The sequence below is a fragment of the Sphaeramia orbicularis genome, chromosome 7 (genome assembly GCF_902148855.1).
Source record: "Sphaeramia orbicularis chromosome 7, fSphaOr1.1, whole genome shotgun sequence".
Lineage (NCBI taxonomy): Eukaryota > Metazoa > Chordata > Actinopteri > Kurtiformes > Apogonidae > Sphaeramia > Sphaeramia orbicularis.
The window spans coordinates 17,612,067-17,756,245 of record NC_043963.1 but is presented as its reverse complement, the minus strand read 5'-3'; the positions used below and the strand labels follow the sequence as shown (position 1 = coordinate 17,756,245).

General features: G+C 33.6%; 1 protein-coding gene and 1 long non-coding RNA gene across 2 annotated transcripts; both read left to right on the top strand.

The window, feature by feature from the left end:
- The first annotated feature begins 37,150 nt into the window (after window positions 1-37,150).
- rgs19 (regulator of G protein signaling 19) lies at window positions 37,151-139,577 on the top strand. Its single transcript, XM_030138556.1, is given in 7 exon segments — window positions 37,151-37,280; window positions 65,430-65,537; window positions 110,482-110,575; window positions 110,578-110,650; window positions 125,875-125,961; window positions 128,468-128,702; window positions 139,272-139,577. Coding segments are annotated over 6 exon segments (693 nt in total). The 5' UTR covers window positions 37,151-37,280; window positions 65,430-65,522; the 3' UTR covers window positions 139,461-139,577.
- A 1,107-nt stretch (window positions 139,578-140,684) lies between these two features.
- Window positions 140,685-142,131, top strand: LOC115422307 (uncharacterized). Its single transcript, XR_003935826.1, has 2 exons — window positions 140,685-140,878; window positions 141,940-142,131. It is a non-coding gene; the product is annotated as an uncharacterized LOC115422307 (long non-coding RNA).
- The last annotated feature ends 2,048 nt before the right edge of the window (window positions 142,132-144,179 follow it).

Sequence of the window (144,179 nt, the reverse complement as noted above, 5' to 3'; positions counted from 1 at the left end):
GCATAATTGAATGTTGTTTTTTGCACTAAAACAATTTGGAGTTGTCATTATTTATTGGCTATCATGCTATTATTTTACTTCAGATTAAATTGGGCTGAATGTGGCCCCCGGAAGAAAATAAGTTTGACACCCCTTCATTAAGGTATCTTATATTAGAATAGCGTTTTCCCAAAAGTACTCATAATGAAGTATTAATTTATTGTAGGCTTCAAAGATCATAATGTTAAATATTACAAATCCTAAAAATATTGTGATGCACATGTTAGAATAAGAAGTTTTGAGAAAAACACAATAAACCATTATTTTACATTAACGTCAGCTCTATTTTTTTTTTTTTTTATTTATTTTAAATTATACATTTAAGGCAAGGCAAGTTTATTTGTATAGCACATTTTAGCAATAAGGCAATTCAAGGTGCTTCACACAGGACATTAAAATACAACAGGGAAAACATTATAAAAGAAACACGTAAAAGGTGATTAAAAATAGCAAGTAAGAAAACAACACATAAAATCCAAAAATATAAAAACACACACATATTAAAGTAAGAGTTGCAGTGCAGAGTTTCGAAAGAGAATATAAAATTTAAAAAGTCAAAGGCAGCAGTGAACAGGTGAGTCTTTAACCGTGACTTAAAAGAACTCAGACTCTCAGCAGACCTGATATTTTCTGGTAGTTTGTTCCAGATATACGGAGCATAGAAACTGAACGCTGATTCTCCATGTTTACATAAACATGTACTTATACATAAGGAACCACACTGACACAAGATAAAAAAAAAAAAAAAAAAAAAATTATGCAACAAACCTACAAACCTATTAAACCCCAAAAAAGGGGAAAAAACAACAACAACAAAAAAAAACAATTTCAATAATATTATCACGTACTCTTTACATTGCTCACGTCAGCTCTATACGACAACGTATTAGGGCCACATAAGAAAATAAAAACACTTGTCACTATGAGAAAAAAAGTCTTTATATTTTGAGAATAAAGTCATAATGTAACGAGAATAAAGTCATAATATAATGAGAATAAAGTCATAATATAATGAGAATAAAGTCATAATATAATGAGAATAAAGTCATAATATTTCAAGAATAAAGTCATAATATAATGAGAATAAAGTCATTGCTTTAAAGAATTCATTATTTAACGAGAAAAAAAGTCATAATATTTCAAGAATAAAATCAGAATATAATGAGAATAAAGTCGTAGCATTAAAAAAACTCATTATTTAACGAGAATAAAGTCATGATATTTCAAGAATAAAGTCATAATATAAAGAGAATAAAGTCGTAGCTTAAAAAAACTCATGATTTAACGAGAATAAAGTCGTAATATTTCAAGAATAAAGTCATAATATAATGAGAATAAAGTCATTAAAAAAAACCCAACTCATTATTTATTTATTTATTATTCATTATTTATTAGGAGCTGACAGATTAATTCCGTATAAGTATTCATGTGGTCTCTCCTCCTCTCCTCCACACTGTTTCTTCTCTTCTCCATCTGAAGCTGAGTGTTTGGCCTTATCATCAGTCAGTCACACCTGTTTAGTATTCTGATCAGACCTACAGTGTGTGAACAAACACACACTCACAGCTAATGACTGATCTTTTCGTACAGGCTAGAAATGAGACAAACAGGTAGAGCCAGACCCACACACACACACACACACACACACACACACACACACACACACACACACACTGACAGTGTCACGTCCTTGGTTCACAGTTTAACGTGCAGGAGAACACGTTCTGGTCACGCTAGTCCAATGTTCCGCTCTCTTTATGGTTAGAGCAGCGTTCTGCAGGATTATAATGAGAACCAAGGACAAGCACAACTAGAGGTCTTCTACAGCTGCTTCTGAAATGAAATAAATATGAATATAACGTCTATACAGTTGTGCTCATAAGTTTACATACCCTAACAGAATTTATGATTCTTTGGCCATTTTTCAGAGAATATGAATGATAGTACAAAAAGTTTTCTTTTACTCATGGTTAGTGGTTGGATGAAGCCATTTATTATCAGACAAAAGTGTTTGCACTTTTTAAATCATACTGACAACAGAAACTATCCAATGCTGCGTTTCCACTACATGGAACCAGCTCCACTCAGCTCGGCTCGACTCGGTATTCCTGGAGAGCATTTCCATTACAAGATGTTACTGACTTTACTGTTAGCGTTACTTCCGTGTCGTCTGTTCAGAGAGTTGCTGATAAACTCGCTCGTTGTGTGTTGTCTCGTCTGAATTTTTACGTCGGCCACCAAAGACCGAATCTCCTCGACCCACCGTGGTGTAGTTTTGGGCTGTTATCATGTGGATTAATGTACCGCTATATTTCCTGTCCACTTCCGAATCTGTTTGTTGTAAAACGGCGGGTCACAGAGAAAACTGTCTGACCAATCAGTGGTCTACAGTGTGTACACGTCATGTTTTAGTATCTGGTCCCCAGTCCTGGAACCTCAGCGGAGGTGATACCAAAAAAGTAGTACCAGGTACCAGATTCCAGGTCCTTTTTCGTAATGGAAACGCAAAAAAGGCCGAGTCGAGTCTAGTCGAGCCGATACCATGCAGTGGAAACGGGGCACAAATGACCAGGGTGTGATTTGTCGGTGGGGGGGGGTCAACCCCTCCTCTGGTTTTTACATCCCTACTTCTGCTCAATGCATTTCATCCTTGGGGAGGACAACCAACCAATGTAAATAACAGCAGGTTGTGACAGTTTTCTTCCACCTATATCCTACATTAGTGGCACTAACCTTCACCTGAACTGAACTGGCAAAGTCTCAGAATTTGTGAACGTCCACATGCACTGGGGCGCCATAAAGGGGGGGTGGGGTGGGGGGGTAAACGTGACAAATTCATGGGCCCCGGCATTTGTGTGTCCAGTGTATACAGGTTAGAATTTGTGAAAATTTCATGTAAGATCCGCTGTAGAAAAGAGGAATAGAACCTGGGAGGTGGATGTTGAAAGTATGTAAAGTTTCACTTTTGTTTGTTGGTTATGTTAGTTATGGACCGCACCCCCACGTATATAACTACTGCCCCCCCTCCTCTCCAACCAAAAAAACTTCACTTTTTTCTGCTGTAGCCAGTACTAGGTCAGCTTGGCCTTGTGTTTTGGGTCATTGTCATGTGCATTCTGTCAGGGTATGTAAACTTATGAGCACAACTGTATGGAACATAGTCCAAACCAGGGGTGTCAAACATACCACACATGGTCCAGTTAAATACAACCATAATAACCTCTAAATAATGACAACTCCAAATTTGTCTCTTTGTTTTAGTGTAAAAAAGTAAAATTACATGAAAATGTCGACATTTGCAAACTATGTTTTCACAAAAAAATGCAGAGATTTAATGTCTTAAGGAAAAAAAAAAAAAGAGTAATTTTACTAATATTCTGCCTTTTAATAAATGTTTTGTTTCTTTGTACATCCACTGTAATATGTACGTTGTAATGTACATGTGTAAATGATAAGCTCCACTTCCCACATTGCACGTCGCAATGAATTTCCGAAAATGGCTGAGTGACCTAACGGCTCTGTTTGTAAACAGATGGTTTGTTTATGCTGGTGTACACTCTGAAATTGTTCACCGTGAGGGAAGAGATTCAGACGTTTAATCATGGAAAGACTTATGGATTTGTGATACTTGGGCTATGACTCGGATTTTACAGATTTGATGAAAAATTGGTGACGAAAGTCATATGCAGCTTTAGAAAAATTAAATCCTACTATATAATGCACATTTTGGCCCCGCCCCATGTCCGCTGTCCGCCCCATCGATGTCCAATTGATGTTGCAAACATGGGACACGGGAGGGCGTTTGGGTGCAATGCTGCTGTTGCACCACGGGAGGGTGCTATCATACAAGGAACCAAAGGTACCATGCCACTAGTATAGACAAAAAAACATTTTGGAACTGCCACAGAAGTAGCACTGGGTCTTTATGGGTTAATGACTTTGCCGAGCCCTTTTTAGCTTATTAGCTCACCGGCCGTAAGCTGTTGTCGTCATGCGGAGTCTGTCGTCGTCTGTCATCCGTTACAAAACATTAAATCGTCTTCTTCTCCGAAACTACAATTCCGATTGACTTCAAACTTGGTATACAGCTTCTTTATGATGATGTCAACAAAAGTTAGTGAAATTATTTGGATCCAGATCTGATTCTGGATTTGGTGCGACTTTAAAAAATTTCCCCATTATAAGAGATAGGAAGTGGATCGATGCAGTAACTCAGAAAATATAAATGATATCCAGTGTAAATTTCTACAGTCCAGCCCTGATGGGGAGATGACCAAAACATAATGTCCACATGCTGATCAGGATCTTCTTCTGGATCCGGGTTTTTACAGAAAATTTAACATGGGCTCTTATGGGGAAAAAATTTCAATCGTCTTTTTCTCCCAAACTCCAGTTCTGATTGACTTCAGACTTGGTATACAGCTTCTGTATGATGACGTCAACACAAGGTATTGACATTATTTTGATCCGGATCTGATTCTGGATTTGGTGCAACTTTGAAAAATTTTCCCATTATAACAGACAGGAAGTGGATTGATACAATAAATCAGTATCAATGATATCAAGTTGGAATTTGAATTTTTTTACAGATCTGATTGGAATATGACCAAAACATGGGCTACTTCTGTAATATAATAAATTCACATAACTGGGTGATAATAAATGGCATCTGGATACATTTCCCAAAGCTTTCCATTTGGCTGGTAAGCTACAGGGCCATTGGTCCTATTTTTTTAAGATGCATTTAATCATACAACCACTAGAGTCACCAGTTGTTTTAATCCCCTTAAAAACAAATCTACCACAACTGCTTTTATCTTGTTTAGGTTGTAGTTCAGCTCCACATTAGGATAACTCTCCTATTAGCTGTCTTTACCATTTTCACCACTGATAAAAATATAAACCTGTTTTTATCACTACATGCTGAAACATGTTGCATTTGAGACCAGACTGGGTCTAGACGTTGATTAAGTGCCACCACCGTCGAGACTGTCTGTCGATTCGACTCGGGTTCGGCTCACTAATTAACTTTGCGTCCGTGCTTCCTCTCGGCCTCTTTATTTAAACCCCTCTCTCTGTTTCTCTGCAGAGACTGAGCGGAGGAGATAATGGAGGACAGAGAATCTCGGGGGACTGACATCGATTTGGAGCTGCGACCTGATGATGAACACTCAGTGGTTTGGTCAGACTGAGTCACACTCATGGCACTCATGGCTTTGAATCTGCTTTACTGGATATAAGACTGTTATGAGTAATACAGGTTTAATGTGACGGACAGAAGCAGAAGAAGCTTTTATCCTGCTTTTAAATCCCATTTAAGCATGGAACACCTCCAATAAGTTATAAAGGAGTACATTAAAGTGTTCCTGAGCTTCTGTGAGCAACATTTTAGTACGAGTAAATGTATTAAACAGAAAAATACTGGAGCCGAAAAAGATTTAATACCTCATAACCTTTTTAGTTCAAGTGGACACATTATATTCATCAACCCATCAAACTGATAAGATTATTATTATTATTATTATTATTATTATTATTATTATTATTATGTGGTAGAGCAGGTCGTCCAATAACCGAAGGGTTGGCGGTAGGGATGGGAATCGAGAACCGGTTCTTTTTTGAGAACCGGTTCCCAATAGCTCGATTCCTTGGAATCGTTTGCCTGCCTGCTTAACGATTCTGCTTATCGATTCCACCTTCGTTGTGCATGCGCGATGACGTCACACATACGCTGCATTGTTTTGGTCAGAAAAAGGCCAACATGGCGTTGAGGCAGAAACGGTCTAAAAAGACGACACCAGGTCCACTTACTTGGAACACTGTCAAAGCTTCCATGTCTTCAGAAGGGTGGATTCCCTCAAATATCCTCAAACATTTGTCCACAGCATGTGAATCATTTACAGGAATGTCACGTATTTGATACACAGCAGCGCTTGTGAATGTAGCGGCAGAGTGAACGCCGGGCTGGTTCCGGTTCTGGTATGGGCAACAAACGTCGTCACTCCTCAAATACAAGTTTCCGAAGGTAAGAAGGGAAAGGAAATGAGGTGCACAACAACGAGAGACAAGCAGAGCTGAGTCGAACCGGTTCCACGTAGCAGAAATGTGGCAATAGAGGAATTAGTAAAGAGTCTTTAGTTTCACTTTCACTGTAGGTGCCCCCCCCCCCGAAAACTGGCCGGTGTCATCTGTTATTATTATTTGTACATACTGTATATGTTATATTTTCTGTGCAGAGACAGAAATATAAAATACAGTTAATGCAAACACACCGGTTTGTACTCTTTTATTCCCTCACCCAATGAGAATTGATAAGAGAATCGATAAGGAATCGGATCGATAAGCAATATCGATAATGGAATCGGAATCGTTAAATTCTTCATGATTCCCATCCCTAGTTGGCGGTTCGAATCCCGCTCTGTCCTAGTCAGTCCGTTATGTCCTTGGGCAAGACACTCCACCCTTCCTGCCTCCAGTGCCACCCACACTGGTGTATGAATGTTTGGTGGTGGTCGGAGGGGCCGTAGGTGCAAATTGGCAGCCACGCTTCTGTCAGCCTGTCCCAGGGCAGCTGTGGATACAAATGTAGTTTACCACCACCAGAGTGTGAATGTGAGAGCGAATGAATAATGGGTCAATAATGTAAAGCGCTTTGGGTGTCTAGAAAAGCGCTATATAAATCCAATCCATTATTATTATTGTTATTATTATTATTATTATTATTATTATTATTATTATTATTTTATTTTAGTGATTTACTCTAAACATGCATTGAAATTTAAGTTATGTGTGAACAAGTGAAACATACAGGGTGGGGAAGCAAAATTTACAATGAACATTTAGTTGTTTTTTCTCAGCAGGCACTACGTCAATTGTTTTGAAACCAAACATATATTGATGTCATAATCATACCTAACACTATTATCCATACCTTTTCACAAACTTTTGCCCATATGAGTAATCAGGAAAGCAAACGTCAAAGAGTGTGTGATTTGCTGAATGCACTCGTCACACCAAAGGAGATTTCAAAAATAGTTGGAGTGTCCATAAAGACTGTTTATAATGGAAAGAAGAGAATGACTATGAGCAAAACTATTACGAGAAAGTCTGGAAGATACTATTAAAGAAGAATGGGAGAAGTTGTCACCCGAATATTTGAGGAACACTTGCGCAAGTTTCAGGAAGCGTGTGAAGGCAGTTATTGAGAAAGAAGGAGGACACATAGAATAAAAACATTTTCTATGATGTAAATTTTCTTGTGGCAAATAAATTCTCATGACTTTCAATAAACTAATTGGTCATACACTGTCTTTCAATCCCTGCCTCAAAATATTGTAAATTTTGCTTCCCCACCCTGTATAAACAGTATTATGGTAAAAGATTTATTATATTATAAACCTCTTTGTTTGTTGTCTCTAAAAAAGACTACAGTTTTGTATGTTTTAAATGTGATATAATGAAAGTAAGAATAAAAGTTTTGTTCATCTATAGAAGCTAATATTGCCAAAATGTTATTATTAGTGACCTAACAGGATGGACAATCTACTAGAATATTATTCATCATGAATTCTGATCTTTACTAATATGATTTCTAAAGCCTGATCTGCATGGAACAGGAATGATGCACATGATCCATTCAGAGCAAAAACAATATTTTCCTTACATCCCTGTAAGAACTACTAATAATCGAGCAAAAACACCAAGGTTCAGATTTTATTTTCAGTGCAGTACAAAATTACTAATATCTGAGGCTTTCAGGGTCTTATATAAAAGATCAAAGACCTCCTACTCAGGCTCATTTTATTTTAAGGTTATTTAATTACCACAGGGACCACAGGATTTCGTCTCAGCTTGTTGCAGATGACGTTGTCCTGTTGGCCTCATCGAACCTGGACCTTCAGCGTGCCCTGGGGCGGTTTGCAGCCGAGTGTGAAGCGAGCAGGATGAGGATCAGCACCTCCAAATCCGAGGCCATGGTTCTCGACCGGAAAAAGGTGGTTTGCCCTCTCCGGGTCGGTGGGGAGTCTTTGCCCCAAGTGGAGGATTTTAAGTGTCTCGGGGTCTTGTTCACGTGTGAGGGAAGGATGGAGCGTGAGATTGACAGACGGATCGGTGCAGCGTCTGCAGTGATGCAGTCGTTGTACTGGTTGGTTGTGGTGAAGAAGGAGCTGAGCCGAGAGGCGAAGCTCACGATTTACTGGTCAGTCTACGTTCCTACCCTCACCTATGGTCATGAGCTTTAGGTCATGACCGAAAGGACAAGATCCCGGATACAAGCGGTCGAAATGAGTTTCCTCCGCAGGGTGGCTGGGCGCACCCTTAGGGATAGGGTGAGGAGCTCAGTCACCAGGGAGGAGCTCGGAGTAGAGCCGCTGCTCCTCCGCGTCGAGAGGGGCCAGCTGAGGTGGCTCGGGCATCTGTTTCAGATGCCTCCTGGACGCCTCCCTGGGGAGGTGTTCCGGGCATGTCCCACTGGAAGGAGACCTCAGGGAAGACCCAGGACACGTTGGAGAGACTATGTCTCTCGGCTGGCCTGGGAACGCCTCGGGGTCCCCCTGGAAGAGCTGGAGGAGGTGTCTAGGGAGAGAGAAGTCTGGGTGTCCCTGCTTAGACTGTTACCCCCGCAACCCGGCCCCGGATAAGCGGTGGATAATGGATGGATGGATGGATGGATGGATGGATGGATGGATGGATGGATGGTTATTTAATTAGGATTCTTTTTTTGTTTTGTTACCGTTCAGCTGACCAATAATAATCTAATCTGTCCATTGAACCTTCAGTGACGTCAGGGATCTGATGTGTCGTTTTGTGCCTGATGATAAGCTCCATTCAGACAGGATTACTGTCTGCAGGAGCTCAGGTCATTTCATTTCCACAGTTGGATGTTAATCCTGTCTCCGTTTTTCACCTTCAACCTCCAACTCGTCGATATATACCTGCTCCATCTACACAAAAACACACCTGGGTACTTCGATGAAACTGGGACCTTAAAGCAGGACATGGGGGATAAAGATACAAACCAGATGTAGACGAATGTTATGAGGCAAGTTGGGAAGCACTTTGGGTCTACTTTAAAAATAAATATTTATTGAGATAAAAAAAGCTATTTTTCAGATAAAACACATTTTTATATCATTTTAATACAAAAATCTACATGTAACGGTAAAAAGGACATGAAAATTACATGCTACTACTTTTTCGAATATCTCTTTATTCTCTCACAGGTACATTTCAGGAATTGAAGTAAATATGCAAGGCAGAGTGTTTCACAAAAAATGACCATTGTTGCAAAATCACCCGCGAATTATTTGTGTTTAAATGGGCAAGTTCCGCATGTAATGGGAGTAGACTCGATGGGTTACCCATGAAACCTGGAATGAGACTGAGATTCATGAAAAACCTGCACATCTGGATTAGAAAAACCACGACCATACAATTTGAACTATTAATCTTATCAATATGTTTAAATATTTGGTGTAAAATACAGTTTGTCATCTTTTCATGGTCATCAGATATGACCCATTTGGACGTTCAGAGGCTCCATAGTTACCGTGGAAACACCGTCATCTTCTACAACGTTGATTCACCAGTAAAACCCATGGAGTTGGATCAATGACAGTGGATGGACACACTTATTTTACGATGTATTTTTCTGAAAAAGTCAAGTTTTCTCCCATTTTCTCTGTTCTGATAGAATAGCCTTTGGATCTACTCTGAGCTTTTATGAACATCTGCATGATCAGTGAATTAAAGCAGTGATATTTTGCTTTTCTAGATGGAATTATGCATTTTCAAACATTTCCCTGTGGTCTACATAAACTGTAAATGCTCTGCTTGGGTCTGAATTCTTCATTAATTCAGCTCCATAGGTCCATCTTCAACCCTATTTCTGAGTAATGACACCAGAAAGGTCATTTTGAGCGCTGGCCCTTTAAATGCAAATGAGCCACTTTATGCCCCACCCCCTCCAGGTTGTTGACTGTGTTTTCTGTCCTATTCAGCCACTTACGCTCGTTAATACAACCAACAACTGAACATTTTAGGTAATCAGCTCAAAGTTTGGACATATTTTCAGTTTTTACTACAACTGCTGCTGCTGAAAAAAAAATTATGTCATACTCGGAGAAATGTCCGTCAGAATTCTCAGACTGATCTCATGAAATCGCATTGTATGTGATGCCAGTTTATTGCATTTGCCATGCTATATCTATGCATTTTCATCCTTTCGCTAGCCACTAATGGCACTAAACCTAACCCTAACCCTAACCACTAATTGCGCTAGCCGCTAATTGTGCTAATCATTAACCCTAACCCTTACCCTAAACCCTAAATCTAACCGCTAATGGCGCGCTATTTTACATGGCGTAAATATACATGCTGAAAGCTTATAATGCGAACAAATAACACACCAATTAAAAGTGGCATGTTATCTGTACGCAATTCATGATACCATGTTGGAATTTTTTTACCTTATATGTGCAAATGTCATGCCATAACTAGTTATAAGTTGTAACTAATTAAGCAGGAATTGAAACAAGTTGGAAAAATCCACTTGATTTTTGCCGGAATGAATATAAAGATAGTTTTGCAGCACCTGGAGGGTTCAAACTCAAACTTTTCGAACTATTAGGGTCCAAATACACAAATAAATGAACCAAAGACAAAAAAAAAGTGGGTTTAGCAAAATATGACCCCTTTAAATGTGGGAAAATTTGGATTATTACTGAAAAAATGCTCAATACAGAGGCTAATGTTATTATAAATGGTGATGAATCACATGGGAAAAGTTAGATGTGATGAGAAAAATGCATTTGGAAGTCGCTACAAAAATAATTTCTTTTAAAAGTATGGTCAGTTCGGAATGATTTACGTCCTCCTGAGACCCAGCAATGCTTTTTTGTCATCTGTAGGGGACAAGAGTTTCATAGCTTTATTGGGAAAAAAATCAAAACAAAACAAAAAATGCTGTCAACTGCAAAGGACATTCAATAAAAATGTTAAAAATGCATCTGAAAAATTGTTGCATCGTGCTGTTTCCAATAAAGGCAATTATTTTAATATTCAAAAAAAGCCAAAACTTGTACTTTCCTGGGTCTCAGGAGGATATGAAATTGTTCCACTTCCTTTCATATAAAAATGAGCTCCAAGGCTTTGGTGTTAGTGTGACGCAAACACCAGTGGCCCACATGTTTTTTACTCAGTTCCAGACCCCCTGAAGTCAACTCTTTTCTTTCAGGTGATGGGTGATGAATTATCGAGCCCTGCCAGTGTCGTATCGAAGGTCCTCGTGGACTACAGTGGACTGAGGTGGACTGTCAGGGCCTTTGTTGAGAACATCCAGAATCCAATGTGTTTTTTCGTCCAAACATTCAATAGCAGTGGAGCACTTATAATTGCTTTAACTTTTTGCTTTAGTGATGCACCAGTTAAGGTTCAGACGAGGTTAAACTCATTTAATTAACTCAAATACAGTGATTAGAGGAATTTTTCAGTCAGTGTTTCTTTTTAGCAGTGGATCACAGACCATAGGCGCAAATTTAGGAAGGCGAATTACTGAATAAAACCGTGAAAATGATCTAAATATAGTGTTGAATGAAACAGACTTCTTAATTAATTTTTTTTTTTTTTTACTTCTTAAGTGTCTAAAATACTCCTTAACCCTTTCATGCATACTGGTCACTCCAGTGGACAGCTATTCTACAGCTGTTCTCTTGTATATTCATAGGTTTTGTTATTTTAGTTCCATATTTTCTCTCTGTAGCACTTTGAGATTCTGCTGAATGAAAAGTGCTTTATAAATGCAATTATCATTATTATTATTATTATTATTATTATTATTATTATTATTATTATTATTATTATTATTATTATTATATCAGCCAACATAGTGGACGCTTATGCATCATCCCATCCACTGCAATTCATACCATTTCTGTAATCTTGCTGTTCTTGATAAACCTGATCTGAAGAAATACATTTTAAATCAATTGCTAATTGTTATTAGACTGTAATTAACACTTTTCTTAATCAAAAAAAAAATTTTTTTGCACATTATCCCCATGAAGGTAGTAATAACTTGTATTAGAGTATGCTAAAACGTGAGAAAACATCTGATAAGCTGCATGAAGAATGTTTTTGTTTCATACTTTTTCTTCTTCCCACTCCTTTTCCAGTGTCGATGAATGATTTTGGAATTTTGAATTTGCATTTATTCTGTAAATACTCAAAATAAACAACAAATGAATGAATGAATGAATGAATGAATGGTTTTCACACAGTATATCACTTTCTCATGATGGGTTTTAAATTCATGTTTCTTTGCTTCAAAAATTAAATGCATGGTGTCCAGCTGAGCAGACGTGTTTGCAACTCCATGAAAAACAGGTTCACAAACAATAATAATAAATAAAAAATAAAAATTCAATTGCATGTTTTTTAATGCCTAAAGACAAATAAAAACACTCAGGAAACAAATCTCAACTCAGGTTCTCATAATTCATGCATGAAAAGGTTAAAAACCCAAAAGCATGATCATACATGTAAATAATTGCAGTAAAATGCAGTTTGTCAGCTTTTCGGCAGCAACAGAAATCTGGAAACACCATCATCGTCTGCAACATTGGTTTATTAATAAAAGCCACGTGGTGTGAGTAGTAGTAGAAACTTGTTTTTATGTAGAATTAATGATATATTTGCCTCTGTTTTGATGTAATAACCTTTGACGGGCCTCCCAAATCCGAATGACAAATGGCATGGAATAATGAAACCCTAAACCTAACCCTAACCCTAGTGGTCATTCGTTATTCCATGCCATTTGTCATTCGAATTAGGAAAGCCCACCTTTAACTTTATTGAGCTTTATCAACACCTACATGGTCAGTAAGTTAAATATAGAAAAATACCCCATTGCAAAAGTTGATTTTATAGTAAATAGGGATAAATACCTATGTGTGCATCTCCTATACGGGGACACATTGACATAAATCTTTACTTTATTTAACTTAGACTGAAGTGGACGGCACATGTAAAGGCCTGGGAAACAAAATCTGAAGTGTGAAGATGTGAAACACATCTGAAAGGCCATAGTTTACTGTTCAGAATTGTAACTTAACTGTTCTGTATCATCACATGGAAAGCTTTCATTTAGCAAATGTAGTGGGAATGAACGTTAGCTAACATGCTAACAGCTAGCCCCAAAGTGACACCCCCCCCATTTGTTTAAGAATTGTAACTTAATTGTTCTTCATCATCACATGGAAAGCTTTTATTTTGCAGATGTCGTGGGAGTAAATGTTAGCTAACATGCTAACAGCTAGCCCCAAAGTGATTTTTTCCCCCTCATTTGTTTAAGAATTCAAACTTAACTGTTCTTTATCATCACATGGAAAGTTGTCATTTAGCAGATGTAGAGGGAGTAAATGTTAGTTAAAATGCTAACAGCTAACCCCAAAGTGATCCCCCCCATTTGTTTAAGAATTGTAACTTAACTGTTCTTTATCATCATATGGAAGGTTGTCATTTAGCAGATGTAGTGGGAGTAAATGTTAGTGAAAAGCTAGCCTCAAATAATTTTTTCTCAATTGTTTAAGAATTGTAACTAAACTGTTCTTTATCATCACATGGAACGTGCTCATTTAGCAGATGTAGTGGGAATAAATGTTGGCTAACATGCTAACAGCTAGCCCCAAAGCTAATTTTTTTTCTTAGTTGTTTAAGAATTGTAACTTAACTTTCCTTTATCATCACATAGAAAACTTTCATTTAGCAGATGTAGTGGAAGTAAATGTTAGCTAACATGCTAACAGCTAGTCCTAAAGTTCTTATTTCCCTTGTTTAAGACTTCAAACTTAATTGTTCTTTGTCATCACATGGAAAGTTGTCATTTAGCAGATGTAGTGGGAGTAAATGTTAGCTAAAAATGCTAACAGCTAGCCCTAAAGTGCTTATTTCCCTCGTTTGTTTCAGTATTCAAACTAACTATTCTTTATCATCACATGGAAAGTTGTCATTTAGCAGATGTAGTGGGGGAAAAAAATGTTAGCTAACATGCTAACAGCTAGCCCCAAAGCGATTTTTTTCCCCCCTCATTTGTTTAAGAATTGTAACTTAATTGTTCTTTATCATCACATGGAAAGTTGTCATTTAGCAGATGTAGTGGGAGTAAATGTTAGCTAACATGCTAACAGCTAGCCCCAAAGTGATTTTTTCCCCCCTCATTTGTTTAAGAATTGTAACTTAACTGTTCTTTATCATCACATGGAAAGTTGTCATTTAGCAGATGTAGTGGGAGTAAATCTTAGCTAACATGCCAACAGCTAGCCCCAAAGGGATTTTTTTCCCCCCTCATTTGTTTAAGAATTGTAACTTAACTGTTCTTTATCATCACATGGAAAGTTGTCATTTAGCAGATGTAGTGGGAGTAAATGTTAGCTAACATGCTAACAGCTAGCCCCGAAGTTGATTTTTTTTCTCAGTTTCTTAAGAATTGTAACTTAGCTTTCCTTTATCATCACATGGAAAGCTTTCATTTAGCAGATGTAGTGGGAGTAAATGTTAGCTAACATGCTAACAGCTAGCCCTAAAGTTCTTATTTCCCTTGTTTGTTTAAGAATTTAAAATTAATTGTTCTTTATCATCACATGGAAAGTTGTCATTTAGCAGATGTAGTGGGAGTAAATGTTAGCTAAAATGCTAACAGCTAGCCCCAAAGTGATTTTTTCCCCCCTCATTTGTTTAAGAATTGTAACTTAACTGTTCTTTATCATCACATGGAAAGTTGTCATTTAGCAGATGTAGTGGGAGTAAATGTTAGCTAACATGCTAACAGCTAGCCCCGAAGTTGATTTTTTTTCTCAGTTTCTTAAGAATTGTAACTTAGCTTTCCTTTATCATCACATGGAAAGCTTTCATTTAGCAGATGTAGAGGGAGTAAATGTTAGCTAACATGCTAACAGCTAGCCCTAAAGTTCTTATTTCCCTTGTTTGTTTAAGAATTTAAAATTAATTGTTCTTTATCATCACATGGAAAGTTGTCATTTAGCAGATGTAGTGGGAGTAAATCTTAGCTAAAATGCTAACAGCTAGCCCCAAAGTGATTTTTTTCCCCCCTCATTTGTTTAAGAATTGTAACTTAACTCTTCTTTATCATCACATGGAACGTTCTCATTTAGCAGATGTAGTGGGAATAAATGTTGGCTAACATGCTAACAGCTAGCCCCAAAGTTAATTTTTTTCTTTGTTGTTTAAGAATTGTAACTTAACTTTCCTTTATCATCACATGGAAAGCTTTCATTTAGCAGATGTAGTGGGAATAAATGTTAGCTAACATGCTAACCGCTAGCCCCAAAGTTGATTTTTTTTTTTTTTTTTTTCTCATTTGTTTGAAGTATTGTAACTCTTTATCATCTCATGGAAAGCTTTCATTTAGCAGATGTAGTGGGAGTAAATGTCAGTTAACATGCTAACAGCTAGGCCCAAAGTTGATTTTTTTTTTCTCAATTGTTTAAGAATTGTAACTTCATTTTCCTTTATCATCACATGGAAAGTTTTCATTTAGCATTATGTAGTGAGAACACCTGTTAGCTAATGTGCTAACAGCTAGCCCCTAAGTTGATTTTTTTTTTTTTTTTCTTACTGCTTTGAGAATTCTAACTCAACTGTTCTTTATCATCACATGCACATTAGTTGAATAACAGCTCGATGTGTTTAATGGACTTAAAAACACAGTAGTGCAGTATATTCAATACACAGTCACGGTAGAAACAGACCTGGAAACAATAAATAATGCATTAGCTTAGCATGCGGTGTTGAACTCCACAGGGCTTAGATTTCCAATCACCGACAGACAAACATGTTTCCACACTGAACTAAAATCATTAGTCTGCATTCTCAAGGGCATGTAAGATCCCATCATGTGTTGATCTGTTTGTGTGACATGTAAACTGGTGTAAGGTCAAGTCCAGTGTGTGTGTGTGTGTGTGTGTGTGTGTGTGTGTGTGTGTGGTGGGGGGGCTCTTGATGATTCTCAGGACCAGCAGCTAAAAGCACTTGACTATTGAGCTATGACACTCTTCAGCACCGATGATGATGAAGAGTGTCAGACGGTAGTGGCTTTGGAGAAGACGTATTAGCTCCAAAGTGTCAAACATTTCCATCTGCCCGTCGGTCTGTCCAGGCATCGAAGACTGGATCTGGTGCGTTGTTAGGTCCTGCAAAGATCGTATTTTACTGGTCTGACCCACCTGAGATTGAATGGGTCTGAATGTGGAACCTGAACTAAAAGGATTGTTAACATCTTGGTGTAATTTTTGCATTTCACAACTTCATCCCACGGGCCAGACTGGACCCTTTGGTGGGCCGGATTGGGCCCCCGGGTCGCATGTTTGACACCTGTGGTAAAAGGTTATATAGGAGATATGTATATTTGTATATATATGTCACAGTAGAGATTGAAATCCAGTAGGATTCCTAATCCTACTAGGACAGATTGAAATTTTAGTTTGTCCTAGGACAAACTGAAATCCTACAAGACATTAGGATCTGAAGATTGGAATTCCAATCTGTCCTAGGAGAATTTGCAATCCTACTAGGACAGATTGTAATTCTATTTGGAAGTGGGATCTGAAGATTGGAAAAATACGGCAAAAAATATAAGAATTCTGTCAGGACAATCTCGAATTCTATTAGGAGAATGTCAGATTATATCAAAATGTATGGAAAATAGACTGAATCATTTCACAGCCCAAATTCCAGTCAGTTTCAGCATAGGTAAGCATACAATTTCACCATCACTATTCCAGCTGAATTATTTTCATATCTTTCATATCTATATCAGTGTAAGGAAAAACCTTTGTAGTATTACTTGTTTGAAATTTTGAAGTTAGCTGTAGACGAACGTTAGTGTCACTATTGAGTAGTATGTAGCACATTTAAGTATTAGAAAAATAACTGACAAAACCTTTGTAGTATTACTTGTTTGAAATTTTGAAGTTAGCTATAGACTAAGTTCATTGTCACTATTGAGTAGTATGTAGCACCTTTAAGTATTAGAAAAAAACAACTGACAAAACCTCTATAGTATTACTTGTTTGAAATTTTGAAGTTAGTACTATAGACTAAGGTTATTGTCACTTAACTAGTGAGTAGTATGCAGCACATTTAAGTCTTAGAAAAAGTCTTTGAAGCTTGGCTATAGAATATTAGATTCAAAGTCTGTGTAAATTCTGAATAAAATCATGGTTTGTAAGAATATTGTTGTTTCTTTTACTTTTAACCCTACCATCTAGACCAGGGGGCAGCAAAATGCCAATGCCAACTTTAACATCGTACATTTTCTGAATGGCTTGGCAACAATTAGATAATAATAAAATTGTATGTTGCCATGGCAACGGGTTGTTTACAGGTACGTTTTTCAAATTCTACCGATTTCTGAATACAAATGTGTCTCATTTACATACCAATGACAGTTACAAACGGCCATTGAATAAGGTTGGACCAGATAGGACAGCAGGCATCCTGGTTACAATGTGTATTGACCTAAGGGCCATATACTGTATCTAAGATATGAAAATAATTCAGCTGGAATGGTGATGGCGAAATCGTAGGACAGACTGAAATTCCAAAATTCCAATCTTCAGATCCCACTTCCAAATAGAATTACAATCTGTCCTAGTAGGATTGCAAATTCTCCTAGGACAGATTGGAACTCCAATCTTCAGATCCTAATGTCTTACTAAAATTACTATCTGTCCTAGTAGGATTAGGAATCCTACTGGATTTCAATCTCTACTGTGACATATACATATTTTATTTAATCTTATTGTAATTTTGTCTTAACATTAACTACATTTATTATTATCCCGCTGCCTTTTATTGAAATTGCTAAACAGCATTTCATTGTTTTTAAACAATGATAATAAATCTGATTCTGAGTCTTATATTATATTATCACCAACACGCAACCAAAATGAGAAATATGTGGTAGAACCAGAAAAAATTCTAGATCACAGGTGTCAAACATGTGACCCGGGGGCCAAATCCAGCTCACCAAAGGGTCCCTTGGGATGAAGTTGTGAAATGCAAAAATTACACTAAGATATTAACGATCCTTTTAGTTCAGGTTCTACATTCAGACCAATTCAATCTCATGTGGGTCGGATTAGTAAAATACTATCATAATAATCTATAAATACTCACAACTCCAAATTTCTTTCTTTGTAAATATAAATATTTTCATGTATTTACACTAAAACAAAGCATAATTTCACAAAAAATGTAAATAACCTGATCAAATATGAACAATTTAAAATGTTTTAAGAGAAGTAAGTACAATTTTAACAACATTCTGCCTGATATTAAATATTTTGTGTATTTGTAGACCCGCTGTGATCTGTAAGTTATAATGAACACGTGAAAATGATCAACTGAAGCATAATATTTTTTAAATTACACTTATTTTTTGAGTTTGTTCATGTAATTCACATTGTTTGAAAGGATAGTTTGCAGATGTAAACATTTTCATTGTTTAATTTTACTTATTCTAATACACAGGTGTCAAACATGCGGTCCGTGGGCCAAAACCGGCCCTCCAAAGGTTCCAATCTGGCCCGCAGCATGATTTTATGGAGTGCAAAAATTACACTGAAGATATGAACATTCGAAGGTGTTGAGCTGGTTTTAGCCCAGTGTGATCTAGAGTAAAATAATAGTCTAATAACCCTTACAATAAAATATGAGCAACCTGAAAATTAATTACAATTTTAACAATATTCTGTTTGTTACTAAATGTTTTGTGGATTTGTAGATCCGATTTGTAAGTTGTGTTAATAAGTTGACACATAATATTGTAGACATTCTTATTTTAGTTACACATTCCAAACTTCAAAATTTCAACAATATTATGTTTGTGTAACATTGTGTGTAATGCACATGTACAAGTGATAAGTTGAGGCATAATATTTTTTCTTAAGAAATTGCATTTTTTTCTGTTTATTCACATCTTTTTGGTGAAAAGGTTGGTTGGTTGGTTGGTTGGTTGGTTGGTTGGTTGGTTGGTTGATGTATTTATTTCGAACATGAATGTCAAACAGAATAAAATAAATAAACAAAACACTTAAACATAAGACAGATAATACATATTCAAAAAGGAGTGAGAAGAAGTACAGCTTATAAACTCCCGCCCCTTCTCCTTATATAATTAATAACAATAATAACCTTCCTCGTCTAATCATATTTATACACTATGCCATAATATGACTGATACTTACTAGTAAATAATTCGGTTTCTGGCTTTATTTTATTATGAACAAATATAATATGATTTACATAAACACATAACACAATAACACATATACACTATATTGCCAAAAGTATTGGCTCACCCATCCAAATAATCAGAATCAGGTGTTCCAATCACTTCCATGTCCACAGGTGTAGAAAATCCAGCCCCTAGGCATGCAGACCGCTTTTACAAACATTTCTGACAGAATGGGTCGCTCTCAGGAGCTCAGTGAATTCCAGCGTGGAACTGTGATAGGATGCCACCTGTGCAACAAATCCAGTTGTGAAATTTCCTCGCTCCTAAATATTCCACAGTCAACTGTCAGCTGGATTATAAGAAAGTGGAAGTGTTTGGGAACGACAGCAACTCAGCCACGAAGTGGTAGGCCACGTAAACTGACGGAGCGGGGTCAGCGGATGCTGAGGCGCATAGTGCGAAGAGGTCGCCAACTTTCTGCAGAGTCAATCACTACAGACCTCCAAACTTCATGTGGCCTTCAGATTAGCTCCAGAACAGTGCACAGAGAGCTTCATGGAATGGGTTTCCATGGCCGAGCAGCTGCATCCGAGCCATACATCACCAAGTGCAATGCAAAGCGCCGGATGCAGTGGTGTAAAGCACGCCGCTACTGGACTCTAGAGCAGTGGAGGCGCCTTCTCTGGAATGACCAATCACGCTTCTCCATCTGGCAATCTGATGGACGAGTCTGGGTTTGGCGGTTGCCAGGAGAACGATACTTGTGGGACCACATTGTGCCAAGTGTAAAGTTTGGTGGAGGGGGGATTATGGTGTGGGGTTGTTTTTCAGGAGCTGGGCTTGGCCCCTTAGTTCCAGTGAAAGGAACTGGGAATGCTTCAGCATACCAAGACATTTTGGACAATTCCATGCTCCCAACTTTGTGGGAACAGTTTGGAGCTGGCCCCTTCCTCTTCCAACATGACTGTGCACCAGTGCACAAAGCAAGGTCCATAAAGACATGGATGACAGAGTCTGGTGTGGATGAACTGGACTGGCCTGCACACAGTCCTGACCTCAACCCCATAGAACACCTTTGGGATGAATTAGAGCAGAGACTGAGAGCCAGGCCTTCTGTCCAACATCAGTGTGTGACCTCACAAATGCACTTCTGGAAGAATGGTCCAAAATTCCCATGAACACACTCCTAAACCTTGTGGACAGCCTTCCCAGAAGAGTTGAAGCTGTTATAGCTGCAAAGGGTGGACCCACGTCATATTGAACCCCATAGACTAGGAATGGGATGGCACTGAAATTCATATGCGAGTCAATGCAGGTGAGCAAATACTTTTGGCAATATAGTGTATGTAAATACATATTCATACACAGATCTATACACACACATATACACCTACATATATATACACACACACATACACACCTATACATACATTTACACACACTTATCACATACTTGTACATCTTTATCACACCCAGTGATCCCCAACACCTCCCTCATCCCTGTACCTCTGAAAAATTCTGTCTTTGTACCTCTTTTTAAATTCTTTCATGCTTGGACATTTGCTTTAACTCTGTATTAAATCTGTTCCACAGTCTCACCCCACTGACAGAAACACAAAAACCCTTCCTAGTCGTGCGTATTAAGGGAATTTTAAAGTTTAAAGATAGTTTGTAAATGTAAATATCTTCATAATTTAACCCTTTCATGCATAGTGGTCACTACAGTCGACAGCTATTCTACACCTGTTCTCTTGTATATTCATGGGTCAATATACACGCGAAAAGTTTATAATGTCGTACAGATGACATGCCAATTTACCATCAAAAGTGACGTGCATTATTGACACAAAGTCATGATATCATGTTGCATGGATTTTGTTTTAGTTCCATATCAGCCGACACAGTGGACACTTATGCGCCATCCCATAATAATACACTGACATTCATGCCATTACTGTATCTTTGCTGTTCTTGATAAACCTGATCTGCACTAACATGTTTGAGTGTAAATCAATTTTCAGTTACTAGACTTTAATTAACAGGTTACTTAAACAAAAAGGTTTTATATATATATATATATATATATATATATATATATATATATATATATATATATATTATCTCCATGAAGTGAGTATTAACTAGTATTAGACTATGATAAAATGTGAGAAAACATCAGATCTGCTGCATTAACCCTCCGGTATCCCGTCCAGCAAGGCCCTTACTAAGCACCAAGTGTGCCTTTTTGGCACACTTGTGAAATAATGTCAAAAAATTTTCATACAGTTTGTTTTTAATTCTTTTACACTTTTTTTTCTATTTCATCAACTTGAGCCGTAAATAAAAATACCAAATACTCAACAACTGTCACATTTTTTAACCCTTTAAATGCCGTGTTTGTAATGTAAACAAACCATTTTTTTTGGATGCAAAAAACACAAAAAAATATTTTTTTTCAATATACTACATAAAAATTGGATCACATATTATTTGATTTTTTAATCCTGGCATATGTCAATGATTTACTCCAACATTGGTTAATTTGCATTATTATTTTTGGCGCTAGGTCAAATGTTAAAAAATACTAGCATCTGTCCCCAAGTGTGCCAAAATGCATTCCTATAAATCAAACTATTAAATATTATTCATTCATTCATTCATTTTCTGAACCCGCTTTATCCTCACTAGGGTCACAGGGGTCGCTTGGAGCCTATCCCAGCTACATAGGGGCGAAGGCAGGGTACACCCTGGACAAGTCGCCAGTTCATCGCAGGGCTGAACATATAGAGACAAACAATCACTCTCACATTCACACCTATGGACAATTTAGATTAACCAATTAACCTATTAAATAATAGAATAATAGTAAATAATAGTAAATAATTAAATATTATATATTGATTTATTTTTCTGCTCTGATTTGATTTTATTTTTCTAAATCAAGGTCAGTCCTAATCATACATATCAAATAATCATTCATTTTAGATTTTTTTTTTAACTCTTCAAACGATCTCTTTTCATCATGATGTCACAGCAGTTTTTTTTTTCAAAATGCTACATAAAAATTGGATCACATATTATTTGAGTTTTGCACCCTGGTATATGTCAATGATTAACTCCAACATCAACAACGTTAATAAATTAATTTAGACCCTCACCTCTCGAATGAAGCCCAGATATCAGTAAAAGCAGGATTTATGCCTTAATGGCTTATGGATCAAAAACAGTGGTTATAATGGAAGAAATAGTGCGTTTTAGGCACACTTGGGAGACAGATGCTAGTCTTGTAATTTTCTTTTGTTTACAATGTGCACATTTGAGTTGGTGGCCAGAATTTTAAAGATCATGCAAAAATGAACAACATTTGAATTCTAACCTTATTTAAATTGTGAAAAATAATATGAAGTTTTTTAACATGAAGTGCAAAGTGTGCATAAAAGGTGCACCCGGATACCGGAGGGTTAAAAATATTATTTCATAGTTTTCACACAGTATATCACTTTCTGATATTGCATTTTAATACACTTTTCTTTGCTTCAAAAATGACACATAACACATGGTGTGCAGCTAAGCGGACATTATTGTAACTCCATGAAAAATAGGTTCATTAAAAAAAAAGAAATTCTATTGCATTGTTTTTTTTTTGGTTTTTTTTCAAGCCTAAAGAGGAAAAAATCTTGACTCTGGTTCTCCTAATGCATGCATGAAAGGGTTAATGTTTTTTATTGCACTAAAATGAAGAAGAAAAACTGGGAGTTGTCATTATTTATAGGTTTTTATGTTTTTATTTTAATGGTTTGGCCCGCTAGAGATCGAATTGGACTGAATGTGGCCCCTGAACTAAAATGAGTTTGACACCCCTGTTCTAATACATAGAGAAAATGTGGGAGTTGACATTGTTTATATATTATTATGTTATTATTTTACTGATTCGGCTCACTTCAGATCAAATTTAGCTGAATGTGGCCCCTGAACTAAATGAGTTTGACACCCCTGGTTTGGAATATGAAGTCAAGGACAGGCCCGGACTGGCTAATCGGGAGGACTGGGACAATTCCCAGTGTAAAAATAATAATAATAATAATAATATTTAAGGCCGGAGTTCACTTTAAATATATATTAATTTTTTTTATTTCTTATTTATTTATGTTTGGGGGGAGGGGTCAGTCATACATTTTTTTCTTATCATCCTCGTCAAACCCGTAATATCACTATATCAAAAGTTTTCAATAGCAAAGATGGAACAAACCGCAAGTAAGTTGTGATGGAAATCTTTAGTTGCAGAGGATACAAAAATGATAGAGTTATTAGAAAGTGTAGCAAGCTTTATTATTATTATTATTTTTAAAAAATATTTTTATATATTCTTTTATTTCATTTCAAACATTTTAAAGGTTTGGAAAAATGTTAACACTTATAAGAACAAAAATATAGATTCTGTTATTGTTGTGTTGTGAGGAATAATAATGTTGGCGATGTCGATGTGCACTCACTGTTGAAATAAATCCACATTGTGAAGCAACCTTTACTTGCGCTGAATTGGAAATATCTTAGAAAATACACTGAATTACAAGGCTTTGCAGAACAGTGTGCAGACCTAAAGTGTAAGGTTATAATTCCATGATTTTAGTAGTAGTAGTAGTAGTTTATTCAGTCATGACAACACCAAATATTGTACACAGTATTGACATTTCACGCAAAAGAAAGAAAAAGAATCACAGAATTACAAAATCAAGAATCATTTGTTGAATAATATGTTGAATAATGACTGAAAAGGTATAGGCAGAAGCAGACTGCTTATCAAAGCCTATCCTATATTACAACTTTTTAGGCTACCAACCTCCAAAGAAACAACAACAACAGATAATTAATCGCATTTATAAGCTTCAAAAATAGCTTTACAAACCATTTTCTTAAAAACCAAAAAAGAATTACATGTTTTTAAATTTATGTTGGCATCATTCCAAAATTTAACTCCAATAATGGACACACATCTCCTTTTCATACCCTTTTTAGCTTTTTGTACAGTAAATCTGCAAACACCTCTGAGATTATATGGAATGTCCTGAATTGAAAAGAACCTCTGTATTGGGTCAGGGAGCATTTTTGATTTTGCTTTGAACATAATTTGCATTATTTTATAATAAAAGAGATCATAAAATTTCATCACATAAGAATTTAGAAAAAGTGGCTCCGTGTGAGCATAATAATCAGCCTTATTGATAATACGTATAGCTCGTTTTTGCAGTTTTATTATTGAATTTATAGTGGTTTTGAAGGTGGATCCCCACAATTCCACACAGTAAGTTATATAGCACAGGTGTCAAACATGCGGCCCGGGGGCCAAAACTGGCCCGCCAAAGGGTCCAATCCGGCCCGCGGGATGAATTAGTGAAATACAAAAATTACAATGAAGATATTAACAGTCAAGGATGTCGAAATAAATTTAGTTTAATTCCATCTAAAGTAGGTCAGACCAGTAAAATACTGTCATAATAAAGTATAAATAATGAAAACCACAAATTTTTCTCTTTGTTTTAGAGTAAAAAAAGTTAAATTGCACAAAAATGTTAACATTTACAGACTAGCCTTTTACAAGAAATATGAAAAACCTGAACAAATATGAACAACCTTAAATGTCTTAAGAGAATTAAGAGTAATTTTACCAACATTCTGTCTGTTATTAAATGTTTTGTGAATTTGTAGATCCACTGTGATCTGTACGTTGTAATGAACATGTGAAAAAGAGAAGCTGAGGTCAAATAATGGCATAAATTGTTAAAATTGCACTTTTTTTCTTAATAAATTTCATTTTGGTCATGGTTTGTTCATGTTTTTCCATATTTTTTTAAAAGATAGTTTGTAGATGTAGAAATTTGGATAATATAATCTTACTTTTTTCACTTGAAAACATAGAAATTAGACATACAAATTTTGGAATTGATATTATTTATGTATTATTATGTTATTATTTTAATGATCCGGCCCACTTCAGGTCATATTGGGCTGTATGTGGCCCCTGAACTAACATGAGTTTGACACCCCTGTTATATAGGGAACAATCAATGAGTAATAGATTAAATGCAAGGCCGTGGAATTCAATACATTTCTAGATTTATACAGGATTGCAAGTGATTTTGAGATTTTCCCTTTAATATATTCAGTGTGTTGTTTAATAATAATTGGTCGTGATTTGAAATGGGCCGGTCTGAGGTATGAAACTCCAGGGCTGAAAATGAGTCTCAGTCCGGCCTTGGTTAAGAAGGTTGTGATGTGTGCTTAGTTTGACCAAAACTGCAGTAGTTTTGCAAAATGTTCTCTTTATTCTGTTTATAATTAAATATGTTGTGTTTGAGGCAGTTTATTTTCCATTATCACATCTGCATGAGCTCAGAATACTAAATAAAAATCAACCAATAAATAAATGAATATTGGGTTCAGAATTCTGTACAGTGTGTGAACAGCCTCTTATGCCACTGTAGTGCCCCCCTGTGGTGGTCAGAGGTACTGCATGCAGGACATTCAACAGGTGACTGAGTGGGAAAAAATGTGTTTCATAGTAAAAACAAACACAGGTTAAAGTTTATATTGTGTTTAGTTTTACACTGGAGCTAAATCTACGCAAATGAAAATGTAAAAGTGCTTTATTAAAACAGATCATCCCATCCTGATGTGGGTTTTAAAAACCCAGAGTGTGTGTTTTTGAAGCTGAATGTTTACATGAGAGCCGCACACAAAGAGCAGATCTGTTTCAAGCGGTGGAAATGCGTTTGATAAGACTTCACACCTGCAGCGTATCAGTGCACTGATATGATTCTGAATCATATCAGCGATCAAAGGTTAACCTTCGATAAACACACACAAAACCACAACTGTGACGGGGCAACAACAGGGGGCGCTGCTGAGCTACAGCTATATATTTGACCCCAGTGTGTGAAACTATAGAGCACAGGTGTCAAACATGCGGCCCGGGGGCCAAATCCGGCTCACCAAAGGGTCCAATCTGGCCCATAGGATGAATTAGTGAAATGCAAAAATTACACTGAAGATATTAACGATCAATGGTGTAAAAATCATTTTATTTCAGGTTCCATGCAGACACATATAAATGAGTTAGATCTCAATTGGGTCAGACCAGAAAAACACTATCATAATAACCTACAGGGTGGGGAAGCAAAATTTACAATATTTTGAGGCAGGGATTGAAAGACAGTGTATGACCAATTAGTTTATTGAAAGTCATGAGAATTTATTTGCCACAAGAAAATTGACATCATAGAAAATGTTTTTATTCTATGTGTCCTCCTTCTTTCTCAATAACTGCCTTCACACGCTTCCTGAAACTTGTGCAAGTGTTCCTCAAATATTCGGGTGACAACTTCTCCCATTCTTCTTTAATAGTATCTTCCAGACTTTCTCGTAATAGTTTTGCTCATAGTCATTCTCTTCTTTCCATTATAAACAGTCTTTATGGACACTCCAACTATTTTTGAAATCTCCTTTGGTGTGACGAGTGCATTCAGCAAATCACACACTCTTTGACGTTTGCTTTCCTGATTACTCATATGGGCAAAAGTTTGTGAAAAGGTATGGATAATAGTGTTAGGTATGATTATGACATCAATATATGTTTGGTTTCAAAACAATTGACGTAGTGCCTGCTGAGAAAAAACAACTAAATTTTCATTGTAAATTTTGCTTCCCCACCCTGTACATACATAAATAAATAAAATAAAATAAAATAAAATAATTTAAAAATAAAATAAAATAAAAATACATTAAAAAAATAATAATGAAAAACAAACAAACAAAAAGAATTTTTATGAACCTATTTTTCATGAAGTTGCAAAAATATCCACTCAGCTGGACACCACAACGTTTAATTTTTGACGCACAGAAACATGTATTTACTGATAAACTGTGTGAAAAGTATGGTGATGGCTTGTGATTCTGGGGGTTTATGCTCAGGAGAGATTGACATAATGTTACCAATTCATGTCAGAAAAGATATGTAGTGTGTTAAAAATTTTAATAAAGATATGCGTAAAAAAACAAACAAACAAACAAACAAAAAAAAGAACAACAAAACTCATGAATATACAAGAGAACAGCTGTAGAATAGCTGTCCACTGGAGTGAACACTATGCATGAAAGGGTTAAAGAAACATTGTAGACGTAAAAATGATCATAATGTAATTTTACTTTTGTCACTGATATTATTCTACTGATCCGGCCCACTTGAGCTCATATTGGGATGAATGTGGCCCTGAACTAAAATGAGTTTGACACCACTGGTTTAACCCTTTCATCCACGAATTATGAGAACCTTATCAAAATTTTTTCCTGAGTGTTTTTATTCCTCTTTAGGCATGAAAAAAACAATGCAATTGAAAATGTTCTTCTGAAAAATACATTTAAAAATAAATAAATAAATAAAATAAAAATAATTTTAAAAATAAAAATAAAAAATTAATTAAAAAAAAATAATAATAATGAAAAAAAAAAAAAAAAAAAAAATCTTATGAACCTATTTTTCATGAAGTTGCAACAATGTCCACTCAGCTGGACACCACACGTTTAATTTTTGATGCACAGAAACATATATTTACTGATAAATTGTGTGAAAACTGGGGAGGAGTTGTGATTCTGGGGGTTTATGCTCAGGAGAGATCTACATAATGTTACCAATTCATGTCAGAAAAGATATGTAGTGTCTTAAAAGTTTAATAAAGCTGTGTTTATAAAGATAAGTGGAAAAAAAAAAAAATAAATAAAATAAAAAAAATCCACGAATATACAAGAGAACAGCTCTAGAATAACTGTCCACTGTAGTGACCAGTATGCATGAAAGGGTTAAAGAGTAAAAAAAAAAAAGTCAAAACACCAGTCTGATAAAACCTGTTTGCTGAAATTAGCCATGATATGAGAAAAAACTGGTTTGACTCAGATGCTGGTATTTAATAACATTATGGATGTTAACAGATTTCCTCATCCTTCACCGTGGTCATGAAGGCAACACGGTGACTTCAGGTTTCTGTATCACCGCTTTTTCCCAATCAGCCATGACAGTAATGTTCATTTTTGTCCTTTTTGTTCAGATCCTATTTGGACTGACAGATTACCTGAATGTCATATTCATGTAGAAATGTCTGCAGTCAAATATTCTGGTGTTTTGACCCCCCCCCCCCCCCCCCATACCCCCCCCTCCCCTCCTCATATGTCTGTATCTCGTTGGTGTATGGTGCCCCCTGCTGTTCCTGTTGCTCCGTTCATTCCACATTAAACTCATCAGCATCTGCTCATAAAACTGCAAGAGTTTCTACGTGATTTAACCTTCGAAATAAAGACATTTACAGCGAACCGTGTGTTTTTAGACTCAATATTTATCGTCACATTGATTTAGAGCTAAAAGTCTTTGTTGGTTAAACAGTAAGTTACAAAAAAAGGAACTTAATCTGTTTATTAATACTGATTATTACAAATCAAGGCATGTTATATGAATGAATCTGTAATTAATATGTATATGTGCATAAATAGCCGCAACATATTTTATTATGTCTTTATATTGTGTGATCATATAAGGAATGTACAGTTCTGACAGTAATTACACTGAACTGCTGGGATTTCTATGTTTTATATTGTATGTAATTGTATGTACATATTATATAGTATTAAATACAACGCAAGTATGAGTTGGTTTATTTATTCATGTACACATCCGCATGTTTAATGATGAAAATAGTGCAGTTTTAGTATATACTTGTGAAAAAAAACAAAAAAACAAAAACATATGTACACAGTCATGCAGGGACAGTAGATTCTATTTAAAAAAAAAAGCTGAAAAAATAACTCAGTAAAATTAAAATAATTTGAGTTCTGATCCACTGCTTAATTGTGAATTTAAAGAATTACTAAGTAGAAAATGTTCATGTGATTTGAGACAAATATTGGTTAAATAAATAAGTAAATAAATAAATAAATAAAACTTAAAAATAAAATAACATAAAATAAAATAAAAAAATAAAATATAATAATAATAATAATAATAATAATAATAATAATAATAATAATAATAATAATAATGGATTAGCTTTCTAAAGTGCTTTTCAAGGCACCCAAAGCACTTTACATTATTGATCTATTAATCAATTTAAAAAAAACAAAATTATATACCTGCTACTAGTTACACTCGCTTGGTTCTGTGTAGTTCATGTGTAGTTTTACTTATAGTTTATCTTCATAATCAGATAAACAGTGACTATATGTATGTTCTACAAAAAAAAAAAACATCATCCATTGCATCAAATACAGACATTTTAGCGAAAAAACCAAAATATTCACATGATAAAGCTTCATTATTATTAAAAAAAAAAAAAAAAAAAAAAAAAAAACCCTGAATAAAAGTCATTGGAAAATATTAGATGATATTTTCTTTACTTTGATATCATGAATTACTACTTTTTATAGTTTCTATGCATGTTGTTCTGTATATTTTTACTAAATGAATGAATGAAAGAATGAATGAATGAATGAATGAATGAATGGTTTCTGTCAGTTTGGATGCACTGCAAAAAAGGGGTGTCTAAAAACAAGATAAAAACACTAAATCTGAGGAAAAAGGTACTCAAAAAAAGAGAAATATCTGACTGTGCAGCAAGTTAAATCTAGAAATAAGCATGTCTGCAGATGTACGAACATTTAAAATAAGAAATTTACTCTTAAAATAAGATAAAATATTATTACAATTCTAAATCTAAGTGTTTTGCAGTGTCTTTACTCACACCTGTTGGCCATAAGGAGCATTATTCATAATAAACACAGCTGTTTTTTTTTTGTTTTTTTTTTTTTTATATGAATCATTCCTTCTGACCTGATGAAGATCTAAATAACATCAAAACCTTGTCTCTAAATAAACATTCTAGTTCGGAGTAGGTGTGTACGTGTTGTGTTTAACTGACAGATCCTGGTGTCATGTGCGTTTAACTTTAGTATTTGTTTAAAAATTATGTTTAAAATGTAGATTAATCCAACTGATTTATATATTTAGCCTCATAGCATAAGTGTCTAAGTCATATTTTTAGCCAAATTGTGATATGTGTGTATTTTTACTCTCCTAACACTGCTGCTTCATTTTGCATCGTTGATTATAACCTGAAAAAAATGAAAATAAAATATGACTTATGCTGACTTATGAATTACGCTAAGAGGCCTAAATAAAACCTGTGATCACACATTAATATCTAAAGCAGGGGTGTCAAACATGCGGTCCAGGGGCCAAACGGTCCAGTTTGGCTCCTAGGATGTTTTTGCCAAGTGCAAAAATTCCACAATCTTGAATTGAATTGAGCAAAAAAAAAAAATTTAGCTTGAATTAAGGGGAAAAAAAAAAACTTCAATTAAGTAAAAAAAAAAAAAAAATCTTCAATTAAGCTGAAAAAAAAATCAAATCAAATTTTGCAAAAAATCTTCAATTAAGCCAAAAAAATCTTCAATTAAGTAAAAACAATCTAGAATTAAGCAAAAAAAAAAAAAAATCTTCAATGAAGTAAAAAAAAATCTACAATTAAGCAAAAAAAAATAAAAATCTTTAATTAAGTTAAAAAAAAAATCTTGAATTAAGCCAGAAAAAAAAATCTTCAGTTAAGTAAAAGAAAATCTTCACTTAAGCCAAAAAATATCTTCAATTAAGTAAAAAAAAATCTTGAATTAAGCCAAAAAATCTTCAATTAAGTAAAAAAAAAATCTACAATTAAGCAAAAAAACAAACAAACAAACAAACAAACAAACAAACAAACTTTAAGTAAAAAACATACTGAATTAAGCCAAAAAAAAAAATCTTCAATTAAGAAAAAAATCTTGAATTAAGCAAAAAAAAGTCAGTATAAAAAAAAATCTTCAATTAAGCCAAAAAAAAAAATCTTCAATTAAGTAAAAAAAATCTTCAATTAACCCCCCCAAAAAATCTTCAATTAAGTTAAAAAAATCTTGAATTAAGCCAAAAAAAAATAATAATCTAGAATTAAAAACTTAAATTTTTTGTCTTTGTTTTAGTGCAAAAAATAACATTAAATCATGAAAATATCTACATTTCCAAACTATCCTGTAACACTAAAATGTAAATAACCTGAACAAATACGAACAACCTGAAATGTCTAAAGAAAATTCAGCACAATTTAAATTTTTTTCCCCCTGTTCCTCAGTATTTAGTGTCTTTGTAGATCTGATCCATAATGCACATGTAGAAATGAGAAGTTGAGGAATAATACTGTTAAAATTGCACTAAATTTTCTTATGTTTTTAAATTTAAATGTCAGTTTTTTCACTTTTTCGTTTTTTTTTTTTGTTTGTTTGTTTTTTTGGATAGTTTATAAAAGTAAGTATTTTCATAATTTAATGTTTTTTTTTTTTTTTTGTTTTTTTTTACACTAAAACAAAGACAAAAATTTGGAGTTGTCATTATTTATAGGTTATTCTGTTATTATTTTTCTGGTCCGGCCCGCTGCAGATCAATTTAGCTGAATATGGGCCCTGAACTAAACTGAGTTTGACACCCCTGGTCTAAAGTATATAAGGCTGAAAATTACCTACAATGTTTGAATAAGAATAATATAATCTGTTACAAAAAAAGTCATCATAAAGTGAAAGCGGTCCCTAAACGTGGTGGTCTAGAGGGTGGGGTCCTCTGCACAATGATGTGAGTGCTGTAGTGAATGACACAGACTGTAAGCGTGTGCTTTAGAACATGTGAACCGTGGAGTTCTTGGAAAGAAGGAGCTTTTCTCCACACAGGACTCCCGCTGTTGTTTTTCTGTCTCGTTCTTTTGAGGTACTTGTGTTGTTCTCCGTGAATCCACAGCTGTTTCATCAGAAGAAGATAAAGCATGAGAACGGTCGCTCATCTATCACTGATTTCAATCTGAGCTCGAAAATTAACCCATGAGTAGAGATGATCTGTGTGTTCAAATGAAGCAGGATGTTACTGACAATCATTATTTATATTATATTATATTATATTATATTATATTATATTATATTATATTATATTATATTAAAGAATAATGTACTTAAAATTATGGAGCAAAATATTTAAGATTATAGATAAAGATTAGGACCATCAAGGATAGTCTCCCAGTCCTTTTCATCCATGTAAACTTATGATCATGGATATTTATTTATACAGTGAAAATTAATTTACTATGTTTTTATTATTATTATTATTATTATTATTATTATTATTATTATTATTATTATTATTATTATTATGTTTTTATATTATATACCTGTTGTGAAGCACATTGAGTCTGCCTTGTGCATAAAATGTGTTCTATAAATAAAGTTGAATCGAACTGAATTGAATTGAAAACTTTTTTGGTTTTATTTGCATTTTAGGTTAAATGTGCTCAAAAACTTTAATGCATCAGAACTAGTGAGAAATATTATACTTTATACAAATAAAATAACTACAAAAAAATCTGTAGATACTAAAAATGGGAGGCAAATTTATTTATGAAATTATTATTATTATTATTATTAGTAGTAGTATTATTATTATCATCATCATCATCATCATCATAATAATAATAATAATAATAATAATAATAATAATAATAATAATAATAATAATAATAATAATTATTATTATTATTATTATTATTATTATTATTATTATTATTATGATTATTATCACAATGTCTTTGCATATATGTTCAGTTTACACAAATTATTCATTAAAAGAAACATATTTTAAGTCATCATTCTTTGGAGTTAATATTATATTAATATTATGGATAAAATAAAATAAAAAAGTGTATCTCATTCTAATAACAGTACAAAGTGCTACATAACAGTTGCATTTAAACTGTAACAATGACATGAAAAGCCTGGGTTAGGTTTAGGAAAAGAACCCAAAAAGGGTTGGGAAAAGAGTTGAGGAGCAGACAGAAAAAATAATGAAATCTTCAGAATTTTTAATAGAACAAACAGTGTTGATTTTTAATCATATTGGAGGGTTCCTACTGAGACGTCAATGCAAATTGTCCAAATAATTTACACAGACGCCACCATCCCAAATCAGCTGTTGAGTGAAAGTTTAGAGGGAGTGGTGTGAGAGAAGAAAAAAGACAAAGTAGTTGTTGTTTTCAGATTTTTTTTTTTCCCACAGCGGTTATGGTCTAAATAACATAAACATTTTTATGCCTCCATACGACGATAAGGGAAGGTTCTGAGTGAATACACCAGAAACACACAAGGACCCGAATGACTTTAGGCCCCAGGTTATTCTATATCTGTTCACAAAGTGCACCTTCAAACCTGTCTGAGTATAAAAATGAAAGAAATAACAATATCCAGATAATGACAGGTTAAATGACTGAACTTTAAACTAATGTTAATTGTAGTTTTATAGTTTTCTTCTTTTTCAAACCTCATGAAACTGACCTATTTTGTCACTGCTGTTAAATACAGCTGTGGCCAAAAGTTTTGGCAATGATACAAATGGATTCTTTGCTAAAGTGTGTCAGGTTTAATTAAATTTGTCAAGAAAAGCCTGTGAAACTTATATTATACTTCTAATTGTTTCTTAATGGACTTCAGAAACACATGGAAATGAAAAAAATGAAAAAATTGAAAGAAATTTTGCGGAAACAAAACTTGTTTCAGTTTTGGCCACCACTGCAAAGTCATAAGAAGAAGAAGAAGAAGAAGAAGAAGAAGAAGAAGAAGAAGAAGAAGAAGAAGAAGAAGAAGAAGAAGAAGAAGAAGAAGAAGAAGAAGAAGAAGAAGAAGAAGAAGAAGAACAACAACAACAACAACAACAACAACAACAACAACAACAACAACAACAACAACAACAACAACAACAACTTTTGATAAACTTAGAAAGAGGAAAAATTTTCAATTAGGTTTTCAATTACATTAAAGAACAATCACAAGTATTATAAAGGTTTCAAAGACTTTATTGACAAAAAAAAAAAAAAAGAAAGAAAAAAAATGGGGAAAAATGGAATTCAATGATTTTTGATACATATTACCACCAAAAATTATGCCATAACCATACACACATTTATTATAGTTTTACAGTTTTCTTATTTTTGAAAACTCTTGTACCTGACTTATTTTTTTTCCACTGCTTTTAAGTAAAATGGCAAAAAAAAATTGAATTAAATTCTTTTTATACATATTACCCTCAAAACTTATGCCATAATTGTACAGACATTTGTTAAAATTTTACAGTTTTTCTTATGTTTAAAAACTTTTGTAGGCCTACTTGACATTTTTTTTCACTGCTTTTAAGTAAAATGGCAAAAAAAAAAAAAAAAAAAAAAAAAAAAGAATTTATTTGATATGTCACCCCCAAAACTTATGCCATAATTGTTCGCACATTTATTCTAGTTTTACAGTATTCTTACTTTTGAAAACTCTTGTACAGGACTTATTTTTTCCACTCCTTTTAAGTATAATGACAAAAAAAAAAAAAAATTGAATTTAATGATTTTTATACATATTACCCTCAAAACTTATGCCATAATTGTATACACATTTGTTATAATTTTACAGTTTTCTTACTTTTAAAAACTCTTGTACCTGACTTATTTTTTTCACTGCTTTTACGTAAAATGGCAAAAAAAAAAAAAAAAAAAAATGGAATATAGTTATTTTTGATACATATTACCCTCAAAACTTATGTCATAACTGTACACACATTTGTTATAGTTTTACAGTTTTCTTACTTTTAAAAACTCTTGAACCCGACTTATTTTTTTCACTACTTTTAAGTAAAATGGCAAAAAAAAAGAAATTCAAATTTTTGATGCATATTACCCCTAAAATTTATGCCATAACCGTATACACATTTATTATCATTTTACAGTTTTCTTACTTTTAAAAACTCTTGTACCTGACAATTTTTTTCACAGCTTTGAAGTAAAATGGCCAAAAAAAAAAAAAAATTTTGATACATATTACCCCCAGAGTTTATGCCATAATTGTACACACATTTATAATAGTTTTACAGTTTTCTTACTTTTGAAAATTCTTGTACCCGACTTATTTTTTTCCACTGCTTTTAAGTCAAATTGCAAAAAAAAAAAAAAAAAAAAGAACACATTTATACATTTATGAATGGAGGAAATATATTACTCCCTAAAATAAATAAATAAATAAATAAATAAATAAAATAATAATAATAATAATAATAATAATAATAATAATAATAATAATAATAATAATAAATAAAATATATAATAATAAATAACCTGCATTAAACCCTGATCTGTAGTTAAAGTATGACTTTTTTTTTTGTTTTTGGAGTTAAAGTATTGCTTTTTTTTTAAAGTTAAAGTATGACCTTTTTTTTTTTAGTTAAAGTATGATTTTTTTAAAAGTATGATTCTTTTATTTTTTGAGTTAAAGTATGACTTTTTTTCAGTTAAAGTATGACTCTCTTTTTTTGAGTTAAAGTATTACCTTTTTTTTTTTAGTTAAAGTATAACTTTTTTTTTCAGTTAAAGTATTACCTTCTTTTTTTAGTTAAAGTATGACTCTTATTTTTTTTTTTAGTTAAAGTATTATCTTTTTTTTAGTTAAAGTATGACTTTTTTCAGTTAAAGTATTGCTTTTTTTTTAAAGTTAAAGTATGACCTTTTTTTTTTAGTTAAAGTAATGATTTTTTTAAAAGTATGATTCTTTTATTTTTTGAGTTAAAGTATGACTTTTTTTCAGTTAAAGTATGACTCTCTTTTTTTGAGTTAAAGTATTACCTTTTTTTTTTTTAGTTAAAGTATAACTTTTTTTTTCAGTTAAAGTATTACCTTCTTTTTTTAGTTAAAGTATGACTCTTATTTTTTTTTTTAGTTAAAGTATTATCTTTTTTTTAGTTAAAGTATGACTTTTCAGTGAAAGTATGACTTTTTTTAGCTAAAGTATAACTCTTTTTTTTCAGTTAAAGTATTCCCTTTTTTTTTAGTTAAAGTATGACTCTTTTTTTTCAGTTAAAGTATTCCCTTTTTTTTTTAGTTAAAGTATGACTTTTTTTTGTTTTTGGAGTTAAAGTATTGCTTTTTTTTTTAGTTAAAGTATGACCTATTTTTTTAGTTAAAGTATGATTTTTTTAAAAGTATGATTCTTTTATTTTTTGAGTTAAAGTATGACTTTTTTCAGTTAAAGTATGACTCTCTTTTTTTTTAAGTTAAAGTATTACCTTTTTTTCAGTTAAAGTATGACTTTTTTTTTTAAGGTAAAGTATTACTTTTTTTGAGTTAAAGTATGACTCTTTTTTTAGTTAAAGTATTACCTTTTTTTTTAAGTTAAAGTATAACTCTTTTTTTTCAGTTAAAGTATTACCTTCTTTTTTTAGTTAAAGTATGACTTATTTTTTTTAGTTAAAGTATTATCTTTTTTTTAGTTAAAGTATGACTTTTCAGTTAAAGTATGACTTTTTTTGAGTTAAAGTATAACTCTTTTTTTTTTTTTTTTAGTTAAAGTATCACCTTTTTTTGAGTTAAAGTCTGACTCGAAGTGAGCCTTTATGACATCTTGCCTCATATGTGATAAATAACCCTGCCTGTGTAAACTTTTATTGGCCGTATTAAAAACTCCGGGTCTCCTCCTTTGCTTGAATGGCCGTCTTAATTCGCGCATGCGCCGTGCCGCCTCAGTCGGTCAGGGCGGTGATCCGGCTGCCTCTCTCTCTCTCCGTTCTCCGCGCAGGTCTCTCTACCACTCTCTCTCCCTCTGTGGGAAAAACCCGAGCAGGAGGAGAGGCAGAGAGAAGAGGGGGGGAGGAGGAGGAGGACTCCTTCTGCTTCTTTTCTTCTTCTTCTTTTTCACATACAACGGATTCAAAAGGGGCAGGAGATCTGGAAATCCGGCCGGAAATCGGAGCCCCAGAGCGGCTGTGCGGAGCGGCAGAGGACCGAGCAGAGCCCCACGGATGTGCCTCCGAAAGCGCCGCGGATACCGCCCTGCGGAGCTCATTCATGCCGAGATAGTGAGTAGGAGCCCGGCTGCACAGCGAGCCTGAGCCCGGGGAGGGGGAGGGAGGGAGGGAGGGAGGGAGGGGGAGGAGGAGGGGGGGGTGGGCTGCTGCGGCTTGTGTGTCCGCTCCTGGAGCTCCGGCAGCGGCAGGGCTTTTCCCCCCGCTCCGGTGTGTGGAGGAAAAGGTCGGGCTCCGTGATTCCTCCCCCCTCCTCCCCTCCCCTCCCCTCCCCTCCCTCCACCTTTCCTTACCTCCTTTCCTTCATCACTTCCTTTATACCTTGCGCGAGCAGGAGTAGGAGTAGGAAGAATGAGCTGTTTTATTTCCTTTTTTTTTTTTTTTTTTAATTGAAATGACACAAATGTTTGTTCATTCTAACATAAAACTAAACATTTGCACCAAACTGACACATTTATTTTTCTACTTTTCTTGTTTCCTTCTGACAGTTGCCAGAAAGAATTAACTGTTTTATTTATTTATTTTATTTAAATTTATTAAAAAAATTAAATGACATAAATTTTTCTTAATTCTAACAACATAAAACTAAACCTTTGAACCAAACTGACACATTTATTTGATTTTTCTACTTTTCTTATTTCCTTCTGATAGTTGCTAGGAGGAATTAACTGTTTAATTTAATTTTTTTTTTTTTTTTAATTGAAATGACTCAAATATTTGTTAATTCTAACATAAAACTAAACATTTGCACCAAACTGACAGATTTATTTGATTCTTCTACTTGTTTCCTTCTGACAGTTGCCAGGAAGAATTAACTTTTTTTTTTTTTTTTTTTTTTAAATTTAAATGACACAAATATTTGTTAATTCTAACATAAAACTAAACATTTGCACCAAACTGACACATTTATTTTTCTACTTTTCTTGTTTCCTTCTGACAGTTGCCAGGAAGAATTAACTGTTTTATTTATTTATTTTATTTAAATTTATAAAACAAATTAAATGACATAATTTTTTCTTAATTCTAACAACATAAAACTAAACCTTTGAACCAAACTGACACATTTATTTGATTCTTCTACTTTTCTTGTTTCCTTCTGACAGTTGCCAGGAAGAATTAACTGTTTTATTTATTTATTTATTTAATTTAAATAAAAAAAATAAAAAAAATTAAATGACATACATTTTTCTTAATTCTAACAGCATAAAATTAAATATTTGCACCAAACTGACACATTTATTTGATTTTTCTACTTTTCTTGTTTCCTTCTGACAGTTGCCAGGAAGAATGAACTGTTTTATTTTCCTTTTTTTTTTTTTTAATTGAAATGACACAAATATTTCTTAATTCTAACATAAAACTAAACATTTGCACCAAACTGACACATTTATTTTTCTACTTTTCTTGTTTCCTTCTGACAGTTGCCAGGAAGAATTAACTGTTTTATTTATTTATTTTATTTAAATTTATAAAAAAATTAAATGACATAAATTTTTCTTAATTCTAACAACATAAATCTAAACATTTGCACCAAACTGACACATTTATTTGATTTTTCTACCTTTCTTGTTTCCTTCTGACAGTTGCCAGGAAGAATGAACTGTTTTATTTATTTTATTTTTTAAATTTAAATGACAGAAATATTTCTTAATTCTAACAACATAAATTTAAACATTTGCACCAAACTGACAGATTTATTTGATTCTTCTACTTTTCTTGTTTCCTTCTGACAGTTGCCAGGAAGAATGAACTGTTTTTTTTTCCTTTTTTTTTTTTAAATTGAAATGACACAAATGTTTTTTAATTCCAACAACATAAAACAGTGTATAAAGTTGCTCAAATTAACTCAAACATAAAAGCTGTGCAGTAGTAAAATCAAATTTGGCAGGAAAATGAATTAGAAATCGTACCTATAATAGTACGATACTGACAGTAACATGTTGCACAGTTATCAGCCTTACTTTTCAAATGACTGGCTGATTAAATTTTTGCACAGTGTAACTAATACTTACTTCTTTTTCCACCATAATCACTAAGTATTATTTTTATATGTTATTTTAGACGCCATGTTGTTCTGCAGAAACTTCCCCTGGTGGTCTGCAGCTCACTGTTGCTGTCGTTCGTGTTGGTATTTCCAGTACGTACATACCAACATGTCGTACTAGTTGCTTGTTTTTTTTTGTTTGTTTTTTTTAATCTTTTTTAGTTGCTTGTTTTTCAATCCAATCTTAAACCTGCTTTAGCTTCTTCATCTTTTCGGAGCTGCAATTGTTGAAGTCTAATATTTAGCTTTAAAGTGTCTAAAATAGGGATGTAAATTAATTGTTGATAAGAATTTGCTGGATTACATTATTAATTGTCGGTTAATTGCCCTTTTCCACGTCCTGTCCGAAGGTTGCCGGTTTGTCCGCTGAAATTTCGCTGCATCATGTCAGTGATGCCAAGTCAGAAATGCCCATTTCTTCTAAACTGCTCCTCTTCAGATCCATTTATTTTATTGAATTTCTCAGCAAAATTTATTTAGTTCTACTCCATATACATATACATATTGGTAGTAGATGTCATTTGACTTGTTTGTTGTTTTTATATATATACAAAATCGAAGGTTGATTCAGAATCAGTTGATTGGATTGGTAATTTCTTTTTTTTTTAGATTTAAGTGCAATTTAATTTACAATTACTTCCATTTATGCCAGATAATGCTGTTACAGTTACGTCTTGCTGTATGCCATCTAAATTCAGAGTAGATCAACCCATTGTAAAACCTTCAGAAACATCTAAAATGAAACAAAATGTAACTATTTAGTGGTAAATTAATATCTTTTGGATGATAAACTTTAATATTTTTTAAGCTAGTGGCTAACTCTGCTCAGTAAAGTCCACTTTGCCGCATCTATTAATATTTTTCATACAGTTGATGTGTTTTTTTTTGTTTTTGTTTTGTTTTAATAAATTGGTATTGGTATTGGATTGGTAATTTAATAAGATCAAATTATTTCTTCAGCTCTGCGATGAACTGGCGACATGTCCAGGGTGTACCTTACCTTCGCCTATAAGTCGCCCATAAGTAAGAAAATATCGGTTCTGCAATATATCGCGATATTCCATTTCACAATACTGTATCGATATTAAAAAAGTACTGTATCAGTATTTTAGGTATTTATTCGAATTCAGATTTTGTGGAGGTTCATTTTTGGTTTTTTTGGTTTTCTTTTTTGTTCCTATTTTATTTATTATTATTTAACACTCTTTTATTAAATAATGGTAGTTCCTTTGTTGGGATTGAACTACAATAATGTTCTGATGTTAGTTATGAATTAGTAGAATATGAACATTTGAACAGGATCTTAAACTGTAATGTCTGTAAAACAATTTAAGTTTTAACACAGGAATTTTCTGTGATATAGCATTAGATCCTGTTGTGATCAAATAAAAATGTGTTTAGTATTTGTGCAGATTTCTGGTGTAATTCAATTCTTCAAGGAGATAATCATTTTGATAAAAGAAACAAATAAAAAAATTGCTTTTTTTTTTTTAACAGTATCATGATATATCCTATTGTGATCCTAATATTGTAATTTGTATCGTGTCGCCAGATTCTTGCCAATATACACTCCTACCCATAAGTAGCTGGGATAGGCTCCAGCGACCCCCGTGACCCCAGTGAGGAGAAAGTGGGTTCAGAAAATGAATGAAAGAATAATTATCTCTTACAAACCACACAAAAATATCATCGGTATCAGAGTTTGCCTAGAGTTTCCCAGTAAGAGCATGTCTGCTTTTCCGCTCTATGTCGACTTATATTCATTTAAATCAGGGGTGTCAAACTTATTTTAGTTCAGGGGCCACATTCAGCTAAATTTGATCTGAAGTGGGCCGAACCAGTAAAATAATAACATAATAATATAGAAATAATGTCAACTCCAAAATTTTCTCTACGTTTTAGAGCAAAAAAAGTAAATTTACATGATGAAAAGGTTTACATCTGCAAACTGTCCTTTCAAACGATGTGAATAACATGAACTAACTGAAAAAAAAAAGTGTAATTTTAACATTATTATGCCTCCGTTTATCATTTACGCATGTACATTATAACTTACAAATACACAAATTATTTAGTAACAAGCCGAATCTTGTTAAAATTGTACTTATTTCTCTTAAGACATTTCAGGTTGTTCATATTTGTTCAGGTTATTTACATTTTTTTTGTGAAATTATACTTTGTTTTAGTGTAAATACATGAAAATATTTACATTTACAAAGAGAAAAATTTGGAGTTGTCATTATTTCTATGTTATTATGATAGTATTTTACTGGTCCTGCCCACTGGAGATTGAATTGGTCTGAATGTGGAACCTGAAAAAATATGATTGTTAATTTTTTAGTGTAATTTTTGCATTTCACAAATTCATCCCAAGGGCCAGACTGGATCCTTTGGTGGGCCAGATTTGGCCCCCGGGCCGCATGTTTGACACCTGTGATTTAAATGATATTGTTTCAATCTCTACTGTTCTGGTCCAAGCCTTAATGGACCCCCTTTAGACAGAACTGGATTTGACTGTTGTGGTAGTTGTGTTGGTGCTACTTTTTTGCTGCTTTTTTCATCAATGCAGAAGTGACGACTGCTACTGAACATGTACCAGACCGACTTCCATCTGCAGACACAGACATAGGGGTGTTAAACATACGGCCCATGGGCCTAAACCGGCTCACCAAAGGGTCCAATGAATTTATAAAATGGAAAAATGACACTGAAGGAGTCAGCTTTATTGTCAGTTTTATCAGATGTACAGCACATATAGAAGACTGAAACTGCAAAACTATAAGGCCCATGGTGCAACAAGGAACAGAGTAAAAAAAAAAAAAAAAAAAAAAAAGAATATAACTCGGCTAAAATTTACGTATGTCAGAGGTGTCAAATTCATTTTAGTTCAGGGGCCACACCCAGCCTCATATGATATGAAGTGGGCCGGACCAGTAAAATAAAATAAATAGGATAAGAACTTTTGAGTGAAAAAAGTAAATTCTGTGAAATAAAAAATACACTTAAATATCCTACAATACACGCAAAAATACACTTAAATATGCTGAAAAATCCTACAATACACGAAAAAATACACTTAAATATGCTTAAATATCCTACAATACACGAAAAAATACACTTAAATATGCTTAAATATCCTACAATACATGAAAAAATACACTTAAATATGCTGAAAAATCCTACAATACACGAAAAAATACACTTAAATATGCTTAAATATCCTACAATACACGCAAAAATACACTTAAATATGCTGAAAAATCCTACAATACACGAAAAAATACACTTAAATATGCTTAAATATCCTACAATACACGAAAAAATACACTTAAATATGCTTAAATATCCTACAATACACAAAAAAATACACTTAAATATGCTTAAATATCCTACAATACACAAAAAAATACACTTAAATATGCTTAAATATCCTACAATACACGAAAAAATACACTTAATATGCTTAAATATCCTACAATACACGCAAAAATACACTTAAATATGCTTAAATATCCTACAATACATGAAAAAATACACTTAAATATGCTTTAATATCCTACAATACACGAAAAAATACACTTAAATATGCTTAAATATCCTACAATACATGAAAAAATACACTTAAATATGCTGAAAAATCCTACAATACACGAAAAAATACACTTAAATATGCTTAAATATCCTACAATACACAAAAAAATACACTTAAATATGCTTAAATATCCTACAATACACGAAAAAATACACTTAAATATGCTTAAATATCCTACAATACATGAAAAAATACACTTAAATATGCTGAAAAATCCTACAATACACGAAAAAATACACTTAAATATGCTTAAATATCCTACAATACACGCAAAAATACACTTAAATATGCTTAAATATCCTACAATACACGAAAAAATACACTTAAATATGCTTAAATATCCTACAATACACAAAAAAATACACTTAAATATGCTTAAATATCCTACAATACACGAAAAAATACACTTAAATATGCTTAAATATCCTACAATACACGCAAAAATACACTTAAATATGCTTAAATATCCTACAATACACGAAAAAATACACTTAAATATGCTTAAATATCCTACAATACACGAAAAAATACACTTAAATATGCTTAAATATCCTACAATACACGCAAAAATACACTTAAATATGCTTAAATATCCTACAATACATGAAAAAATACACTTAAATATGCTTAAATATCCTACAATACACGAAAAAATACACTTAAATATGCTTAAATATCCTACAATACATGAAAAAATACACTTAAATATGCTGAAAAATCCTACAATACACGAAAAAATACACTTAAATATGCTTAAATATCCTACAATACACAAAAAAATACACTTAAATATGCTTAAATATCCTACAATACACGAAAAAATACACTTAAATATGCTTAAATATCCTACAATACATGAAAAAATACACTTAAATATGCTTAAATATCCTACAATACACGCAAAAATACACTTAAATATGCTTAAATATCCTACAATACACGAAAAAATACACTTAAATATGCTTAAATATCCTACAATACACAAAAAAATACACTTAAATATGCTTAAATATCCTACAATACACGAAAAAATACACTTAAATATGCTTAAATATCCTACAATACACGCAAAAATACACTTAAATATGCTTAAATATCCTACAATACACGAAAAAATACACTTAAATATGCTTAAATATCCTACAATACACGAAAAAATACACTTAAATATGCTTAAATATCCTACAATACATGCAAAAATACACTTAAATATGCTTAAATATCCTACAATACATGAAAAAATACACTTAAATATGCTGAAAAATCCTACAATACACGAAAAAATACACTTAAATATGCTTAAATATCCTACAATACATGAAAAAATACACTTAAATATGCTGAAAAATCCTACAATACACGAAAAAATACACTTAAATATGCTTAAATATCCTACAATACACAAAAAAATACACTTAAATATGCTTAAATATCCTACAATACACGAAAAAATACACTTAAATATGCTTAAATATCCTACAATACATGAAAAAATACACTTAAATATGCTGAAAAATCCTACAATACACGAAAAAATACACTTAAATATGCTTAAATATCCTACAATACACGCAAAAATACACTTAAATATGCTTAAATATCCTACAATACACGAAAAAATACACTTAAATATGCTTAAATATCCTACAATACACAAAAAAATACACTTAAATATGCTTAAATATCCTACAATACACGAAAAAATACACTTAAATATGCTTAAATATCCTACAATACACGCAAAAATACACTTAAATATGCTTAAATATCCTACAATACACGAAAAAATACACTTAAATATGCTTAAATATCCTACAATACGCGAAAAAATACACTTAAATATGCTTAAATATCCTACAATACATGCAAAAATACACTTAAATATGCTTAAATATCCTACAATACATGAAAAAATACACTTAAATATGCTGAAAAATCCTACAATACACGAAAAAATACACTTAAATATGCTTAAATATCCTACAATACATGAAAAAATACACTTAAATATGCTTAAATATCCTACAATACATGAAAAAATACACTTAAATATGCTTAAATATCCTACAATACACGCAAAAATACACTTAAATATGCTTAAATATCCTACAATACATGAAAAAATACACTAAATATGCTTAAATATCCTACAATACACGCAAAAATACACTTAAAATTCTGTAATTAAAATGTTTACATTTACGAATTGTACTTCAACATAACATGAACAAATATGAACCTGAAAATTCTTTAGTAAAATAAGTGCAATGTTAACAATATTACGCCTTAGTTTATCATTTTTACACGTGAATCACAACTTACAGATCACAGTGGATCTACAAATACACCAAACATTAAATAACAGGGAGGATATTATTAAAATTCCACATACTTCTCTTAAGAGATTTCAGATATTCACTTTTTTTTATTTTGGTAAAAGACCAGTCTGTAAATGTGAACATTTTTGTGTAATTTTACATTTTTACACTAAAACAAAAAGACAAACTTTGCAGTTTTCATGATTTATAGTTTATTATGATAGTATTTTACTGTTCTGATCCACTTTAGAATTAATTGACCTAAAATTATTTTAACATCCTTGATTGTTAATATTTTCAGTGTAATTTTTGTATTTCACAAATTCATCCCAGGGGCCGGATTGAACCCTTTGGCGGGCCGGATTTGGCCCCCGGGCCGCATGTTTGACACCTGTGATTTAGGGGGTCAAATGAGTGGCCATTTTTGTCAAAAAAAAAAAGTTGTAAGAAATGCATAGAACTGTGTTGAAATAATGCTAATCCATTTGTGCACAGACGACTGATATTATTTGACAGTGGAAGCTCTATTTTCAGAAATATTGGATTTTCAATAGCATGTGTATGTGAAAACTTTTGCTGGTGGACGGACGTGACATTACCCATGATGCTCTGGTCAGTACCAGTACTTTATTAGGAATAAACTTATATACTTACTATTGCTAATTCTCCTCTTATTCATAAATGTTAGTATTGTGGATCTAAAACAATAACAGCTGACACAAAAACACAAAATGTGGCAGTGGACGGATGTGACATGGTTGTTACAGATCCCATCATACTGATGCTCAGCAGCCATGTCACCGTTTCCACAAATGATCCCTGTGCAAAAACTAGGATCAGAATTATTTATTGTATAGTTTATCATCATGCTAAAGAGTAAATAACAATATAGAATTGTTATTTCTTTATAAAAATGCTTATTATTAGAAAACTGTTGATTTAAAAAGTGACGTGTGACATTCTTCATGTATGTATTGGTGTAACATAAGCAGGATGGATCAGCACCATACTCCATATTGAACCTGTAAAAATAAAACATGTGATATGTAGGATAGAATCTTGTAAGAAAAATTGGGGAATCTAAAATAATAGAATATTTATTTTTCAGGTAAATTCAGTTAAAATATAACTTGGCCATTTGTGACATGAAAATATAGCATTAATTGTGATGAAATTGAACATTTTTGAGCTGAAAACATAGTTCATATGACCATCAACATGTTGCAACAGAAGTGAAATCCTGTAAATTTTCACAACTTGCATTTACCAACACAAAGTTCCTTTGGGGATTCACTTACATTGATTTGTTATGCACAAAGACATAAATAAGACCTCTAAGCAAATTTTAGCCGAACCATAAACATAGAATATAACTATAAACAGCAAGGGATTGAAGAGACAATAAATAAAACAAGCTGCAAAGGAAAGTGACAGATGAGTTATTGAGTTAGAAACAAACTAAAAAACAATCTTTTTGCAAAAAAATGTGAATAACTTGAACACATACGATCATCATGCAATGTGTTTAGAGACACCTCTGCATTCTAAACTTGTGTCTTGATCTCCAACACTAAAGGACATAAACCGGAATTTATTGATAGTAAGTCCCATCCAGGTGCATGACTGTTTTTGGACCATAAGTAGGGCTGCGCAATATTGGAAAAAACTGACATTGCAATTTTTTTTGAACCCTGCGATATATATTGTGATATGACAAAATACTCAGGAGGATATAATAGCTGTGTGGTGGTCATCCTTCTTGTATAATTCCAGATAACTGACGTTGCTTTTCTTTTTGGCATTTACGGTATCTCATCTTTGTATCTTATCTTATCTTATCTTATCTTATCTTATCTTATCTTGTCTTGTCTTGTCTTGTCTTGTCGTATCCTGTCTTATTTGATCTTATCTTGTCTTATCTTTTCTTATCGTATCTTTTATTATCTTGTCTTATCTTATCTTGTCTTATCTCATCTCATCTCATCTTGTCTTATCTTATCTCATCTCATTTTATCTTATCTTATCTTGTCTTATTTTATCTTATCTTGTCTTGCCTTGTCTTGTCTTGTTATGTCTTGTCTTGTCTTGTCTTATCTTATCTTATCTTATCTTATCTTATCTTATCTTATCTTATCTTATCTTATCGTATCCTGTCTTATTTTATCTTATCTTTTCTTATCTTTTCTTATCTTGTCTTATCTTGTCTTATTTTATCTTATCTTGTCTTGCCTTGTCTTGTCTTGTCTTGTCTTGTCTTGTCTTGTCTTATCTTATCTTATCTTATCTTATCTTATCTTATCGTATCGTATCCTGTCTTATTTTATCTTATCTTATCTTTTCTTATCTTATCTTTTCTTATCTTGTCTTATCTTGTCTTATCTCATCTCGTCTCATCTCATCTCATCTCATCTCATCTCATCTCATCTTATCTTATCTTATCTTATCTTATCTTATCTTACAAAAACAGGTGACTAACAGTTGTAATGACCAGTTGGCTGAGTGACTTGTTGGTCTGACTTTATATTCAGTGTGTGTTTGGGACACAAAGGAGAGGAGTTTTCAGATTTCAGAAACCACCAGTTGCTGCCCATTCTAGATCCATCACTTCCAGTAAAAGCCCTAAACATGTAAGTAATGTAGCTTTCAGTTTCATTCGTGGCGGCTTTTAGTGACATACTCTATATACTGACGTTATGTCATTTTATTCTAGTGAAATAAGCACAAGAACTGCAAAGGGATAGAGCCTCAAAAATGCATGAACCCTGCATCTGGGAATAGGGGTAAACTCTAAAAACACCACTGACATGACCTAAACATGTTCATGTTAATACCTAAATATTTAATATTTATTTAATAGAGGGACTTGCAGTAAATCTTTAGCTCTATTTGTATTGCATCTTTGACTTGTAAATTAAAACTTCTAGAGTAAATTCACAGTATTTCCACAAATACAGCGGTTCTGTGATAGTATTAATCTCATGCAAATCGACGTCTGTTATTTGGAGTCTTTTTTTTTTTCCTCTACACATGTATTCAGCCTTTTTCATGGTGTAAAACCAGTAACGTCGGTGGATTATGTTAAATGAAAATGAAAAGTGTTTTGGGGGCAAATTCAGGAGACTCATGCTACGATATGTCAAAGATATTCAAAAAAAGATCAAACTTAAATGTGATGATGATGATAATATGGATGACATGTAGGACAACTACAATAAGGAATATTCATGTCTTTCATCAGTTGCAGTATCTTTAAGTGGCGCCTTATCATAATAGTGAGCCTTGACTGAACGAAACAAGGAACAAGTGGAGCCAGGCACAACAAACCCCGCCCCTCACACGTACTGTAGCTTATTTTGGCATCGATCCAGCTGATGTCATCATGTACATGCATGTGGGGATATCAGCATATCAATTGCCTCTATATATGTGCCAAGTTTAAAGTAAATTGAAACAAAATGTATGTTTTTTATAGACATGTGAAATTTTGTCCATTGTAAGTAAATGGGAGAAAAAAAGAGTCAAGAAATTCTTTAACAATTTGAACTTTAACCTACTTTTCCCAAAATGTAATCACACCTATTCTGGGTCACTGGCAATCTATAAACTAAATTTGGTATGAATTCAACCAATAGTTTTGCTGCTACAGACATGTGAAATTTCACCCATTATGGGAGAAAAAAAGATGAAAGAAATTCATAAAAAATTGAACTTTGACCTACTTTTCCCAAAATGTAATGACATGTATTCTGGGTCATTGGCAATCTATAAACCAAATTTGGTTTAAATTCATGTAATACTTTTGCTCCTACAAACATTTGAAATATTGCCCATCATAAATAAATGGGGAAAAAAAATAAATAAATAAAATTCATAAAAAATTTGAACTTTGACCTACTGTTCCCGAAATGTAACCACACCTATTCTGGGTCACTGGCAATATATAAACCCAATTTGATATGAATTCAACCAGTAGTTTTGCTGCTACAGACATGTGAAATTTCACTCATTATAAGTTAATGGAAAAAAAAAAAAGATTAAAAAAAAATTCATGAAATTTAAACTTTGAATTATTTTTCCCAAAATGTAATCACATCTATTCAGGGTCACAGGCAATCTATAAACCAAATTTGGTATGAATTCAACCAATAGTTTTGCTGCTACAGACATGTGAAATTTTACCCATTATAAGTAAATGGGAGAAAAAAAGATTAAAGAAATTCATAAAAAAATGAACTTTGACCTACTTTTCCCAAAATGTAATGACATGTATTCTGGGTCACTGGCAATCTATAAACCAAATTTGGTTTAAGTTCATGTAATAGTTTTGCTCCTACAAACATTTGAAATATTACCCATCATAAATAAATGGGGAAAAAAAAAAACAAAAACAAAATTCATAAAAAATTTGAACTTTGACCTACTGTTCCCGAAATGTAACCACACCTATTCTGGGTCACTGGCAATATATAAACCCAATTTGATATGAATTCAACCAGTAGTTTTGCTGCTACAGACATGTGAAATTTCACTCATTATAAGTTAATGGAAAAAAAAAAGATTAAAAAAAAATTCATGAAATTTAAACTTTGAATTATTTTTCCCAAAATGTAATCACATCTAGTCGGGGTCACTGGCAATCTATAAACCGAATTTGGTGTGAATTCAACCAATAGTTTTGCTGCTACAGACATGTGAAATTTCACCCATTATAAGTAAATGGGAGAAAAAAAGATTAAAGAAATTCATAAAAATTTGAACTTCAACCTACTTTTCCCAAAATGTAATGACATGTATTCTGGGTCATTGGCAATCCATAAACCAAATTTGGTATGAATTCATGTAATAGTTTTGCTCCTACAGACATTTGAAATATTGCCCATCATAAATAAATGGGGGGGGGGGGGGGGCGAACAGATTTTAAAAATTCATAAAAAATTTGAACTTTGACCTACTGTTCCCGAAATGTAGTCACATCTATTTGGGGTCACTGGTAATCTATAAGACAAATTTGGTATAAATTCAACCAATAGTTTTGCTGCTACAGACAATTTAAATTTTGCCCGTTATAAGTTAATGGAAAACAAAAGATAAAAAAAAAAAAAAAATCATAAAATTTAAACTTTGACTTATTTTTCCCAAAATGTAATCACACCTATTCAGGGTCACTGGTAATCTATAAACCAAATTTGGTATGAATTCAACCAACAGTTTTACTGATACAGACATGTGAAATTTCACCCATTATAAGTTAATGGGAAAAATAAAAAAATAAAAAAAAATTCATAAAATGTAAACTTTGACTAATTTTTCCCAAGCTGTAATCACATCTATTTGGGGTCACTGGCAATCTATAAACCAAATTTGGTATGAATTCAACCAGTAGTTTTGCTGCTACAGACATGTAAAATTTCACCCATTATAAGTTAATGGAAAAAAAAACAAAGATAAAAAAAATTTCATAAAATTTAAACTTTGACTTATTTTTCCCAAAATTTAATCACACCTATTCGGGGTCACTGGTAATCTATAAACCCAATCTGGTATGAATTCAACCAATAGTGTTGCTGCTACAGTCATGTGAAATTTCGCTCATTATAAGTAAATGGGAAAAACAAACCAAACCAAAAACAATACCCCTTTGCTTACCCTTCGGGGGGCGGGGTAATAATGTCAACAATTTTGTGTATGAAAACAACTTTTCTTGTCCTGTGTAAATGTGCCATATGGAACAGAGTTGTGGAGGCTAGTTTACTAATAATCAAACACAGGTTATACTATTATACAAGTCTTTCTCCTTTATTTTTCTAGTTACATTTTCATCATTTAACAGTTGAACCAGCGCATTATTTTCTGTGTGTTATTTTCGTAATCATTTAGGTTTGGATTGGTTATTTTGCACAATCTTACAAAATAAAGACAATTCTAATTTTCCTCACATGTACTGATTCACTCGTGAAAATGTAAAGAATAGAAAATATAGATATGAGGTATAAGGAAGAAAGTCAGGTACAGATACTCCATACCTTCCTATTTCTCACCTCTGAACATTACTGCATAGAAATATTATTTTCTCTTCCTTTTTCCTGCAGTGTGTTTGTAGTTTTCAGTTTCGAGTGACCTTGCTGTACTTGATGGTATGTTTATGTATAAACTGACTCTATAAAGTCCAGCAGCGGCGGCGGCAGCAGCTTCGTGATCTTATTGTATACATGATCTCATCCTGCACAGCCTCAGTGTGAACTCTATATTTAATATTCCCATTTGGATTTACAGAATTTTTTTTATGATTCCTGTTTATCTCCATATAAGGTACAGCCTCTGCTTTGGCATTTTTAATAGGAACAGACACCAACAAAACCAAAATGACTGTGTGTTTATGTGTATTTACAACTTAAATCTTTCGTTTTCTTCATTGTTGCTGTAAAATATTTCTTCAGAATGACCTTTGCACATGTAGGTGATTTTGGAGTCACAAAAAAAAAGGTGGAATGAGGTGTGAAACTGGCCACTTTTGGAATGTACAGCTCCGTGTTTTACTTCTCTGATTTCAGTGTGTGGTGTGGCGATCAGATGTCAACATCCTTCTTCTTTTATCCACATAAATCCTGGTGTTTTTGGTTCTTTCCTGTCGCCAGCTCGAGTTACATCCTTAGCTCTGAAAAATCCTCTTGGAAGAGTTTTTAGGTGTGTTTAGGAGGTAAAATCTGTTGGCGTCAACACTTTGACTTATAGGACCGGCCTAAAAAGAGGGCTGTTTGAAAATGTTTAGTTTAATGACGACATAAGTGGCTGAAATAGTAAAGTAAGTAAAGTAAAGTAAATTTTATTTATAGAGCACTTTTCACAGACAGAGTCACAAAGTGCTTTATCAATTCAAATCAGAATCAAATTAAGTTTACAGAGACCCAACAGAATCCTTCAGGGGCAAACACTTGTGATTGGTGACAGTGGCGAGGAAAAACTTCCCTTTAACGGGCAGAAACCTCGAGCAGACCCAGACTCCTGAAGGATGGCTGTCTGCCTTGACCAGTTGGGGTTAAAGAGAGAGAGAGAGAGAGTAAAGGAGGAGAAAAGAGAGAGCGATAGAGATATAGAGAGACTGGGGGGGGGGGATGACACATGGAGTACGTTATGATGAATACATAGAGTGTAATCAGTCTGTGGTGGTCCTGGGTCAGGTGGGAGACTAAAAAGCCTTTTTGAACAGGAGGGTTTTGAGGTGTTTCTTAAAGCTCTCTACAGAGTCCATGGACCGTAGGTGTAGAGGCAGGTCATTCCATAGACGTGGTGCCACAGCTTTAAAAGACCTGTCACCGCGTGTGCTAAAACAGGTCCGTGGAACCATCAGCAGGTGCTGTCCTGAAGACCTCAAGCTACGAGTCGAGCTGTAGGGCTGGATCAGGGAAGCAATGTATGCAGGGGCCTGGCCATGTAGGGCCCGGAAAGTTAGCACAAGAATTTTGAAATGAAGACGATATAGAACAGGGAGCCAGTGGAGAGATTTAAGGATGGGAGTGATGTGGGTTCTCCTGTTTGTGCGGGTCAGGAGCCTGGCAGCAGAGTTCTGGACAAACTGTAGACGGGCCAGCTCCTTCTTGTTTAAGCATGTAAACAGGCTGTTGCAGTAGTCTAAGCAAGAAGATACGAAAGCGTGAACGATCATCTCGAGCTCATTTGTGGACACCATAGATCTGAGTTTGGAGATGTTGCGTAGGTGGAAGAAACAGTTTTTGACTAGGTGTTTGGAGTAGAATTCTAAAGACATGTCCTGGTCAAAGATGACACCCAGATTCCTCAGTTTTGTCTTTACCGAGGAACTCAGGTCTCCAAGGTGATGTTTGATCCCTGGGATTGCACTATCCGGGGCAATGATGAGGGTCTCAGTTTTGCTGGAGTTCAGCTGGAGGCTGTTATCATTTAGCCACTGCTTCAGCTCTGACAAGCAGTTGATTAAGGAACTCAGTTTGTGGGGCTCAGAAATTTGACTTTTATTCTGAGGAATTGACAAGTTTTAATCTGAGTTTTTATTTAGTCGAAGTATTAGTTTGAGTTTCTCATGTTTGTTTATAAAAGATGGAAAATTGAGGATGAATGAGTGTTTGACATGAAATATATTTGACAAAAACATTATTTTTACAAAGCCATTTATTTTATTTTGTATGTCATGAACTGTTAGCGTAGGAGAAAACTGAGCTGATTTTACCTGGTTTCCCATAGTTCATGTTACATTTTTCATGCGGTTTTATACATGTCTGTGTTTTTGAGTAAAGATTTTCCCATTGACCCACATGTTGATCCCATTTATATTTAAAATGTAATTTATCTGGAACATTTGAGGAAATTTCTTCGAATCTGATGCAAACATTCACTCGGATTCAAGAATCAGCTGATTAAATTATGGTGGTCAAAGTTGAAGGTCACTAATAAACAGCTTGGTTTTACGTGCATAGCTTCATAGTTTATTTATTTAATTTCTGATGAGAAATGTAGTTTTTTTGCTTTACTTTTAGTTGTAGTTTTCATTATGATAAACCTGATGTGAGATACAGTTATGTGAGTTTAATGATGTAATAAGTGGCTGTAATTTGACTTTTATTCTGAGGAATTGACAAGTTTTAATCTGATGTTTTATTTAGTCGAAGTATTAGTTTGAGTTTCTCACACGTTTGTTTATAAAAGATGGAAAATTGAGGATGCATGAGTGTTTGACATGAAATATATTTGACAAAAACATTTTTACAAAGCCATTTATTTTATTTCTGTATGTCATGAACTGTTATCTTAGGAGAAAACTGAGCTGATTTTTTTTTTTTTTTTTTTTTTTTTACATTTTTAGTGTAAATTACTGCAGTTAAAGGAGTGATATTTTGCTTTTTTTTTTTTTTTTTTTTTTAAATGGAATTATGCATTTTAAAACATTTCCTTGTGGTCTACATAAACTGTAAATGCTATACTTGGGTCTGAATCCTTCATTAATTCAACACCACAGGTCCATCTTCAACCCTATTTCTGAGTAATGACACCAGAAAGGTCATTTTGAGTGCTGGCCCTTTAAATGCAAATGAGCCACTTCACGCCCCACCCCCTCCAGGTGCTCTGTCCTGTTCAACCACTTCTGTTCGTTAATATTTTAGGTTATCAGCTCAAAGTTTGGACATATTTTCAGTATGGACTACAACCGCTGCTGCTGACGAACAGTTATGTTGTACTCGGAGAAATGTTCGTCAGAAGTCTTGAACTTATTTGTGCAAATGTCATGACGTAACTAGTTATAGACGTAACAAATTCAGAAGGAGTTAAAACAGGTTGTAGAAATCCACTTGATTTTTGCTAAAATGAATATAAAGATAGCTTTGCAGCACCTGGAGGGTTCAAATTAAAACTTTATGAACTATAAATACACAAATAAATGAACCAAAGACTAATAAAAGTGGATTTTAGCGAAATATGACCCCTTTAAATTCTTCTCCATATGATTCTTATGATTAGGGGTGTTAGAAAATATTGGTTCTGCAATATATCACGATATTTCATTTCATAATACTAATAGTACTGTATCAATATTTTTAGGTATTTATTCAAATGCAGAAATGGCAGAGGTTCATTTTTGGGTTTATTTTGGTTTTCTTTATTGTTTATATCTTATTTATTATTCATTTTTAACACTGTTTTATTAAATAATGGTTATTTGAAGCATTCCAAAAGCACTTTTTACTGTCTGAGAGAGGCAGATGTGAATTCTTTTGTCGGGATTGCGCAAAAATAATGTTCTGATGTTAGTTTTGAACAAATAGAATATGAACATTTGAACAGGATCTTAAACTGTTATGTCCGTAAAACATAATTTAGGTTTTAACACAGGAAAATTTTGTGATATAGCATTAGATCACAGGTGTCAAACATGCGGCCCGGGGGCCAAAACCGGCCCGCCAAAGGTTCCAATCTGGCCCACGAGATGAATTTACGAAGTGCAAAATACAAAAATTACCCTGAAGATATTAACAGTCAAGGGCATCAAACTCAAAAATATAACCTAGAAATAATGACTCCAAATTTTCTTAATAATATGACATTATGCCTATAAATAATGGCAACACCATTATTTTCTCTTTGATTTATTGCGAAGAACATTAAATTCTGATATCCTTTAACAATAAAATGTCAATAACCTGAACAAATATGAACAACCTGGAATGTCTAAAGAAAAATAAGTGCAATTTTAACAATATTCTGCCTATTTTGTGTCTTGGTAGATCTGATCTGTAATGCACATGTACAAATCAAGTTGAGTTCAAGTTCATATTGATAAAATTGTACTTATTTTTCTTCAGAAATTTCAGTTTTTTTCCAGTTATTTACATCTTTTTTGTTTTGGATAGAAATAGTTTCATCATTTAATGTTATTTTTTGCACTAAAAAATTTGGAGTTGTCATTATTTATAGGCTATTCTGCTAATATTTTACTGGTCCGGCCCACTGGAGATCAAATTGGGCTGAATGTGGCCCCTGAAAGAAAATGAGTTTGACACCCCTGCATTAGATCCTGTTGTGATCAAATAAAAACGTGTTTCGTATTTATGTATATTTCTGGTGTAATTCAATTCTTCCAGGAAATAATCATTTGTAAAAAAAGAAACCAACAAAAACTTGCCTTTTTAACAGTATCATGATATATTGTGATATATCGTGTTGTGATCCTTGTATCGCATCGCCAGATTCTTGCCCTACTTATGATACAACAGGTGGTCTTTTATTTCAGAATTCTACGATGATTCTAGATGTATTATCAGCCCCATCGTCATGTTCTCTATACTTCAGGCATGCTAGGATGTGAAACTTTGCTAGAATACTGTCGGTGTAGGTGCAACCCCAGTCTGTTGACAACACATTACAAACTTCGCGTCTTAAGTTCAGTTTGAAGTTATTTCCGTTGAGTGTCAGGCTAATATCTCTGCCGATTAAACTGCGTCTGACACATTTACTGTCTCAACACAGTTAGATGTTACAGATATTCCACCACCCTCTCAGATTTGTCATGTATCTGGAGTTTCTTATCTTAAGCAGCAGTTGTATATATACTACGTCTCCATGGAAACCAGGATCAACAGCATTAGTTCTCATGAAAACAGGTCTACGGTCTAAATCTGGGCTCCTCACATACTTATTGCGATTTTTTTTTTTGTTTTTTTGTTTTTTTTTTGTGGCCCCCCCTTACATACTGACTTTAGTTTTCTTTTTTTTTTTTTTTCTCTTGTCAGTTGGTACACACTTCCCCTTCCGCTGTCTTTCTTAACTCTGTCTGTTGCTTGCTTCCTCTTTTTTTTTTCTCATTGCTCATTGCCTTCCTTTCTTATATCTTTTCCTTATCTTGGTCTTAATCTTAGCTGTGGGTGTTCTTAACCCTGTTAGTAACCTTTGCTCTTAAGAAAACATTTATGGGCATGTTAAATGAAAAGTAAATTAATGAAACTGTTATTGGAGTCAGTTCTTAAACAGTATTATTAATCCTTTCATGCACAAATTATGAGAACCTTAGTCAAGATTTTTTTTCCTGAGTGTTTTTATTCCTCTTTTGGCATGAAAAAAACAATGTAATTGATTTTTTTTTTTTTTTTTTTTTTTTTTTTTATGAACCTATTTTTCACGGAGTTACAAAAATGTCCACTCAGCTGGACACCATTTGTTTAATTTTTGAAGCTCAGAAACATGCATTTACTGACATACTGTGTCAAAACTATTTAATAAAAGCATTTTTAACCTCCTGAGACCCAGCAATAAGTTTTTGTCCTCTGTAGGGGACAAAAGTTTGACAGTTTTACTTAAAAATGCTGTCCATTGTAAAGGACATCCCATTAAAAAAAATAAATAAATAAAAAAAAATTTTTTTTTAAATGTCTTGGGAAAAAAAAACAACCAAACAAAAAAAAAAAACACAAAACTGTTGTATTATGTAGTTTCAAGACAAGACAATTGTTTAATGGAAAAAAGCAAAACATTTCACTTTCCTGGGTCTCAGGAAGTTAATGCTGCTAATCTGATGTTTTCTCACATTTGAACGTACTATAATACTAGTTATTACTCACTCAGATAATATGCAAAAGAAAAAAAAAAATTTTTGTTAAAGAAAACAAAAAAACTCCGTAAATTACAGTCTAATAACAATTAGTAATTGATTTAGTGAAAAGAACAGGAAAGTTACAGGAATGTCAGTATGAGATGATGCATGAGCAACCACTGTGTTGGCTGATATGGAACTAAAACAACAAAACCCATGAATATACAAGAGAACAGCTGGAGAACAACTGTCCACTGGAGTGACCACTATGCATGAGAGGGTTAAAGAATTGAACTGGGACCGTGTAGATCGGGATCAAATTGGTTCAAGAAAACAGTGACGATACCCAAAGATATTACAAAAATATGTGAAAAAAGTAGACAAATATCCACATATCAATAACATATAGACCAGGGGTTCCCAAACTTTAAAATTCGTGACCCCCAAAATAATAGTGCCAGAGACTTGCGACCCCCACTATCCCGGAAGTGACAGAAACATAAAAAAAAACCAAAATGTGAGCACACTAAAAGGCGTATCCAAACATGGCTATAACGAGGGGTGTAAGAAAATATCAGTTCTGCAATATATCGCGATATTTCATTTCACATTATTGTAGATTTCATGTGACGTTCAGATTTCATGGTGACATTTTTGATATCCGATTTGTACATGAATAATGAAATTAGTCATTTTTTTCATTTTCCGATTGTGGATTCTCAAATGAATTCGGGGTGTAAGAAAATATCAGTTCTGTAATATTTCATTTCACAGTATTGTATTGATATTAAAAAGTACTGTGTTGATATTTTTAGGTATTTATTCAAATGCAGATATTGTGGAGGTTCATTTTTGTTTTTTTTGGTAATGTTAGTTCCTTTTTTTTGGATTGAACTAAAATAATGTTCTGATGTTAGTTCTGAACTAATAGAATATGAACATTTGAACAGGATCTTAAACTGTAATGTCTGTAAAATATAATTTAAGTTTTAACACAGAAAAAAATTTGTGATGCAGCATTAGATCCTGTTCTGATCAAATAAAAATGTGTTTAGTATTTGTGCATATTTCCGATGTAATTCAATTCTTCAAGGAAATAATCTTTAAAAAAAAAAATAAACAAACAAAAAATTGCCTTTTTAACAGTATCATGATATATCGTGATATATCGTATCGAGATCCTAGTATTATGATTTGTAATCATATCGCCAGATTCTTGCCGATACACAGCCCTAGATGTAACAACACAAAAAAACAGAAAAGCCTGACAACCATGATACGATGTTATATAACAATTTAGAGAACGATGTCAAGAAACGGTGCTGTACGTCATGCCAGTTCATATGTTATTTGTCGAGCTAAGTGGACGCATTTTCAACCTTTTGCTTATTATGCAACGCCATTCTTTTTTTTTTTTTTTTTTTTTTTTTGATCCGCCACCACCCCCCCTCTTCGGGGGACAACTTTATTATTTATTACAGTTTATACTTAACAAGTGACCAGTAACAATTTCAAGATTATGCTCCAATTGACCAACATTCCTTGCTAGTATATATGTACATAGAGGGAGGGGTTCATATAAACAAAAGTGCGCAAGGACGAGACTTAACAAAGTGGCAGATTGACACACGACAGTGGGACAGAACGAACATGAGACAAGACAGTGGGACCGAGTAGACATCAGACAAGACAGTAGGATGGGACAAACATAAGACGGGACAGTGACACAGGACAGACATAAGACAAGATAAATGGACAGACAAAGCAAGTGGTCACTCTTATTGATGTTACTGTCGATCAGATGTATTGCATTGTTGTAAGTGTGGTGTGTGTGTGTGTGTGTGTGTGTGTGTGTGTGTATATTAATGTTAATGATGAGTGGGGGTGAGGTGTGGAGGTTAAATGCTGAGATAGAAAGTGGGTGTTGGGGGGGGTTAAAGGGGCAAGGGGGTATGTGTTGTGTTCTGATGATATATGCAGTTTTCGGTTATGTTTGCTTTAAGAAAGTTATGAATGGGTTCCAGTTGTTCTCAAAGGTTGACATATGCTTCTTCTGAAGAGCACTATTTTTTTCCATTGATATATATTCAGTCATGAGGTTAGTCCAGTGAGTGATATGACATGTACAAAGAAAATGGGGGACGCAGCCTTTACTAACTATGCACCAAAGTTATGGAATACAATTCCAAAAGACATTAGAGAAGCCAGTTCACTGAATATATTTAAAACCAAATTAAAAACATTTTTATTCTCATTAGCCTTTGAAAGGAGATAAAAATGGGGTCACAATTCAGGAACCAGGAATGTGCGCTGTTTTTATTTTTATTTTTATTTTACTGTATTTCTAATCAAATCTTAATGTATTTTAATATTGTATTTTTTCAATCAATGTGAAGCACTTTGGGCTACAATTTCTGTATGAAAGGTGCTATACAAATAAAGTTTATTACCTCCGCCAAGGAGGTTATGTTTTTGCCAGGGTTTGTTTGTTTGTTTGTCTGTCTGTCTGTTTGTTTGTTTGTCTGTCTGTTAGTGTGCAACATAACTCAAAAAGTTATGGACTGATTTGGATGAAATTTTCAGGGTTTGTTGGAAATGGGATGAGGAAGAAATGATTAAATTTTGGTGGTGATCGGGGGTGGGGGGGCCCACGGGGGGGGCCACTGATCAGCCTTGGCGGAGGTCTGCGCTCTCCGAGTGCTTCTAGTTATTATTATTTTTATTATGTATTCTTGGATTTCCAGTTTTGTAAGATTACTTTTTTGGTGACAGCTAGAGAAATAAGTAATGAGTTTTTGAATCTGGGTGGGAGGTGTATATTGGATATATCGCCAAGAAGACAGAGTGGTGCTGATGCTGGGATTCTGCAACGCCATTCTATGGTCTGTCAATTTACACCAAGAGCTCCAGTGTACATAACCCTACGCTAACCATAACCCTAACTGTCAGTGCACGTTTCTTTTTAATGTGCAGGGGTTCAAAGGGGGTTTTGTGTTGGTGTTTATTTAGGTTAATGTGTCTGTTTTACAACGTTTATTTTGTTGTTTGTTATATTTTTATTTTATTATAATTATTTTTATTTTTTTACCCTTTTTTTTTAAATCATCCTGCTTAAAAAATCACATTTCTATTTAAAATCAATTGTGCAGCCCTATATGCACCGTATGACTGGTGTCTTTGCAAACTTAATTGTAACACAATACTGAAACATAAAAAAAAAAACAACAAAAAAAACGTGTACACAGAACTGAATGATAGTGGGGCATATTTACTGCATTGCATTATGGGTATTGGATATTTTACTCATGGTGTTCTGTTTTATGTGCAGGGGTTCAAAGGGGGTTTTGTGTTGGTGTTTATTTAGGTTAATGTGTCTGTTTTACAACGTTTATTTGTTGTTTGTTATATTTTTATTTTATTATAATTATTTTTATTTTTTTTACCCTTTTTTTTTTTTTTTTAATCGTCCTGCTTAAAAAAATCACATTTCTATTTAAAAGCAATTAATTGCGCAGCCCTATATGCACCGTATGACTGGTGTCATATGCAGACTTAATTTTAACACAATACTGAAACATAAAAAAAAAAGCCACATGCGCACAGGACTTAATGATACTGGGACATATTTACCGCATTGCATTGTGGGTATTGGATATTTTACTCACTGTTTTCTGTTTTATGTGCAGGGGTTCAAAGGGGGGTTTGTGTTGGTGTTTATTTAGGTTAATGTGTCTGTTTTACAACGTTTATTTTGTTGTTTGTTATATTTTTATTTTATTATAATTATTTTTATTTTTTTACCCTTTTTTTTTAAATCATCCTGCTTAAAAAAATCACATTTCTATTTAAAATCAATTGTGCAGCCCTATATGCACCGTATGACTGGTGTCTTTGCAAACTTAATTGTAACACAATACTGAAACATAAAAAAAAAAAAAACAAAAAAAACGTGTACACAGAACTGAATGATAGTGGGGCATATTTACTGCATTGCATTATGGGTATTGGATATTTTACTCATGGTGTTCTGTTTTATGTGCAGGGGTTCAAAGGGGGGGTTGTGTTGGTGTTTATTTAGATTAATGTGTCTGTTTTACAACGTTTATTTGTTGTTTGTTATATTTTTATTTTATTATAATTATTTTTATTTTTTTTACCCTTTTTTTTTTTTTTAATCGTCCTGCTTAAAAAAATCACATTTCTATTTAAAAGCAATTAATTGCGCAGCCCTATATGCACCGTATGACTGGTGTCATATGCAGACTTAATTTTAACACAATACTGAAACATAAAAAAAAAAAGCCACATGCGCACAGGACTTAATGATACTGGGACATATTTACCGCATTGCATTGTGGGTATTGGATATTTTACTCACTGTTTTCTGTTTTATGTGCAGGGGTTCAAAGGGGGGTTTGTGTTGGTGTTTATTTAGGTTAATGTGTCTGTTTTACAACGTTTATTTTGTTGTTTGTTATATTTTTATTTTATTATAATTATTTTTATTTTTTTACCCTTTTTTTTTAAATCATCCTGCTTAAAAAAATCACATTTCTATTTAAAATCAATTGTGCAGCCCTATATGCACCGTATGACTGGTGTCTTTGCAAACTTAATTGTAACACAATACTGAAACATAAAAAAAAAAAAAACAAAAAAAACGTGTACACAGAACTGAATGATAGTGGGGCATATTTACTGCATTGCATTATGGGTATTGGATATTTTACTCATGGTGTTCTGTTTTATGTGCAGGGGTTCAAAGGGGGGGTTGTGTTGGTGTTTATTTAGATTAATGTGTCTGTTTTACAACGTTTATTTGTTGTTTGTTATATTTTTATTTTATTATAATTATTTTTATTTTTTTTACCCTTTTTTTTTTTTTTAATCGTCCTGCTTAAAAAAATCACATTTCTATTTAAAAGCAATTAATTGCGCAGCCCTATATGCACCGTATGACTGGTGTCATATGCAGACTTAATTTTAACACAATACTGAAACATAAAAAAAAAAAGCCACATGCACACAGGACTTAATGATACTGGGACATATTTACCGCATTGCATTGTGGGTATTGGATATTTTACTCACTGTTTTCTGTTTTATGTGCAGGGGTTCAAAGGGGGGTTTTGTGTTGGTGTTTATTTAAGTTAATGTGTCTGTTTTACAATGTTTATTGGCCTTTTTATCTTTATTTTTATTAATGTGATACCATTCGTCAAACCTGTACGTCGAACAATGGCTTCGCTGTTTGTCAGGATCCAGACGTAGATCATGTGTTATCAATTTAAGTTTTGTACTTGCGAAGTTAAAACTCTTTCCATACTGTTTAAGACTGACAGCAGATGTCCTACCTTCAGTGTACAAGTGCCATAATACTGCCGTCCATCTGGTGCAGTTTCCTCAGGGCTCACATCAAGAGAATTCTGAAAGTCATCCCCTGCCCCCCCCATCTCTAACAAACAACCAAATAATGACTAAACTTGAGTTAATTGATAAAAATAAACAGATGAATCGAATTGGAATTGTTAATCGTAGCCCTATGAAACTAAAAGTGTTATGAAATGATGTTTTTAAAGTGGTATGAGCAGACATTTGGTTTGACCGTACACTTTTAATATTGCAGTCCGGTTGAAATTAGTGTATGTTTTATGTCTATAATGACCCCTTAGCTTCGTTAGGTTTCCTTATTGAAACTAATTGGCGTAATGAGCAGCAGCCTTACCTCTAATCACTGTCTCATGGTTTCAGTGTGGAATTCAAGTTGAAGTTGAAGCTAAGTTTGGCTAGAGAAGCAAAAACTGTCATGTATGTATATGTCGAGGCCCAAAACGGAATCTGGCCCGATTCAGAATCGGGCCGGCCCAGAATGGAATTCTATTCTAGGCCGGCCTAGAATGGAATCCTGCTGCTATAATGTTATTTTTATACCATGTTTAATGCAAATGATCCATAATTCCATAATTTGTCATAATTTTACATTTTCAGTCTTACATACCTTGAGTAACTATTGTCAATTTCAGTCGATTTCACTGTACCATATATTGGTGGGGAGTACCACTAGGTTCTATTTGTAAATAAAGTGTATTATAGTTTACAATTAAAATGTTGTTTGTTTCTTTTTTTTTCACATATTTGCAAATTCCATGTGTTGATTTTTGTAATAATTTAGATCATTTGCATTAAACATGGTATAAAAATAACATTATAGCAGCAGGATTCCATTCTAGGCCGGCCTAGAATAGAATTCCATTCTGGGCCGGCCCGATTCTGAATCGGGCCAGATTCCGTTTTGGGCCTCGACATATTTATGCAGGACAGTTTTTTAATTGTTTTTTTTTTTTTTTTAATCTATTATTGCACCGTTTTCTGTTTAAGTTGAACTTTGAGTAGTGTGTTCTATCTGTGTAGTTGTCCTGGCATGGTTTGGCATGGTTTACTTGGTTTATACCCTGCTCATGTATCCTGCTCTGGTCCAGTACTTTATGGGTATTTATACCTGTTTTGTTTTTACATGGATTGTTGTATTTTGTGGTTCCGTTCAATATTTAATAATCGTCCAGTCTCGGTTTTGTCCTGTTTTGTTGATGGTTTAACTATAGTTTTTGTTGTTTTGGCCTCATCTTGGTTCAGTATTTCCTGATGTCAAGTCCAGGTCACTTGTATCATCTTTTGTGTTATTGATATTAAGTTGTATTCACCTGATACATGTTTATATCTACTCCTACCATTTGTGGGTTTGTACTCCAGTGACTAAATGCATTATTACTTAGGACTTACAGATCCTAAATACAGACTGGGAAAAAATAAAACATAATATACACTTCGAACATTTAAGAAACTGAATGATAAAATCCTTTTTTTTCACCATGTTGTTGTTCTGGTTGATGTATTTTAAGTATGATTGCCTAATTTCGGTCACTGCAGGTGTATGCGTTTCACCTTGTCTATCACTGAAATGTGAGAAATCTACAGTTAACGAAGTGTCGAGTTTATATTTACAATGTGATTCAGCAACTTTAATTTTATATACAATACAAACCTGATAAATGAAGACCTGATACTTTATATAATAGAGAGAGAGTGATGGAAATGCATACATATAGCGTACATATACATATACACACATACATATATATATCCACATACATTCACATGCACATACACATATATATACACATATATATACACGCACACACACACACATATATATATATACATACAAATGCACATACATATACACATATACATACAAATATACATACACGTATACATGCACATGCATATACACATATACATATAAATATACATACACATATACATACACCTACATGTACACATATACATGCACATACATATACACATATACATACACATGCACATACATATACACATATACATACAAATATGCACACATATTTGTACACATACACATTGCAGATGCATATAAATATACACATATTTATACACATACACATTGCAGATCCAAAACGTACACTTATACATATACATGCACATACATATACACATATAAATATATATACACATGCATGCACATACATATACACATATACATATACATACAAATATACACACATATTCATACACATATGCATTGCACATACATTTACACAGTCATATACATACACATACATATACACACATTTAGACATAGACATAATCATATATACATACACATATACATAATATACATATTCATATGTATCAGATACATACACATATAGACATAGTCATATACATATACATACTTGTTTTATGTAACAGATTGAGGATGTTTATGGTGACAGGTGACAGATGGATGATGGGTAAACATGAACACTTACTGTGGCCTCTTTTTCTCTTGTTCTGTCTGTTTGTGTGTTTGTTTGTTTTGTGTGTGTGTGTGTGTGTTAATGTACATTACCCGGTCGTTGTATTTTGGTGATACACTGTGTGTGTTTTATTATGTGTACCTTGTGACCCATTACTGCATGTTCTTGTTGGGTTTCACACACTCTTCACGTGTGATTGCGTTTGTTCGTACTTGTGTGTGTATGTGTGTGTGTGTGTATGTGCTGTTGTGCTTTATTTATTTGGATGTGTGTTTGCGTGTACATTTGTGCTTTCCCCTCCATGTTTGTGTGTGTGTGTGTTTGTGCGAATGTACTTGTGTGTGTGTGTGTGTTTAACGCAGAGGTCGGAGGCTGAAGGTTCGATGTCATGCATGTGTCCGGTCTGCTAACATCGCTGACGAGTCTCACACTAACCGACTGCCCTCCTTCTCCACATGACGGACGTTCTGGTAAAACAACTACACTCTTCTGTTTCTGCCTGGTTTTATTTATTTATTTATTTGTTTTTTACGCATATTTCTTCTGTTTCTCTATCTTATCTGCCTATGTTCTCGCTTCTTCTCTCTTTTTTAATTACAGGGAAATGTTTTCAGCGTATATCCTGTATATTTGACCTATTTTCAACACAAAATGCTCCAATATTGAAACTGGTATCAAACCAATCTGTATGAAATAATCTAATTTATAAATACTGATCCATATCCAACCTCATCACATATCAGTAACATTTGTCTGATCTATAGAATCTGAAACGGAACAGACTTCATTGTCATTGCACAATCCTGTCCAATGAAATTAGGCTGTTCAGACATATAATCTAATAGTGTCCAATAATGACATTATGTCCAATCTGGAATAACATCAATGTTCTAAAAAAAGCAGATAATATGACAAGTTCAGATCAGTCACAATCTGAGTTCACCACCCAAGTCTGTCACATTCCTGACAAAGGACCCTGGTCTTTTCTTTCTTTCTTTCTTTCTTTCTTTCTTTCTTTCTTTCTTTCTTTCTTTCTTTCTTTCTCTTTCTTTCTTTCTTTCTTTCTTTCTTTCTTTCTTCTTTCTTTCTTTCTTTCTTTCTTTCTTTCCTGTAAGATAAATATTGGTTATCTCTCCATCCACTGTTTGAATTCTTTCTTTCGTTCTGTCTGTCTTTCTTTTTCTTTCTGTCTTTCTTTCTTTCTTTCTTTCTTTCTTTCTGTTGTCATCTTTCTTTCTGTCCTTCCTCCATTCTGTCCTTCCTCCATTCTGTCTTTCTCCCCTCATCTTTCTTTCTTTCTTTCTTTCTTTCTTTCTTTCTTTCTTTCCTTCTTTCTTTCTTTCTTTCTTTCCTGTAAGATAAATATTGGTTATCTCTCCATCCACTGTGTGAATTCTTTCTTTCTGTCTGTCTGTCTGTCTCTGTCTTTTTCTTTCTTTCTTTCTTTCTTTCTTTCTTTCTTTCTTTCTTTCTTTCTTTCTTTCTTTCTTTCTTTCTTTCTTTCTTTCTGTTGTCATCTTTCTTTCTGTCCTTCCTCCATTCTGTCTTTCTCTCCTCATCTTTCTTTCTTTCTTTCTTTCTATTTTTTCTTCCGTCCGTCTTTCTCTCTGTCCTTTCTTTCTTTCTTTCTTTCTTTCTTTCTTTCTTTCTTTCTTTCTTCTTTCCTGTAAGATAAATATTGGTTATCTCTCCATCCACTGTGTGAATTCTTTCTTTCGTTCTGTCTATCTTTCTTTTTCTTTCTGTCTTTCTTTCTTTCTTTCTTTCTTTCTTTCTTTCTTTCTGTTGTCATCTTTCTTTCTGTCCTTCCTCCATTCTGTCCTTCCTCCATTCTGTCTTTCTCCCCTCATCTTTCTTTCTTTCTTTCTTTCTTTCTTTCTTTCTGTCTATTTTTTCTTCTGTCCGTCTTTCTTTCTTTCTTTCTTTCTTTCTTTCTTTCTTTCTTTCTTTCTTTCTTTCTTTCCTGTAAGATAAATATTGGTTATCTCTCCATCCACTGTGTGAATTCTTTCTTTCTGTCTGTCTGTCTGTCTGTCTCTGTCTTTTTCTTTCTTTCTTTCTTTCTTTCTTTCTTTCTTTCTTTCTTTCTGTTGTCATCTTTCTTTCTGTCCTTCCTCCATTCTGTCTTTCTCTCCTCATCTTTCTTTCTTTCTTTCTATTTTTTCTTCCGTCCGTCTTTCTCTCTGTCCTTTCTTTCTTTCTTTCTTTCTTTCCTGTAAGATAAATATTGGTTATCTCTCCATCCACTGTGTGAAGTCTTTCTTTCTTTCTTTCTTTCTGTTGTCATCTTTCTTTATGTCCTTCCTCCATTCTGTCTTTCTCCCCTCATCTTTCTTTCTTTCTTTCTTTCTTTCTGTTGTCATCTTTCTTTCTGTCCTTCCTCCATTCTGTCTTTCTCTCCTCATCTTTCTTTCTGTCTTTCTGTCTTTCTTTCTTTCTTTCTTTCTTTCTTTCTTTCTTTCTTTCTTTCTTTCTTTCTTCTTTCTATTTTTTCTTCCGTCCGTCTTTCTCTCTGTCCTTTCTTTCTTTCTTTCTTTCTTTCTTTCTTTCTTTCTTTCTTTCTTTCTTTCTTTCTTTCTTTCCTGTAAGATAAATATTGGTTATCTCTCCATCCACTGTGTGAAGTCTTTCTTTCTTTCTTTCTTTCTTTCTTTCTTTCTTTCTGTTGTCATCTTTCTTTATGTCCTTCCTCCATTCTGTCTTTCTCCCCTCATCTTTCTTTCTTTCTTTCTTTCTTTCTTTCTTTCTTTCTTTCTGTCTATTTTTTCTTCCGTCCGTCTTTCTTTCTTTCTCTCCTCCATTCTGTCTTTCTCTCCTCATCTTTCTTTCTTTCTTTCTTTCTTTCTTTCTTTCTTTCTTTCTTTCTTTTCTTTCTTTCTTTCTTTCTTTCTATTTTTTCTTCCGTCCGTCTTTCTCTCTGTCCTTTCTTTCTTTCTTTCTTTCTTTCCTGTAAGATAAATATTGGTTATCTCTCCATCCACTGTGTGAAGTCTTTCTTTCTTTCTTTCTTTCTGTTGTCATCTTTCTTTACGTCCTTCCTCCATTCTGTCTTTCTCCCCTCATCTTTCTTTCTTTCTTTCTTTCTTTCTGTCTATTTTTTCTTCCGTCCGTCTTTCTTTCTTTCTCTCCTCCATTCTGTCTTTCTCTCCTCATCTTTCTTTCTTTCTTTCTTTCTTTCTTTCTTTCTTTCTTTCTTTCTTTCTTTCTTTCTTTCTTTCTTTCTTTCTTTCTTTCTTTCTTTCTATTTTTTCTTCCGTCCGTCTTTCTCTCTGTCCTTTCTTTCTTTCTTTCTTTCTTTCCTGTAAGATAAATATTGGTTATCTCTCCATCCACTGTGTGAATTCTGTATGTGTGTGTTTGTGTGTGTGTTCTGTGTGTGTGTTCTGTGTGTGTGTTGTGTGTGTTTGTGTGTGTGTTTGTCTTCTCTCTGTGTGTGTGTTTGTGTGTACTGTGTGTTCTCTCTGTGTGTGTGTGTGTGTGTGTGTGTTTGTGTGTGTGTGTTTGTGTGTACATAAGCTGAGTGTTATTTCAGTTGTTGTACATGACTGTAGTACAGCGTTGGAAACTCAGCGTTGAAAACAGATGCACTGTGTGACCAAACGTATAGAAATGAAAACTGTTAAAACATCTTTTCCCTCGTCTCCTTCATCCAGTGTCTGTCTCCTGCTTTCCCATAATCCTCAGCTCCACTGTCTTCTCTTCTCTTCTCATCACTACACTTCATGTCTTTCTTTTTCTGGACTTCTATCACCGATCTTAAGTTCCCCATGAACACATACGAACACCAGAACCATTTCCTATCCAGTGCGATTATGGTTTTATTGTGTATTTTCAATCGGGCGAGTCGAGCATCGGCTGGGTCGTCTTTTTTTGCAAACAGATGATCTTCTTGTTAGCGTCGTTTTCATGTAGGACCTGAAAAAGCTGCAAGATATTCCAACAGCTAAGCCGGAGGATTTGCGTAGCTTGGGGGCTGTACAGTGAAATTAGTAAAGTTTGGTTGTTGTGAAATAGGAAGTCACATTAACAAGTCTGGACTGGACTCCCTGTGTGTCCAAGTTCAGAGGCAGGAATGTAAATGCTGGTTTTTAGCAGCTTTTGCCTTTAAGCCACCATGGCATGAATAGGCTCATGCAGTTCTGACAAGTCAGGCTGAGTTTGTGTGTGTGTGTGTGTATTGTGTGTAGACAGCAGGTCTGATTCATCAAGTTTCAGAAAGAAACCAAGAAGCTGTGTGTGTCACAATCCCTCTGAGTCTGTTTCCTGTGCTCTGCCTCTCGTTTCTCTTCATCTTTTTTTCGTTCTTCGGACTGCGTTGTCGTCGCTCGTCTGTGCTCAGGCTGAGGCGTTGACTGATGGAGGCATCGCCGTGATCATCCAGGGACACAAACACAAAAGCCAGAGAAGGGAAAAGAATAAAGAAGGACCTGTTTGTGCGTTGGTTCTCTCCGGTGTTGAACAGCTATTGAATCGTCTGGTCTCCGGTGAGCTCTGACTGCTTCTGTGTCCTCATGTTTTAATGAGTTGAATGTGGTGAAACTTTATGTCATTTTTATAGCTGTTTTTTTTTTTTTTTTTAATATATATATATATATATATATATATATATATATATATAACAGTCAGTCAGATCCAGGTTTGTACTTTTTTTTTTTTTTGTACTTTTTTTTTCGTTGTTTTAATACAGGGGTGTCAAAGTCATTTTAGTTCAGGGGCCGCATTTGTCAAAATCTGATCTGAAGTGGGCCGAAGCTGTAAAATAATAACATAATAATATTTAAATAATATCAACTCCAAACTTTTCTCTATGTTTTAGAGCAGGCGTGTCAAACATGTGGCCCGGGGGCCAAAACTGGCCCGCCAAAGGGTCCAATCCGGCCCACGGGATGAATTAGTGAAATACAAAAATTACAATGAAGATATTAACAGTCAAGGATGTCGAAATAAATTTAGTTTAATTCCATCTAAAGTGGGTCAGACCAGTAAAATACTATCATAATAAAGTATAAATAACGAAAACCACATATTTTTCTCTTTGTTTTTAGTGTAAAAAAAAAGTAAAATTGCACAAAAATGTTAACATTTACAGACTAGCCTTTTACAAAAAATGTGAAAAACCTGAACAAATATGAACAACCTGAAATGTCTTAAGAGATTTAAGAGTAATTTTACCAATATTCTGTCTGTTATTAAATGTTTTGTGAGTTTGTAGATCCACTGTGATCTGTACATTGTAACGAACATGTGAAAATGAGAAGCTGAGGTCAAATAATGGCATAAATTGTTAAAATTGCACTTTTTTTCTTAATAAATTGAATTTTGGTCATGGTTTGTTCATGTTTTTCCATATTTTTTTTAAAAGATAGTTTGTAGATGTAGAAATTTTGATAATATAATCTTACTTTTTCCACTCTAAAACATAGAAATTAGACATACAAATTTTGGAATTGATATTATTTATATATTATTATGTTATTATTTTAATGATCCGGCCCACTTCAGGTCATATTGGACTTTATGTGGCCCCTGAACTAACATGAGTTTGACACCCCTGTTTTAGAGCGAAAAAAGTAAATTTACATTATGAAAATGTTTACATCTACAAACTATCCTTTCAAAAGATGTGAATAACATGAACAAACTGAAAAAATAAGTGTAATTTTTAACAATATTCTGCCTCACTTTATCATTTACACATGTACATTATAACTTACAGATCACAGTGGATCTACAAATACACAAAATATCTTGTTAAAAATTGTACATACTTCTCTTAAGACACAGGTGTCAAACATGCGGCCTGGGGGCCAAAACTGGCCCGCCAAAGGGTCCAGTCCGGCCCTTGGGATGAATTTGTAAAATGTAAAAATTACACTAAAATATTAACAATCCTTTTAGTTCAGGTTCCACATTCAGACCAATCTCAAGTGGGCAGGATTCAGTCAAATACTATTATTATAACATATAAATAATGACAATTCCAAAATTTTCTCTTTCTGAATGTAAATATTTTCATGTATTTACACTAAAAAAAAGTATAATTTCGCAAAAAATGTGAACAACCTGAACAAATACGAACATGAAACCTGAAAGAGAAGTACAATTAAATGTTGTTGTGCATTTGTAGATCCACTGTGATCTGTAAGTTATAATGTACATGCGTAAATGATAAACTGAGGCAGAATATTGTTAAAATTACACTTATTTTTTCAGTTTGTTCATGTTATTCACATCTTTTGAAAAGATAGTTTGTAGATATAAACCTTTTCATCATGTAAATTTACTTTTTTTCGCGCTAAAACATACTTTGACCTACTTTGACCTGAGTTGACCTTATTTATATATTATTATGTTATTATTTTACTGGTTCGGCCCACTTCAGATTAAATTTAGCTGAATGTGGAACTGAACTAAAATGAGTTTGACACCCCTGACTTAAGACATTTCAGGTTGTTCATATTTGCTCAGGTTATTCACATTTTTTGCAAAATTATACTTTTTTTTAGTGGAAAAACATGAAAATATTTACATTTACAAACAGAAAAATTTGGAGTTGTCATTATTTTTATGTTATTATGATCGTATTTGACTGAATCCTGCCCACTTGAGATTGAATTGGTCTAAATTTTGGAACCTGAACTAAAAGGATTGTTAATATCTTATTTTTGCATTTCACAAATTCATCCCAAGGGCCGGACTGGACCCTTTGGCGGGCCAGATTTGGCCCCAGGGCCGCATGTTTGACACCTGTGTTTTAATATAAGGCACAAAACAAACAGAAATGGCCACAGGTACATTCAGACATTTCCATACTGTTTACTGTCCACAGATTGAATGAAAAAGCCCCATTTTTTCCCAATATTTTACACTCTCCTGCTGTTGTAGGTGGAGACTGTATGTCATCATTTCCATTAAATGGATTTGGTTGACAATTTTTATCACCAAGGAAACTGAGGGAGGGTCCTTTTTAAGCCAATATTTGGTGATGGCTTTTTTGTCTGCGGCAAGCAACATTCTAAATCAGGGGTGCCAAACTCATTTTAGTTCAGGGGCCACATTCAGCTAAATTTGATCTGAAGTGGGCCGGACCAGTGAAATAATACAACATTTATAACAATATAACATAATAATATATAAATAATGTCGACTCCAAACTTTTCTCTGTTTTTTAGAGTGAAAAAAGTAAATGTACATTATGAAAATGTTTATATCTACAAACTATTCTTTCAAAAGATGTGAATAACAAGAACAAACTGAAAAAATAAGTGTAATTTTAACACTATTCTGCCTCAGTTTATCATTTCCACATGTACATTATAACGTACAGATCACAGTGGATCTACAAACACACAAAACATTTAATAACAGACAGAATATTGTTAAAATTGCTCTTCTCTTAAGACATTTCAGGTTATTCACATTTTTTTAAAATGAAATTATGCTTTGTTTTAGTGTAAATACATTAAAATATTTACATTTACAACGAGAAAAATTTGGAGTTATCCTTATTTATATGCTATTATGATAGTATTTTACTGGTCCCACCCATTTGAGATTGAATTAGTCGGAATGTGGAACCTGAACTAAAAGGATTGTTAATGTCTTCAGTGTAATTTTTGCATTTCACAAATTCATCCCAAGGGCCGGACTGGACCCTTTGGCGGGCCGGATTTGGCCCCTGGGCCGCATGTTTGACACCTGTGTTCTAAATAGGTATATGTCACTTTTACATAATTCCTCTAGGGGAATGCTAAAAAACCAAGTAGCCAATGACATATCAAAATGAACACCAAACTGAATACATCAGTTTAATCATCTCTCTCCAAAAGCTAACAATACCAGGACAGGACCAGAATACGTGTGCTTGATCTGCCTCGAGTGAATAGTTTTGTACTTTCATGACTGACTTGGAGATTCTGTCCTTTCTGTGATGAAACTCTTTCAACATCCTGATGAATGTGAAAATGCGTCGTCATCAACCTTTAAAATGAGGCTTTTCTCAGTTCCTGAAAAGTGGACTATCAAGGACCAGGCTTTACTTATTATTGTAGAAAAACTCCAACTAACGCTTAAAAAAACTGCGCTAAAAAGCTTTCACACTCATGAACTGAAGCTAAAGTCAAAAAAGAAAACTCAAAGATGAAATAAACATCATTCGATATGTTTGTTCATGTAAAGCAGGGGTGTCAAACTCATTTTAGTTCAGGGGCCACATTCAGCTAAATTTGATCTGAAGTGGGCCGGACCAGTAAAATAATATAACATAATAATATATAAATAATGTCAACTCTAAACGTTCCTCGATGTGTTAGTGTGAAAAAAGTAACATAACATTATGAAAATGTTTACATTTACAAACTACCCTTCAAAACTATGTGAATAACATGAACAAACTGAATAAATATGTGCAATTTTGACAATATTATGCTTCAGTTTACTATTTACAGACATAATATTATTAAAATTGTACTTACTTCTCTTAAGACTTTTCAGGTTGTTCATATTTGTTCAGGTTATTCACAGTTTTTGCAAAATTATACTTTTAGTGTAAATACATGAAAATATTTACATTTACAAAGAGAAAAATTCATCATGTAAATTTACTTTTTTCGCTCTAAAACATAGAGAAAACTTTGGAGTTGAACTTATTTATATATTATTATGTTATTATTTTACTGGTACGGCCCACTTCAGATTAAATTTAGCCGAATGTGGGACTGAACTAAAATGAGTTTGACACCCCTGACTTAAGACATTTCAGGTTGTTCATATTTGTTCAGGTTATTCACATTTTTTGCGAAATTATACTTTTTTTTTGTGAAGAAACATGAAAATATTTACATTTACAAACTGAAAAATTTGGAGTTGTCAGTATTTTTGTGTCATTATGATAGTATTTTACTGAATCCTGCCCACTTGAGATTGAATTGGTCTGAATTTTGGAACCTGAACTAAAAGGATTGTTAATATCTTAGTGTATTTTTTGCATTTCACACAAAGGGCCGAACTGGACCCTTTGGCGGGCCGGATTTGGCCCCCGGGCCGCATGTTTGACACCTGTGATGTAAAGGAAATTCTAAGTTTCGCCACAGTCTGAATCTCCAGACGTTCTGGTTTCACATCACTTCTCTCAAAAATTTCCTTTTTAAAAAAAAAAAAAGTCTGTTAATAACACCTGGAATACGCTGCTTATCTCTCTCAAGCATCGTGTTTCCTGCCGAATTTGGACTTTCCACCTAAAGTTCGTGTCAAACGTCGGGAAGCATTTATAAAATTTTATTTTAACCCTTTCATGCACAGTGGTCACTCCAGTGGACAGTTCTTCTCCATCTGTTCTCTTGTATATTCAAGGTTTTGGTTGTTTTAGTTCCATATCAGCCGACACAGTGGACACTTATGCACCATCCCATAATACACTGACATTCAGACCATTACTGTAACTTTGCTGTTCTTGATAAACCTGATCTGCAGTAACTTTTTTTAGTGTAAATCAATTGCTAATTGTTATTAGACTGTAATTGACAGGTATTTTTAAACTTTTTTTTTTTTTTTGCATATTACAGGGGTTGGACAAAATAATGGAAACACCTTAAAACATCAACAAAATATAATTTAATATGGTGTAGGTCCGCCTTTTGCGGCAATTACAGCCTCAATTCTCCGAGGTATTGATTCATACAACTTGTGAATTGTTTCCAAAGGAATTTTAAGCCATTCTTCAGTTAGAATACCCTCCAACTCTTTTAGAGACGATGGCGGTGGAAATCGACGTCTTACTTGAATCTCTAAAACTGACCATAAATGCTCAATAATGTTGAGGTCTGGGGACTGTGCCGGCCATACGAGATGCTCAACTTCATTAGAATGTTCCTCATGCCATTCTTTAACAATTCTAGCTGTATGGATTGGGGCATTATCATCTTGAGGTGAAGGTGTTTCCATTATTTTGTCCAACCCCTGTATCTCCATGCAGTGAATAATAACTAGTATTAGAGTATGTTCAAATGTGAGAAAACATCTGATTAGCAGCATTAAAAATGCTTTTATTGCATAGTTTTCCATATCATTTTCTGATATTAGATTTAAATACATGTTTCTTTGCTTCAAAAATTAAATACATGGTGTCCAGCTGAGTGGAAATTTTTGTAATTTTTTTTTTTTTTTTAAATCAATCGCATTGTTTTTTGGGTTTTTTTTTTTTTGTTATGTCTAAAGAGGAATAAAAACATTGCAGAAAAATATCTTGACTAAATTTCACATAATTAGTGCATGAAAGGGTTAATTTAATTTTATTTATTCATTTAGATAGGGACTATGCATAATATACATTAACCTTAAAAAGCAGAGCTGTAGTGTGCCAGGTTGTAGCTCTAGTGCTAATTTCCACCTGTAGTCCCTGTGCAGGCTGATGTTATCATTAAAAAAACAGACATTAATAAAAACTAAAACATTAAAAAAACAGTAAAAAAATGCATATTTATAACTCCATCTGTATAAAATATTCATTCACATCCAACCATTCACTCTTATGTCCCACTGCAGTTTGTCACACACACTCTGAACATGTTTACATCACTTAATGGTTACAGGTTTGGTTTGAGATTCGCTGTTTTTTCACCATGTGGGAGAACGTGTGATAGTTTGTAATAGTAGAACAGACTCTGATTTTTTTACACCTACATAGCGAAAAAGCCTTATTGATAGTCAAATCGTCGTACACTGTCAGCGGTGTTTTTCATAACCAAACTTTTACTACGGTGTCAAAGTGCAGATGTCATCCAAATGAGTCACACAAATGGAAACATGGCGGTTTGTGATTCCTCTTTTTTTTCTCGTTCTCCTGTCCTAAGGATGAATGAAATTTTTTGCAGCATTGAATTTATTTAGAAATGAAATCATACTAATAACACATCAACGGGGAAGTCCTTAAAGACAGGCGGAAGGCGATGCTAGAGTCGTCACTAGAAGTTTTGGGAATGACACAATTTTTGTTTGTGCAAAATTTGTTGCAAAAGTTTAGTTTTTTTGTCATTTCCACATGTTTCTGAGGTTGATAGGTTTAATCATCAAATTTAAGCCAAGAATCTATTCCCAAAAATGTTTGGCTACTGAACAAGAGTCTTCAAACTGTCACATGTAGCGTCGTACAACGTCATTAACATTGTTTCTTTCAACATAATGAGTTTCTTTTTGTAGCCTTGTATTTTTAATTGGTAACAATTTACATGAAAGCTGTTGTAAGATTAAGATATTTTGTTATTATTGAAAATATATTGTTATTGCACGAAAAGATTTAAAAAGTTTTGGCTGATTCTGATATTTAAAATAACATTTTGGCCAATAGACAGTATTACTTTCTTTTACTGTATTTTGTTTTTGTTGCTATTTATGCAGCTTAACAAAAAAACCAAAAACTTCCTCATAAATAATAATAATAATAATAATAATAATAATAATAATAATAATAATAATAATAATAATAATACAAAAAATGTTAATATTTTAAAGCCTTCCAGCCCTTAATCAAAGTTCAGATTACACTGGTCATAAATAATAATAATAATAATAATAATAATTATAATAATAATAATAATAATAATAATAATAATAATAATAATACAAAAAATGTTAATATTTTAAAGCCTTTCAGCCCTTAGTGAAAGTTCAGATTACACTTTTTTATTTATTTATTTATTTATTTATTTATTTATTTATTAAATAAATGATCTGCCTCAGATATATAATGTGCCAAACTTACATACTTTAATAAAATTACTTGGAAAATAATTGACAGAAGTGCTGGTTAGCTGATGTTTTTGATGTGTATGATAAAGTGTTATTACACAGATGTGTTGGTTTATGTACAGTTATACAAAATACTTATACATCTTGCACTAGATGGAACCTGTAAAGTGAATGTACTGTCATGTGCAGACAGTGTTTTAAAGTAGATCCGGTCGTTCTTAAGTCAAATTTCTTATTAATTCGTATAATTTCACATTTTGACCCAAGACTATATCATGGAAACTACAGCCAACCAGCATTTTTGGGTTCATTTTTCTTCATTAGTGTCTCAGATTTGGTAAAGTTTCGCTACTTTTATTCTGGATGCATTTTACTCATAGACCAGAGTTATCTTTGAATGAACACAGGTTCACGTAAACATATTTATGACGAAACCTTTAATATAACAGGACAAATCCATGTTTACTGCACTAGTATGTCAGTACAGATACTGCACAATATCAGTAATTATGGTCTGATACTGATGTCCAGCTGATATGTTGGTGCGTTGCTTACTATGATGACACCTGTTAAGCTAACGTTAAGAAAATTGGCAGTGAAAAAAATGCACATTTATATTTACAGGTATTTTCAGTTGACTTTCTATTTCCGAAGGTCATTTTCTACATCACTGAAAAAATTACTAGACCACCCCTTATTATCTTCAATTTGTTGTTCATTTTAATGGCTGGTACAACTAAAGGTACATTTGTTTGGACAAATATAATGACAACAACAAAAAAAGCTCATAAGAGTTTAATTTCAGAGCTCATATCTAAACATTTTCCATGTTTTCTTGATAATAACCAAAATCACTTCAGTTCTTACATCAGTATCTATGGCATTGTACTGACAAAACAGTGCTTTTAATAATAATAATAATAATATATAATAATAGTGCTTTTAATAATAATAATAATAATAATAATAATAATAATAATAATAATAATAATAATAATAATAATAATAATAATACATCGCACTTATATAGCACTTTTTTGGACACTCGAAGATGCTTTTAGGCATTCCATGTTTTCTTTTTTTTTCTGTTTTAGTCACATGATACACACAGGAGTTAGTACTTGATTGCATAACCATTGTTTTGGATGACTTTTGACTGAATTTATGAAGAAACTTTTAATCTAACACGATAAATAAATGTTTACTGCACTCTTATATGCAATACCAGTAAATATGGTTCGATACTGATGTCCCGCTGATATATTGGTGCATTCCTCATTATAATGACATCCATTAAGCTAATATTAAGAAAATAGGCAGGAAAAAAATGCACATTTATACTTGTCTGTGTCTATACCCAGGTATTTTCAGTCGGTTTTCCATTTCCGAGAGTCATTTTCTACAGTCTTGGAAAAAAATTATTAGACCATCCCTTGTTTTCTTCAATTTCTTTTTTCATTTTCATGCCTGGTACAACTAAAGGTACATTTGTTTGGACAAATATAATGATAACAATTCCATGTTTTCTTTTCTGTCTGTTTTAGTCACATGATACACACAGGAGTTAGTACTTGATTACATAACCATTGTTTTTGGTGACTTTTGATGATCTAATCATTTTTTCCACAACTGAATTTATGGAGAAACCTTTAATATAACAGGACAAATCAATGTTTAAACACAATCTTTATTGAACTTGATATTACATAATTAACAATATACTCAACATAAAGCAAACAATAAGGAACATATTACCCCCAAATAAATAAATGAATGAAAGCTAAATAAATAAATAAATAAATAAATAAATAAAATACATACATACATACATACATACATACATAAAATACATACTTACATAAATAAATAAATAAATAAATAAATAAATAAATAAATAAATAAATAAAAATAATAAAATACATACATGCATAAATAAATAAAATAAAATACATAATTACATAAATAAATAAATAAATAAATACATACATACATACATACATACATACATACATACATAAAATAAAATACATACTTGCATAAATAAATAAATAAATAAAAATAATAAAATACATACATACATACATACATACATACATAAAATAAAATAAAATACATACTTACATAAATAAATAAATAAATAAATAGATAAATAAATAAATAAATAAAAAAATAAAAATAATAAAATACATACATACATACATACATACATAAAATAAAATAAAATACATACTTACATAAATAAATAAATAAATAAATAAAAATAATAAAATACATACATACATAAAAATAAGCATAAATAAATAGCATACAGCTCCATAAATCAACACCATTGTCAAAATTAATTGGTCTCATAACATCTGAGAAACTCAGTTAAAGGTGACCATTTTTTCACAAAATCCCCTCCCCTTCCTTTAACAATATAAGTGACAAGTCAATGTTTACTGCACTATGTCAATACAGATACTACACAATACCAGTAAATATGGTCCCATACTGATGTCTGGCTGATATATTGGTGCATTGCTCATTATAATGACATCAGTTAAGCTAATATTAAGAAAATTGGCAGGAAAAAACATGCACATTTATACTTGTCTGTATCTTTACCCAGGTATTTTCAGTCGGTTTTCTATTTCTGAGGGTCATTTTCTATGAATCCAGACCCAAATGTCACTGTAACCAATCAAAGCAATGGGCAGTTAATCCAGCTGATAAAACAAACGCTCCAAATACTATCAGAAATACGACAAACTCATTTACTAAATGGCTTTAAGTGCAGCTGTTTGTTCTTTTTTTTTTTATGAGAATATTGAGAATGTTATCAGTTAAATCAGATTGGACTGTTCAATGCAAAGTGTTTAATTTTCATAAAACCCCTTTGGCACTCGTTTCAGCGGTGATTTCAACCACATTAAATGCAACGGAATCATGGGAGCACGTTTCAGAGGTTTTTTAGAAATCATAAAACAGCTGCATATGTTGGATAATTTACCAAAGATGAACAGAATTAGGATCAAATCAGATGAAACGTGAGCCCTCAGGTCGATGTGTGTGGTTAACCCTTTATAGGACACACCTACTTATCTGTGTTTAAACTGTACTGGTTAATTCTACAGATGTTTTTAGCTCATTTATTTTTCACTCTTGCACTTTCCTCTACATCTGGTTTGCTGTTGTACGATTAGCCTATTTATTTATGTATGTATGTATGTATTTATTTATTTATTTCTCTCTTATTTTTTTCTCTTTTTCTTTCTTTTATATCTCATTCTTATTCCAGGAAATGTTATTGTACTTTTAGAATGTAAGCCCCTTTTTATGTACTTGGCTGCAACTGTTCAGTCTGAGCAAACTTTCCCACATCTGTCATGTTTAACAGTTTTCTTCCAGTATATTAGTACTCCGTAATCTGTGTGATGTTTTATTATGTTGGTCGTTTGTCCAGGACAACAGATGGAAATTAGCTTCTCTGCTAAATCTGGTGCATCCATCTTGAAGGTCTAGTTTATAATGCATTAAGCGCACATTCATAAGACATTATAATGCATTTTAAAAGTCATTACGACAGTTTATGATCATGTACAACAACTTATACCAAGGTTAATAAAGTATTATAAGTGTAGGCCTAATGTATTATAAATTCAGCATTCATAAAGTTTTATACATCCATACCAAAGCAGTGTGAAGGAATTTATTTTTTTAGGTGGGGAACTTTTGTTAGGTTTTGTCACTGGTCCCTATACCCATCTATTTTAGGGATTTCATATTTATTAAAAAAAAAAGTATGTGATTGAATTAACAAAGATTTAGAGCTGCCTCATTATTTTTTATTTATGTACAAAGCAACATGTAACACTTCTATTTCCTGTCTCTGTTCTTTTAATGTTTTGTTTTTGCAAAATAAAGAGTTATTAAGAACACTTTGATGTATAATTTTTGACATACAGTTTACTTAAAGTCAGCAGATACTGCTCATACATCATCATACTTATGTTATAATATCATACAACTGATAATGTGTTCTGTAACCCAGGACTTGAGATTCTTCCTTCAAACACTTGTCACTTTGGTATGGATGTATAAAACATTATGAAAGTTGAATTTCTAATACATTCTGCCTACACTTATAATAGTTTATTAATCTTGGTATAAGTTGTTTTACATGATCATAAACTGTTGTAATGACTTTTATAATGCATTATAAATGCATTGTAATGTCTTATGAATGTGCGCTTAATGCATTATAAACTAGACCTTCAAGTAAAGTGTTACCATCTTTTTCTTTGCAGCTAATGCCAATACACACTTATCGCTTTTCCATCGACCCTCATATTGCGCAAATATAACTTGCGCATAGAAATGTACCTAATGGAAAAACGACAATTTCGGCAAAAGTCTTAAATTTTCGATTAAAAGTTTTTGCACTGGCAAGAGGTGGTTTTTCAGGTGTAGCAAAATTGGTATATCACGCAAAACTGCAATGGAAAGACCTTTTTCCACAACTAGAGTCATGTGAATAAAAAAAACCAAAAAAACGGATGTTGACGTATGTTACAACAAGCGAAGAACAGTTTTAAAAGAAACGTGGCGCGGTATGTGTGGACACAGCAGGAAACCCAATCATTTTTTACTTTAGTACGATATAGAGTGGTAATATATAATAATAATAATAATAATAATAGTGAACATATCTGTAAATCAACACCATATTTACATTTGTCGCTGTGTTTATGGAATGACTTCTCGTGACAGTCTCCTGACAGTAAAAAATGCTTTTAGGATGCTTGAAATAACCATTATCAATTTAAAAAAAAACTACATGTACGACCTGCAATATCACAACATTACTTTTGTAGTATAGCAACAGAGCAAAATACCCAAGTGAATATAGAAATAAAAGAGCATGATAAACAAAAAAAAAAAACAAAGATTAATCTCCGCCATGTCTGCACTTGAATAAATACATAAAAATATCGATACAGTCCTTTTTAATATTGATACAGTATCATGAAGTGAAATATCGCAATATATTGCGGAACCGATATTTTCTTACACCCCTGCATATAATACATTTTGGAAAAGGAGTGAGAAGAAGCATAACTTCTGAACTCCCACCCCTTCTCCTTAAATCAGGGGTCTCAAACTCATTTTCTTTCAGGGGCCACATTCAGCCCGATTTGATCTTAAGTGGGCCGGACCAGTAAAATAATAACATTATAACCTATAAATAATGGTGACTCCAAATTTTTGTCTTTGTTTTAGTGCAAAAAACCCCATTAAATTATGAAAATACTTACTTTTTTTTTTTTTTTAAACTATCCAAACAAAAAAAAAAAGATGTGAATAAGCTGAAAAAAACTGAAGTTTCTCAAGAAAAATAAGTGCAATTTTAATAATATTCTGCCTCAACTTATCATTTCTACATGTGCATTATGGATCAGATCTACAAAGACACTAAACACTTAGTAACAGGCAGAAAATAGTTAAAACTGTGCTTAATTTTCTTTAGACATTTCAGGTTGTTCATATTTGTTCAGGTTATTCACATTTTATTGTTACAGGATTAGGGCTGTGTATTGGCAAAAATGTGGCGATACGATACAAATCACAATACTAGAATCGCGATACGATATATCATGATACTGTTAAAAGACAATTGTTTGTTTCTTTTTTTTAAATGATTATTTTCTCAAAGAATTGAATTACGGCAGAAATCTGCACAAATACTAAACGTATTTTTATTTGATCAGAACAGGATCTAATGCTATATCACAAACTTTTCCTGTATTAAAACTTAAATGATGTTTTACAGACGTTACAGTTTAAGATCCTGTTCAAATGTTCATATTCTATTAGTTCAGAACTAACATCAGAACATTATTTTTGTGCAATCCCAACAAAGGAACTAACATTACACTGGTCAACAACAAATTTATTGTTTAAGTTTTTTGAGCTGATTTAGGATCATTTTGGTGTGCTGAATCAAAAAATCACATTAATTTTGCTCAATCAGGTCAACTTTCTGAACTATGCTACATATTGGCTTCTTAACATTTTTGCTTACATTTATGGGCATTTTCACATCATATGATACAAAATTCTTTCATATTTCTTGCAATAAACGAGTTCTGAAGATTTTACTTTTGCCAATTTATGATTATGTTTTTTTTTTTAATATTACAGGTGAATGAAATGGCTTCGACTAGAAGATCTTACAAAAATAAGCCTGACGTATTCTGCTACATCTGCGGTGAATACACCATTGTACCTAACAGGAATCAAGTCACAAGTTTCATAAAGTGTGCTTACCAATCTTATTTTGGTATTAATTATTATATGTTGTGAGAAGATCAAATTTTTCAAAATCAAATTAGCAAAAAAACCTGACCTGATTGAGAAAAACAGATGTCATTTTTGGATTTAGCGGTGCAAAATGGTCCTAATTCAGTTGAAAAAACCTAGACAACTTGCAAAAAACATTTTTTTGTAACCCAGTGTTATTTAATAAAAGAGTGTTAAATAATAATAAATAAAATATAAACAAGAAAGAAAAACAAAAAAATGAAAACGAACTTCCAAAATATCTGCATTTGAATAAATACTAAATAATATCGATATAGTACTTTTTAATATTGATACAGTATTGTGAAATGAAATATTGCGATATATTGCAGAACCGATATACAGGATAGTTGGTAAATGTAAATATTTTCATAATTCAATGTTATTTTTTGCACTTTGAAGTTGTCATTATTTATAGGCATAATGTAATATAATTTTTTTCACATCAAACCAAGAAGAAAATATTTTTTGTCGGTTTTTATGCTATTATTTTATTTGAGATCATATTGCTCTGTATGTGGAACCTGAACTAAAATGAGTTCGACAGCCTTGACTGGAATTTTTGCGTTTTGCAAATTCATCCCACAGGCTGGATTGGAACTTTTGGCGGGCCACATTTGGCCCATGTTTTAGACCCCTGCCTTAAATAGTTAATAACAATAATAAACTTCCGAGTCTAAACATATTTCAGACAATACTATAACAATTTCAATTGTTGTTAAATAATAATAAATAAAATATAAACAAGAAAGAAAAACAAAAAAATGAAAACGAACTTACAAAATATCTACATTTGAATAAATACCAAATATTATCGATATAGTACTTTTTAATATTGATACAGTATTGTGAAATGAAATATCGCGATATATTGCAGAACCGACTATACAGGATAGTTGGTAAATGTAAATATTTTCATAATTTAATGTTATTTTTTGCACTTTGAAGTTGTCATTATTTATAGGCATAATGTAATATAATTTTTTTCACATCAAACCAAGAAGAAGATATTTTCTGTAGGTTTTTATGCTATTATTTTATTTGAGATCATATTGGTTTGTATGTGGAACCTGAACGAAAATGACTTCGACAGCCTTGACTGTGGAATTTTTGCGCTTTGCAAATTCATCCCATGGGCCAGATTGGAACTTTAGGCGGGCCACATTTGGCCCATGTTTTAGACCCCTGCCTTAAATAATTAATAACAATAACACTGGGTTACAAAAAAAAGTTTTTTGCAAGTTGTCTAGGTTTTTTCAACTGAATTAGGACCATTTTGCACCGCTAAATCCAAAAATGACATCTGTTTTTCTCAATCAGGTCAGGTTTTTTTTGCTAATTTGATTTTGAAAAATTTGATCTTCTCACAAAATTGATTACATTTTTGTGACTTCATCAGTTGATTTTTTTTTATATAGTTCTCACCCAAAATAGGTTTCAAGAGAAAAAAAAATCATTTTCCAACAGGATTCCTGTTAGGTCCAATGGTGTATTCACCGCAGATGTAGCAGAATACGTCAGGCTTATTTTTGCAAGATCTTCTAGTCGAAGCCATTTCATTCACCTGTAATATTAAAAAAAACATTAATCATAAATTGACAAAAGTAAAATCTTCAGAACTCGTTTATTGCAAGAAATGTGAAAGAATTTTGTATCATATGATGTGAAAATGCCCATAAATGTAAGCAAAAATATTAAAAAGCCAATATGTAGCATAGTTCAGAAAGTTGACCTGATTGAGCAAAATTAATGTGATTTTTGGATTCAGCACACCAAAATTATCCTAAATCAGCTCAAAAAACTTTAACAATAAATTTGTTGTTGACCAGTGTAATAAGCGTCCGAGTCTAAACATATTTCAGACAATACTATAACAATTTCAATAATAATAACCAGAAGATTTTGATTCAGAATTTCTATCCAAAAACCTGAAACCGGCTTTAGCTTTGCCTTCTGTTCTGCAGTTCCTCATACATGCCCTTTTTTTTTTTTTTCTGCTCTGGTACTGAAAGTGCTTTACAATGTGTCTCATTCACACACTGGCTTACATAAGAACGTACACATTCATACACCAGTGGCACAGCCTGTGGGGAAACATAAGGTTCAGTATCTGACCCAGGGACTCTCTGACATGTGGACCGAAGCCAGGAATTGAACCACCAACGCACCTCGTGAGCCGCAGCTGCCCATGGTGCAGTCTGCTCACTGTTTCCATTTTCACATTTATGTTTGTTTCTTGTTTTAACCCTGTAAAGCTGTGGTTCCCAACCTTTTTTTTACTCATGACTTCATTTTAACATCATAAATTTCTGGTGACCCCAGATATTCAAAATGGAGACTTTTTTTTTTTTTTTTTTGCTAAAATTAATTTGTTTTTGATCATGTAATAGTTTGCTATACTATGTTGCAAATAAACATTAATTTTAGACGACATTTAGTCTATATAATGTATATTATTATGGACGGAGGCAGTAAAACCAGGTGTAGATTACTGCACAAAGGGAGAATTTTCTTTTCCTTGGTCAGGATATGTACAGTCAGTCCAGCTTGGATTTACAAGGCTGACAATTAATACTGAACAAACAAGAACTCAAACTATGAATTATGAAAGAGCTGCAGCATCTGAAACTGACCACAATGAACATTTGACAGATAAACAGAACCACAGTGCTTCAGTTTCAGCTTCAGTTTGTCATGTCTGTTATGGATTGGGATTGTCTCTCTCAACTCACTATATATTTTTTATTAGTAAGTTTTTATTTTATTAATTACTAGAAATTTCATGCAACCTCATTTGAATTCCAGGCGACCCCATGTTGGGTCCTGACCCCAAGGTTGAAAACCACTGCTGTAAAGCCTGAATCATTAAATCACTGACCTGGTCCTTCTGAACAACCAATTTTTTTTTTTTTTTTAAATATTAATTTCCATGTACGAGTTTCAGTTTTGTATCATATTAGAGCTGGACAATACTGAAAAAAACTGACATTGTGATTTGTTTTAACCCTGCGGTATACAGGGTGGGGAAGCAAAATGTACAATATTTTGAGGCAGGGATTGAAAGACAGTGTATGACCAATTAGTTTATTGAAAGTCATGAGAATTTATTTGCCACAAGAAAATTGACATAATAGAAAATGTTTTTATTCTATGTGTCCTCCTTCTTTCTCAATAACTGCCTTCACACGCTTCCTGAAACTTGTGCAAGTGTTCCTCAAATATTCGGGTGACAACTTCTCCCATTCTTCTTTAATAGTATCTTTAAGAAAGTCGACATTGCTGTGTGATGTTCTATTGGTAGCATGTTCTAAAACGCCCCAAATAGCAGAATCCAGAGGGTTTAGATCTGGGCTAGAAGGCGGCCATAAACATGATTCCCAAAAATTGCTTAAGTTGGATTTGTTGCTGTTGTCAACAAGTGTTTTGGTGTTCTTGTGTAAGATTTTAACTTCAAATCATATTTTACTGCATTTCTAACGCTCTTGTTGTCTACCTCAAGTTCAATTGCCATTTTTCTCATGGATTTGGTTGGATCCTTTAGGATTTTGGATTTGAGAGCTTTAATAAAAGCTTTGGTACGTTTTTTGTTGCTTCTTCCACTTCCAGACTTTCTCGTAATAGTTTTGCTCATAGTCATTCTCTTCTTTCCATTATAAACAGTCTTTATGGACACTCCAACTATTTTTGAAATCTCCTTTGGTGTGACGAGTGCATTCAGCAAATCACACACTCTTTGACGTTTGCTTTCCTGATTACTCATATGGGCAAAAGTTTGTGAAAAGGTATGGATAATAGTGTTAGGTATGATTATGACATCAATATATGTTTGGTTTCAAAACAATTGACGTAGTGCCTGCTGAGAAAAAACAACTGAATGTTCATTGTAAATTTTGCTTCCCCACCCTGTATATTGCGATATGCAAAAATACTCAGGGGGATATACTAGCTGTGTGGCACCGATGTAAATGGTCAAACAAATTAGTTGTGTTTCCTCTCGTTGTGGCAACAATTGCACGGCACTGTCGACACAGAACACGTGTTTCAGTATCATCCTTCTTGTAGCCGAAATAGTTCCAGATAACTTTCTTTTTGGCACCAAGTCTTCGTTTACGGTGATTTTCTCTTGTTCATTGCTCATTTTTCAATGTTGTTACCAGCGACTCACTCCAAACTGATTAAGAACGTTTGTGATTGGTGGATCAGTGCGTGCAATATGTGTCAGGTATCCTTCAAATTAGGCCACGTTTCCAATATGTGGTACCGGCTCGACTCGATTCGACTCGGCCTTTTTGTGTTTCCATTATGAAAAATGACCTGGAATTTGGTACCTGGTACTAGTTTATAGGGGTGTGCCAAAAAACTGATTCATATAAAAATTGCGATTCTCATTCACTACGATTATGAATCGATTTAAAACGTCCCAGAATCGATTTTAAAAAGTATAATAAATTCGCTGGCAGTCTTACACCACTAGCGCGATTAGTGGCTAGCACAATTAGCGGTTAGGGTTAGCGATTAAGCGGCGAGTGCGATTAGCGGTTAGGGTTAGCGATAAGTGCGATTAGCGGCTAGCGTGATTAGCGGTTAGGGTTAGCGGCTAGCGTGATTAGCTGTTAGGGTTAGCGAGTAGCGGCTAGACTGGAGTAGGTCATGAGGATCCTTTGCATGCCTATAGATTGAAGCAGAAATCGTTATGAATCAAATCGTTTTGAATCGAAAATCATTTTGAATCGAAAATTGATTTGGAATCTAATCGTAGCCCCAAAAGTCAGAATCAAATCGAATTGTGAAAAGAAAATTGAAACAGAACAGAAAATTCCAATAAATAAATAAATAAATAAATAAATCATATATATCACTATGTGGCGTATGAATAAAAGGTAAATGTGATGAGGTGAAAAAGGAACAGATTGAAGGAATAAATATGAACTCGGCGTGGGAATCTTTTACTATCTCACAATTCCATTTGATTCTGATTTTTGGGGCTACGATTAGATTCCAAATCAATTTTCGATTCAAAATGATTTTTGATTCAAAACGATTTGACTCATGACCTACTCCAGTCTAGCCGTTACTCACTAACCCTAACAGCTAATCACGCTAGCCGCTAATCACACTTATCGCTAACTCTAACTGCTAATCACACTCGCCGCTAATCGCTAACCCTAGCCGCTAATCGTGCTAGCCACTAATCACGCTAATGGTGTAAGACTGCCGGAGGATTTGTTATACTTTTTAAAATCGATTTTGGGACGTTTTAAATCGATTCATGAATTGTAGTAAAATAGTAAAAGATTCCCACCCCGAGTTCATATTTATTCCTTCAATCTGTTCCTTTTTCACGTCATCACATTTACCTTTTATTCATACACCACATACTGATATATATGATTTATTTATTTATTTATTGGAATTTTCTGCCTTTCCACTGATTTTCCACCTAGTTGGAGTAACTTGAGTTTTGTTTTCTTTGATAAACCTCATAGAGTTTGTGTCTTTTCAGTGAATGTGTGCTTATTTTTGTACTGTAAGTGTGTGTGTGTGTGTGTAGCTGTGTTTGTGTATATGTCTGTGTTTAGACAGGCGTGTCCTTATAAGGAGAACAGATGAATTTGGAGCTGGTGTGGTTTGTCAGTTCAACCCTTCACTGAAAAACCTTGAATCTGTTACCGCAGAGCTGCACTCCTGTTGGATTTATGGGCCCACTTAACAGTGTGTGTGTTGTTAAGGAAAACAGAGTGTTTGAGTGCAAAAGTGAAGGAGTGCGTGTGATATTTCTAAAGAAAGAGTAAATGGAGAGAGATGGGAGTAGAATGGTGTAGTGTGCAAACTGTATGTGGGTATTTGTGTGTTTCTTTGTGTGTGTTACCTGTGTATTAGTGAAGTATTATGTGTTCAACATGTCAGGGCAGGAGTTTAGAGAAGCTCCTCAGCTCAAAACACGATTCTGGATCCGATCCATCTGTACTTTATACTAAACTGTGTGTTTTACAATCTGGACATGTCACAGTAGTGCTTCATATGCACTGAAAAAATGAACTCAACCTGGTCTTTTAGGGATCACTGATGGTTTTTGTTTGTTTTTGTTTTTTTTGCAGGAATGGCATTGATTTTGTGTAATCAGTATGGCCGATAGATAGATAGATAGATAGATAGATAGATAGATAGATAGATAGATAGATAGATAGATAGATAGATAGATAGATAGATAGATAGATAGATAGATAGATAGATACTGGGGTAAATAACCAATGTTTAGAAGTGATATACAGTGTATTTGCAGTGTAAATGCCAGTATTGATCTTCATCCATACATCCATCTGTTTTCTGAACCAGTTAATTGATTTTGATACACTAACGGCTTATGTTAGTGTAATTCAAGTCCTTACCACAAGGTGTCACTGCTGGACTTTGTTGAAGTTGTTTCAAGGTAAATGTCTCGTAGAACTTGGCGGTCCGTCCCCTGACCACATGATGGTCTTTTGAGGTGGCCCTGCAGGGTCTGGGTAACATTGGGTAATCCATAATTCATTCGGAATTCAGAAACTAAAATAATGCAAATCTGTTTTTGTTTTTTTTTCTGACCATGGTTTTCATTAGAATCATGATTGACAATCTGAGCCACAATGCATTCTATACTCTAGTGAAACATAGAAAAGGTACAACTATACTATATTATACTATACTATATATACTGTACTGTACAAAACTATACAATACAGTACTATACTGTACTGTTTAGTACTATACTATACTATGCTATACTATACAAAACTATACCATACAAAACTATACTATACTATACTTTACTATACCATACTATAGTATATCATGCTATCCTGTGCTGTACTGTAGTCTACTATACTATACTGTACTGTACTGTACTGTACTATGATGTATTGTACTGTACTATACTATACTATGCTATACCATACTATAGTATATCATACTATCCTGTACTGTACTGTACTGTACTATACTATACTATACTATACTATACTATATCATGCTATCCTGTGCTGTACTGTAGTCTACTATACTATACTATACTGTACTGTACTGTACTGTACTATGATGTATTGTACTGTATTATACTATACTATGCTTTACCATACTATTGTATATCATACTATCCTGTACTATGATGTATTGTACTGTACTATACTATACTATGCTATACCATACTATAGTATATCATACTATCCTGTACTGTACTGTACTGTACTATACTATACTATACTATACTATACTATACTATATCATGCTATCCTGTGCTGTCCTGTAGTCTACTATACTATACTATACTGTACTGTACTGTACTATGATGTATTGTACTGTACTATACTATACTATGCTTTACCATACTATTGTATATCATACTATCCTGTACTATGATGTATTGTACTGTACTATACTATACTATACTATACTATACTATATCATGCTATCCTGTGCTGTACTGTAGTCTACTATACTATACTATACTATACTATACTGTACTGTACTGTACTATGATGTATTGTACTGTACAATACTATACTATGCTTTACCATACTATTGTATATCATACTATCCTGTACTATGATGTATTGTACTGTACTGTACTATACTATACTATACTATACTATACTATACTATACTATACTATGCTTTACTATGCTTTACCATACTATTGTATATCATACTATCCTGTACTATGATGTATTGTACTGTGCTATACTATACTATACTATACTATGCTATACTATACTATAATGTATTGTACTGTACTATACTATACTGTACTTTACTTTACTCTACTCTACTATACTATACTACACTGTACTGTACTGTACTGTACTATACTATGCTATACTATACTATACTATACTATAATGTACTGTACTATACTATACTATACTGTTCTGTACTGTACTATACTATACTATACTGTTCTGTACTATACTATACAATACTTTTCTGGGATACTTAGGGTTGGAAAACCAAATGCTTTCTTATAATTTTGGAGTGATATTAGTAAATATAGACAATGTCTAGAAGGCATTCTAGATCAGCTTTTTAATGAAGTAAGTCAGTGAATCTCAGCCTGGTTATCTGTGAGAGTCGGACCTGAGTAACACCACGATTCAGGAAAATTGCTTTAAAATGTAAAATGTTGTGTAGTTATACCTCCTTCTAATCAGTTCACAGGCCACAAGCTCGTATCATGACTTTTTTTAACAAAATTATGACAGATTTTTTTTTTATAAGTTTAAGGGGGAAATTGTGATGTGAAGACTGTGTGGTTACTTAGCTTAAAAGAATGCATTTGTCCTCATTTTGGGGTGATATTACAACCAGAACAAACTCCTAATAAACCTGCTAACTGATGAGGTAAACACTATGTGGACATCTCCTCTGAGCTGCAGTTGTTTCTTGTTTAATACCTTGAATAGTCGCCTGGCACAGACTCATTTGTCTTCAACGGTTTACAGTGAACTGAAAAGATTTTTACATTTCTCATAATAATGTAAACGATCACTAATGTCGTGTATTGCAGTTTTACATCAGTGCAAACCAGACTTAGAACTGCAGACTTGTACAGTTTATGGAGTTGCTGTAATTCATCTTTGTTGTCATTTCCTGAATGCTAATAAAATAACTCCTTGCGCATTTACACATACATAAACACTCACAGTTGCAAAGAATTTTTCTAGATTTTAACACTTCAATGCAAAATTTGTCCTGTACTTGTCAATAATAAATGCAATATCGATACAGAAAAAAAGAGCAGGCAATGTCAGTGTTTGTTCCAATATTGATCTTTTTTTTTTTTTTTACTAAATACTTTTCTTTTTCTTTTTTTTTGCTTTATATCTCACTGCCACTGCACAGCCTCTCTCATCTCTTGATCTGTTAAACACAGAGCTGTGGTCAGATTATGAAGCAGTAATCTCTCAGATTAATACGGAAAATGAGCACTTAATTACTTAAGCCCTGCAGCAGCTGTGTGTGTGTGTATGTGTGTGTGTGTGTGTGTTACTGGAATGTGAGTGTGATTGTGCCATAGCATTAGTCACTGAAAGAACCGCAATGATATAGGAGACATCTGTATTAAAAAGTGTAGGTTACGTTGTGTATTTTGTGTTAGCGTTGGTTCTATTTTTGGTCCTTTTTTGTCATATAATGATTCTACTGGTCATTCTTCACGTTGGCTTGATGGTTTTAGAAATATTTAACCAATGAAAAGTGATGAAAATGGTTCTTAACTCCCTTCATGTATATCACAGATGTCAAACATGCGGCCCGGGGGCCAAATCCGGCCCGCCAAAGGGTCCAGTCTGGGCCTTGGGATGAATTTGTGAAATGCAAAAATTACACTAAAAAATTAACAATCATATTTTTTCAGGTTCCACATTCAGACCAATTCAATCTCAAACGGCTAGGACCAGTAAAATACTATCATAATAACATAGAAATACTGACAACTCCAAATATTTCTCTCAGTAAATGTAAATATTTTCATGTATTTACACAAAAACAAAGTTTAATGTTGCAAAAAAATGTGAATAACCTGAACAAATATGAACAACCTGAAATGTCTTAAGACACAGGTGTCAAACATGTGGCCCGGGGGCCAAATCCGGCCCGCCAAAGGGTCCAGTCCGGCCCTTGGGATGAATCTGTAAAATGTAAAAATTACACTAAAATATTAACAATCCTTTTAGTTCAGGTTCCACATTCAGACCAGTTCAATCTCAAACGGCTAGGACCAGTAAAATACTATCATAATAACATAGAAATAATGACAACTCCAAATATTTCTCTCTCTAAATGTAAATATTTTCATGTATTTACACTAAAACAAAGTTTAATTTTGCAAAAAAATGTGAATAACCTGAACAAATGTGAACAACCTGAAATGTTTTAAGAGAAGTAAGTACAATTTTAACAATATTCTGCCTGTTACGGAATGTCGTTGCGTATTTGTAGATCCACTGTGATCTGTAAGTTATAATGTACATTTGGAAATGATAAACTGAGGCAGAATAGTGTTAAAATTACACTTATTTTTTCAGTTTGTTCATGTTATTCACATCTTTTGAAAGGATAGTTTGTAGATGGAAACCATCTCATAATGTAAATTTACTTTTTTTGCTCTAAAACATAGAAAAAAGTTTGAAGTTGACATTATTTATATATCATTATGTTGTTATTTTACTGGTCCGGCCCACTTCAGATCAAATTTAACCGAATGTGGAACTGAACTAAAATGAGTTTGACACACCTGATGTATGACATTGTTTTTCCAGTTTCCTAAAGAATAACCGTTTTAGACATAAGTGGTTTTTACCCGACAGCGACAATATGGTGTAGGTTCCCTCATTTCCCACAAAACCAGCTCTGACCTGAGGCCTAATGTCGCGTTTCTACTACGTAGTACCGGCTTGATTTGACTTGACTCGGAATTTTTGTGTTTCCATTACGAAAAAAGGACCTGGAATCTAGTACCTGGTGCTAGTTTTTTGGTATCACCTCCGCCGAGGTTCCAGGACTGGGGAACAGATGCTAAAACACAGATGTCAAACATGCGGCCCGGGGGCCAAATCCAGCCCACCAAAGGGTCCAGTCTGGGCCTTGGGATGAATTTGTGAAATGCAAAAATTACACTAAAAAATTAACAATCATATTTTTTCAGGTTCCACATTCAGACCAATTCAATCTCAAACGGCTAGGACCAGTAAAATACTATCATAATAACATAGAAATAATGACAACTCCAAATATTTCTCTCTCTAAATGTAAATATTTTCATGTATTTACACTAAAACAAAGTTTAATTTTGCAAAAAAATGTGAATAACCTGAACAAATGTGAACAACCTGAAATGTTTGAAGAGAAGTAAGTACAATTTTAACAATATTCTGCCTGTTACGGAATGTTGTTGCGTATTTGTAGATCCACTGTGATCTGTAAGTTATAATGTACATGTGGAAATGATAAACTGAGGCAGAATAGTGTTAAAATTACACTTATTTTTTCAGTTTGTTCATGTTATTCACATCTTTTGAAAAGATAGTTTGTAGATGGAAACCATCTCATAATGTAAATGGACTTTTTTTGCTCTAAAACATAGAAAAAAGTTTGAAGTTGACATTATTTATATATCATTATGTTATTATTTTACTGGTTCGGCCCACTTCAGATCAAATTTAACCGAATGTGGCCCCTGAACTAAAACGAGTTTGACACACCTGATGTATGACATTGTTTTTCCAGTTTCCTAAAGAATAACCGTTTTAGTGGTTTCTACCTGACAGCGGCAATATGGTGTAGCTTCCTTCATTTCCCACAAAACCAGCTCAGACCTGAGGCCTAATGTTGCGTTTCCACTACATGGTACCGGCTCGACTTGACTCGGAATTTTTGCATTTTCATTACGAAAAAGGACCTGGAATCTGGTACCTGGTGCTAGTGTTTTTGGTATCACCTCTGCCGAGGTTCCAGGACTGGGGAACAGATGCTAAAACACAGGTGTCAAACATGCGGCCCGGGGGCCAAATCCAGCCCACCAAAAGGTCCAGTCCGGCCCGTAGGATGACTGTGCAAAGTGCAGAAGATATTAACCCTTTCATGTATAGTGATCACTACAGTGGACAGCTATTCTACAGCTGTTCTCTTATATATTCATGGGGTTTGTTGTTTTAGTTGGATATCAGCCAACACAGTGGACACTTATGCACCATCCCATAAACTGCAATTCACACTATTACAGTAACTTTGCTGTTCTTGATAAACCTGATCTGCTGTAACATGTCTGAGTGGAAATCAATTGCTTGTCATTATTATTAAACAGTTTTGGGGTTTTGTTTTACATAAAGGTTTTTTTTTGGTTTTTTTGCATATTATCTTCATGAAGTGAGTAATGACTAGTATTAGAGTACGTTAAAATGTGAGAAAGCATCAGATTAGCTGCATTAAAAGTGTTGTTATTTCATAGTTTTCACATGATCTATCAGTAAATACATGCTTCTTTGCTTCAAAAATTAAATCCATAGTATCAAACTGAGTGGACATTTTTTGAACTCCATGAAAAATAGATTCATAGCAAAATTTTCAACCGCTTTTTTTTTTTTTTTTTTTTTCATGCCTAAAGAGGAATAAAAACACTCAAGAAAATAAATTTTGATCAAGTTCTCATAATTCGTGCATGAAAGGATTAACAGTCAAGGGCATCGAAGTCGAAAACAACAGCATAATAACCTAAAAATAATGACTCCAAATGTTCTTCTTGGTTTAATGTGAAAAAAATAATATGACATCATGCCTCTAAATCACATGTGTCAAACAAGAGGCCCAGGGGCCAAATCCGGCCTGCCAAAGGGTCCAGTCTGGCCCGTAGGATGAAATACACTGAAAATACTAACAATCAATGGTGGAAAAATCATTTTAATTCAGGTTCCACATACAGAACAGTTAGATCTCAGTTGGGTCAGACCAGTAAAATATTATCGTAATAACCTATAAATAATGAAAACTGCAGATTTTATCTTTGTTTTAGTGTAAAAAAAGTAAAATTACATGAAAATGTTTCTATTAACAAACTATCCTTTTACAAAAAATGTGAATAACCTGAACAAATATGAACGACCTGAAACGTCGTACGAGAAGTACATGCAATTTTACCAATATTCAGCCTGTTACTAAATGTTTTGTGTATTTGTAATTGTAATGTAAGTTGTAATGTACATGTGTAAATGATAAACTGAGGCAGAATATTGTTAAAATTGCACTTGTTTTTCTTAAGACATTTCAGGTTATTCATTTTATTCAGATTTTTATGGAAACGTAGATGTAAACATTTTCATAACGTAATTTTACTTTTTTCACTGTTATTATTTTACTGGTCCGGCCCACTGGAGATCATATTGGGCCCTTGAACTAAAACTAAAACACCAATTTTTTCTCTTTGATTTATTGCAAAGAACATTAAATTTTGATATCCTTTAATAATAAAATGTCAATAACTTGAACAAATATGAGCAACATGAAATGTCTAAAGAAAAATAAGTGTAATTTTAACAATATTCTGCCTGTTTTGTGTCTCGGTAGATGCACATATAAATATTGATCCAATTTTTCTTATTATTTCTTCTTATTTTTCTTCAGAAATTTCAATTTTTTCAGGTTTTTCAGATCTTTTTTGTTTGGATAGTTTGTAAAATGTAAATGATTTTATAATTTAATGCTATTTTTTGCTTATAAAAAATTTGGCGTTGTCATTATTTATAGGTTATTATGCTATTATTTGACTGGAGATCAAACTGAGATGAATGTGGTCCCTGAAAGAAAATGAGTTTGACAACCCTGTGCTAAAACATGACGTGTAAACACTGCAGACCACTGACTGGTCAGAGAATCGTCTCTGTGACCCGCCGTTTTACAAAAAAACAGATGCCAAAAACGATTAATTTCTTCTGGAAAAATAAATCAGATTTAAAAAACATCATGTAACCGTACCCGTTATGGCTGATCAACATGCATTCACAACAAAGCAGAAAACAGTGAATGTCATTACAGCCGTCAAACACCCATTCATACGTCAGTAAATAAATTATCGAAAACAGATTAGAAACATGAAAACTTGGACACTAACTCACGGTAAGAAATTTATTAGTCGTGCATTTTCAGTTTTTGATTGTGATCCTGATATTTCACTTGACTGGATCTGTTATGGTCTGGTGAAAACCTTTTCTTTTGTGTTTTTTTTTCTTTATATTTCTATTCAAACTTATACAAATGTTTTTTTCTCTTCAGGGTGCTTTCACGCCTCTTTGTATGAACCAGTAGTTTTAGAGCAGACTGTTGACTTTTAATCAGTTACTTACTGTAGCTGTGCAATAAAACTGTGAACAACAGCATCCAGTTTGAGCTCCGGAAGGGAAAGCAACAGCTAACGACAGTGAAGTGTGTGTTTCTGTGTGTAGCGTAGCATCGCAAATTGACCCGTGTGCTCTGTCAACCAAACCAGGATAAATAAAGGTTAAAAAATATTTGCAGAGATGAAGTAACGATGACAAAAAGGGAGTGGTGTACAACTCTCTCTCTCTGTGTGTGTGTGTGTGTGTGTGTGTGTGTGTGTGTCTGAGCCTTTCTAATATCATCGACTTTAATCAGATTAACACTCCGACCCAAATCCTGTTAAACACACACACAAATATATCGCGTTGTGTTTCGACGGGCTTCACACTGACTTGGGTTCATTTCCTGGAGAGTGATCGTCTTATTAAAGCTGTATTATACATCTGTTATATGTCATGTAATGAACACACACACACACACATTAAACAACACGTGGGACCAAAGAGGAAGTGAGAAAACTGTTGACAGAGAAGTTTAGACGTTACAGTATTTCTGTTTGTTGTGTTTGTGTGTGCACTGTAAGACCGGATTAGTTGAGTTTACTTTAAAAATTTGAGTAAACCAGTTGCCTTAAAAAATTTAAGTAACTGAAATGCTTGATTCGAATGGAATTGCTATTTTAAATACAACACACTGAATGCCAAGTTAATTTAACTTAAAATGTGTTTATATAATCATTAGACCTCATATCATCAGTTCATTGTACTCAATTCCAAGTTGATTACCTCCGCCAAGGAGGTTATGTTTTTGCCAGGGTTTGTTTGTTTGTTTGTTTGTCTGTCCGTTAGTGTGCAACATAACTCAAAAAGTTATGGACAGATTTGGATGAAATTTTCAGGGTTTGTTGGAAATGGGATAAGGAAGAAATGATTAAATTTTGGTGGTGATTCGGGGTGGGGGGGCCCACAGGGGGGCCCACTGATCAGCCTTTACGGAGGTCTGCGCTCTCCGAGTGCTTCTAGTTTAAATTAAAATCTTTTGCAGTATAAATTACTTTGTATAATTTTTCAACTTAATATGTTGTAGCATGGATGGAACTTAGGCAGGAAGTTAACTCAATGTCATTTGCCAGAACAGGAAGTGCTTTTTCGTACTTTCGGCTACACTGTAAGCCTGGATAAGTAGAGTTTACTCAAAAAATTTGAGGTAAGCGATCGCACTTAAATGATTTGAGTAATGATCGACTAATCAGTTGGTTTAAATAGGTTCAACTTTAATGTTAAAAGTGTTGAACTTAAACTATTAAGTAGAAAACACTAAAAGACAAGTTATTTGTACTTTAAATCTGTTGTAAAATCAACCCCACTGTCCAACCATTCAAACTCAGCATTTCAGGTTACACTGACTAATTTTCTCAATTGCAGCTAGATTAATTTATCATTGATGAAACAACTTTTTTTAAGATAATCAAACTCAAAATCCTATTCCTGACTAAAATAGTTATGAAGTTATTCAACTTAATATATTGAAGCATGAATGGAAGTTAGCTCAGTGTCATTTGCCAGTACAGGGAGTGCTTTTAATTTGACAAGACATTAATATTCCCACTGTACAATAACACTCTTAGATGAACAGTAAAGCCATTGTTCTTCCTCTGGCTCTGACTCATGGTGCAGCTCTACAAAAATACAAAAACAAACACAAAAAGGCCAATAAACACTGCCATACCCACATTAAATCCAAATTAATACTAACACCACAACCCCGCTGAACCCCTGCACATAAAAATAACACATTTTCAACAACATGCCCGATACCCACAATGCAATGCGAAGATAAAAGGTGCACTGTATTGCTTAAGGTGCACGGAATTTGTATTTACTAAAATGCTTTAATTACAATGCACTTAAATGATTTAAGTTTTATGATGGTCATGACTAAAACTTAGTGATTTAAATCCATTCAACTTAAACTTTTTCGTACTTTCAACTATGTCTACAAATTAGTAGAATATACTTAACATTTTATAGTAATGGAATAAAACTAAAATCATTTAAGTACATTGTAATTAAAGCATTTTAGTAAATACAAAGTCCAGGCTTACAGTGTTTTTGCTGTTTTTAATTCCCTGTAACTCACTTTTTTCCACTTTTATCTCACATGTACACAGAGGTGGACATGTGATATCTGAGTTAGAAAAGGAGTGTTTTTGTGTTTCTGCTCTGACGTGGCAGGTGAACTGGGATGTATCTGAATGTGTGATTGTTGCTGTTTGTTTTGTCTGTGTGTATTCAGGGTCTTAAAAAGCCTTAAAAGTCTGCAGTTTACAAATCTGCATTTAAAGTCTTTAAAATGTATTAAATTTGATATGGTAGGTCTTCAGTTGTGTTATGAACTTGTTTGCTGTGTTGTGTTGAAATGTTGAAGCTGCGAAGAAAGTAACGTTAGTAGGGCATAGTAGGGCATCATGGCCAATTTCCTTAATTGATTTGATTTCGATTCATAATGTTCTGAACCGATTAATCATGATTTGATTCGATCACCTAAGGCTGAGTGTGGATCCAAGTTAATATTCCTAGAACGACCGGCTTCTGTGACTCGCCTCATAGATGGCAGGTTGACAGATGACTGTATCAGCACTTATGTTGGTCTAGTGTTCTAAAAGTGATGTTCTAATGTTCTAAAATACATGTTCCTTTCATATTACATGCGGTTTTTTTTGTGTATTTTTACCTCAAGTTATGCCAACTGTAACGGCGGAGATTATGTTTTTATCGGGGTTTGTCTGTTGGTTTGTTTGTCTGTTAGCAAGATAACTCAAAAAGTTATGGATGGATTTTGATGAAATTTTCAGGAAATGTTGATACTGGCACAAGGAACAAATGATTACATTTTGGTGGTGATGGGGGCGGCTGATCTGCCTTAGTGGAGGTCTGCGTTCTCTGAGTGCTTTTCTACTTTATATATACAGGGTGACACAAAAAAACTGGAACTTTTTAACAATCCAAGAAAACCTAGAGTGATGGAAGAAAAATATTTTATTCATAGTAATTGAAACCTTAAAACATGCCATTTAAGAAACAATGATGGAATTTTCATTTTTTTAAAAATTACTTCCTGTAGATGGCGTCCTCCTGTACGAATGCATTCTTGAAATCTGCTGTTGAGATTCCTCATTGACCGCTGCAACATCTCAGCTGAGATACTGTGAATTTCATCCTGAATTCTCTGTTTTAACTCATCCAGAGTTCTTGGTCGAGTCGTGTACACTTTACTCTTGAGATAGCCCCACAAGAAAAAATCACAAACGGACAAATCTGACGATCTAGGGGGCCAGGGAACGTTACCGAATCTTGAGATCACACGGTTACCGAACAATTCTCACACAGCCGCCGATGGTTACTAAAATGGGGGTGTGTTTACTTGCTCAAGGTCACTGTCTCGCAGTGCTGCCACTTGCTCATGTCTGCCAATACGCACTTCAAAAATTCCCGTTTTTTTGGGTCACCCTGTAATTTAAAAAAAATGAAAATTCCATCATTGTTTCTTAAATGGCATGTTTTAAGGTTTCAGTTACTATGAATAAAATATTTTTCTTCCATCACTCTTGGTTTTATTGGATTGTTAAAAAGTTCACGTTTTTTTGTGTCACCCTGTATTTGATGCATTCTTTTTTTTTCTTTATCTTTTTTGCCACATATAAGCAAACGGAACAAATGCTTAAATTTTGGTGGTGATCGGGGGGTGGGGTGTGTGTGGATATTTTGTTTGTTCGTCTGTCTGTTAGCAAGATAACTCAAAAAGTTAAGGACGGATTTTGATGAAATTTTCAGGACATGTTGATTCTGGCAAAAGGAACAAATGCTTAAATTTTGGTGGTGATAGGACGGGGGACTGATCTACCTTAGCGGAGGTCTGCGCTCTCCGAGTGCTTTTCCAGTTTATATATACTTCTTGTATTTTTTTATTTTTTATTTTTTTTGCTACTTACAGGCACGGAGCCAAAAACGGTAACTTCACTGACCCTGATTTTCTATATGACAATAAAAAATTGTGAAAAATTTCACAATAGTAATACAGTCTTGTTAGGTTCTCAAATCTATATTATAAAAGCCAAGTGGCCTCTGTGTGTGTGTGTGTGCATGTGTGTGTGTGCATACGTGTGTGTGTCTGGGGATTCACACAAAATCTGTACAGAGCTGATTGCTACAGTTTGGCGTATTTATGTGGAACCTGAACTAAAATGAGTTCCGCAGCCTTGACTGTGGAATTTTTGCACTTTGAAAATTCATCCCCTGGGCCGGATTAGAACCTTTGGTGGGCCGCATTTGGCCCCCGGACCGCATGTTTGAGACCCCTGATCTAGACCTACGGGGGTTGTTTTCTTACAGCGAGGTCCAAAAGACATAAAAAAATGAATAAATAAACAAAAGGACATTCTAAAATAAACCCAGACCAGGAGGAGCAGGTGTAAAGTGTGATATAAACAGACGTATTCACATGAAGCCATGTGGGCTGGTGCTTTCATTAACTAATTTGTAGTTTTACCAGCATCATCTGTCATCCTGCTATGTTTACCTGCTGGCATCGAACACACACACACACACACACACACACACACACACACACACACACACACAGTGGACAGCTGGAGGCTAATGTTAGCTGAGAAATGTAAGAAATAGCAAATTAATCTCATTTAGTGATGGAAGCGTTGACAGACGGACAGGAGGGGACATGTGTGCACACTGAAAAAAATATTTTTTTGGTGCAGTAATATTTATTGGGTTATCAGTCACAATTTTTATTTTCTAATTGTAAGTATCAGTGACAACTGGAATTATTCAAGTAAAACTAAATATGTCATTTGTGTAATAAATAAACTGTGTGGGAAGAGCAAGTTGTATTATGTATTTTCACATAATATTCAAAGGTTATAGTCATTACACATGAACCTAGAAATACCAAGTAAGTTTTGATAGACAATGTAAACTGCAGAAAAAAACATGTAAATGTTGTGTAAATGTTACTTAAATATTGTCCATTAATAAAAGTTACAAAAAGTATTGTAGTGAGCCACACTGATTGTAATGGGGGCAGTTTATGCTAAGTCATGTGACTCATGTAGTTCGCAGTGTCATTGTGTCATGTGACGGTGCGCTACCTTGCAAGTTTTAAATATTTGTTAAAAGCAAGTTGCTGTTGTGTGTTCCGTAGTTCTATGACTCAAGTTCTGCCTGTAGGGGAGAGTATCTGAGTGAACTGAGTGGAAGGAATATTTCAGTTTGACACCATAACTGAATGGTCTGTGCTGCTGTCAGACAGTCTACGCTGTTTTTAACATGCATTGTTTTATGAAAGTAAATGTCACTGTTGAGAAGTGTAACCAATGTTCACTCTCTGGTAACTTTGTTTTACCAAAACGTTATAGTATTTGAACATTACAGGATGGGGAAGCAAAATTTACAATATTTTGAGGAAGGGATTGAAAGACAGTGTATGACCAATTAGTTTATTGAAAGTCATGAGAATTTATTTGCCACAAGAAAATGTACATAACAGAAAATGTTTTTATTCTATGTGTCCTCCTTCTTTCTCAATAACTGCCTTCACACGCTTCCTGAAAGTTGCGCAAGTGTTCCTCAAATATTCAGGTGACAACTTCTCCCATTCTTCTTTAATAGTATCTTCCAGACTTTCTCGTAATAGTTTTGCTCATAGTCATTCTCTTCTTTCCATTATAAACAGTCTTTATGGACACTCTTACTATTTTTGAAATCTCCTTTGGTGTGACGAGTGCATTCAGCAAATCACACACTCTTTGACGTTTGCTTTCCTGATTACTCATATGGGCAAAAGTTTCTGAAAAGGTATGGATAATAGTGTTAGGTATGATTATGACATCAATATATGTTTGGTTTCAAAACAATTGACGTAGTGCCTGCTGAGAAAAAACAACTAAATGTTCATTGTAAATTTTGCTTCCCCACCCTGTACCTTGTAAAGCCATTAGCTTTGGGTGCATTAGCATTAGCATTTTTTAGCTTAAAGCAGTCAGAATGTAAGTAAAACTTACAAAGAAGGAGAAAGTAAAATTCAATGACCATATTAATAATCATCAGTAAATTACCTGAGGTTTGCTAGTAAAATAAACATATATCCGCAAGTAAAGTTTACTTGATGATCGTCCATGTAGAATTTACTTGCAATTCTAAGTGCAAATACTTTCCTAAGTTTTCCTAAGTAAATAACACCCCCAATTTTTTTTCAGTGCAGGCTTTTTCCTTAGGTTTCTGTGCATAGATGTTGTGTTTTTGTGCATTTCTTCAAGTGCGTGTGTGTGGTATGTTTGGTGTACGGCACTTTGGCCAGCTGTAAAGTTCTTAAAGTGCTTTATAAATAAAGTTGGTATGGTATAAAGTTTGAATTTGAACCCTCCAGGTGCTGCAAAACTATCTTTATATTCATTCTGGCAAAAATCGGGTGGATTTCTACAACCTGTTTGAATTCCTGCTTAATTTGTTACGTTTTATAACTAGTTACGTCACCACATTTGCACATATAAGGTCAAGACTTCCGCCGAACATTTCTCCCAGTACAACATAATTGTTTATCAGCAGCAGCGGTTGTAGTAAAAACTGAAAATATGTCCAAACTTTGAGCCGATTACCTAAAATATACAGTTGTTTGTTGTATTAACAAACACAAGTGGCTGAACAGGACAAAAAGCACTGTCAACAATCTGGCTCATTTGCATTTAAAGGGCCAGCGCTCAAAACCACCTTTCTGGTGTCATTACACAGAAATAGGGTTGAAGATGGACCTGTGGAGTTGAATTAATGAAGGATTCAGACCCAAGCAGAGCATTTACAGTTTATGTAGACCACAGGGAAATGTTTAAAATGCATAATTCCATTTTAAAAAAGCAAAATATCACTCCTTTAAGTACAGTAAATGCTAGGTTCTTAAAGACTTTAACTTGTGTAGCATTTCTTGAACTTCTACCAGAGTCCTTTTCTGGTATGGGTACTTGTACTTCTACTCAAGTGTGACTTTCCAGTACTTTATAAAACACTGGATGAACGTAAAAATACAAAGAATTGGCAAAAGTAAAAATAGCTTTCGATTTGCTCTTGATGTAAATCACAGGTGTCAAAATCCGGCCAAACCGGCCCACCAAAGGGTCCAATCTGGCCCACGAGATGAATTTACAAAGTGCAAAAATTACCCTGAAGATATTAACAGTCGAGGGCATCAAATCCAACTAAAAAATAACAGCATAATAACCTAGAAATAATTACTCCAAATGTTCTTCTTGGTTTAATGTGAGAAAAATGATATGACATTATGCTGATAAATAATGGAAACACCCATTTTTTCTCTTTGATTTATTGCAAAGAACATGGCTGAACAGGACAAAAAGCACTGTCAACAATCTGGCTCATTTGCATTTAAAGGGCCAGCGCTCAAAACCACCTTTCTGGTGTCATTACTCAGAAATAGGGTTGAAGATGGACCTGTGGAGTTGAATTAATGAAGGATTCAGACCCAAGCAGAGCATTTACAGTTTATGTAGACCACAGGGAAATGTTTAAAATGCATAATTCTATTTTAAAAAGCAAAATATCACTCCTTTAAGTTTTTCCTTACTTCAGACATCAAGTTAATCTAAAAATGTTTTTCTTCTTTACTATTCCGACTTATTTTGTACTCATATGCAATACATATCATTTAGAAAATTCGTCTGATTTAATGCAGCGTTAAAACCCACTGTGTGTTTGTGTGCTCATTTGTGTGTGTGTGTGTGTGTGTGTGTTTGTGCATGCGATCACAGCTCAGTCACATGATGCATCACATTGCCGGTGTGTGTTTCACTTCCTCTGTTCTAAACACTGTTTCTGCTTCTTTGCCGTGTCTCTCTTCCTCTCACACTAAATAATGGCTGTTTTTGTCGTTACTATAACCCTATAACCCTTTTTTTTTCTACTTTTCATTTTCTCTTACAATTGTCTAAATCAAACAAAAACACATTTGTATATATTTTTTACTCAACATACTGTGTGATGTACAGTATGTGTGGATATTTGGGTTCACACACATAACAAGTATATACAGTATATACTCCTGAATAATCACAAATAACAGACAGAAGTACCCGAGGGATGGTTTGTTCATTAATCCCATAGACATTATTCCAGGTAAATGTTCTGCTGTGAATGTGCGTCTGTTTCAGTGTCGTAAAAGCTGCTGTGAGTATGTGTTTGTGTTCCTTTTCTTCAGTGGTTTTGGTTTTACTGTGTGTTTTAGCAACAAAACAGGTGGAATAACAGAAAAAGACAAAGAGAAGAATTGAAGTTTGACAGGTGTTTACTAAATAAGGCACTCAGAATGTACATCAGGAAGAGATTTAGGATGTTGAACATGAACACTGAACTGAAACACACTGAACAATAACAAGGATTTGAGTTTTGGCCCAGTGGTTTTTATTTTGGGGCTCTTTTTTTTCCAAATCAGTCCATTTTTGGCACCTGGTTGAACTCCAAAAAGCAGTTACATGGTTACTCAGTAAAAAAAAAATGAAGCAAAATCACCACAACATTGAAAACAACAGTAAAAACAAAAAACGACAAAGAAAAAAGCCCAAACTGTCTATTTTTTATAGTAAGTCCGTCTCAGAGGGGGCGGGGGGTGCACTGAGCATGCTCAGATGTCTATGGAGAGAACAAGATGTATTCTATCAGCATGTTTTGAAAATTCTCCTATTGAGCAAACGGCCAATGTGATATCATGAATTGCGTAAATATACACCTCACTTTTAATGGGCGTGCTATCTGTACGCATTATAAGCTTTCCGCATGTATGTTCATGCCGCGTCAAATAGCACGCGGTTAGGTTTAGGGTTAGCGGTTACAGATATATGAACCGGAGATCTTGGCATAAATTGACACACGATCAAATTGCGTTGAATAACACACGAAAGGATGAAAATGCGTATGTATAGCACGCCAAATGCCATAGGAACTGGTGTGACATACAGTGTGATTTTATGAGATCAGTCTGAAACGGCTGAATTTTAACAAATATTTAAAATAATCCTACATCCAGACACTTCAGGGGTTAAAGGGTTAAGAGCACAACGCATAAAGATAATGTCAGCAAAAAAATTACAGGTCTTATTTTATTTAAATAATCAAAAAAATGTAGCCTGCAACACTGATGGAAACTAGAAATAAAGGTTATAATAGTTTTGGATTTTTCATTCTAGTTTAGTTTAATTTAGTTTTGACTATTTTTTTCTCTAATTCATTCAGGTAGTTATTAAAATCGCATGGTTCCGTTATTTTTTTTTTTCTCTCGCCACTTTGAACGCAAATTTGACCCCCTGAATGTTAACGAAAAGTCAATTTTATTTGACCAAAAATTCAAGCCTGGCGAAATTTTTTTTTTATTTGGAGTCGCCAAGAAAAAATATCGCAAAATGACTCGGTAGCAACCCCTCAAAAATCAAAATACATTACGCGGATGGGAGCCCTCCCCAAATTTTTTTCATTGTACAAATATGAAACTTGGTACAGACATAGCCCATGGAAGGACAAGTAAAAAAAGATTACATTATGGCCCCGCCCTAAACCCAACAGGAAGTCGGCCATATTGGGTGGAAGTGTGGACCTCTAAAATCCCACCCCTCATACTTTCATCATCTCCTCCTAGGGTTTACATCCAATTTGGACCAAACTGGATGAAAATCACCTACACACGTGTGTGATCAAAAGTTATCACCTACATTTTTGATCGAATGTTGGGCGTGGCTGTGATGACCTCACAATGAAGTGGCCATTTTCAGAAGTATACAAGTGTGTATATCTTGCACATAGAGTGTCAGATTGAGTTGGACCCAATGTAACATTTGTGTGGAATGACAACCTGAACACGATGATATGGAACTCGTATAGTTGGATCGTAAAATGGCTCTCTGACGCCCTCTACAGTTTTTGAATGGGACAAAAAATTTTTTTTTGACATAGTCAAACAAAATTTAGCACACACATCCCTCATACCAAACTGAACAAAAAAGTCAATGAGGACACACTCCTATTTACAATTGTGTTGCCATGACGACACCAACACTGTGCCATAGAATTGAATGGCTTTTGGCAGCATCCCACCCCTCATACTTTCATCATCTCCTCCTAGGGTTTACATCCAATTTGGACCAAACTGGGTGAAAATCACCTACACACGTGATCAAAAGTTATCACCTACATTTTTGATCAAATGTTGGGCGTGGCTGTGACGAGCCTGTGATGAAGCGTTCATTTTCAGAAGTATAAAACTGTGTATCGCGCAGAATGTCGGATTAAGTCCACGAAACGGTGTCCTCTCACTGTCGATGTTCTCGGCGGTCGTATCAGGAGGGCGAGGGCCTTAACACCGCTTGTGGTTTTAATTTTACTTAGTTTTTAGAGCAGGTTTGCTAGTTTTTTTTAGTTTTTGTTTTTTTTTTTCTAAATGCTTGGTTTTAGTTTAGTTTTTTCATATCTTTTATCTTCTTCGCCGTCGTATTCAAATAAATCCCAGACAGGACTCTGCTGCTTTCTCCCAACTTTAGTCTCCATGTTTCCAGGTAGAGTGGGGACCAGAAGACGACTGGAAATGACAAGTGACAGACTGCGAAGTGCCGTATGGTGCCACCAGCTAAAATTGCTCAAGCAAAATAAATCAATTTCATATCAATCCGACATTGACAGATGAAAATGAAGGGAATTTTATCCATAATTTTTAGATGTTTTAGTTAGTTTTTTTTGTTTTTTTTTTTACTTTTATTGAAGAAAACAAAATAAAACAAAAAAAAAAACAAAAACAATGTACAGAGTAACAACGTTTGTCCTGAGATTGGGCCCAAGATTATAATATAAAATATTTGGTTACAAGAAGAAAAGGAGAGGGGAAAAAAAAAAAAAAATCCAGGCTTAAATATCCATTCCAACAAGACTGAATACTGGTCTCCATCTTCTTTCAAAGGTCGGAGTCTTCAGCTGTAGCTGTGCTGTTAACTGTTCCATGAGACAAACTTGTTTAATTTTTTGTATCCATTGTCCAACTGTAGGTGATTCAGGTTTCAGCCATAACATTGTTATCATTTTTCTCGCAGTCATCAGAAGAAGATGTAGTATGAATTCTTGGTCGTGGGATAGACCATCAGGGAATATGTCCAGTAAAAATAATAATAATGGGTCCATAGAGAGGTTCACTTTAAGTAAACTATCCAATATGCCTTTCACATTAATCCAGAAGTGTTTCACAATGGGGCACTTCCAACATATGTGTGTCTGATCACCGACAAGACCACAGTTTCGCTAACACTTGTTGCTAACACCACTTTTAGAGAGAAAAGATTTTAATGGGGTTCTGAAAAATCCTATTTTAACCTTCCAGTCAAATTCCTTCCAAAGCTGACTCCCCACCCCCCTGTGACAACCAGAGCAAACATTTCCCCAAATATCCTCATCCAATATTACATTTAATTCCAGTTCCCATTGTTGTTTTATGTGCTGTGTTTTAGTTCGTTTTGTAAGTACACGATACAGTTTCAGTTAGTTATCATTTGTTTATTTTATTATAGTTTTTATTTATGTCAGTCAATTCTAGTTTTTGTCATTTCGTTAGTTTTCGTTAACGATAATAACCTTGGTAGAAATAACAAGAAATGACTGGATGTAACTTTCTCTGTACTGTCACAAGTGGCAGATTGTAATTTATAATAAGTTCAGTGAAGTTTTCGTGAATAAAATAAATATTGTTCCACTTCTGGCCCAAATTCCCTCATCCCTGTTGGAATCTAGACTTATGATTTATATCCTCTACTTTTTCCCTCTTCATTCTCCATCTGAATTATTGTTATTATTATCAGAATGACATTTAGAGATATTCTCAAATTAGTATGTAAGAGCTGAAGCGTACTGTAAAAACAACTAACAGGTAATTAAACCTGATAAAAGCCTCATGATCGTTTTCCGTGCACGCGTTATTTCCCATCTGTCACCTGTGAAGACAAACCGGCTGCGTTGTGTAGCATTTTCAAACAGACATGTTTGTCATACTTATGTTGTGATTACTGTCAACAGAGGAGATCACGTGAAGACCATTTTTAGTGTCTGTTTGGTCACAGCTCATGTTTCAGTATTCAGACACATTTCTGCTGTTTACGTCTTACTTTCCATTTTTTTTCCCACTACGTTTTGTAAAAGGAGTTCTGAAAAGCTGGATGCGACTGCGCTACATGTGGAGAATGTGGAATGGTCGAATGTTTTTATCAAAACATGGTATACGTGATCATATCCAGCAGACATGGAAAAAATGTTCAAGTGAATCTCAGAATCCTATGGCAAGTTAAATCAGACTTAAACCCATAAAAAGACAAAAACATCTACTGATCTAACCTGTTTAATACCTGTTGATCCATTAATTCTATCAATACATGTAAATAACTGGTGTAAAATACAGTTTGTCGTCTTTTCATGGTCATCAGATATGACCCATTTGGATGTTCAGAGGCTCCGTAGTTACCGTGGAAACACCGTCATCTTCTACAACATTGATTCACCAGTAAAACCCACGGAGTTGGATCAATAACAGTGGATGGAAACACTTGGTTTATGTTCAAATATTGATATATTTGACTAAAAAAGTCACTTTTTTTCAGTTTTCCCTGTTTTTGATATAATAACCTTTAAGTTTAATCTCAGCTCTTATGAACATCTACATGATCATTAAATTAAATATAGGAAAATACCTGATGTTTACTGAAAAAACACAAAATACGGAAGATAATATTATGATAAATAGTGATAAATCGCTTAAGAAAAGTTAAATATAGACAGAAAAATATTTTGGGACTGCCACAAAAGTAGTATTGGGTGTTTATGGGTTAAACTAAGAAACACAATTCAAGACATTTTATCTAAAGTGCGAAAAAAAAAAAAGATATTTTACTAAAAGTCACTTTTTCTTCAGTTTTCTCAGATTCTGATTGAATAACCCTCATCTTTAATCTGAGCTTTTATGAACACCTACCTGATCAGTGATTTAAATACAGGAAAATACGTGATTTACACTGAAAAAACTCAAAATAAAAAGGATAATATTGCAATAAATGTGATAAAAACACTTAAGACAGGTTAAATATAGAGAAAAAATCATTTTGGAACTGCCATGAAAGTACTACTGGGTCTTTATGGGTTAAATGGATCCAATGAGGCTTAAAAATGTTCTTGGAAACTTTAGACGTGTCTTGAGTTAAGGTATAGAGACATTTCATATCATAATATCATAGAGGTTTGAAGGGAATCTTATCGAAAAGCCAATCATTTCATTTTTTCAAGCATCATAGTTATTATAAAAAAATATACACTGTGTAAAATGACATAAAAGATAAAAAAAGAAAAAAACAACCTCTTGTTAATGTGTGTGTCTTTCTCTCTGCAGTACACTGGTCCGATCCCGGCCGAGCGAGGGGGCGTGGCCATGGGCGGAGGTCGCAGCGAGACCTCGGCGCTGAGCGGGACGGGAGGGGGGCGGGCATCACCACTACCCAGAATTCACAGCGACCCAATGCCTGCTGCTTCTGTTGGTGCTGCTGCTGCAGCTGCTCATGGTACGAGATAACAACACAAAGACAACTACCACAGTAATAGAGTACACAAATATATATCTGTCAGGTTCAATGGCAAACCAAAGTTACTTACAGAGGTGATACATTTTGAAAAATAACCTTTTCATTTTTTTCATTTATTAAGATCCCCATTAGCAGCTGAATCATCAGTTGCTATTCTTCCTGGGGTCTCCTCTACATTACATTACAATTTTAATTATTTTACATTAACCCTTTCATGCATACTGGACAACTATTCTACAGCTGTTCTCTTGTATATTCATGGATTTTGTTGTTCTTTTCATTGTTGTTTGTTTTGTTTTTTTTAACACAGATCTTTGTTAAAGTTTTAAGACGCTACATATCTTTTCTCACATGAATTGGTAACATTATGTAGATCTCTCCTGAGCATAAACCCCCAGAATCACAAGCCCTCCCCATAGTTTTCACACAATTTATCAGTAAATACATGTTTCTGTGCGTCCAAAATTAAATGTATGGTGTCCAGCTGAGTGAACATTTCTGCAACTTCATGAAAAATAGGTTCATAAGAATTTATTTTTTCATTATTATTTTTTTATGTATTTAAAAATAAATTAATTATTTTTATTTTATTTATTTATTTATTTATTTATTTTTTCCAGAAGAAAATTTTCAATCGCATTGATTTTTTCATGCCTAAAGAGGAATAAAAACACTCAGGAAAAAAATGTGATTAAGGTCCTCATAATTCGTGCATGAAAGGGTTAATCTTACACCATTCACACACACACACACACACACACACTCACACACACACACACACACAAACGGGACATATACAACAGCCCAATGCAATAAAAATAACTAAATAAAGACAAAATAAGTACTATACATTCGTACTCCACCAAACGATAGCTGTCTGATACAAATAAACAAAAACAAAATAAGTACTATACATTCGTATTTCTTCACCAACCAATAGCTGTCTGATAAAAATCATAAGACATCTTTCAACATTATCAATACACTTTCCATTTCATGTCTGCTGTGTAAACAAGAAAAGTTTATATCAAAAAAAGAAAATTAGCTGGTGTTCTCAGGTGGACTCCAGGTACATTTTTATCTTAATCTTTGTCTTGGTGTGAATGTGTCTGAAGAACGCCAAGTAGCTTCCCCTTTTTTGGACAAAACTTTGTGTCCTCCTTTAATTTCTAAACTTTTTGATATTATGAAACATCATTTTAGATGTTTATAGTGTAATACAATGTACTTTATTGTGATAAGAAGGGAAAAAAATAATCATGAGTACCGTAAATTCCGGACTATAGACCGCACCTGAATATAAGCCGCAGAGCCTAATTTTAGAAAGAAAATCAGTTTTGTACACGTATAAGCCGCGGGTGTCCACCAGTGGCGATTTCTCAAAGACTGCAAGAGAAGCCTGGCTTCCCCTATCATTACGAAAATTAAATGGTTAAATATGTTTGGTTGTGTTGACATTTCATTGACTACACGTGTTAAAACACGTTCATCTCACAGACGAGTGAAGGATAGTAATAAAAACACATTTTCTCTTTCTTTTTTTTTTTTTGTCGGTGGACTTCTCGGGGTTTCCTTTGGATTCGTGCCGATACGTGATTGACTTGCTTTTGCGCCGGCTGTGGATTCAAGGACTTAAAATGACTTGAAAGACACTTGAAAGTGAACAAATTTTTGTTTTTCGTTATAGGACTTTTAATTTATTTTTAAAATATAAAGATTAAAAACAAGTAATTATGTCTGTTGTAATTTCATTTTCATTTAACATTACGCACGACGTGCGCATTAATTCTGAGATGCTTTAAATTTATGACGGTCTCTAGAGAGCTTTATTGGGTGTTTTCATTCAGAGTTTTGTTTTGTATATTTGTGAAACAATATTAACATTTGAAGGTTCACTATTTTTCCTTAAAAGTTCCCCTTTTATGTGTGTTAATATTAACTTTATAAAGGTTAAGTTGTTAATGCTATCCATTCCTGCATACCTGCTAACAATAGACAGATTCTTCCCTGGGGTGTGGCAGGCAATAAGGGAAAATCGTCGTATAAGCCGCGTCGGAGTATAAGCCGCAGTGTTTAAAGCGTGGGAAAAAAGTAGCGGCTTATAGTCTGGAATTTACGGTATATGTATTCCAGTATTTTAGCCTAGCGATAAGGTGCTGTGCTGGAAAAATTAGAAAATGGCCCTTAAAAGTGCTTGAAACATGCTTGAATTTCACCTTGAAAAATTTGTAGGAACACTGTCATCTGATATTGTGTGATCTCAGTCACTGCAGGTGTGTGTTAATTTTTCCACAGACTTCCATTTGTAGAACCTTAAAGGACCTACATTAAATTAACCTTTGCACTATAAAACGAATAGAGTCTATTCACTCAAATGTAAGAGGGCTTTTATTTTGTAACAGAATTGGAAGTTTGCATTTATAGAAAAGCCTATTGCAGTTTTGAACGGATCAAAGGAGGGTTCAGACTATGTACAGATACTTCTACTTATTTAACAGAGGAAATTAGAAAGGTCTGCTTCTAATAAAGGTCTGTTACGTCCTGCAGCTGAGAGAAAAAGGCCTTGGACACCGTTTAACCCTCCGGTATTCTCTCCAGCAAGGCCCTTACTAAGCACCAAGTGTACCTTTTAGGTACACTTGTGGAATAATGTCCAAAAAAAAATGTCATACAGTTTGTTTTTAATTCTTTTACACTTTTTTTCTATTTCATCAACTAGAGCTGTAAATAAAAATACCAAATACTCAATAATTGTCACATTTTTTAACCCTTTAAATGCTGTGTTTGTAATGTAAACAAACCATTTTTTTGGATGCAAAATACAGGTACCAGGCATTAAAATGAACAAGAAATTGAAGCAAAAAAGGGTGGTCTAATAATATTTTCTGCAACTGTATGTAAAAGTGGCCATAAATTGGAGGGTCTTTAGGCATTTAATAGTATCTACACTCTTGGGAGTTTGCTAGTATTGATAAAAAACAATGTAAATATGTAAAAATATCTACTTATCATATTTCAGGTTTACTATGTTATGGTAAAATTAAGGCTATTTTGTGTCACGGATCTTAGAGGATTTACACTTCTTCAGTCAGTCTACTTAATTTTCATTGCCATGTGTTTAAATTAAAATGAGTATTTTTAATGCCAAACAGATGTAACATTTTGGAGGTAATTCATCAATATAAATAAATACCAGAAATTTGTTGATAAATTCTAAATGTCTTTTTTTTTTTTTCTTTTTAACCCTCTGGTATCCCGTCCAGCAAAGCCCTTACTAAGCACCAAGTGTGCCTTTTTGGCACACTTGTGGAATAATGTCAAAAATTTTTTTTCATAGTTTGTTTTTAATTCTTTTACACTTTTTTCTATTTCATCAACTTGTGCCGTAAATAAAAATACCAAATACTCAATAATTGTCACATTTTTTAACCCTTTAAATGCCGTGTTTGTAATGTAAACAAACCATTTTTTTTAGATGCAAAATACACAAAAAAATAGAAGAAAAAATAGATTACACATTATTAGATTTTTTCATCCTGGCATATGTCAATGATTAACTCCAACATCGGTTAATTTGCATGATTATTTTTGGCACTAGGTCAAATGTTCAAAAATACTAGCATCTGTCACCAAGTGTGCGTAAAATGCACACCTATAAATCAAACTATTAAATATTATATATTGATTTATTTTTCCGCTCTAATTTGATTTTATTTTTGTAAATCCAGGTCAGCCCTAATCATACATGTCAAATGGAAGAAATAGTGCGTTTTAGGCACACTTGGGAGACAGATGCTAGTCTTGTAATTTTCTTTTGTTTACAAAGTGCAAATTTGAGTTGGTGGCCAGAATTTAAAAGATCATGCAAAAACGAACAACTTTTGAATTCTAACCTTATTTAAACTGTGAAAAATAATATGAAGTTTTTTAAAACAAAGTGCAAAGTGTGCCTAAAAGGCGCACCTGGATACCGGAGGGTTAAGGAAATCCATACTTAGATTTACTAGATGTCTTTCCTGTGTTTCATAAATACTGATACTTTTATTTATTGGTTTTCCTCATTTATTACTCTATACTCTGTCTAGTTACAGTAGATTTTTTTTCACTATTTCACTGTACAAACCACTCATTCTACAGTCAGATGGTTCAGTTACAGGTTTGGCAGGTCACAGTACTTTTTCTGCAGCTCATTGTTTTATGTTACATCTGAACTGTGTGTGCGCTGATCTGTTAGCTCTTATTTTGTGATTATAGGCAGTTAAAGTTAACCATCCGGTCCTTAAATTATCAGTAAATTCAGAAAATGTGAGGAGGAGAATATGTGTTGTTATGATAGAGTTTTGTTTCTTTCTATAATTCCTAAAACACATGAGATATACAGATGAGAGAAGCAGTTTCACTTATGATTTAATGCCCTGAAATATGTTTGTTCAGCTACTGGGTTGAAAAAACGTATAAATCAATTTGTCAGTTTATTATTAACAAATTGCCATTGCAGTCTATTGCTTTTTTTTTTTTTTTTTTACCAGTCAGAACACTGCAAAATAACAAAAAATTAGTATAAGTTGATTGTATATTGATGTGATAGCAGGGATTTTATGGTGCATTCAGGTACACCTCAGAAATCCATTCTTGGAAAGCCACAAATGTTGTTAAAAACAGGAAATTTGATAGATTTTTCGTACTTTCCCGTGTTTAATACATAGGCTTGACTCTGTGGAGCTTCTCTTTTTTTTTTTCCTTTACAGCTTTTTTAACCATTTGTTATTAAAATATTGAACAATATCACTGATCTACAAGTAAAATGCTTCCGGAATAAAAGTAGTTAACCCTTTCATGCACGATTTATGAGAACCTTAATCAAGATTTTTTTTTTTTTTTTCCTGAGTGTTTTTATTCTTCTTTAGGCATGAAAAAAAAAAAAAAAAAACAGGAAACAATGCAATTTAATTTTTTTCATCAACCAATTTTTCATGGAGTTACAAAAATGTCCACTCAGCTGGACACTATGTGTTCAATTTTAAAGGCAAAGAAACATGCATTTACTGATATACGGTGTGAAAACTATTAAATAAAAACATTTTAAAGCTGAAAAAAAACACCAGACATCATTACTATATTATTATACTTCGCGTCGTACAGGATTTGAGGGTTGCAAGGCTAACCCTTCTTCCATTCAGAAAACTGTCTGCCCATCATTAATAGATTTTTCAGATCTGCAGGTACAGGGGTTGGACAAAATAATGGAAACACCTTCTATGATGCCACAATGTTAGGTGTTTCCATTATTTTGTCCAACCCCTGTATATAATCTAAGAAGGGTGACCAGACTTTTAAGAATAGTTCATCCTTGCCCTTTATAGCAGCTTGTAACCTTTCATGGTGGAGGAAGAGTCTGCTTTTGACCAACTCTATATGTAAAGTGTCATGAGATAACTTTTGTTATGATTTGGCGCTATATAAATAAAGTTTGATTGATTGATGGTTTAGTTTTATTATACAGGGTGTCCCATAAGTCTCCATACATAGGAAAAATAAACGTTTCTTGACATAAATCATTTTTATTTCTACAATATGCTCTATATGACTGCCATTTTGTCGGGAACACATTTCAATGCGTGTCCTCCACTGCTGAAGAACTATAAAGAAGAAATATAAAGAAATACATGTTAGAACCATATGTATTATGTCTCGTATGTATGGAGACTTATGGGACACCCTGTAGTATGGTCTTTGTTGTTGTTGTCAGGTGACCTTCATGTCATAAGAAAGGGCGGGATTATCTTGCAGATAGACTGAAATGTGGAGTCATCCTTGTTCTCACCATTTAATGTGAAAACTGAAAATCTAAAAATTTGCAGATTTTGCAGGTTTTGTTTTTTGGCCATCAATATATTTTTTATTAGTAAATTTTTACCTCCGCCAAGGAAGTTATGTTTTTGCCAGGGTTTGTTTGTCTGTTTGTCTGTCCGTTAGTGTGCAACATAACTCAAAAAGTTATGGACAGATTTGGATGAAATTTTCAGGGTTTGTTGGAAATGGGATAAGGAAGAAATGATTAACTTTTGGGGGTGATCCGGAAGAAATCCTGGATTCTGGATCACTTTGAAATTTTTGTTAACATTGTGGTAAATGGGGCCAAAATTTTCGTTTCCCAATATCTCGCTTAATTATTGACCAAAACTCATGAAATTTCACTCAGGAATTGACAATGGGGTCCTCTATCACATTTTAAAGGCTGATCCGGATCTGATCCAGAAGGCGGATTTTATCTCAACTTATATAAAAAATGGGGGTGCCCTTACTTTTTGGCCTACTGTGCCTTTAATATTAAAGGGAGAAATTTCTGACAAGCGCCATCGTGTAGCTCAGTCAGTTCCGCATCGGGAGTATGCCACCGGATTTCATGTAGCTTTAATACTTAAGGAGCTAGATCCAGAAGAAAACCGCCATTACGAGAAATGTGATTTTCGTGAATAACTACTGAACTAATAAGGATATAATTATGAATCCAGTTGCTAATGGTATGTTTTCATGGTCAAGGAATCTTAAAATATAGGTAAAATAAATATGGGACTAATATTTATGGTGGAAATCACAATATGGGGGAATTGTGCAAATCTCATGCAATTTGACTCAGGGATTTACAATGGGGTGTTCTATCAAATGGCAAAGACTGATCCGGATCTTTCAAAAAGTTATGGACAGATTTGGATGAAAATTTCAGGAAATATTGATACTGGCACAAGGAACAAATGATTAAATTTTGGTGGTGATCGGGGTGGGGGGGGCACTGATCTGCCTTGGCGGAGGTCTGCGCTCTCAGAGTGCTTTTGTAGTTATTTTTTATTTTTATCAATTACTAGAAATTTCCCGACCCCATTTGAACTCCAGGCGACCCCATGTGGAGTCCCGACCCTAAGGTTGAAAACCACTGCCTTAGTCACTGATACCCAACCCAGCAAATATCAGCATGTGATATGTGAATTAATGCAAGTTCATTTATATTTTCACGACACCGTTAAACAGAATAATCGGCTTTTCTTTACATGTACTTACGGACGACCACACATGCACCTCAGAGCTGTTTTATTCCAGAAGCTCTGTGTGTGTGTTTGCATTTACACACTAAACCCAGAATACAGAAGTGATAAATCTGTCCACAGCCTGTCCACATTAGTCACACCGTAGTTAAACAGTGGTTACAGCTCAGAGAGGAAACGACACACACCTGTTATTAAAATACCTGTGGTTGAGCTGAATCAGTGGGTGACTGTTCATGTTTATAGAGCTGCGTGTAATTAGTCATCTTTTAACTGCTGTTTCCTTTAGTTAGTGGGTTTGACTCCAGCTCCCATGATGCACTTCAGCAGCAAACATCAAACATAGGTATATTCAAATACAGTAACAGAAGATTAATAGGTAACGTATTTATGTCTTTGTGCATAAGAAATCAATATAAGTGAATCCCCAGAGGAACTTTGTGTTGGTAAATGCAAGTTATGCAAATTTACAGGATTTCAGTTCTGTTGCAACATGTTGATGGTCATATGAACTATGTTTTCAGCTGAAAAATGTCTAATTTCATCACAATTAATGCTATATTTTCATGTCACAAATGGCCAAGTTATATTTTAACTGAATTTACCTGAAAAAAAAAAATTCTATTCTTTTAGATTCCCCAGTTTTTTTTTTTTTTCTTACCAGATTATATACTACATATCACGTTTTATTTTTACAGGTTGCTATATGGAGTATGGTGCTGATCCATCCTGCTTATGTTACACCGATACATACAGGGTGGGGAAGCAAAATGTACAATGAACATTTAGTTGTTTTTTCTCAGCAGGCACTACGTCAATTGTTTTGAAACCAAACATATATTGATGTCATAATCATACCTAACACTATTATCCATACCTTTTCACAAACTTTTGCCCATATGAGTAATCAGGAAAGCAAATGTCAAAGAGTGTGTGATTTGCTGAATGCACTCGTCACACCAAAGGAGATTTCAAAAACAGTTGGAGTGTCCATAAAGACTGTTTATAATGGAAAGAAGAGAATGACTATGAGCAAAACTATTACGAGAAAGTCTGGAAGATACTATTAAAGAAGAATGGGAGAAGTTGTCACCCCAATATTTGAGGAACACTTGCAGAAGTTTCAGGAAGCGTGTGAAGGCAGTTATTGAGAAAGAAGGAGGACACATAGAATAAAAACACTTTCTATTATGTCAATTTTCTTGTGGCAAATAAATTCTCATGACTTTCAATAAATGAATTGGTCATACACTGTCTTTCAATCCCTGCCTCAAAATATTGTACATTTTGCTTCCCCACCCTATACATTAAGAATGTCTTTTTAAATCAACAGTTTTCTAATAATAAGCATTTTTATAAAGAAATAACAATTCTATATTGTTATTTACTCTTTAGTATGATGATAAACTATACAATAAATAATTCTGATCCTAGTTTTTGCACAGGGATCATTTGTGGAAACGGTGACATGGCTGCCGAGCATCAGTATGATGGGATCCGTAACAACCATGTCACATCCGTCCACTGCCACATTTTGTGTTTTTGTGTCAGCTGTTATTGTTTTAGATCCACAATACTAACATTTATGAATAAGAGGAGAATTAGCAATAGTAAGTATATAAGTTTATTACTAATAAAGTACTGGTACTGACCAGAGCATCATGGGTAATGTCACGTCCGTCCACCAGCAAAAGTTTTCACATACACGTGCTATTCAAAATCCAATATTTCTGAAAATAGAGCTTCCACTGTCAAATAATATCAGTAGTCTGTGCACAAATGGATTAGCATTATTTCAACACAGTTCTATGCATTTCTTACAACTTTTTTTTTTTTTTTTGACAAAAATAGCCACTCATTTGACCCCCTAAGTAAATTTTACCTGTATTATATTACATGGACAAATGTATTGGGACACATTGAATTCAGGTGTTTTATTAATAACAGGTGGTTGTTCTACAAACTGATGACGACAAATGTAATAATATTGCTTTATATTGCCGAAAAATGCAGCAGCTTCAGTGTTATTTTTGTTTATTACATTATCTTAGAGTTTGGTTTTATTGGGATTTCTGAAACGTTTGTCACCTTCTGACCATAAATAATAATTTTAAACCATAAATAACCATTGAATTCAAGAAGAAAAATTGTGCATTTACAGAGTGATGATACATTTGGAAAAATAAAACTTCATGTCAAAAAAGAAACTTGTCAGGTGTTCTCCAGGTACATTTTTATTTTAATCTTTGGTTCGGTGCAAGTGTGACTAAAAGAACGCCAAGTGGCTTCCCTTTTTTTTTTTTTTTTAGGATAAAACTTATTCTTTCAATTTCCAAACTTTTTGCTATTATCAAACATAATTTTAGGTGTTAATAGCTTAAAACTATGTACATCACTGTGATAAAAAGTGACAAAAAAATAATCCTGAGTGTATGTAGTCACGTACACATTTATTTTACCCCAGTGAAAATTTGAAATGAACCTTAAAAGTGCTTGAAAAGTGCTTGAATTTGACCTTGAAAAAGACGAACCCAGAAAATATTTGTAATTTTTAATAAATAAACTTACTGAATTTACCTTTATATGACATTTTCTGGCTAGATTAAATATGCTGTAAAAAAAAAAAAAGACTGTAGAATTAACACCAAAAAGTTGTACAACTGCAACATAAAAAAACTAAGTGACAATACAATGCAAAGTTGTTTATTTGAAAAGATTTTTGTGTTAATGATTAAATCAAATATAGCTGTAGTTCTTACAGGAAGAGTATGTGAACAAAACCAGATTTGTACGTAGAATTGTTGTATTTCTGTATGAATATGTATGAATATATCTGTATGTATTTCTGTTGTTTTTAGAAAATAAAACTGTAAATTGGAAAACAATAATAACAATGTTGAAATAATGGCCTATTTGCTTTTTTTTTTTTAAATATATAAAACAGTTATAAAAAAGTAAATATTTAACAATGTAACATTTTAAATTTGTAAATTAATGGGTTGGTAGAGTTGGTAGAGCGGCTTGTCCAATAACCAAAGGGTTGGTGGTTCGAATCCTGGCTCCGACTGTCCATATGTCAGAGTTTACATGGAAGACACTGACGCCTCAATTGCTCCCAGTTGGACCTGGTGAACTTGGAAAGTGCTTTGGACACCATGAAGGTGTCAAAAATGTGCTAAATAAGTGCAGTCCATTTACCATTTAAATCCAATGTTAAATCTACATGTTTAAACTGTTAAATCTACACGTTTAAACTGTTAAATCTACACGTTTAAACTGTTAAATCTACGCATTTAAAATGTTAAATCTACGCGTTTAAAATGTTAAATCTACGCGTTTAAACTGTTAAATCTACACGTTTAAACTGTTAAATCTACACGTTTAAACTGTTAAATCTACACGTTTAAACTGTTAAATCTACGAGTTTAAACTGTTGAATCTACGCGTTTAAAATGTTAAATCTACGCGTTTAAACTGTTAAATCTACGCGTTTAAAATGTTAAATCTACGCGTTTAAACTGTTAAATCTACACGTTTAAACTGTTAAATCTACACGTTTAAAATGTTAAATCTACACGTTTAAACTGTTAAATCTACGCATTTAAAATGTTAAATCTACGCGTTTAAAATGTTAAATCTACGCATTTAAACTGTTAAATCTACACGTTTAAACTGTTAAATCTACACGTTTAAACTGTTGAATCTACGCGTTTAAAATGTTAAATCTACGCGTTTAAACTGTTAAATCTACGCGTTTAAACTGTTAAATCTACGCGTTTAAACTGTTAAATCTACACGTTTAAACTGTTAAATCTACACGTTTAAAATGTTAAATCTACGCGTTTAAACTGTTAAATCTACACGTTTAAACTATTAAATCTACACGTTTAAACTGTTAAATCTACACGTTTAAACTGTTAAATCTACACGTTTAAACTGTAAAATCTACGTGTTTAAAATGTTAAATCTACACGTTTAAAATGTTAAATCTACACGTTTAAACTGTTAAATCTACACGTTTAAAATGTTAAATCTACGCGTTTAAACTGTTAAATCTACGCATTTAAAATGTTAAATCTACACGTTTAAAATGTTAAATCTACGCGTTTAAAATGTTAAATCTACGCGTTTAAACTGTTAAATCTACACGTTTAAACTGTTAAATCTACACGTTTAAACTGTTAAATCTACACGTTTAAACTGTTAAATCTACGAGTTTAAACTGTTGAATCTACGCGTTTAAAATGTTAAATCTACGCGTTTAAACTGTTAAATCTACGCGTTTAAAATGTTAAATCTACGCGTTTAAACTGTTAAATCTACACGTTTAAACTGTTAAATCTACACGTTTAAAATGTTAAATCTACACGTTTAAACTGTTAAATCTACGCATTTAAATGTTAAATCTACGCGTTTAAAATGTTAAATCTACGCGTTTAAACTGTTAAATCTACACGTTTAAACTGTTAAATCTACACGTTTAAACTGTTGAATCTACGCGTTTAAAATGTTAAATCTACGCGTTTAAACTGTTAAATCTACGCGTTTAAACTGTTAAATCTACACGTTTAAACTGTTAAATCTACACGTTTAAAATGTTAAATCTACACGTTTAAACTGTTGAATCTACGCGTTTAAAATGTTAAATCTACGCGTTTAAACTGTTAAATCTACGCGTTTAAACTGTTAAATCTACACGTTTAAACTGTTAAATCTACACGTTTAAAATGTTAAATCTACGCGTTTAAACTGTTAAATCTACACGTTTAAACTATTAAATCTACACGTTTAAACTGTTAAATCTACACGTTTAAACTGTTAAATCTACACGTTTAAACTGTAAAATCTACGTGTTTAAAATGTTAAATCTACACGTTTAAAATGTTAAATCTACACGTTTAAACTGTTAAATCTACACGTTTAAAATGTTAAATCTACGCGTTTAAACTGTTAAATCTACGCGTTTAAAATGTTAAATCTACGCGTTTAAACTGTTAAATCTACGCATTTAAAATGTTAAATCTACACGTTTAAAATGTTAAATCTACGCGTTTAAAATGTTAAATCTACGCGTTTAAACTGTTAAATCTACACGTTTAAACTGTTAAATCTACACGTTTAAACTGTTAAATCTACACGTTTAAACTGTTAAATCTACGAGTTTAAACTGTTGAATCTACGCGTTTAAAATGTTAAATCTACGCGTTTAAACTGTTAAATCTACGCGTTTAAAATGTTAAATCTACGCGTTTAAACTGTTAAATCTACGCATTTAAAATGTTAAATCTACACGTTTAAAATGTTAAATCTACGCGTTTAAAATGTTAAATCTACGCGTTTAAACTGTTAAATCTACACGTTTAAACTGTTAAATCTACACGTTTAAACTGTTAAATCTACACGTTTAAACTGTTAAATCTACGAGTTTAAACTGTTGAATCTACGCGTTTAAAATGTTAAATCTACGCGTTTAAACTGTTAAATCTACGCGTTTAAAATGTTAAATCTACGCGTTTAAACTGTTAAATCTACACGTTTAAACTGTTAAATCTACACGTTTAAAATGTTAAATCTACACGTTTAAACTGTTAAATCTACGCATTTAAAATGTTAAATCTACGCGTTTAAAATGTTAAATCTACGCGTTTAAACTGTTAAATCTACACGTTTAAACTGTTAAATCTACACGTTTAAACTGTTGAATCTACGCGTTTAAAATGTTAAATCTACGCGTTTAAACTGTTAAATCTACGCGTTTAAACTGTTAAATCTACACGTTTAAACTGTTAAATCTACACGTTTAAAATGTTAAATCTACGCGTTTAAACTGTTAAATCTACACGTTTAAACTATTAAATCTACACGTTTAAACTGTTAAATCTACACGTTTAAACTGTTAAATCTACACGTTTAAACTGTAAAATCTACGTGTTTAAAATGTTAAATCTACACGTTTAAAATGTTAAATCTACACGTTTAAACTGTTAAATCTACACGTTTAAAATGTTAAATCTACGCGTTTAAACTGTTAAATCTACGCGTTTAAAATGTTAAATCTACACGTTTAAAATGTTAAATCTACACGTTTAAACTGTTAAATCTACACGTTTAAACTGTTAAATGTACGAGTTTAAACTGTTAAATCTACACGTTTAAAATGTTAAATCTACACGTTTAAACTGTTAAATCTACGTGTTTAAACTGTTAAATCTACACGTTTAAACTGTTAAATCTACACGTTTAAACTGTTAAATCTACATGTTTAAACTGTTAAATCTACACGTTTAAACTGTTAAATGTACGAGTTTAAACTGTTAAATCTACACGTTTAAAATGTTAAATCTACACGTTTAAACTGTTAAATCTACGTGTTTAAACTGTTAAATCTACACGTTTAAACTGTTAAATCTACACGTTTAAACTGTTAAATCTACACGTTTAAACTGTTAAATGTATGAGTTTAAACTGTTAAATCTACACGTTTAAAATGTTAAATCTACACGTTTAAACTGTTAAATCTACGCGTTTAAACTGTTAAATCTACACATTTAAACTGTTAAATCTACAAGTTTAAAATGTTAAATCTACAAGTTTAAAATGTTAAATCTACACGTTTAAACTGTTAAATCTACGAGTTTAAACTGTTAAATCTACATGTTTAAACTGTTAAATCTACAAGTTTAAACTGTTAAATCTACATGTTTAAACTGTTAAATCTACACGTTTAAACTGTTAAATCTACAAGTTTAAACTGTTAAATCTACATGTTTAAACTGTTAAATCTACACGTTTAAACTGTTAAATCTACGAGTTTAAACTGTTAAATCTACACGTTTAAACTGCTAAATCTACATGTTTAAACTGTTAAATCTACACATTTAAAATGTTAAATCTACACGTTTGAACTGTTAAATCTACACGTTTAAACTGTTAAATCTACACGTTTAAACTGCTAAATCTACATGTTTAAACTGTTAAATCTACACATTTAAAATGTTAAATCTACACGTTTGAACTGTTAAATCTACATGTTTAAACTGTTAAATCTACACGTTTAAACTGCTAAATCTACACGTTTAAACTGCTAAATCTACACGTTTAAACTGTTAAATCTACACGTTTAAACTGTTAAATCTACACGTTTAAACTGCTAAATCTACACGTTTAAACTGTTAAATCTACACGTTTAAACTGCTAAATCTACACGTTTAAACTGTTAAATCTACACGTTTAAACTGTTAAATCTACACGTTTAAACTGTTAAATCTACATGTTTAAACTGTTAAATCTACACATTTAAAATGTTAAATCTACACGTTTGAACTGTTAAATCTACATGTTTAAACTGTTAAATCTAAATGTTTCTCTGTAAATATGTTTACAGTTGGATGTGTTTTTTACAGTATTGTTCTGGAAACCACAGCTGCCAGTTTTTTTTTTTTCCGTAAAAACAGGATTTATTTTTTTACAGTGTACTATCTTGTAAAATATGATGCACAACATACACATACAACAAACATTTTACTCCTGTGACCTTGAACTTTGACCTTATGACTCCAGAATCTCTGGCCGACACATCTGCAGCGTTTAATCATCTTGGTTCTGCTTGTAATGAAGGTACGGTATGGTAACATGAGCTCAGTAAAAGCCCTACTACAGCCTGAGTCTGTCAGCGAGGGTGATGATGCATTCAAGGCCCTCTGTCACCAAGTAAGATTTGTGGTTAGTGAGGTAACGCTGGGTTTCAGTGTCATAAAACGTGGTTTAAAAACCAACAGCGGAAACTTTGGTCGAAAAACTAAGCACTCGGAGTCATTATGTGGTAGAATTTGCTAATGGAAGATCTGGTTTGGTGATACAGGACGCTGCACTGCGAGCAGAGCGTGGACAGGTTTGTAAAGGGAGTGTTAAGTAAACATGAAGCACATGATGAGTCTACACTACACATCACAACTACAAGACAAGGAAATACGACGAGGTATATTTGGATGTGGTTTCAGCAGAAAAACAATGGGTAATGGAGAAACCGTGGTGTGTTTAATGTCTCAGTTTATCTTCTGACTGTAAGAATTTGTGTGTGTGTGCGTGTGTGTGTTGATCGGAGTGTGTGTGGGTGTTTCCTGTCTGAAAGCCGTTTTATCATGTTAGTCTCACCGTCAGGAATGAAGAGGAGAGGAGGAAGAGGAGGAGGAGGAAGAGGATATCACAGGACACCAAGATGGAAACCATACCAAACTGTGAAGCTTGGTGAGTCTGAAGGAGTGTTGTGTTCAAGGTCAAATCAGGATTCAGCATCAGCATTAGTCCACACTGCAGGAAAAATGACCTAGTCCTGTTGTTTCCATAAAAACCATTAAAGGGGTCATATGTACGATTTCTACTTTTTTATTTATTTTCCATTTTATTTATTTATTTATTTATTTTCCATTCTATCTATCTATCTATCTATCTATCTATCTATCTATCTATCTATCTATCTATCTATCTATCTATCTATCGTTTTCATAAAAACCATTAAAGGGGTCATATGTACTATTTCTACTTTTTTATTTATTTATTTTCCATTTTATTTATTTATTTATCTATTTTCCATTTTATCTATCTGTCTGTCATATCTATCTATCTATCTATCTGTCTGTCATATCTATCTATTGTTTTCATAAAAACCATTAAAGGGGTCACATGTACTATTTCTACTTTTTTATTTATTTTCCATTTTATTTATTTTCCATTCTATCTATCTATCTATCTATCTATTGTTTTCATAAAAACCATTAAAGGGGTCATATGTACTATTTCTACTTTTTTATTTATTTCTTTATTTTCCATTTTATTTATTTATGTATTTATTTTCCATTTTATCTATCTATCTATCTATCTATCTATCTATCTATCTATCTATCTATCTATCTATCTATCTATCTATCTATCTATCTATCTATCTATCTATCTATCTACTTTTAAATATTTAAAAAATTACCTAAAACTATCATTAACCCTTTCATGCATAGTGGCCACTACAGCTGTTCTCTTGTATATTCATGGATTTTGTTTTTTTAGTTTCATATCAGCCAACAGAGTGGACGTTTATGCATCATCCCATACGCTGCAATTCATACGATTACTGTAACCTTGCTGTTCTTGATAAAACTAATCTGCTGTAACATGTCTGAGTGTAAATCAACTGCTTGTTATTGTTATTGTACTGTAATTAAAAGGTTTTTTTTTTTTTTTTTTTAACAAAAAGGTTTTTTTTTTTGCATGTTACCTCCATGAAGTGAGTAGTAACCAGTATTAGAATATGTTAAAATGTGAGAAAACATCAGATTAGCAGCATTTAAAATGTTTTATGTCATAGTTTTCACACAGTATATCAATACACACGTTTCTTTGCTTCAAAAAATTAAACACATGGTGTCCAGCTGAGTGGACATTTTTGTAACTCTATGAAAAAGTCGTTCACAAGAAAAATGTCAATCGCATTGCCTTTTACATGCCTCAAGAGGAATAAAAACACTCAAGAAAAAAATCTTGATTAAGGTTCTCATAATTCATGCATGAAAGGGTTAAAGTGTAGAGATATGAACTGAATTTACTTATATGTGGATTTTTGTGACCACTAGAGGGAGTAGTGAGTCCGTCTACTGGTCTAACATGGTGAGGAAAACTAACGCGAAAACATCAGAGTGCCAAGATGGGATGAGAACCATAAAGAAATAACTTTTAGATTACAAGAAAGTGACAAAGTAGTGGCTTTTCCATTGGACATGTGCGCAAAACTTTACCGATATTTAACTCAATAAGGATTTAAGTTACAAAAAAAGAAAACCAATAAATAACATGTCAGTTATAATTCCACTTTTCATAAGTGCAAAGGGTTTTTTGCAACTACTCTTCTCAAAATAAAAATATTAAAAAAAAAAAAAAAAAAAAAAACTTTACCGATATTTAACTCGAGGATTTAAGTTAAAAACAAAAAAAAGAAAACCAATAAATAATATGTCAGTTATAATTCCGCTTTTCATAAGTGCAAAGGGTTTTTTTGCACATAATCTTAAAATAAAAATGTCATCAAAAAAAAAAAAAAACTTTACCGATATTTACTAAATGTCGAAAAACAGAAGTGCGTAATGTCGGTTTTTCCATTAAATCACAAATGCGATGGTAATAAAAATAAAATATGTATAAATATGAAATAAAAATATGTTTAGTATTTGTACATATTAATTCTTCCTGGAAATAATCTTTGAAAAAAAAGAAACAAACAAAAAAAATTTGCCTTTTTAAATGTATCATGATATATCATGATATATCGTGATATATCGTATCGTGATCCCAGTATTATGATTTGTATCGTATTGCCAGATTCTGGCCAATACACAGCCCTACTGCTGTTGCAAATTTGGAATATCAATACTACATAGAACCCCTTTAAGAAACATTCCACATATATAAAATACATAGTAAGATATAGGGAACAAGGCACAAATAATATAATATAAAATATAACTTCGTCATAATAAGATATTCTACCTAATATTTAGCTAGATTTAATTCATATCCTATCCAAGGATGTCATTTGTTTTTCTTATAAAGGGTATGATCGTCCCTTTACATGAAGCTTCGAGTTTAGAAATTTCTTACTTTTAATCTTTTACTTAATTTTTTTTTTTTTTGCGTCTTTAGTCTAGTTTCAGTTCAGCTTTTCGTATTTTAATATTTAATGACCCTTGTTCCCATTCTTCTTGACCAGCACCAAACCCTCAATGGAGGAGATCCGGCTCTGGTCCCAGTCCTTCGACAAGCTCATGAGAAATCCGGCAGGTCGGAATGTTTTCCGGGAGTTTCTTCGGACGGAGTACAGTGAGGAGAATATGCTGTTCTGGCTCGCCTGCGAAGACCTCAAACAGGAAATCAACAAGAGCGCCATTGAGGAGAAAGCGCGCTCCATTTATGAGGACTACATTTCCATTTTGTCGCCCAAAGAGGTACGATGCTGTGTTTATATTATTCTGTATTAGGATGTAGGACATTTAGATGATAGTTATGAAAGCAACTGCAGATACATTAGGCCTGGTCATGATAGTCAGTCTTTCAGCTGACGTTTTATCGCTTTTCTTGAATGCAAACGGTACCTGTCAAAGTTCCAACAGAGCCGTAAATTAGTGGAAACAACAAGAAAAATTGCAAGAAAAGGGAACATTCTGCACAAAATATGACTCCACATAACACTGCAGGAGCTGGGATAGAAGCTGTTTGAATAAATACAATTGCCATGTTTGTTTTTTAGCAAAAAAAAACAAAGGCAGTTTAAGACATTTGGACGATAATATATTCATGTTTACCATTATAAACCATTATAAAAAAAAATTTAAAAAAAAAAACAAAACACTGTGGATATCACTTTGCATTGCAACTCAGTACCAGAAGGTAGTAGAAATGTATATGTTGTAGTCCGCAAACACATTTAAAGATTCACTAAGTGTTTAATAATAATGTTTTAACTATGGTAACTGCCTAATAAGTTCCAACAGAGGCATAAATTAGTACAAATAACAAGAAAATTAGAAAAAAAAAGGGAACATTCCACACAAAATATGAATCCACGTAATACTGTAGGAGCTGGGATAAAAGTTATATGAATAAATACAATTGCCATGTTTGTTTTTTAGCAAAAAATAAGCAGTTTAAGACATTTGGACAATAATATATTAATTTTTAACATTATAAACCATTGTAAAAAGAAAAAAAAAAAAAAACATAAAAAAAAACCCCACTGTGGATATCACTTTGCATTGCAACTCAGTAACAGAACGTAATAGAAATGTATATGTTATAGTCAGTAACAACATTTAACGATTCAGTAAGTATTTAATAATAGTGTTTTAACTGTGGTAACCTCCAACAGAGGCATAAATTAGTACAAATAAGAAAATGACAAGAAAAGGGAACATTCAGCAAAAAATATGAATTCACAGTATACTGTAGGAGCTGGGATAAAAGTTTTTAAATAAATGCAATTGCCATGTTTGTTTGTTTTTTTTGGGGTGTTTTTTTTAGCAAATTTGTCGGGTCGTAATTATAGAAAAAAATCAAGAAAAGGCACTTTAAGACATTTGGACAATAATATATTCATGTTTACCATTTTAAACCATAGATATATTTTACACCACAAAAACTAAGATTTAAAAAAACACTGCGGATATCACTTTGCATTGCAACTCAGTAATAGAAGGTAGTAGAAATATATATGTTACAGTCAGCAAACACATTTAAAGACTCACTAAGTATTTAATAATAATGTTTTAACTATGGTAACTGCCTAATAAGTTCCAACAGTGGCATAAATTAGTACAAATAACAAGAAAAATGACAAGAAAAGAGAACATTCTGCAAAAAAATATAAATCCACATAATACCGTAGGAGCTGGGATAGAAGTTGTTAAATAAATACAATTGCCAGGTTTGCTTTTTAGCACACAAAAAAAGGCAGTTTAAGACATTTGGACAATAATATATTAATGTTCACCATTATAAACTATTGTAAATAAATAAATAAATAAATAAACTGTGAATATCACTTTGTTTTGCAACTCAGTAACAGAAGGTAACAGAAATGTATATGTTGTAGTCAGCAAACACATTTAAAGATCCACTAAGTGTTTAATAATAATGTTTTAACTATGTTAACTGCCTAATAAGTTCCAACAGTGGCATAAATTAGTACAAATAACAAGAAAAATGACAAGAAAAGAGAACATTCTGCAAAAAATATGAATCCACATAATACTGTAGGAGCTGGGATAGAAGTTGTTAAATAAATACAATTGCCAGGTTTGCTTTTTAGCACACAAAAAAAGGCAGTTTAAGACATTTGGACAATAATATATTAATGTTCACCATTATAAACTATTGTAAATAAATAAATAAATGAATAAACTGTGAATATCACTTTGTTTTGCAACTCAGTAACAGAAGGTAACAGAAATGTATATGTTGTAGTCAGCAAACACATTTAAAGATCCACTAAGTGTTTAATAATAATGTTTTAACTATGTTAACTGCCTAATAAGTTCCAACAGTGGCATAAATTAGTACAAATAACAGGAAAAATGACAAGAAAAGAGAACATTCCGCAAAAAATATGAATCCACACAATAGTGTAGGAGCTGAGGTATAAGTTGTTGAATAAATACAATTGCTGTGTTTGTTTGTTTTGTTTTTAGCAAATTTGTCGGGTCGTAATTATAGAAAAATCAAGAAAAAGCACTTTAAGACATTTGGACAATAATATATTCATGTTTACCATTTTAAAAAATAGATATATTTTACACCACAAAAACTAAGATTGTAAAAAAAAAAAAAAAAAAAAAAAAGAAAAAGTGGATATCACTTTACATTGCAACTCAGTAATGGAAGGTAACAGAAATGTATCTGTCATAGTCAGCAAACACATTTAAAGATTCGCTAAGTATTTAATAATAATGTTTTATCTATGGTAACTGCCTAATAAGTTCCAACAGGGGCAGAAAATAGTACCAATAACAAGAAAAATGACAAGAAAAGGGAACATTCAGAGCTGCTATTAATGCTACATGTTTTTTTTTTATTGCAGGATTATTTTTTGTGATAAATCCCAACCACAACAACACTGTAAGACAAAAAGCAACAAACAAAACTAGCTAAAATAACAGAAGCCATGCCACCAGAGTTATTGGTATTAATGTGAAGTTTGTACTAAAGGAAATCATTTATATAATTTAATCTAGTATAAGAATAAGTTGCCAGTTGAAGTCCAGATCTTTCTTCAAGCTCCCTCTGGATAACAATGCATTGACTGTATAAGACTGAGAACAGCTGACTCACTGACTGTTTGACCTTTGACCTGTAGAGTGAACCTCAGAGTAGATTTTCATGTGTAATCTATGTCTGCTATTTTTACTGCCTATGTTTGTGTAACTGCTCTTTATTTAGTCTGAACACCGGAGACTGCACATGTCGCATTCTATTACCGCTGTGTGTGTCTTTAAACACATGTACAGTGTGTTTGTATCTGCGTCTGTGTGTGTACAGTGTGTGTGTGTGTGTTTTTGTATGATTATGTGTATATATCAGGGATTAAAGTTCTCCGTCACCACGATGGATTTCCGTCAAATGTAAAAATTGAGGGGAAAAAAAGTCATATTGAAGTAACTTCCCCACGTGTTTCACATAGTCCAGTCAGCACCGCGATCCTGTCCTGAATCTGCAGGTGTTTAACACAGGCACAGGCACAGGGGGCTGACAGGTTTAACAGTGATGATAATAAGATGACTTCTTTATTTTTATGTTGGGAGGAGAGATTGATGACTATTTATGTTTGGAAGGAAACGCTGCTCATTCTGTGCCTCAGAAATACATGGACAAGTTCAGCTTTACTGAAGTTCAGCCTCCAGACGCTAACTTTAGTTTAGTGCTAACAAGTAGCTTTCATTATGAAAGAACCACAGCGAAAAGGGAAGAAGACAGAACTGATCGACATGTACCTTCATGTTTGGGTTCATAGCTTATCTCCTCTTGCCGGTATATGACTAGAGTGTGTGTTTGTGTGTATGTGCCCTTCCCGTGTGTGTGGCTGTGCGCGCTGCTGCCTTACGCGGTTACGCGCCCGACTGCGTAAGTGCTTTATTTGGACCTGTTTAGCATCTTATTTCTATCTGTGTGGTACAGTACAAAGATAAAACTGAATGAATGAGTAACACCCTTGGTATTTGCAAAGCCACTGTATTTTAAATACCCTCAGAGAGGATCTGTAACAGAATATATAAATATATATAAATATAAAAGCAGAAAAAATAAAAGATTAGTTGGTTAGGGTTACACTTACACAGACATTTTCCCCAAAATTCATGTGCTGTTGGAGTTGGATGGAGTTGGTGGATGTTTTAGGAGTTCCTAAATTGTTAAATAAAAAGTTTTTCACTCATTTTTTGCAGTAAGGTTTTCTTCTAGTTATTTTCACTTGCTTCAAAGGTTTTCATACCCTTTAAAATTAACCACAGAGCACCAAAATTGACCTGAAGCTTTAAAAATTTTCTGGGGGAGGACCCCCAGACCCCCCACCAATACCACTCATGACATTTTTTTCTATCCATGTTACTAATCTTCTACACCTGTACACTCTCCCATTCAGTGTGTTTTACAGTATTGCCAAATTTGACTATATAAACTTGTACGCTATAGTAGTATTGTATTGCATCATTTTTAATAGTGGCCAATGATTTTGACCAAAAGAAAATTTTCAGTCGGATGAAAAATTTTTGCTTTAATCCCTGGTATATATGTACAGTTTGGATGGTAAGACTAACCAATTTGTACTGATGCATCAGCATAAAAGTGTGTTGGATACTTTATACTTTGAAATGGAATTGAGATGCATCATTTCCAATCCTGTTTTTATTATTTAGAAATGTGATCAATAATAATACCATCCCAGAACTGCAGGGGATTTAGTCACAGTGTCACAACATGGACATAGATGCATATAACACACAACAGGACAAAGTGAACGATAAAGATAACAAGTGGTTCCAGGTACAACAAACCCCGCCCCTCACATGTATTATAACTTATTTTGGCATCGATCCAGCTGATGTCATCATGTCCATGTGTGTGCTGATGTCAGCATATCAACTGCCTCTATATATGTGCCAAGTCTGAAGTAAATTGAAACAAAATTGATGTTTTTATAGACGTGAAATTTTGCCCATTGTAAGTAAATGGAAGAAAAAAAGATTTTAAAAGATTCATAAAAAATTTGATCTGTGACCTACTTTTCCCAAAATGTAATGACATGTATTCTGGGTCATTGGCAATCTATAAACCCAATTTGGTATGAATTCATGTGTTAGTTTTGCTGCTACAGACATGTGAAATTTTGCCCATTATAAGTAAATGGAGAAAAAAAGGTTTTTAAAAATTCATACTTTTTTTTTTACTTCAACCTACTGTTCCCAAAATGTAATGAGATCTATTCTGGGTCACTGGCAATCTACAAACCCAACAGAGGACCGAGGGGTGAGAAAACTGGAGAAAACACCTATGTAAAGATATGATTTTATATCAAAAATCTGAGTATAGTTTTAATTTATTACAAGTTTAATTTTATATACCTAATATTTAGAACCAATATTCACTTTTAAAGTCTTTGAAAAGGTTCGTTAAGCATCTTTGTGTTATTTGTGCAAGAAATTATATACATTTTTCAAATCAGATTTTATATTTTTTGTATGTTTTTTGACCTTTTATGTTGATATGGTATGTTAAAGTGAAAAAATAATAGGCAGATGAAATAGATGAAGTTGTGCTGAAAAACAAGATACCAAACATGGATATAGTAAACATTTCTTTATATAGTATATAAAGGCAAAATCAAAAATACTCAAAAATGGAGAAAATAGGCTCAGATCCCTAAGGGTTCAAGTCTTTGAAAAGGTTTGTTAAGCATCTTTGCGTTATTTATGCAATAAATTATTTACATTTTTCAGATCTGATTTTATATTTTTTCAATCAATCAATCAATCAATCAATCAATCTTTATTTATATAGCACTTTTCATACACTGAGGATGTACCACAAAGTGGTTTACATATAACTTTTTTGTGTTACATATAATTATTTTGTGTGTTTTTTGGCATTTAATGTTGATATAGTAGGTTAAAATGAAAAAATAATAGGCAGATGAGATAGATGAAGATACCAAGCATGGGTTTAATAAACATTTCTTTATATTGTCTATAAAGACAAAATCAAAAATACTCAAAAATGGCCCAAATAGGCTCAGACCCCCAAGGTTAAAGTCTTTGAAAAGGGTCATTAAGCATCTTTGTGTTATTTATGCAATAAATTATATACATTTTTCAAACCGGATTTTGTATTTTTGTATGGTTTTTTGTCCTTTTGTGTTGATATTGTAGGTTAAAGTGAAAAAATAATAGATGAAATAGATGAAGATACCAAACATGGGTATAATAAACATTTCTTTACATTGCCTAAGACGACAAAATCAAAAATACTTAATATTAGCCCAAATAGGCTCAGATTCCTAAGGGTTAAGTCTTTGAAAAGGGTCATTAAGCATCTTTGTGTTATTTATGCAATAAATTATATACATTTTTCAAACCGGATTATATATTTTTGTATAATTTTTGTCCTTTTGTGTTGATATAGTAGGTTAAAGTGAAAAAATAATAGACAGATGAAATAGACGAAGATACCAAACATGGGTATAATAAACATTTCTTTGTATTGTATATAAAGGCAAAATCAAAAGTACTCAAAAACAGCCAGAATAGGCTCAGACCCCTAAGGGTTAAAATTGAAACCCAGATGTTCACCTTCTCAAACATTCAGATCCAGCTCTCATTTACAGTCAGATTCCTCTTGTGTCTCTAAACTCTGTCTGCCATCTCCTCTGTTTCTATGTGCACTGTTATCTACAAATGTGTGGTAGGAATGTTACAATTCACAGATTTCTATCAATGTATTGGCTTAAAAGTTCAAGATGCGAGGGCCGCAACTGAAAAAGTGTGCAGCGGTTACAACTTAGGATCAGTTCTGTTCGTACGTACCATTTTATGTAAGTGTGTACAGTGGACTGTGTTTGTTGTGCAGTTTTTTCTGTACGAGTGCAGCGAGTACAGTGTGTTTGGAGTGCACTTTTATCTGTGTGTGTGTGTGTGTGTGTGCGTGCAGTGTGTATAGTGTGTTTACAGGAAGCTATAAATTGCAGCTCTCATCACCTTCTGGCAGTGGAGGCTTTTTTTAGACACACACACACACACACACACCTACACACACACACACACAGTAAAATACAGACGTGTGAGTTTGGCAGAGAAGATGCATGCCAGACTGTCTGTCTACATCTCTGACCTTGGTAGGATGCTTATCTCTCGAGTGTGTGTGTGTGTGTGTGTGTGTGTGTGTGTGTGTGTGTGTGTGTGTGTGTGTAAATAAGAGCAGAGTGAAAACATAAGAGAAAGCTTGTCGTTCTATAAATATCTGCTGCTGCTCTGGCTGCAGGGCCACTCTTGAGTGTGAGTGTAGTTATGCCACTGTGTTAAACAACAAAACTACTGAACATTTACCAAAGAAGTTCAAACTTTAACCTACGGTGCATTAACCAGTGTTGGGCTAATTACTTTAAAAAAGTAATTAATTATAGTTACTTTCTCAAAAAGTAATTGAATTAGTAACAGAATTACTCTTTCATAAATGTAATTAGTTACCAGGGAAAGTAATTATGTTACTTTTTCGAAAAACCTTCAAATATGTTAAAGGAAAGTGATTGGGTCCACCAGGGCCCGGCTTTTCCAGCCCATGAATGCAGTCTTGTAGTGTCACTGGAAAGGCCTCAGGTGAAAGAATTCCTCCCCCCTGGTGGATTATCTGTGTATTGCATGTATCTAATTGTATACATCAAGTTTTTCAAGAAAAAAAATATCACATTGATCATGTCGACGGCTTCAAAACTTATGTATCAAATATGACACGTTTGGCCTTATAGGGTTAATAGTAATAATATTGTTACTATGGTAACCCTATTATAATAAAATGCTTATATCAGTGCAGTGTTGATTAGATTAATATCAGAGTGAATGCCCTGATAATGATAAATATAAATGAGTGTAGTTATGCCACTGTTTTAAACAACAAAACTACTGAACATTTACAAAGTAAGTTCAAACTTTAACCTACGGTGCATTAACCAGTGTTGGGCAAATTACTTTTAAAAAGTAATTAATTATAGTTACTAGTTACTTTCTCAAAAAGTAACTGAATTAGTAACAGAATTACTCTTTCATAAATATAATTAGTTACCGGGGAAAGTAATTGTGTCACTTTTTTGAAAAACCTTCAAATATGTAAAAGGAAACTGATTGGGTCCACCAGGGTCCACCAGGGCCCGGCTTTTCCAGCCCATGAATGCAGTCTTGTAGTGTCACTGGACAGGCTTCTGGTGAAAGAATTCCTCCCCCTGGTGGATTATCTGTGTATTGCATGTATCTAATTGTATACATCAAGTTTTTCAAGAAAAAAAAAAAATTACACTGATCATGTAGACGGCTTCAAAACTTATGTATCAAATATGATACATGTGGCGTTATAGGGTTAATAGTAATAATATGTTACTATGGTAAACCCTATTATAATAAATTTCACGTGCCGTAACAACCGTACCTGGCGTGAAACCAAAACTGAAGCTTAACTTTGGATGTGTGACTTGTGGCTTCTACGGCTCTCTTTTACGCTGGAGCTTACACAAAATTTCACAGCTTCTAACCTATACCCACTGGGCCCTCTGGAAATGCTGGGCCGATGAATTTGTCATGTTTACCCCCCCCTTAACGGCACCCCAGGTTCAACTGGACTGGTTTTCTTTGAGAAAATTTTTAATCTCTCATCTAATGCACTTCATTAGTTCTGATTCAGATGTTTTTTAGGAACAAATCCCCCAGTCCAAAGGGGATAAAGGGTGGTCTAGTGTTCTACAAGTAGGACGAAAACCACATTTGGCCCATGAATTAGATGTATGACTATTAGCTGGACTTGAGTACCTTGGCATATACCTTCCCTGGGAGGCTGGGAAAAGTGACCCCCCCTGTTGTTGGAACCCTTTGACCATCCTCCTTAAAAAGGGAACAACCTCTACAGCCCCACAACAACCATTAGCTTTGAAGAGCTTTTGGGATGGAACTACCAAACAGTTACTTGATTTTTATACCTCAGGGACCTCAGCCCAGTGATGGTCAAAGTAGGAGTTGAAGATCTCCTGGACAGAATAAACAGTCAGACACTCCCAACTCAACAGTACACACTGACCCGCTGACAGCTGCTTTCTTCACTAAGTGTTCAAGACATACCATGCCACTGAGTCGATCATCAGTCTACATCCTGTGGTACCCACATGTACTTATGGTGTTGATTATGGGCCAACTGGGAACACTGCGGAATACCCAGTGGGAGTACTTCTAGCCAAACTACAACTATCTAGCTAATATCTCTCAATGTCCCACATCAGTTTGGATCCACTAGAAAGGTTAGATTCCATGGTTCTGGAGATAGTTTCAGCAGTCAGGGACTGGACAGACAAGGACCCCACCTCTTGCAGTGATCCACATTACACTTGACCCCTGTGGTGTCTCCTTAGATAGAGGTCCCACTGGAGCATGGTTTCATGTTTTTGTTCAGGTGGACTATTGCAAGGCCCAACTGGTGGCCCAACTACCAGGCCACTGACAAGGAAACTCAGTTAAGTTCAGGTCCTACATGTGCCATTGTAAAGTCAGTCTCTTTCTGAATGATAATCCGTGCGTTTCCATGACCATTTTTATTCCTGGTTTAATCTGAATAATTGTTAGATCCTATTTAAGATGCCCATGTAAACACCTTATTCCGATTGAAAAAGAATAGTTCGGATTAAATTTAAACCCGAATAAAGTCACTGTTTAATCCCCTTTTAATTCCGAACTAAATTATTCCTGGGACATCTAAACCCTTTATTCCCGTTGGACTTTATTCCTTCCATTCTGCGCATGCTCGTTGTCTTGTCATGTCACAATAATGCACACATTCTGTGCTGGCGGAAGAATATGCAATGCAGTCTAGTCAACCCAAACCGTTCCAGTGGGCTATTCTGATGGGATCTACCAGCCTGGAAAACCCTGAAGGAAGAGTTCATCATCTGTTTTTTTTTTTTATTCATTCATTTGTCATGCACTAATGAGTTCGATAAGTGGGCAAATCAGTTTGCACTGCAGTGCACCGATTGACTTGTTCTCACAGCCCTTCCGTTAGCTTAGCTTCGCCTGGGTTAGCATAATGGCTTCATTCCTCTGGTCAGATGTAGCCAGGATTTTATAGGTGATCTGTAGTATTTTATGAGTGATTTTGTGAAATTCAGTTCTGTCTAATCATTCCTTTAGTCCGCTGGGGTCAATATGATCACAAATTGAGGCTCAAATCATGGCGATGTGACTTACTGCAGTAATAAAATCTTGGGAATAAAAACTAATGCAAACTAAAACAGTAAAGCAAAGCTAATTTAGTGGCATGCATCCCTTCCAACAAAAAGATTTTCCAACTTCCGTCAACACAACAGTCCCAAGATTGTATGAGTGCAGTAAGTCATGGATCTAAAGAAATAATTGGGGAGAATCGTATTTCAGAAAATAACTTACAAAAGACAACAAATCACCTCTAAAAAAACTGGCTATGTGTGACCATGGAAATGCAGTGACTATGCTAAGCTAAGCTAACAGAAGGACTGCGAGAACAAGGCAACGTGAGCACTGCAGCGCAAACCCTTTAGCTCACTTATCTACCTCATTAATACCTCATGTAAACCTTTATTCGGGTTTAACATTTCCATGTAAACAGAAGAGAAAATATTTAAGTTCCGAATTAATTTCTTCTGGAAAAATAAATCGGATTTAAAAAACATCATGTAACTGTACCCACTGAAACTTTAACTTACTTTAAAATGAACCATGACATATATTCTGTTTCCTCTGCAGGTGAGTCTGGATGCCCGGGTGCGAGAGGTGATCAACAAGAAGATGCAGGACCCGACGCCTCACACATTTGAAGATGCCCAGCTGCAGATCTACACACTGATGCACAGGGACTCCTACCCACGATTCCTCTCCTCCAGCATCTACAAGACCCTTGTCCACGGCGGTTCACGCACCTCCTCCGAGTCCTAGTCCCACACTGCCTCCACCTCCTCTGAATTCTAGTCCCACACTGCACCCACCTCCTCCAATTTCTAGTCCCACACTGCCTCCACCTCCTCCGAATTCTAGTTCCACACTGCACCCACCTCCTCCAAGTTCTAGTCCCACACTGCCTCCACCTCCTCCGAATTCTAGTCCCACACTGCCTCCACCTCCTCTGAATTCTAGTCCCACACTGCACCCACCTCCTCCGACTCCTAGTCCCACACTGCCTCCACCTCCTCCGAGTCCAGTTTGACTAATCCAGACTTTTCTTCTATAGATCCAATATTCACTAAGATTTTCCTTCTCTAATCACTTTTTCCCTCCCTCATCCATCTGATCTTTTCTTATTTTTTCGTTTCTCTCACTTCTGGTTCATCTTGTTCTCTTTACATCAAACGCCACAAAAGTATGACATAGACTTCCAAAGTTAAATTATTGAAATCTAAATAGATTAATAGCTCCAATTACCATGTTTGTTTGTTTGTTTTTTTAGCAAATTTGTCGGGCAGTAATTATGGAAAAAATAAGAAAAAGCAATTTAAAATTTAAGACATTTGGGCAATTATATGTTCTTGTTCACCATTTTACACCATAGAAACTTTATACTACAAAAAAAATTACCAAGATTATAAAAAACTAAATCCTGTAGTTAGCACTTTTCATAGCAGCTCAGTAATAATAAGGTAATATAAATTTATGAAACAGGTCAGAAAAGACAATTAAAGATTTAGAAGTGTTAACCCTGTAAAACCTGAACCATTAAATCATTGACAGAAAATTCCAGTTCTTTGAAACTGGAGCCTTTATTGGTCCTTTTGAACAACCAAAAAATAAAGTTTTTTCAGATATCAATTTCCATGTATGAGTTTCAATTTTGTATCATATTTAATACATCAGGTCTCAATGTACAAATATTATTATTTTTGAACAAACAAAAACATAATATAACACAAACATGTCTAACAAATTGGTAATTCCTTTTCAAAATTGCCAAAGTTCTGCCTTCTTCATCATTAATGACAATCTTGTAGTGTCACTGGAAAGGCCTCTGGTGAACGAATTCCTCCCCCTGGTGGATTATCTGTGTATTGCATGTATCTAATTGTATACATCAGGATTTTCAAGAAAAAAAAAAATATTACACTGATCATGTAGAGGGCTTCAAAACTCATGTATCAAATATGATACGTTTGGCGTTACAGGGTTAATAGTAATAATATTGTTACTATGGTAACCCTATTATAATAAAATGCTTATATCAGTGCAGCGTTGATTAGATTACTATCAGAGTGAATGCCCTGATAATGATAAATATCAGTAGTAATACCTTGAAAATAAGATCAAATGTATTGGAAATCAACACTGTCGATGCATCTATACTTCTTTTCCAATAATTCACCTTTGTTTAACCCTTTCATGTATGAATTATGAGAACCTCAGCTGAGATTTTATTCCTGAGTGTTTTTATTCCTCTTTAGGCATGAAAAAACAATGCGATTGAATTTTTTTATTGAACCTATTTTTTATGAAGGTACATTTTTTTCTTTATTGCTCTAACCATAAAAAATATTTTGAATCAAAAAATTGCAATAAAAAAAAAAAACACAAAACTTCTCAATCAAAGGAAAAAAGTGTTGAATGCAAAAAAAATATTTAAGATCCAAAAAATTGCATTTGAACACTTTTTTTCTTTGAAAATCTTTTTTTTATTTTTTGAGTGAAGTGAATTTTTTTTTTTTTTTTGATTCAAATATTTGTTTTTGGTTTGTACTTGTAGCATACTAAATGTACTGTGGTTCATTCCCCTACTAGAAAACAAAGTCAAAGCAATTTTGGGTGATTTAACTGGTAAAATATTCAATAAAATAATCTGAAATATAATTAAAAGTAACAAAATAAGATGAATGCAAAAAATATTTAAGATCCAAAAAAAATTGCATTTGAACACTTTTTAACTTTGAGTAGGTTTTTTTTTTTTTTTCTTGAAGTGAATTGTTTTTAAATTGTAATTTTTCTTTTAATTGAAAAAAAATTATCATTATTTTGGTTAAAGCAATAAAGAAACAAATCTACCTTCATAATTTTTCATGGAGTTCTAAAAATGTCCACTCTGCTGGACACCGTGTGTTTAATTTTTGAAGCAAAGAATGCAAATACCAGAAAGTGATATACTGTGTGAAAACTATAAAATCAAAACGTTTTTATGCAGCTAATCTGATGTTTTCTCACATTTTATCATTTTCCCAATGTTTATTAGCAACTGATTTACACTCAAACATGTCACTATAGATCAGGTTTATCAAAAACAGCAAAGTTACAGTGATGGTATGAATGTCAGTGTTTGGGATGGTGCATAAGTGTCCACTGTGTCGGCTGATATGGAACTAAAACAACAAAACCCATGAATATACAAGAGAACAGATGGAGAAGAACTGTCCACTGGAGTGCCCACTATGCATGAAAGGGTTAAAGGTAAAAATGTGCAAATTATGCCTGAAATTGTACTGGATCCAATGGATCAAGTGCTAAACCTTCTATTTCACGCCAATAAGCACTTTGTTGTTATATTGTTATTACTGAGCTGTAATGTAACTAGAGTTTGAGTGATATATGGTGTAAACACTAAATATCTGTTTTCCACATCTGATGGACTTTAAAAAACAGTCCAGACATTAGGGACATAAATTAGCAAACCTGGTACTAGTATTGGTAGATGTTATTGATGAATTGTTACCAGACTGTATTCAAGCTAAACAAACCTGTGCGCTCTGATTCGCACTGTAACGAACACAGTTTCAGTATTATTTTGTCGCCAAACTGTACAGAGTGGGGAAGCAAAATTTACAATGAACATTTAGTTGTTTTTTTCTCAGCAGGCACTACGTCAATTGTTTTGAAACCAAACATATATTGATGTCATAATCATACCTAACACTACTATCCATACCTTTTCACAAACTTTTGCCCATATGAGTAATCAGGAAAGCAAACGTCAAAGAGTGTGTGATTTGCTGAATGCACTCGTCACACCAAAGGAGATTTCAAAAATAGTTGGAGTGTCCATAAAGACTGTTTATAATGGAAAGAAGAGAATGACTATGAGCAAAAATATTACGAGAAAGTCTGGAAGTGGAGGAAGCAACAAAAAAACGTACCAAAGCTTTTATTAAAGCTCTCAAATCCAAAATTCTAAAGGATCCAACCAAATCCATGAGAAAAATGGCAATTGAACTTGAGGTAGACAACAAGAGTGTTAGAAATGCAGTAAAATATGATTTGAAGTTAAAATCTTACACAAGAACACCAAAACACTTGTTGACAACAGCAACAAATCCAACTTTAGCAATTTTTGGGAATCATGTTTGTGGCCGCCTTCTAGCCCAGATCTAAACCCTCTGGATTCTGCTATTTGGGGCGTTTTAGAACATGCTACCAATAGAACATCACACAGCAATGTCGACTTTCTTAAAGATACTATTAAAGAAGAATGGGAGAAATTGTCACCTGAATATTTGAGGAACACTTGCACAAGTTTCAGGAAGTGTGTGAAGGCAGTTATTGAGAAAGAAGGAGGACACATAGAATAAAAACATTTTCTATTATGTCAATTTCTTGTGGCAAATAAATTCTCATGACTTTTCAATAAACTAATTGGTCATACACTGTCTTTCAATCCCTGCCTCAAAATATTGTACATTTTGCTTTCCCCACCCTGTATTCTGGATTAAAAAAAAAAACAAAAACCTTAAAGATCACATTTAAAACAGTCTCCTAGACGGTGTTACTGTGACCATAATATGCACTGAGTTAAAAATGTAAACTTTAATATCGTTTACTGATTAGAAAAAGGCTCTACTGATGAATTCACTGCCATTATTTCTGTCTTGTTTTCCTTCTTTACCTTTCTCTTTTTCCTTTCAAATAATCCACCAGAACTGTATTTAATTTAGGCCCTTTTCCTCTTTTTGCACCTGTTTTTTTTTTTTAATTTTCTAACTCAACTAAGCTGTCTGGGTGTTTGTTTGTGTGGAAATTGTCATTTTTGGGGGAAATTTGAATGCATTTCAATGGGATTACACAGATTCCCATTTACCGATTTGCCCTCGTCCTCCACCTCCACCTCCACCCCTTCGATCCCGTTCTAGAGCCAGTTTAAAGTGGACTGACTCCACTCACATCCTCGCCTTATTTCTCATGGTATCAGGACTTAAGGACAGAAAAAGAGAACCACTCATTCTGTGTCATCTTCTTTGTTTTCTTCTTTTTCAACTGGAAAACACATGGTGCTCTTGCATTTTTGTTGGTTTCTTTCACCCCTCTGGTTTGCTGGATCAATCATTTCAACCCTGCGATAAAACCCGTGGACAAATGGATGGATGTCACTTCCTTCCGACTACTGATTTACAAACAGACATCTATTTTTTAAGAAAGACTCTATATGGAACATTGAATTCTATTGAACTTTTGGTTTGTTTTTGCTTTTGTTTCTCCCACTCTCTCCACTTCCTGGAGTGTTTCAAAAAAAAAAAAAAAAAAAAGAAGAGGAGGATTCCTCTGAGACTGTACTGATATCCACCCAACAACAACAAAAAACAACAACAACACACTGCAATAAAACACAGGAGTTGAGCAAAACAACACACACACATACACACTGTTTGTGTCACTATACTTAATAAGGACTTTCATGAACATCCAGTAAAA